The sequence below is a fragment of the Lynx canadensis genome, chromosome X (genome assembly GCF_007474595.2).
Source record: "Lynx canadensis isolate LIC74 chromosome X, mLynCan4.pri.v2, whole genome shotgun sequence".
In the NCBI taxonomy this organism is placed as follows: Eukaryota; Metazoa; Chordata; class Mammalia; order Carnivora; family Felidae; genus Lynx; species Lynx canadensis.
Genome location: NC_044321.2, coordinates 35,694,078 through 35,838,256, shown reverse-complemented (window position 1 = coordinate 35,838,256; position 144,179 = coordinate 35,694,078). Strand labels below are relative to the sequence as shown.

Sequence of the window (144,179 nt, the reverse complement as noted above, 5' to 3'; positions counted from 1 at the left end):
TAGACCCCAAGAGTTAAAACCAGAAATAGACAAGCCCGCTTAACTCATGCTCTAACTAAAACCCATTGTGTTAATTTCTTATCTCACTTTCTTGAGGCATTGACGAAGATGTTTTGCAATGACCGGAACATTGCAACCACCAGACCAGAAAAGCTCTGATACCGACGGAATGCCTAGAAGGCCACACCCGACATGTTCCCTTCCCTGCCCATAATGATGGGCTGAACACATACCGACCCCCACCTGTGATCATGCGCTCCCTGTCGGCTCTCTTGCACATACCCCCAAACCTCTCTTTAAAACTCTAGGTGTCCATCTTACAGGCTGAGAGGTCATTTGAGCCTACCACCAACTCCAGTTGCTGGCACCCAAAATAAATTTCTCCCTTTCTCTCTTCCAAACCTTCATCTCTTGAGTTATTGACTTCTCTTATGATGAGTTGTACCTGAGTTTGGCAACAGCATTGGCAAACCTAACCAGGAGCTATGCTTTCCACTTGTCCAGCCCCCAACCTCCCTGGTGCCCCCCCCCCACCGGATGGAGCAGGTGGCTGGGGCAGTGCCAGGGCTCAATCTGTTCATTTCCTGAGTTAGTGTCTATGATAGATCAATCAGTAACAATTACACATTCGTCTAAACCCATAGAATGTACAACACCAAGAATAAACCTTAAGGTAAACTACAAACTCTGGGTGATACTGACATGTCAACGTGGAATCATCGGTTTAACAAATGTGCACTCTAGTGTGGGATGTTGATAACGGGGGAGGCTGTGCATGTGGAGGGGGCAGAGGGTATATAGGAACTTTCTGTACCTTCATCCCAATTTTGCTGTGAACCTAAAACTGCTCTAAAAAATAAAATCTAGGGGCGCCTGGGTGGCTCAGTTGGTTGAGCATCTGACTTCAGTTCAGGTCATGATCTCTAGGTTCGTGGGTTCCAGCCCTGTGTCAGGCTCTCTGCTGTCAGCATGGAGCCCACTTTGGATCCTCTGTCCCCCTCTCTCTCTGCCCCTCCCCCACCTGTGCTCACCCTCTCTCTCAAAAATAAACATTTAAAGAATAAATCAATCAAAAAATTTTAAAATAAAATGATAAAGGAAGCTTTGATTTGAAGCTATGTTATTTAGGCATAGCTAAATGCCTAATTTATTATTTGTACCCGTTGAGTACAAGCAACAGAAATTTCCAGCTCATTGAACTTCAGGTTACAGGTCACAGACGCCTGGTGAACCAGAAGACAGGGATTATTGTTACCAAATATGGGGGGAGGAGGATGCTGCCGAGGGCCTCAGAAAGGCCTAGAAGGCAGCAGGGAGCATTATCCTGCCCCTCTGTGCCAGCAGCTTTTTATTCCATCTCTCCCTGTCTCTCTCTTTCTGTCTCCCCCTCTCTTCCTCCTTCCCTTGGCCTTTTTTTCTCCCAGGCTGCTCCCTCTGTCTCCCCAGACCTACAACCCGCCAGGGCTCCCCTGTTTACACCAAATGGCGTCTGGCTCTTCATAAACTATTTTCTCTTTCTCCATCCAGTCCTAAATTCCTGGGTGAGGGGACTCCTGTGGCCCAGTATCTTGGGGCAGGTGTCCACTCCCTGCCCCAGCACCTCTGGCCATGATGGGTGGAGGTGGGGACCCGGTACAATGGAAGCTGCCTCGGAGCCCATCCCTGGTCAGAAAGAAAGTGAATGGGGAGGCAGGGGTTGTTACTAGGAGGTGGTGTGTAGTAGGGCTGGTGGCTTACAGCTGGGCCTAATTCTGTGACATGTGACAATCGTCCCCTTAGGAGCAGGAACAATATGTGAGCTGCTGGCAGACCTCTGCCCCACTTTCTGTGCTTGCTACTGGTGCCCGCTTTCTTTTTGATTTCAGGTCTTGCAGGGGCTCTGATCTGGAGCGTGGCATTGGAGGAATTCTTCACCACCAACTTGCCTTAATTCCTCCTTTTTACATAACCAAATGGCAACAGAGAGGATGTTTGGATTCTGCTTGCTTGCTTCTCCCCCCCTCCCCCCCCCGCGTTGCAGGAGTTTATTTATTAATTAGTGTGCCAAATAAATAAATAAAAAGGAAGTCATAAAATACCCTTGTTTATGTTCTAGTCCGCGTGCTTTGTGTTCATTTGTCTGCAGCCTGGCGTGGGGGAGCGGAGCGCTTGCCCCCCTGGGAGGGGACCGCATGGAGGGTGTCAGCATCATCCGCTGCGGATGCGACTGGCCAATGCAATTCATTTCTCTCCCTCCTTCCCTCCCCCCCCCCCCCCCGGCTTCCTTCCTCCGCCCCCTCCCCACCCCCCCATGCTCCCGCCTCCGTCCCCGCTCGCTCCGCGGGGTCTGGGCGCCCTTGCAAGGAAAGAGGGCTTCCTGGGAGGGTGGCTTCGAGGCCCGAGAGCTCGCATCAGTCATTCCAAACGTCGTTAGGAAGCGGGACGGGATCGATGAGGCGATGGAAAGTCGGGTTCCAGACTGCCTCAGGGGGCGTTCACCGCTGAGCCCGGGCCGCGCCCCCCCACCTTCCCGGCCTCCCGGTGCCCCGCTGGGGACTGCGCAGGTCCCGGCCCAGGCCCTCGGCGCGGTCCCCCGTCAGCCCTTCACGTTGGGGCTGCGCGCTGGTGTACAGCCGTCGAGGACCGGAGCCTAGGGGTGCCGGGGCTTCCAGAGAGTGTGACTCGGAGGGGCAGAGGTTCCCCGCTTCCCAAAGCCGGGGCGCCCCAGAGCGACTGGGAACCTAACGCGGTGCGCCTGCCACCCGTCCCCTCGCAAGGAAGGAGGAGGAGATCGAAGGACAGCCTTTGCCCGATCATTGAAAGAGAAGCTTCTGGCCCCTCCCCGGATGGTTTGGTGCGGTTCGTAACTCAGGCTGACCCGCCTTTTCCGGCCCCTCCCAGCACTCTCACCCCCACCCGGAGGCCGGGGCGCGCGCCATCGGGCAGGCGGGCCTGGGCACAGCCACTACGGAGCCACAGAGCGGACAGCAGGGAGGGAAGGAGGGCCAAGCTGGCTTTCCAGGAGGCTGGACTTCCTCATCGTCTCCTCCCACGCCTGAGAGCGCGGCCGGGGGGTGGGGGAGGGGGGAAGGGCTCCTGCCCTGTTGGAACCCTCCCTGGTGCGGGCGCCAGCTGCTTTTGGCAGGGTTTATGGATGTGGGGTCAGACCGGGCTCCTCATCCTTGTTCACCTCATGAGCCACCCAGAAAATTTATATAATGTCCCCGTGACTTTCAGGGGTGAACTGGTGAGTATTTGGAGAGTCCAAATGGGGCTTGGTGAGTAAAAAAAAAAAAAAATTATTTCATTCTCTATATTATGCAATCATGTAAAGAAAATGAAATATAAACGATTACAAAAGGTGAAATACCCACTATGTAAATACAATTTCCTAAATGAAATCTTTACAACCCTTTCTTTATTTTCTCCTTTATACTATGGAAAAGTTCCCACAAAAATAGAAGAGTAGATAATTTTCAGCTTCAGCAATGATCAAGATATGGCCAATTTTGTTTCATCACTCCCCTCCTGTTCTTATCCTGTTTTGTTTTGTTTTGTGTATTTATTTTGAGAGGGACAGCTCAAGCCGGGGAGGGGCAGAGAAAGAGAGAGAATCCCAAGCAGGCTCCATGCTGTCAGTGCAGAGCCCAACTTGGGACCCGATCCCATGAACCGGGAGATCATGACCTGAGCTGAAATCGAGAGTGGGATGCTTAACCAACTGAGCCTCCCCGTCGCCCCATCCTTTCATTAAAAAAAACTTTTTTTTTTAATGTTTATTTTTGAGAGAGAGACAGAGCACCAGCAGGGGAGGGGCAGAGAGAGAGGGAGACACAGAATCTGAAGCAGGCCCCAGGCTCTGAGCTGTCAGCACAGAGCCCCATGCGGGGCTTGAACTCACAGACCATGAGATCATGACCTGAACCAATGCTTAACCTACGAGCTACCCAGGCTCCCCCTTTCACTTTTTTTAAATGATAACTTGACCTTGTGTTTTAGCCTTTGCCAGATAACAAGGCATCCCAAAGTGTACTGGCCTAAAACAGCAATACTCTATGCTTTGTCATGATTGTGCTGGTTGGCTGGGCACTTCTTCTGTGGGTTTTGACTAGAATTATTCAAGAGGGAGGCTCAGCTGGGCTAGAAGGTCCAAGATGGTTTCACTTGCATGTCTGGCTGTGGACTAGGACACTTCATGTCTCCTCTCTTCCATGGCTTCTCGTGTTCTAGTAGGCTAGATGGATTGTTATATAGCAACCAGAACCTTCCAAGAGAATCAAGGCAGAACCCTTAAACTTCCTGACTTAACCATGGGAGCCCCAAGTCACTTCCATCCTTTTCTATCGGCCCAAGCAGGTCACAGGGCAAGCCCAGACTCGGGTAAGGAAGTGGAGAAAAAGACATACCCTTGGATGGGAAGAAGACGTGGGGGGACACATTGCACAGTGCAAACCAGCATGGGAGGGATTGGTGGCCTTTAACCAATCTACCACAGTTTGTTTTCATCAATGTAACTTTTTTTTTTTAAGTTTATGTGTTTATTTTGAGAGTGAGAGAGTGAGTGAGCAAGGGAGGGGTAGAGAGAGAGGGAGAGAGAGAATCCCAAGCAGGCTCTGTGCTGTCAGCGCAGAGCTGCATGTGGGGCTCGATCCCATGAACCTGAGATCGTGACCTGAGCCGAAATCAAGCGTCGGCTCAACCAACTGAGCCACAGTCGCTCCTTCCACGTAACTTTTTATATGAGGTTTAATGCTCGCAACGGCCACACGTAATTCATCGATGAACACTTCGAATGCTTGATAGTCACCATCAAGGAGAAATTTCATTAGCACAGGTAAACAACTGCCATCTTTTATCATCCACTTAAACTTGTGCAACAGTTGAAATTATATTTAAAGGCTCTGGCAGCTCTTCCTTTAGTGGACAGATGAAATGTTGAAAGTTCTTATTGTAATGCAAATGGATTTTGAAAGCCAATGTATCTTTTCCTATTAGGTACTTAAAATGGTCTAATTTGCGGAAGGCACCCGCATTAGAGAGCAGCTGACCCGCGGTTGGCGTGGACACCGTGAAACTGTGCACCAGCCACAAAAGGAGAGAGGTACCTGATACCCGTGGAGATGGTGTTTCTGGGCATGCTATGGGGGCCCCACTCCACCAGCCTCATATTGCACTCCCAAAAATGCATCCATGACAACCTCTGGTGGGGCAAGAGCAGGCATGGCGACAAACTCCAAGTTAGGGTCTCCAATTAGTTTTCCAACAAATCAAAGGGAAGACCTCTTCAAAGTTTGTAGTTACTTTTAGCGGAAATGTCTAAGACTGAACATACTTCTTTCTTTTTTTTCTTAATGTTTATTTATTTTTGAGAGAGAGAGAGACAGAACATGAGCAGGGAAGGAGCAGAGAGAGAGAATCCAAAGCAGGCTGCAGGCTCTGAGCAGTCAGCACAAAGCCCCACGTGGGGCTCGAATTCACAAACCGTGAGATCATGACCTCAGCCAAAGTCTGATGCTCAACCAACTGAACCACCCAGGCACCCCTGAAAATGCTTCTTTCAATGGAAGGTGATAGATTTTGCCTTAAATTTCCTGTCCTTAATACTCACTTTGTTGCCACACAATGTGACAGGAATGTGTTCACATACTTGTACCGAATCCCTATGCCAGTTAGGCACATCCTTGGAGGTAACACTCAATGTTACATCAAACATCATAATGGCACACTCTGTTTGGATATAACAGCCATCTCTCAATCTACCCAATTTCTTATGACTAGTTATATCCTGTACGTTCAACTTAACAGGTCCTCTGCTGGTGTGGAATAGAAAGGAATGGTCCTCAACCTCCAATGTAGTCACATACTTCTTCAACTCAGCACTCAAATGACATTTCACGAATGCCATTTTTTCCAGCACAATCATCACCAACCAATATAAGTTTGAACTGAACTTGTGATTCTCCTTAGGTGGCTTCCAGAAGCATCCCTGTGCCCCATCTGACTGAGGACACTATGACCATTATTCTTGGATTTACTGTTAACATGATAGCATTCTCCATCTGTGTACCTTCTTGGTTCTTTGTTGTTGTTATTTTAAGTGTATTTATTTATTTAAAAGAAATTTTTTTATGTTTTTTTTTATTTTGAGAGAGAGAGAGAGACAGAGACAGAAACAGAGCACAAGTCGGGGCAGGGAAGAGAGAGAGGGAGACACAGAATCCAAAGCAGGCTCCAAGCTCTGAGCTGTCAGCACAGAGCCCGAGGTGGGGCTCAAACTCACAAACTGTGAGATCATGACCTGAGCCGAAGTCGGACACTTAACCAATTGAGCCACCCAGGGGCCCCTAAGTTTATTTATTTATTTTGAGAGATATAGAGAGTGTGAGCAGGGGAGGGGCAGAGAGCAGGAGGTTCCTCGCTGTCAACACAGAGCCCAATGCAGGGCTTAAGCTCATAAACCCTGAGATCATGACCTTAGCTGAAACCAAGAGTTGGATGTTTAACCGACTGAGCCACCCAGGCACCCCTGTGTACCCCCTTGTAAAACTAGACAACAATCTACAAGACCACTCTCCCTTCTCACACCGACTGCAGAGTTCAGGGGTCCCCAAGACCACCCTCAGTTTTAATTATTTGCTAGAGAGATTCACAGAACTCACTGAAAGTTGTTATACTCACCACTACAGTTTATTACAGAGAGAGGATACTGATTAAAATCAATTAAGTGAAGAGACACAAGGGGCAGAGTCCAGACAGGTCCAAACACAGAGCTTCCAGTTGTCATCTCCTGGTGGCGTCATGGACAGCGTTAACTCTTCCCAGCAGCTATGTATGACAGTATGTAAGAGTATCGCCAACGAGGGAAGCTCACCTGAGCCTCGGTGGCCTATTTCCACTGGAGCTCAGTCATGTAGACATGGTTCGTTGCCCACTCTGTGAAGGCTGAGCTGATAACCTTGTGACACAAAGCCCCCACCATAAACCACATTGTTACACTATCTGGTGTGGTCCCAGGCCCCCTTGTAAACAAAGACACTCATTTTTTAAAACTTTATTTACTTATTTTGACAGAGAGAGAGAGAGAGAGAGAGAGAATCCCAAGCAGGCTCTGCACTGTCAACACAGAGCCCGATGTAGGGCTTGAACTCATGAACCACGAGATCATGACCTGAGCCTAAATCAAGAGTCAGATGCTTAACCAACTGAGCCACCTAAGCTCCCAACAAAGACACTCTTATCTGGCAAGACATTCCACAGGTGATATAGACATCACCTCCCAGGAGTTGAAGACAAAGGCCACACCTTTCTTTGAGCAAGGTTCATTCTTTCCCACATACCTCTCATTCTGCTTTTCCTCTCTCTCCTTTTTCCACATCCCTTTCTCTTCTACCTCTCCTGTCCTAGGCTGGGGTGGGGGGGTCACATTGTTATTGTAAGCGGTTTGAAGGTCAATGAAAAGGATGGGTCACATCACTAGTTCCCTCCCCAGGGTCTCCATACCTTTGTGTCCAGGGTGCTGAGTGGCAGCCACATTGCTTCCTGCTAGCTGAGCTCAGGGAGAAGGCACAGGGGTGCGGAAAGAGCACAGTTGGTCTTGGTAGCTAGAGGGGCTCTTGATCCCCCCCACCACCCAGCCAGCCGGGACATGTCAGAAGCATCATGTCTCCTCCCTGGTGTGTGAGGGAACTGACACAAAAGTGACAGAGAGAGGAGACCTGAGCAGGTCTGTGCTAAGTTGCCTGTGGCACTGACCACCACTCCCCGGTCCAAGTTGAATCCTGAACTTCAGGCAGAATAAGATCTTCCACTACCATACCCTTGGAGACCAGGCATCTTGGAGATTCTATGTACGTGTGACTGGGAAGGATGGCTGTACCCAGAATGTGGGACAGAAGTAGATGATGAAGAATTTGGAGGGTGCCTGGGTGGCTTAGTTGGCTGAGTGACAAACTCTTGGTTTCAGCTTGGGTCATGCTCTCACGGTTCGTGGATACAAGCCCCATGTCAGGCTCTGCATTGATGGTATGGAGCCTGCTTAGATTCTCTCTCTGCCTCTCTCCTGTGTGTGCATGCACTCTCTCTCTCTCTCAAAATAAATAAATAATTGTAAAAAAAAAAAAAGAGTTTGGAGATCCATAAAATCTACCTGTTAAGAGTAGGTGACAGATTGTTTTCAAAAATGGCCACAGGGGCGCCTGGGTGGCTCAGTTGGTTAAGCGTCCGACTTCGGCCCGGGTCACGATCTCGCAGTCCGTGGGTTCGAGCCCCGCGTCGGGCTCTGGGCTGATGGCTCAGAGCCTGGAGCCTGCTTCCGATTCTGTGTCTCCCTCTTTCTCTGCCCTTCCCCCGTTCATGCTCTGTCTCTCTCTGTCTCAAAAATAAATAAACGTTAAAAAAAATTTTTTTTTTTTTAAAAATGGCCACAATTCAAAAACAAAAAAATGGCCACAATTCCACCTCTATGAGGTATCTAGAATAGTTGAACTCATAGAAACAGAAAGTAGAATAGGGGTACCAGGGTCTGAGGAAGGGGGAAGGGGCAGTCATTGTACAGAGTTTCAGTTTGGGATGATGAAAAATTCTGGAGTTGACAACACCTAATGCTGCTGAGAATGGAGGAACAGGAACTCTCATTCATTGCTGGTGGGAATGCAAAATGGTACAGCCAGTATGGAAAGTAGTTTGATAGTCTCTTAAAAACAAGGTGCCTGGCTGGCTCAGTCAGTAGAGTATGTGATTCTTGATCTTGGGGTTGTGAGTTCAAGCCCCCCACGTTGGGTGTACAGATTACTTTTATTTTATTTTATTTTATTTTATTTTATTTTATTTTATTTTATTTTATTTTATTACGTTGTATTGTATTTTTGAGAGAGAGAAAGACAGCGTGCAAGTGAGGAAGAGGGAAGAAGGAGAGAGAGAGAATCCCAAGCAGGCTCCACTCTCAGCACAGAGCCCAATGCAGAGCTGGATCCCACCACCCTGGGATCATGACCTGAGTCGAAACCAAGAGCCTGATGCTCAGCCAACTGGATGCCCCAAGTGTAGAGATTACTTAAAACAAACAAACAAACAAACAAACAAACAAACAAACAAAAAACATTAGGGGCACCCGGCTGGTCAGTCGGTAGAGCGTGCAACTCTTTATCTCAGGGTTGTGAGTTCAAGCCCATAGTGGGCATGGAGCCTACTTTAAAAAAAAAAAAAAAAAGTTAAAAAAAAAGCCCAGCACAGCTCCCACTAAACATAGGCTTACCATGTAATTCAGCAAACGTGTTCCTTGGTATTTACCCAAAGGAGTTGAAAGCTTATGTCTACACAGAAACCTGAACACAGATGTTTGTAGCAGCTTATTCATAATTGCCAAAACTTGGAAGCCACCAAGATGTTTTCAGTAGGTGAGTGGATAAACAGTGGTACATCCACACAGTAAAATATGATTCAGCACTAAAAAGAAATGAGCTGTCAAGCCACAAAAAGACATGAGGAAACGTGAATGCATGCCACTAGTGAAAGGCAGAACTATGGAGACAGTAAAAAGACCAGTGGTTGTCAGGGGTTGGGTTAGAGGGAGGGATGAATAGGCAGAACACAGAAGATTCTTTGAGGCAATGAAAAGAAATGGTCCTGAACTAACTGTAAAAGTGCTAAATGAATAAAAGGTAGCATTTTAAAAAAAAAATCTATTTTTAATAAGTTCTGGAAATGGACGGTAGTGATGGATAGAAGAGTAATTTTTTTTTTCAACGTTTATTTATTTTTGGGACAGAGAGAGACAGAGCATGAACGGGGGAGGGGCAGAGAGAGAGGGAGACACAGAATCGGAAACAGGCTCCAGGCTCTGAGCCATCAGCCCAGAGCCTGACGCGGGGCTCGAACTCACGGACCGCGAGATCGTGACCTGGCTGAAGTCGGACGCTTAACCGACTGTGCCACCCAGGCGCCCCTAGAAGAGTAATTTTGATGTTATGCATATTTTACCACAATACAAAAAAAAATTTTTTTTTTTTTTAAGTAAGCTCTACACCCAGTGTGGGGCTCAAACTCACAACCCCACGATTAAGAGTTTCACGCTCAGGGTCCCTGGGTGGCTCAGTCAGTTAAGCATCGACGCTTAATTTCAGCTCAAGTCACGATCTCATGGATCATGAGTTCAAGCCCCTGGCTGGGCTCCGAGCTAACAGCACAGAGCCTGCTTGGGATTCTCTCTCTCCCTCTCTCTCTGCTCCTCCCCCCCCCCCACTCTCTTTTTCTTCCTCAAAATAAATAAATGAACTTAAGAAAAAAAGAAGAGTTGCATGCTCTACCAACTGAGCCAGCCAGGTGCTCCATGATACAAAGTTTTTAAAGAAAACAGAGAGACACAATTATTACCCTCCCTTTTCAATGCAGAGCGGCTCTTCCCATCAGAGTGGAACCTGGTCTGGTCTTGGGACTTGCTCTGACCAATCCGAATACCAAACATCGTGCCTGGTCCAGGCCTCTCAAGAAGCCTTGGGCTTCATTGCTGTTTCTGCTTGCTCTCCGTATGGGAGAAAGACGATCTGACCAGGTGAGGCCATCGCAGACCAGACTGTCCCCAGCCACCCTGGCAGTGGATATTGTACATGTGGGTGTGAGCCACGTGCATCAGTGGAGCTATGCCCAGCTTGCCAGTCCACAGAATGAAGAGCTAAATCTAGAGTTGGTGTCGTAAGGCACTAAGCTTGGTTGTGGACTGTTTTGCAGCAAACACTAACCAACTCAGACTATGGTGATGGAGGTAAATAAGGACTTTCCAAGTGAGGAGCCTAATCCTCTGGGATGTTGGTTTCCCTTAAGTTGGAGTGTTTGAGGGACATGGGCTGCTAAGGGTTTTGGGAACACTTTTGGAGACAGCTGTTACCTTTACTGATGCTGCAGAAGCCTAAAACTTCTTGGAGGTCAAGGTTCCAGCCTTACGGGTTCTTAGATTTTGGAATCCAATATGAAAGAGATGTGGGTGACTCAGAGAGCATCTAGCAAAGAACTTCCGGTGTGATGGTAATGGGCATGAGCGTAGGAAGGGGGTTTGGGGAGCCAAGCTGACCCTCCCAAGAAGCAAGCTCACCTGCTCTCTCTTGGGCCTCCAGGATGCTGTGCAGGTAGCCTGGCAACAATGTCCCCAGGCAGGCTGGTGGGCCCACTCTGCTTCCCCTGGTGGGAGGTTCACACGGGCCAAGATCAATGCTAAATGTGGAGATTCTTACTCAGAGCTGGGTTTCACACCTTCTGGCATTCAATACTAGCCTAGTTTTTAATAAAAAAACAACACTATTTTGGTGCCATAAACCTATTTTTCACCATCTGGCATACCCTTATGCCTCCTATGTTTCTTCTTCTAGTACAGCCTGACAGGAAAAAACCACCATGGGACTAGAAGCTCCCGACCAACGAGGATATTATTGCACATTCAGATGGACGAGGTACCTCTCTGCAGGTTGTGACTGCTTAACTCTGAGCAGCAGACTTTAAAAGAACCTCTTTCTACAAATGTCAATTGAACAAAATGAAAGAAGTTTGGCTCGTGAAATATTAAGACAAAACATAAGTTTGATTTTCCTTTGATTCTTTTTTCTTTTTTTCTCTTTTGCATAACAGATGATGACAATCTTAAAATACCCAACAGGCTAACGAGGAAGAAAAACCACTCCTTCTGTCTAAGGGGAATGGTGAAATAATGGCCCAAAGCTGTCCTCTGCAATTCCTTTGGGGGTGACATTAAAGGACTGGAAGGCATCGGGGAAACCAACAGGAAAATTAGCTTTAAAAAAAAAAAAGATTTTATGTTTAAGTAATCTCTACATCCAACATGGGGCTCGAACTCACAACGCCGAGATCAAGAGTCACACACTCCATCGACTTAGCCAGCCAGGTGCCCCAGGAAAATTAGCTTTGTTAGTAAAATGAACTTACTTAGTGAAAATAATTCTCACTGGATCTAGCTTTTAACAAATCTATGGTCATTTTATGATTCTATATATTTTCTGGAGTAGAAGTCTGATGACCAGCACCTTTTTACCGATAAAAAGAGCGACTCCGAAGCACACAAATGTGTCTAGGGAAAGGGTCTTGTGCCTCTTTGTACTCAACGAGCCTGTGGTTCTTCTTGGTTTTCGTGTATATGAGTGTGTCTGTGTGTGTGCACATGGGCGTGCGGGTGCACATGTGTGGGAGAGTAGATCCAGGTTTTGTGGGGTTTTTTATTTTATGATTTGGGGATCCCTTAAAGAGAAAAAAGAACAGAACATTATGGATACAGAATTAGGTAGGAGAAGAATGTTATGCAGATTCAGAAAGAAAACACAATACATAGCATACTTTAAAAAAAAATATTTATTTTTGAGAGAGAGAGAAAGAGAGCACAAGCAAGGGACGGGCAGAGAGAGAGGGAGACACAATCCAAAGCAGGCTCCAGGCGCAGAGCCTGATGTGGGGCTCAAACTCATGAACCACGAGATCATGACCTGAGCTGAGGTTGGACACTTAACCAACTGAGCCACCCAGGCACCGCAGCATACTTTTTTTTTTTTTTTTTAAGTAATGTATAAAGGGGTGTGTGGGTGGTTTAGTTGGTTGATTGTCTGGCTCTTGATTTCGGCTCAGGTCATGATCCCAGGGTGATGGGATTGAGCCCTGAGTTGGGCTCCGAGATGGTGGCATGGAACCTGCTCGGGATTCATTCTCTCTCTCTCTCTCTCTCTCTCTCTCTCTGTCTCTCTCTCTCTCTCCCTCTGCCCTCTTCCCCTGCTCAAGCTCGCTCACTCTCTCTCGCCCTCTCTCTCAAAAATAAATAAATAAACATTAAAAAACTAATCTCTACACTCAATGCAGGGCTCAAACTCACGACCCAGAGATCAAGACAGCCAGGCGCCTAACATATAGCATTTTATTTATTTTTTTTTTTTTTTCATTTTTTTTTTTTTTTCTTTTTTTTCCCCCGTTTATTTATTTTTGGGACAGAGAGAGACAGAGCATGAACGGGGGAGGGGCAGAGAGAGAGGGAGACACAGAATCGGAAACAGGCTCCAGGCTCTGAGCCATCAGCCCAGAGCCTGACGCGGGGCTTGAACTCACGGACCGCGAGATCGTGACCTGACTGAAGTCGGACGCTTAACCGACTGCGCCACCCAGGCGCCCCAACATATAGCATTTTAAAGGCTGAGAAATACCTCAAATCTCACCTAATTCAGAAAACTGACATAAAGTTTTGTTAACTGCCTGACAAACCCCTACAAGCCTTTTTTCCCCTACGATTTTTGGCTGCAGACTCTTTCAGCACCGTTTTGTGTGACAACAATTTTGTAATATCATTTTCTAGCAAGAGGATAGAAAGATAATTCATTCTGGTTTTCTTCTGGCATAGTTGATGGAGATTTGGTTTTCATTATTTATAGTTTAGAAAACTTACCACTTCAGAGTTTGTTACTCATTTAGGGGACTGCTGTCAAATATGGGGGAACCTCTATTGAGTTTCTTTTATGAAAAGCTGTACATTTTCAGAGCATATCAAGGGTTCATGTTCAGGGAGCAATCTTAAATACTCTGAATTGACAATTCTCATCAGCCAACTTGACCTCAATGTCTTTTACAGGTCTGAGATTTGTTATCTTTGTCAATGTCAGTGTTTTGGTCAAATCAGCAAGAAAGTTAAATATTTTTCCCATTGTGTTCGTATACTTCACTTCTTTTCATTGAGTAGGTTATTAAACCAAGAACCCATATGTTAGCTCTATTCAAAATGTATCGCTTTCCCTTTTGGTATGATGTGAAAAAAAGAAAAACTGTTACAGTTTACTTTTCCATGCCAGAATTGTTTCTATTGGTTACATATGGGCATACTTGAAAAATAATTTCATTTTATAGGGGGTTTGCAATTATATTCACTGCATTATTGATGATATTCTTAGGAGGAAAAATTTCTGTTTTGATCTGCTCACAAGTTTAGGTATTTGGTGATTGGAAGAATTTCCCACAGACTAGCTTCCGGCTCTGTACATTTTAAACCTCATTTCTCCTCCTCCCACACCCCAGCTGCTGTAGTGCTCGATGTCATGATGCCAGGTGGGCGGTGGGATTATTCCCGGAAGTCATTCCTACCCCAGGATGGCCAGTAATAACTACATATGTAAACAGCTCTCATTAAAGGCACATTAAATGTATCCTCAACTCAACTTCCCCTTAGCCAGCCCCCAAAGGCCCTTGGCCTCTCCAGGACCGGAGGGGAAGTGTGACAGAGAGAGCGGGAAGAGAGCGATCTTAACCAATTACAGCTCAAATGGTTCACTTCTGCAAATCGTAGAAACAAACACGACCATGTGAATACATTTCTGGGGCCCTGAAGAGCGCCCTTGGCAAATGAAGTGCCCTGACACTTAAGCTTCATTGCTCCGGGCAGGCATGAGTGTGCGAGGGTTTTTTGTTTTCTTTAACAAGCGGCAGCGGAATACCAAAGGCCCAACTCCAGAAGGCTCGGATCTGTGTCTCCCTATGACCTTGAACAAATCGCTCGCCTCTCAGTCCGCCTAGGTCCCGCACCTGCCAGCCTTTAGCGCGCGCAGAGGCCCTCTAGCGCCCACCCGGTCCCCGGCCGTACGGCCCTGCGGCCTCTAGAGGGCACCACATCCTCACCCCAGGCACGGGCCGCGTGCGCTCACTTGTCCAGCGGCCCGCAGCGTCTCGCGGCTGGACTCGCTCCCGGGGACTTCCGGTGCCCTGCGCCGTAGTTCTCCAGGTGGACCGTAGATTCCGGCAGAACCCAGGTAAAGCCGGCAGGGGCTCGCGCGGACCCCGCCAGATGGGGCAGGAGCCTCAGAAGCGGGCCAGCTTCCCCACTAAAGTTCCGGGGGCCCTTTCAGGTGTACAGAAGAGTTTTCGTCACCCATAGGCCCCCGGGGGCAAAGGGTCGGGACCCCTCGGGGGTGTGCCGTCCGCTGAGGTCTGTGAGGTGGGTGTCCTCCCAAGCATGGGGCTTTGCCACCCCTCAGGCTCCTAAAGCGTGATTTGGGGTGTCTGGGACTAGGGAGGGAGCTTAGTAGGTGATCCTGGGGTGCTTGTGACCCGGCGCGACCACGAGTCAGGGTGGGCACACCAGCTGGACACGAAGGCTCAGGGTTTTGGAGGGCCTGTGTCCGTGACACCGCCCTGAGCCGGGCCCATGATCTGATGGGGTTCACACAGCCCTTGTTTGCAGGTTGGGCTGCCCCCCACCTTCCCGCGCCCCCCCCCCCCGCCGTGGCCCCCTTAGAGGCTGGCTGCCTTGGGCCTTGGAGCCATGGGAATAGCTAATGTTTTCAACAAGGCATTGTCTTTGACCCCTGGGACCCAGCACCCCCCCCCCCCAGGGGTCTCCAAGAGACTGTCCAAAGCTTCCCTTACTCCAGAGCTGTCCTTAAGTGTCTGAGTAGGGGGTTGGGGTGAGGAGGCAGAAGTGAAGGATTTAGGTGAGAAAATCACTCTGAGGAACATGACGACTGTCAGTCCTCACAGCCGAACACCCCGTAGCCCCGGTTCCGGTGGGAGGCCTCTGGGCCTGGCCCATTGTGGGCATGGCACCTGGGGCGTGGGGGTGGGGGGTAGGTGACAGGAAGGGCTGGCCAACAGAGAAGGTACAGGAGATTATCTGTGGAACCCGTGTGTTGGGGGGAGGGGATGAGCAGGTGAGAGGGTTCCTTATAGCCACAGGCAGGAAAGGCACACGGGTTTGTGTGTGTGTGTGTGTATGTGGTAAAATAAGCATAACGCAAAAGTCACTATTTTAATCATCTTAAAGTGTATATAGTTCAGTAGCATTCAGTGCCGTTACGCTGTTGTGCAACCAGAACATTCTTACTGGGGCAGAAGGAAACCAGTACCTACTGGCAGTCACTCCCTGACCCTACCTCTCCCCTGGCCCAGGAAACCACTGATCTTTCTGTCCCTGTGGATTTGCCTATTCTGGATATTTCGTACAGATGGAATCATGGAATAGTTGGTCTTTGGCTTCTTTCACTCAGCATAATGTTTCCAAGGCTCATGCATGTGGTAGCCTGTGCCAGGATTTCATTCCTTTTTGTGGCCGAATAATATTCCATTGTGTGGATATAATTGTACTGCGTTCTTTTTATCCATTCGAACACTTGAGCTGTTTCCATATTTTGGTGATTTTGAATATAGACACACATGCCTTTAGTGTGTGTGTGTGTGTGTGTCTATGTGTCTATGTGTCTATCCCTCATCCGGGACTTCCTCTGGGTCCAGTGCTCTCTGCTAATGCTGGGGTGTGAGCAGGTGTTCCAGCACCTGCGCTTTACCGTAGCTCAGGGAAACTCAGGGCCCATCAGGCACTCAGACAAGGTCCACCTGGAGTTATTTTGTTTTCTCTCAGGCGCCAGGCCTTTACAACTCACATGCCCGAAGCAGCTCCTTTCTCTCTGTTTTCTCCTAATACATCCTTAAAGCAAAGAACAAGACTGGTCTGGCTGTGCTGTGCTGAGCCAAGGATAATAGGAAATGCTGGAAGGGGGAACAAAGGTAACACTTCAGCAGTATGGTCCTGCACATTTTCATCTTCAAATGCCCCCTTGGATGACAACTTGTACAAATGACTGGAGGGCGGGACAATGAGGGCCATGGAGGCCATGGACGAGCAGACCAACGTGGTCCTTCTTTGCCAAGGCAGACGGGCACATTGTGATTGCCAGTTCTAGAAAAGATAGCCAATCTCCCCTTTAGTTCCAGAAATCTCTGGGTGGGGGAATCCGTCTCCAAATCCACATGCAGGGAATCCTCCTTGGGCCTGTGGATCAGTAAACAACGATGTCAAGGTAGGGTTTGAGTGGCCTGGAGTCCTTTGACCTGTTAAGTCTTCTAGTTACAGAAGATAAACCAGCCTCAGTCCTCTGTGTCCCACCCTGCCCTTTGTGGGACTGTAAATCGGCTGCTCAAGTGAACACAAGCAGCCCCATTCCAACTCCCGTCACTTGGAATTCAGCATTTACTAACTGACCTACCATGGCTGAGCTGCCCTCAGAGTTCTGGTTCCACGTTAAAAATTTTTTGTTTTGGGGCACCCAGGTGGCTCAGTCGGTTATGCATCCAACTCTCGATCTCTGCTCAAGTGATGATCTCGCAGTTCATGGGTTGAGTCCCACATCGGGCTCTGCGCTGACAGTGCAGAGTGCCTGGGATTCTCTCTCTCCCTCTCTCTCTGCCCCTCCCCTGCTCTCTCTCTCAAAATAAAGTTAAAAAAATTTTTTTAAATAAGAAAATTTTGTTTTATTTTATTTTAAATTCCAATATAATTAACATACTGTTATATTAGTTTCAGGTATACAATATAGTGATTCAATTCTATACATCACTCAGTGCTCATCACAATGAGTGTGCTCTTAATCACCTTCACCTGTTTCAACCATCCCCCCCCCCCCACCTCCCCGCTAGTAGCTACCAGTTCTCTGTATTTAAGAGTCTGGTTTTGTTGTTGTTGTTCTTTCTTTGTTCATTTGTTTCATAAATTCTACATGAGTGAAATCATATGGTATTTGTATCTCTCTGACTTCTTTCACTTAGCATTATGCTTTCTCTGTCCATGTTGCAAATGGCAAGGTTTCATTCTCTTTTATTTTTTTAAAATTTTTATCTATTTTTGAGAGAGAGAGCACGAGCAGGAGAGGGGCAGGAGAGAGGGAGACAGAGGATCTAAAGCGGGCTTAATGCTGATAGCAGCTTGCCCGATGCCAGGCTCAAATTCACGAACATCGAGATCATGACCTGAGCTGAAGTCAGATGCTCAGCCGACCGACTGAACCACCCAGGTGTCCCAAGATTTCATTCTTTTTTATGGCTGAGCAGTATTCCAGTGTGTGTGTGTGTGTGTGTGTGTGTATGTATATACCACATCTTCCCTATCCATTTATATCTATTGATGGACATATAGGTTGTTTTTATATCTTGGCTACTATAAATTATGCTGCAATAAACATAAGGGTGCATATATCCTTTTTCTTAAAAAAGTAGGTTCCATGCCCAGCATGAAGCCCAACACAGAGCTTGAACTCATGACTTTGAGATCAAAACCTGAGCTGAGCGGCACCTGGGTGGTTCAGTCGGTTGACCCTCTGACTCTTGATTTCGGCTCAGATCATGATCCCAGGGTCATGGGATTGAACACTCCAGCAGGTGAGGCTCTCCCTGAGCCTCTCCTCCCCCAACCAGTCCCCCCATCCCACCCCTACTCCCTCATACCGCTATAAAAAAAAAAAAAAAAAAAAAAAAAAAAAAAAAAAGACCTGAGCTGAGATCTAGAGTCTGAGTCAGATGCTTAACAGACTGAGCCACTCAGGTGCCCCTTTTTTTTAATTAGTGTTTTTGTTTTCTTTAGGTAAATACCCAGTAGTGGAGTGACTGTATCTAGTGGTAATTCTTTTTTTTACTTTTCTTTATTTTTGGGAGGCAGAGAAAGACGGAGTGTGAATGGGAGAGGGGCAGAGTGAGAGGGAGACACAGAATCCGAAGTAGGCTCCAGGCTCTGAGCTGTCAGCACAGAGCCCGATGCAGGGCTCGAACCCACAAACCAGGAAATCATGACCTGAGCTGAAGTCGGACGCTCAACCGACTGAGCCACCCAGGCACCCCATGGTAATTCTCTTTTTAAGTTTTGAGGAGCCTCGATACTGTTTTCCACAGTGGCTGCACCAGTTTGCATTCCCACGAACAGTGCGCATTCCTTTCTCTCCACGTCCTTGTTGACACCTGTTGTTTCTCGTGTTTTTGATTTTAGCCAGTGTGACAGGTGTGAGGTGATAGCTCATTGTGCTTTTGATTTGCATTTCCCTGATGATGAGTGATATTGAGTATATTTTCATGTGTCTGTTGGCCATCTGGATGCCTTTCTTTGGAGAAATGTCTGTTCATGTCTTCTGCCCATTTTTAAATTGGATGATTTGGATTTTTTTTTTCTGGTGTATATATGTTTTTTATAGTTCTGTCATTTTAGTGACAGTAATTTATTTTTATATTTTATTATTGAGTTAATAATATAGACATGTTACAAAAGCAAAAGTATGAAAGGTTTATATTGAAAAGTGTGTCACTTCTATTGTCAGTTCATGTACATACATTTTTTCCCCCTCAGAGGTTACCAGTTTTTAAAAAATTATTCTGAAGATGTCATAGGAATAAGAAACCATGTGTGTGTGGGGGCATATATATATATATATATATATATATATATATATTTTTTTTTTTTTTTACCAAAATAGTGGTTTACTGTAAATAATGTTCTTCAAGTTGTATAAGGTCTTTATATATTTTGGATACTAACCCTTTATCATATATGTCATTTGCAAATATTTTCTCCCATTCAGTAGGCTGCCTTTTTGTTTTGTTGACTGGTTTCTTTGATGTGCAGAAGCTTTTTCTTTTGATGTGGTTCCAGTAGTTTATTTTTGTTTTTGGTTCCCTTGCTTGAGGAGACATCCCTAGACAAATGTTGCTACAGCCAGTATTAAAGAAGTAACTGTCTGTGCTCCCTTCCAGGATTTTTACAGTTTCAGGTCTCACAATTAAGTTGATTTTGAGTTTATTTTTGTATATAGTATTAGAAAGTGGTTCAGTTTCATTCTTCTGCATGTAGCTGTCCAATGTTCCCATTTGTTGAAAAGACTGTCTTTTTCCCATTGCATATTCTTGCCTCCTTTGTTGTAGATTAATTGACCATATAATCATGGGTTTATTTCTGGGCTCTCTATTCTGTTCCTTTGATCTATGTGTCTGTTTTTGTGCCAGTATTGTACTGTTTTGATTACTACATCTTTGTAATATATCTTGAAATCTGAGATTGTGATATCTTAAGCTTTGTTCTTCTTTGTCAGGATTGTTTTGGCTATTCAGGGTCTTTTGTGGTTCCATAAATTTTAGGATTGTTTGTTCTAGTTCTGTGAAAAATGCTGTTGGTATTTTGATATGGATTGTGTTAAATATGTAGGTTACTTTGGGTTGGACATTTTAACAATATTGGTTTTTCCAACCCATGAGCATGGAATGTCTTTCCATTTGTGTTTTCTTCAATTTCTTTCATCAGTGTTTTTTTTTTTTTTTTTTTTTAATTTTTTTTTTTTTTCAACGTTTATTTATTTTTGGGACAGAGAGACACAGAGCATGAACGGGGGAGGGGCAGAGAGAGAGGGAGACACAGAATGGGAAACAGGCTCCAGGCTCTGAGCCATCAGCCCAGAGCCTGACGCGGGGCTCGAACTCCCGGACCGCGAGATCGTGACCTGGCTGAAGTCGGACACTTAACCGACTGCGCCACCCAGGCGCCCCTCATCAGTGTTTTTTATAGTTCTCAGAGTACATGGCTTTCATCTCCTTGGTTAAGTTTATTTATAGGCATTTATGTTCTTTATGGTGCAATTGTAAATGGGATTGTTTTCTTCATTTCTCTTTCTGCTACTTCATTACAAGTATATAGAAATGCAACAGGGGTGCCTGGGTGGCTCAGTCGGTTAAGCGTCCAACTCTTGGTTTCGGCTCAGGTCACGATCTCACAGTTCTTGAGTTCTAGCCCTGGGTCGGGCTCTGCACTGACAGCTCAGAGCCTGGAGCCTGCTTCTGATTCTGCATCTCCTCCTCTCCCCCTGCCCCTCCCCCGCTTGTGTGCATGTACGTGTGTGTGCACTCTCTCATTCTCTCTCTCAAAAAAAAAAAAACATTAAAAAAGAAATGCAGCAGATTTCTGTATATTGATTTTGTATCCTGTGACTTTACTAAATTCATTTGTCAGTTTTGATACTTTTTTGGTGAAGTCTTTAAGGTTTTCTATATATAATATCATGTCATCTGGAAATACTGAAAGTTTTGTTTTTTCCTTACCAATTTGGATGCCTTTTATTTCTTTTTGTTGTTTAATTGCTGTGGCCAGGACTTCCAGTACTATGTTGAATAAAAGGGGTGAGAGTGGACATCCTTATCTTGTTCCTGATTTTCGGGGAAAAGCTCTCCGTTTTTCACCACTGAGTATGATGTTAGCTTTAGGTTTTCATCTATGGCCTTTATTATGTTGAGGTATGTTTCCTCTACACTTTGTTGAGAGTTTTTATCATGAATGGATATTGTACTTTGTCAAATGCTTTTTCTGCATCTATTGAAATGATCATATGGCTTTTATCCTTTCTCTTATTGATGTGATGTATCATGTTGATTGATTTGTGAACATTAAACTACTCTTGCATCCCTGGAATAAATCCACTTGATTGTGGTGAGTGATTTTTTTAATTGTATTGTTCTATTTGGTTTGCTAATCTTTTGTTGAGAAATTTTGCATCTATGTTCATTAGAGATAATGGCCTGTTCTCTTTTTTTTATAGTGTCTTTATCTGGTTTTGGAATCAGGGTAATGCTGGCCTCATAGGATGGATTTGGAAGCTTTCTTTCCTTGTCTATTTTTGGAAAAGTTTGAGAAGAATAGGTATTAACTCTTCTTTAAAAGTTTCGTAGAATTCCCCTGTAAAGCCATCTGGTCCTGAACTTTTGTTTGTTGGAAGTTTGTTGATCACTGATTCAATTCCATTGCTGGTAATTGGTCTGTTCATATTTTCTGTTTCTTCCTGATTCAGTTTTGGAAGGTTGTGTTTCTCAGAATTTATGCATTTCTTCTAGGTTATCCAATTTGTTGTCATATAATTTTTCATAATATTTTCTTACAATCCTTTGTATTTCTGTGGTGTTGGTTGCCATTTCCCCTGTTCATTTCTGATTTTATTTTGAGTTCTCTCTCTCTCTCTCTCTCTCTCTTTTATGAGTGTGGCTAAAGGTTTATTAACTTTGTTGGTCTTTTCAAAGAACTATTTTCTGGGGCTCCTGGGTGGCTCAGTCGGTTGAGTGTCTGACTTTGGCTCAGGTCATGATTTCATGGTTGATGGGTTTGAGTCCCACATCGGGCTCTGTGCTGACAGCTCAGAGCCTGGAACCTGCTTTGGCTTCTGTGTCTCCTCCCTCTGTTCCTCCCCTTCTTGTGCTCTCTCAAAAATAAATAAATGTTAAAAAAGTAAATAAATAAAACAAAAAACAAAGAACCACCTCCTAGTTTCATTGATCTGTTCTTTTTGGTTTTTTGGTTTCTATTTCATTTATTTCTGCTCTAATGTTTATTATTTCCTTCCTACTTGTTTTGGCTTTTGTTTGTTCTTTTTTTTCCTAACTCCTTTTGTTATAAGGTTAAGTTGTTTCCTTGACATTTTTCTTGCTTCTTGGAAAGGTAGGTCTGTTTTGCTATAACCTTCTGTCTTCAAACACCTTTTGCTGCATCCCAAAGATTTTAGACCATTGTGTATTCATTTTTATTCATCTTTATGTATTTTTTTATTTCCCCTTTGATTTCTTGGTTGATCCATTCATTGTTTAGTAGCATGACATTTAACCTCCGTGTATTTCTATTCTTTCCAAGTTTTTTTCTTGTAGTTTATTTCTGGTTTCATAGCCTTGTCATCAGAAAAGATGCATGATATAAGTCTTTTTTAATTTGTTGAGACTTGCTTTGTGCCTTAACGTGATCTTTTCTGGAGGATGTTTCATGTGCACTTGAAAAGAACGTGTATTTTGCTGTTTTAGGATGGAATGTTCTGAATATATCTGTTAGATCCATCTGGTCCAATGTGTCATTCAAAGCCACTCTTTCCTTGTTGATTTTCCATTTGGAGGATCTATTCATTTATGTAAGGGGGTGTTAAAGTTCCCTACTATTATTGTATAACTCTTGATTTCTTCCTTGATGTTTTTTAATTGCTGCTTTATGTATTTGGGTATTGCCATGTGGGGTGCATAAATATTTACAATCCTTATATTTTCTTGTTGGATTGTTCCCTTTATGTTTATATAGTGTCCTCCTTTGTCTCGTTACAGTCTTTGTTTTATTTTATTAATTTTTTAAAAAATGTTTAATTTTGAGAGAGAGTGTGTGCATGTGCGCACGTGCACGCACATGCACACACACACAAGCAAGGGAGGGGAGAGGGGCAGAGAGAGAGGGGATAGAGGATCTGAAGCAGGCTGTGTGCTGGCAGCAGACAGCTGAATGTGGGGCTCGAACTCATGAACCACGAGATCGTGACCTGAGCTGAAGTCAGATGCTTAACCAACTGAGCCAGGCGGGTACCCCTACTTTATTATTTTTTTAATGTTTATTTATTTATTTTGAAAGAGAGAGCAGGGGAGGGGCAGACAAAGATAGAGAATCCCAAGCAGGCTCTGCACTGTCAACGCAGAGCATGACGTGGGGCTCAAACTCACAAACCATGGGCACCCCATCCATCCCTTCACTTTCAATGTGCATGTGTGTTTAGGTCTGAATCACGTTTTTTTCTTTAAGGAGACCAACATTGGTTTGCCAACTTTGTGTTTCAGCAAGTTAGAGAATTAAAAAAAGAACAACAACCCATTAGTATCATCATCATATAAGGATAGACATTTGAATTTTGAAAGATCCAAAGATCCTATAATCTCATAGGACAGTCCTAAATGGAACAAATTCAGTTATGAAAATCTTACTGTATTGTCTTGATTTCCCTCATCTGCCTCATTTTAAAAATTTGGGGTGGGGAAGGGGCAGAGAGAGAGAGGGAAGGAAAGAGAATCCCAAGCAGGCTCCAAACTGTCAGCGAGGAGCCCTATGCAGGGCTCATCCCACGAGCCATGAGATCATGACCCGAGCCAAAATCAAGAGTTCGATGCTTAGGCACCTAGGTGGCTCAGTCGATTAGACATCTGACTCTTGATTTCAGCTTGAGTCATGATCTCACAGTTCCTGAGTGGAGCCTCACATTGGGCTCTCTGCTGTCAGCATGAAGCCTGTTTTGGATCTTCTGTTCCCCTTTCTGCCCCTCCCTCCCTTGTGTGTGCACTCTCAAAAATAAATAAACATTAAACAAAAAAAAAAAAGAGTTGGATGCCTAACTGATTGAGCCCACCCAGGCATCCCACATTTGTCTCATTTTGACTAGACAAATCCTCAGAGTATGAAGTTTGGGGACCAGCCCAGTGTTTAGAAACCCCCCTCCATAGATCCCTCCCTTAGGGCCCCTGGGATATTCCTGTCTAGTTATCTTGTTTCCTTCTTAATTATTCTTCCCAGTTTGCTTTTTTAATTTATTTTGTTTATTTATTTTTGAGAGAAAGAGAGAGACAGAGCATGAGTGAGGGAGGGGCAGAGAGAGAGGGAGACACAGAATCCGAAGCAGGCTCTAGGCTCTGAGCTGTCAGCACAGAAGTCAGACACTTAACTGACTGAGCCACCCAGGTGCCCCTCAGTTTGCTTTTAAAAAACTTTATTTATTACTTTAAAAATTAAAAATTAAAAAGAAAAAAAAAGAATCTTTGGGGTGCCTGGCTGGGAGAGTATGTGACTGTCCCAGTTGGGAAGGCATGTGACTCTTGATCTCAGGGTCATGAGTTTGAGCCCTATGTTGAGTGTAGAGATTACTTAAAAACAAACTTTAAAATCTTATTAAAATTTTTTTAATGTTTTATTTATTTTTGAGAGAGTGCAAGTGAGAGAAGGACAGAGAGAAAGGGGACAGAAGGTCTGAAGCGGGCTATGTATGCACAGACAGCAGCAAGCCTGATGTGGGGCTCGAACTCCCGAACTGTGAGATCATGACCTGAGCTAAAGTCAGACGTTCAACTGACTGAGCCACCCAGGCACCCCAAACTTTAAAATCTTATTGAGTAATAATTGACAGATATAACTGTATATAGTTAAAGTGTACAGCATGATGATTTGATATACATACATATTGTAGAATGATTGCCAAGATCAAGATAATTAACAAATCCATCACTTCACATATGTAAAACATAGCTCTTGTGCATGTGTGTTGTGAGCATGTTTAAACCTATTCTCAACAACTTTCAAGTCTACAATTCCATATTATTAATGATAGTCACCATGTTGTACATTAGATCCTGAAACTTCTTAAAGATTTTATTTTATTTTATTTTTCTTTTTTTTTAAAGATTTTATTTTTAAGTAATCTCCACACCCAACGAGGGGCTCGAACTCACATCTCGAGCATGGCTCTGCTGAGCCAGCCAGGTGCCTTGGGGTCTTTGGCTAATTAGAAATCACACTGTTCAATCAGAATCTCTTGTAGCTTCTAGAAATCTCTTAGCGGTGAGCAACCTTTATCTCCCCTCACAGATCAATTTAGGGGGAAAATGATGCTTGTGGGTTGCATTTATTTTTATTCCAAACGAAAATAACTTTGAGTCCCATGGGGGGGGGTGTATTTTCTTCCAGGGTAGAATGCGTGGGCAATCAAGGAGAGTTATGCTAATGAGAGACTGGTGCTGCTTTCCAGTTTCTGAACTGTTAATATCTGGCATAGTTGAAAACTAGTTACTTAGGGGCAGCTTTCTAATTTTTTACCCTAAAATTCGTTAATAGGCTGAAGGTATAGGAAAATAGAAGGAAACAAAACCATTTTTCAGGAGGAGGCTTCATTTCTCCCCATTTGATCAATCAGACTTGTTTGGATCCAGTACAGGAAACCAACTTATTAAGACTTGTGCTTGTCCTTGGTACATTGTACACTGTACATTTTAGCTGGAACTCACGTGGCTTCTAAGGTGTAGCGATAGCAGCCAGTGCTCAAAACAGCTGCTGTCCGAGGGTAGCAAGGGCTTTGTAAGAGGTTCTTAAGGAAGCCCAGAGCGAACCTACCCCAATCGCTGTTCATGAAGGCTTTAAAAAAAATTACATGGGTGCCTGGGTGGGTTAGTGGGTTGAGCATCGGACTTCAGCTTGGATCGAGAGCTCACGGTTCAGAGAGTTTGAGCCCCCCATCGGGGCTCTCTGCTGTCAATGCGGAGCCGGCTTCCAATCTTCTGTCCCCACCCCCACCCCTCCCAGTCTCTCTTTCTTTCTCTCTCAAAAATAAACATTTAAAAAATTAAAAAAAAATTACAAAAAGTGCTTCTGTGTCATCAGGCAGATTTTACATAAAGATCATAAGTCAAATTTGATGTGGTTGAAGCATCTATTCACTAAATCAAGCCAGTGCCAGCTGACCAAAGCTGTGACAAAGAATGTGGTCCAATTGATCCCTGGGCGTTTGCACTCTGGAGTCAAACCGTGAGGGTTCAATTGGTTCGATTCCGGGGGAGCATTGTTAACTAATTTAGTCACCGCTCAACCCCATGCGGAGGGACTTGCAAACAGGACCAGTAGAGTGTAAGGGAGTTAACAAGACGTCAAATACGGGGACTTAGTGACCCAGCGGAGGAGGAGCAGACACAGGGTACAGAAAACTGAGAGAAATCACATGATTGAGGACACGCTTCAATATTCATTTCCTTATGCTTGCAGTTTCAGGCAAGGGTGTTCTTTACCAGAGCGTAGAATCGTCCGCCGGGCCATCATTTTCAAGTGGCTCTTCATTGTTAAAAAATGATTTAAAAAGTCCTGAAAGGAGGGCGCCTGGCCGCCTCTGTCTGTAGAGCATGTGACTCTTGATCTCCCAGTGGTGAGTTTAAGCCCGACATTGGGAGTGGAGCCTTCTTAAAAAAATAAATAAATAAAGTAAATTAAAAAATAAAAAATTCTGAAAGGGAGTGGTGGTGGGGAGGCTTTTCTAGAAGCTGCAGCATTGCTGCTCTAGACATCGCTGCTCTGCACTTATTTTCTGCAGTTCCAGTTTTATGCAGTTTCATTACATTTTCTGCTGTGGTAATAAATGAAGAAAGCAGAAGAAAAAGGATCACCTATCTTTTAAAAACCCAACAGTTACTGGCGTTTATTCATTAATATGTATTAATAACTTTCAATCATCGCAAGTCCGTTTCCTTCTGTCGAATTGTGTCCGACACGCACCACCGCACACAGTGAAAGCGCAGCCGCTCCTTTGTTTTCTTCGAAAGAGCGAGGAAGACGTTTCTGGACAAAAACGTCTTTCATGTTCTCCCCTCTGGGTACGCAGCAGTTGTCCCGTGGGGGGTAGAACTGATTACAAAATAGTGCCCAAGCTGCTGTGAGTGCCAGTGATCTCTTCAAACCCATAAAACCATACTCGTTTGTCCCCGGTGCTGCACGTGAGACATTTTGTCATTGAACATTGTCAGGTGACACAGCGGCACCCTGTCAGCGCTCTTCCCGAACCCCTCCCCCCACCACGTGCATTTGAAATGCTGCCTCCTGTTTGTTTTACTTATTTGACCAATAGTTTGAGACAAAGGAAACGAGTTTTTCTTTTTTCCGTCTCCCTGCGGAGCAACCAAACCCAGGAAAGTCTTGTAAGCATTCTGACCCCAAATTGCTTCCCCCGTTCTGGGGGACATTTGACCTTCCTCGAAAGGTTACATGGGTTAGAGCTGCCCTACAGCTCACTGAGAACTAGCTAATCCAACCTTTTCACGTCGTCCGGTTCTGTAGAAAACACCAAATAAATGTAATGCTAGCTTGTGAGGTTCCTGAGCCAAGCAATAATGAGAAGTCCCCATTGGGATTTTCCAACGCAAACAAAACACAAAGCCAACCTCCGATGATCATCCATGAACATCATCTCCCAGGCACCACCAGGAACCACTTGGTGAACTGGTTAGGCAGATGTTCCATAAGATTCTTAGTGCTAATTTCAGCAACAGAACCAAATTTAGACATAAAAGCATGACCCCAACATTGTGACACCCCCACATTCTCCTTGCGTTTGGAAAAGGACAGACTGGCAATACCAGAGCATACTGCATTTGTTGCTCTAAAGCAAAACACACCTCCTGAAACATCTTGGATAAAAATAAATTAAGTCGTGTTTCTTTCTGAGATGGAAATTACTTCTGGCTGCTCACCCAGCCATGCCTTTTGCTAAACGCAGGGCTTTGTTTTTGCTTTTTACTGCAGCAGGTTTATAAACACCAGAGGCAAAATGCACCAACTCGAACAGATGGCTTAAAGTGCTATTTCATTTGTCATTATTTGTCCGGGGAATATTATTGCAGAGTGGGCTGCGGGGATTGCAGACTTAAAGCTAAGAGGAATTGTCTTGGGCAGAATCAAAGCTCCCTAGTTGCAAAGCTAGGGCTCAGTACTTTTCCTTTCCTGAAAGGAAAATTTGACAGAAACCATTCTCCTCTCACTCCTGAGACTCTAATCACAGGTGAGAAACAGCAGGTGACTAGGAATCTTGTTTGCACAAATGATGGAAGGCAGTCATGGTATACCCCACGTCTGTGGAGAACACCATTCCTTTTTTTTTAAGTGGGTTTATTAAATTACATTTTAATGCCTAATTAACACAATTTACAAATGATCAATTACAAATTAAGTAGTTTGGTGACCATAATAACTTCTTATGCTCTACCATTTCCTATTTTTTTAAGTTTATTTTTTTTTAATAATCTCTACACGTGGGGCACAAACTCACAATCCTGAGGTCAAGAGTTGCACGCTCCTCTGACTGAGCCAGCCAGGTGCCCTACCACTTCCTAATATTTTTGTGGAGAATGCCATTTCTAACCCAGAACCCCATTATCACTTCTGGAGAAACACCATCCATTCCTTTGGACCCTGGCGCCTTTGCTAGAAAATGCGATGCTGTGGTCATTTTGCTCACACAGTACATCCTCAGTGTTCCTGAATGTACAGGATGTTTTCCATTTTGGAATTGGTTAAGATCCTCCCGGCCCTTCTCTGGAGAAACATCCCTGCCCGTCCTTCCCGTGAAACTGCCACCCTAGGTTTGCCATGGCCTCTTGAACTGGCCACCTGTCAGCAAGGTTGTGCACCATTACAGACTGTGCCTGAAAGGCACACACCAAATCATGACTGTGGTGGCCTGTGAAGCAGGGTAAGAGAATGCGGCTGAACACTGGGGAAAGAGGGACTTTATCATAATACCAATTTCTCTCTCCCTTTTTTAAATGTTTGTTTATTTTTGAGAGACACAGAGCACGAGCAGGGGTGGGGCAGAGAGAGAGAGGGAGACACAGAATGTGAAGCAGGCTCCAGTCTCTGAGCTGTCAGCACAGAGCCCGACATGGGGCTCAAACTCACGAACCGTGAGATCATGACCTGAGCCGAAATCAGATGCCTAACCAACTGAGCCACTCAGGTGCCCCCCCCCCCCCGCCAGATTTCTTTTGATGGAAGTAATACTTGAAGCAAATATGGCAGTTCAGAGTAGTAGGTACGTGGGTGTTATATTTGTCTGTATTCTTTTTTTTTTTTAAGTTTATTTATTTGGGGGGAGAAAGAACATGAGCAGGGGAGAGGCAGAGAGGGAGAAAGAGAATCCCAAGTGGGCTTTGCATCGTCAGCACAGAGCCTGACTCGGGGCTCTAACACATGACCTGAGATGAAATCAAAAGTCAGACGCTTAACCAACTGAGCCACCCAGGCGCCACTGTTTGTCTGTATTCCTGTCTATAGTTTTAAAGTTTGGCAATCGCCCTTGCCACAGTTTCCATTCAAAGCACAACAGTGCACTGTGCAAATGTTTTTCAAACTCCACTGTGGTCGCATGTGGCACTTAAAAAACAAAAAGTTACAGACTCCTGGACACACCACCTCCATGCTCAGTTTCCAGGAGAGGGACCCAGAAACTGGGTTTTTCAACAAGCTCCCCAGATGTTGTTCTTCATTCAGCCAGTCTCACACCAGCCCTTGGAGCAGCTTAGAAGCAGAACTGCCTTGCAAAAGTCATTCTGGATATATTTATAATTCACCCTGTACAACACGCAAAACCACCTTAACTCACTTAAAAACCAGAAAACCAGCAGTGTTATCTGTCCATGTGGGGATTCAATCGTCTGTGTCCAGCAGAAATCATTACTATAATAAGAACGACAGAAAAGATCTCTGCAAAATCTCTAGATGTGAAAACTAGGTCAAAACTCACTTGACAACATACCGGCTATCATCCTCATGCAGTTTTAAGGCTAAGGCTTTAAATTTTAGTAGTTTAGATTACCACACAATCTGTGAATGGCATTTCAATATAAATGAATTTCCTTCTCAGAATTTCTTTCTCTGCAGCTTTAATCCTGCCAGCCTGTGTGGGGCAATACAACTTGCCGATGGCATCTTTTTCACAGCAGGATTGGATGTTACAGATTGCACACAAGATTTCCTTCTGATTGTCCTCATTTCAGTTTAAATTTTCTTCACCCACGTCCACTCAAAATGATCTTTTCTGTGTTTTGAAGGTAACGAGTTTAAGCCCACCATGTGAGTGCTCACACTTACATGCACACACAGTCACTCATTGGGACTGGAGCCCCAGCCTGCATGCTTGAAGCCTCTTGCTTCATTCTCTTTTTTTTAAATTAGTTAATTTATTTTTAATTTACAACAAAGTTAGTTAGCCGACAGTGCAACAATGATTTCAAGAGTAGATTCCTTAATGCCCCTTACCCATATAGCCCATCCCCCCCCCACAACCCCGCCAGTAACCCTGTTTGTTCTCCATATTTAAGAGTCTCTTATGTTTTGTGTCCTTCCCCGTTTTTATATTATTTTTGCTTCTCTTCCCTTATGTTCATCTGTTTTGTCTCTTCAAGTTCTCATATGAGTGAAGTCATATGATATTTGTCTTTCTCTGATTGACTAATTTCGCTTAGCATAATACCCTCTAGTTCCATCCACATACTTGCAAATGGCAAGATTTCATTCTTTTGGATTGCCGAGTAATACTCCATTGTATATTTATACCACATCTTCTTTATCCATTCACCCATTGATCGACATTTGGGCTCTTTCCATACTTTGGCTATTGTTGATAGTGCTGCTATAAACATGGGGTGCATGTGTCCCTTCGAAACAGCATACCTGTATCCCTTGGATAAATGCCTAGTAGTGTAACTTCTGGGTCATAGGGTAGTGTTATTTTTAATTTTTTGAGGAGCCTCCATACTGTTTTCCAGGGTGACTGCACCAGTGTGCATTCCCACCAGCAGTGGAAAAGAGATCCTCTTTTTCCGCATCCTCACCAACATCTGTTGTTGCCTGAGTTGTTCATGTTAGCCATTCTGACAGGTGTGGGGTGGTATCTCATTCTGGTTTTGATTTGTATTTCCCTGCTGATGAGTGATGTTGAACATTTTTTCATGCATCTGTTGGCCATCTGGATGTCTTCTTTGGAGAAGTGTCTATTCATGTCTTTTGCCCATTTCTTCACTGGATTATTTGTTTTTTGGGTGTTGAGTTTGATAAGTTCTTTATAGATTTTGGATACTAACCCTTTATCTCATATATCGTTTGCAAATATCCTCTCCCATTCCATCAGTTGCCTTTTAGTTTTGCTGGTTGTTTCCTTCGCTATGCAGAAGCTTTTTATTTTGATGAGGTCCCAGTAGTTCATTTTTGCTTTTGTTTCTCTCACATCTGGAGACGTGTTGAGTCAGAAGTTGTTGCGGCCGAGGTCAAAGAGGTTTTTGCCTGCTTTCTCCTCTAGGATTTTGATGGCTTCCTGTCTTACATTTAGGTCTTTCATCCATTTGAGTTTATTTTTGTGTCTGGTGTAAGAAAGTGGTCCAGGTTCATTTTTCTACATGTCGCTATCCAGTTTTCCCAGTGCCATTTGATGAAGTGACTGTCTTTATTCCATTGGATATTCTTTCCAGCTTTGTCAAAGATTAGTTGGCCATACGTTTGTGGGTCCATCTTATATTCTGTTCCATTGATCTGAGTGTCCGTTTTTGTGCCAGTAGCATATTGCCTTGATGATGATAGTTTTGTTATACATCTTGAAGTCTGGGATTGTGATACCTCCAGCTTTGTTTTTTTTTTTCAATATTGCTTTGGCTCTTTGGGGTCTTTTCTGGTTCCATACAAATTTTAGGATTGTTTGTTCTAGCTCTGTGAAGAATGCTGGTGTTATTTTGATAGGGATTGCATTGAATATGTAGATTGCTTTGGGTAGTATCAACATTTTAACAATATTTGTTCTTCCAATTCATGGGCATGAAATATTTTTCCATTTCTTTGTGTCTTCTTCAATTTCCTTCATAAGCTTTCTATAGTTTTCAGTGTATAGGTTTTTCACCTCTTTGGTTAGATTTCTTCCTAGGTATTTTATGGTTTTATAAATGGGATCGATTCCTTGATTTCTCTTTCTGTTGCTTCATTATAGGTGCATAGGAATGCAACTGATTTCTGTGCATTGATTTTATATCCTACAACTTTGCCGAATTCATGGATCAGTTCTGTCAGTTTTTTGGTGGAATCTTTTGGGTTTCCCACTTAGAGTATCATGTCATCTATGAAGAGTGAAAGTTTGACTTCCTCCTGGCCAATTTTGATGCCTTTTACTCCTTTGTGTTGTCTGATTGCTGAGGCTAAGACTTCCAATACTATGTTGAATAACAATGGCCAGAGTGAACATCCCTGTCGTGTTTCTGACCTTTGGGGGAAAGCTGTCAGTTTTTCCCTATTGTGAATGATATTAGTGGTGGGTCTTTCATATATGGCTTTTATGATCTTGAGGTTTGATCGTTCTGTCCCTACTTTCCTGAGGGTTTTTATCAAGAAAGGATGCTGTATTTTGTCAAATGCTTTCTCTGCATCTATTAAGAGGATCATGTGGGGGGTGCCTGGGTGGCGCAGTCGGTTAAGCGTCCGACTTCGGCCAGGTCACGATCTCGCGGTCCGTGGGTTCGAGCCCTGCATCGGGCTCTGGGCGGATGGCTCAGAGCCTGGAGCCTGTTTCCGATTCTGTGTCTCCCTCTCTCTCTGCCCCTCCCCCGTTCATGCTCTGTCTCTCTCTGTCCCAAAAATAAATAAAAACGTTGAAAAAAAAAAAAGAGGATCATGTGGTTCTTGTCCTTTCTTTTATTGATGTGATGAATCACATTGATTGTTTTACGGATATTGAACCAGCCCTGCATCCCAGGTGTAAATCCCACTTGGTCGCGGTGAATAATTCTTTTAATGTATTGTTGGATCTGGTTGGATCTGGTTGAGGATTTTTACATCCATGTTCATCAGAGAAATTGGTCTGTAGTTCTCCTTTTTAGTGGGGTCTTTGTCTGGTTTTGGAATCAAGTTAATGCTGGCTTCATAGAATGTGTTTGGAAGTTTTCCTTACGTTTCTATTTTTTGGAACAGCTTCAAAGGATAGGTGTTAACTCTTATTTAAATGTTTGGTATAATGCCCCTGGAAAGCCATCCGACCCTGGACTCTTGTTTTTTGGGGAGATTTTTTTTTATTACTAATTAGATTTCTTTACTGGTTATGGGTCTGTTCAAATTTTCTATTTTTTCCTGTTTCAGTTTTGGTAGTTTATATGTTTCTAGTAATTTGTCCCGTTTCTTCCAGATTGCCCATTTTGTTGGCATATAGTTGCTCATAATATTCTCTTATTATTGTTTTTATTTCTGCTGTGTTGGTTGTGATTTCTCCTCTTTCATTCTTGATTTTATTTATTTGGGTCTTTTCCCTTTTCTTTTTGATCAAACTGGCTAGGGGTTTATCAATTTTGTTAATTCTTTCAGAGAACCAGCTTCTGGTTTCATTGATCTGTTCTGGGGTTTTTTGTTTTTTTGTTTTGATAGCATTGATTTCTGCTCTAATCTTTATTATTTCCTGCCTTATGCTGGTTTGGGGCTTTATTTGCTGTTATTTTTCTAGTTCTTTAAGGTGTAAGGTTAGGTTGTGTGTCTGAGTCCTTTCTTCCTTCTTTAGGAAGGCCTGGATTGCTATATACTTCCCTCTTGTGACCGCCTTTGCTGTGTCCCAGAGGTTTGGGGCTGTGGTGTTATGATTTTCATTGGCTTCCATGTACTTTTTAATTTCCTCTTTAACTTCTTGGGTAGCCCATTCATTCTTTAGTAGGATGTTCTTTAGTCTCCAAGTATTTGTTATCTTTCCACATTTTTTCTTGTGGTTGATTTCGAGTTTCATAGCGTGGTCTGAAAATATGCACGGTATGATCTCTATCTTTTTGTACTTGTTGAGGGCTGATTTGTGTCCCAGTATGTGATCTATTCTGGAGAATGTTCCATGTGCCCTGGAGAAGAATGTATATTCTGCTGCTTTAGGATGGAATGTTCTGAATAAATCTGTGAAGTCCATCCGGTCCAGTGTGTCATTGAAAGCCATTATTTCCTTGTTGATTTTCTGCTTAGATGATCTATCCATTGTTGTAAGTGGGGTGTTGTAGCCCTCTACTATTGTGGTAGTATTATCAATGAGTTTCTTTTTTTTTTTAACATTTTTATTTATTTTTGAGAGAGAGCGTGCCAGCAGAGGAGGGACAGAGAGAGAGAGGTAGACACAGAATCCAAAACAGGCTCCAGGCTCTGAGCTGTCAGCACAGAACCCGACGCGGGGCTTGAGCCCATCAACTGTGAAATCATGACCTGAGCTGAAGTTGGATACTTTACTGACTGAGCCACCCAGGCACCCCTCAATGAGTTTCTTTATGTTTGTGATTAACTGATTATATATTTGGGTGCTTCCACATCTAGAGCATAAATGTTTACAATTGTTAGATCTTCTTGGTGGATAGACCCCTTAATTATGATATAATGCCATTCTTCATCTCTTGTTACAGTCTTTATTTTAAAATCTAGATTGTCTGATAGAAGTATGGCTACTCTGGCTTTCATTTGGTGACCATTAGCATGATAGATGGTTCTTCATCCCCTTATTTTCAACCTGAAGGAGTCTTTAGGTCTAAAATGGGTCTCTTGTAAACAGCATATGGATGGATCTTGTTTTCTTTTTTTAAGAAAATATTTTTTTAACGTTTATTATCAAGAGACAGAGCATGAACATGGGAGGGGCAGAGAGAGGGGGAGACACAGAGTCCAAAGCAGGCTCCAGGCTCTGAGCTGTCAGCATAGAGCCCCTTGTGGGACTTGAACTCACAAACTGCGAGATCATGGCCTGAGCCAAAGTTGGACACTTAACCAACTGAGCCACTCAGGGACCCTGATGGATGGATCTTGTTTTCTTATCCATTCTGTTACCCTATATCTTTTGATTGGAGCATTTAGTCCATTGACGTTTAGAGTGAGTACTGAAATACATGAATTTATTGCTATTATGTTGCCTGTAGAGTTGGAATTTCTGGTGGTGTTTTCTGGTCCTTTCTAGTCTTTGTTGCTTTTGGTCTTTTTGTGGGGTTTTTTTGATTTTGGTTTTTGTTCTTTTGTCTCTTCTCCCCTCAAAGAGTCCCCCTTAAAATTTTTTGCAGGGCTGATTTAGTGGTCACAAACTCCTTTAATTTTTGTTTGTCTGGGAAACTTTTTATCTTTCCTTCTATTTTGAATGACAACCTTGCTGGATAAAGAATTCTTGGCTACATATTTTTCTGATTCAGCACATTGAATATATCCTGCCACTCCTTTCTGGCCTGCCAAGTTTCTGTGGATAGGTCTGCTGCAAACCTGATCTGTCATCCCTTGTAGGGTAAGGACTTTTTTTCCTTTGCTCCTTTCACGATTCTTTCCTTGCCCAAGTAGTTTGTGAATTTGACTATGATATGCCTTGTTGATGGTTGGGTTTTGTTGAATCTAATGGGAGTCCTCTGTGCTTCCTGGATTTTGATGTCTGTGTCTTTCCTAAGGTTAGGAAAATTTCTGCTATGATTTGCTCACATAAACCTTCTACCCCTATTTCTCTTTCTTCATCTTCTGGGACCCCTATGATTCTGATGTTATTCCTTTTTAATGAGTCACTGAGTTCTCTTATTTTGTGCTCTTTTGCCTTAGTCTCCCTCTTTTTTTCTGCTTCATTAGTCTCCTTTGTCCTCTATATCGCTGATTCACTGCTCTGCTTCATCCATCCTTGCCGCTGTGTCAGCTATTTGAGATTGCAGCTCAGTTAATAGCGTTTTTTATTTCATCCTGACTAGTTTTTACTTCATCTCTGCGGAAAGGGATTCTAATCTATTTTCAACACCAGCTAGTATTCTTATTATTGTGATTCTAAATTCTGATTCAGATATCTTACTTGTATCTGTGTTGATTGAGTCCCTGGCTGTCATTTCTTCCTGTTCTTTCTTTTGGGGTGAATTCTTTCGTTTTGTCATTTTGAAGGAAGAAATGGAATTAAAGTAAAAACAAACTAAAATTAAAAAGTTAAAAACAGGGGCACCTGGGTGACTCAGTCGGTTAAGCATCTGACTTCGGCTCAGGTCATGATATCACGGTCCGTGAGTTTGAGCCCCGTGTCGGGCTCTGTGCTGATAGCTCAGAGCCTGGAGCCTGCTTCGGATTCTGTGTCTCCCTCTCTCTCTGACCCTCCCCGTTCATGCTCTGTCTCTGTCTCAAACATAAATAAACATTTAAAAAAATTAAAAAAAATTGAAAACAACATACAAAAATCAAACACAAGATGCTAGATCCTAGGTGTGTTTTGGTCTAGTTGTTGAAAAAAAAACTTGATAGATTAGAGAAAAAAGGGAAAGATAAGAAAAGGGGAAAAAAGAGGAAAATGTTTGAAAATTTGAAAAAATGGATACAATAAAATAGAATAAAATGAAATCATGGAAGTATAATAGAATTTTAAAAATTTACAAAAAAAGTAAAAAATATAGTAGAAAAAATTAAAGGGAAATACTTAATGAAAATGGAAAATAAAAATAAATTTTCTTTCTGTATTCAAGAATAGGAAAAGTAAAAGAAAAAAAATTGAATAGATGGACCAGTGAACAGAATCAAATACGATTGAAATTACATCCTTTTTCCCCTAGAAGTCAAACTATGAAGCACTGTATAGTCTGTAAACTAAGCAGGAGGAGAGACTTGTGGTGTTCCTCAAGAGCGGGGTTGGCCCAGTTGGGCAGGCGGGGATTAGTATAATGGCTCCGTTCTCCACTAAATGGTGCTGCTTAGTTTACTGGGGTGGATTGTTGTCGCTCTTGTAGGTGTGTATGCACATGCGTGGGAGGGGTGAAAATGGCGTCACACAGCTACCCAGTCTCTAGTATCAGAACTCTGTGCTCTCCTGGACTGGCAATCAAGCACTCCTCCTTTGTCTTCAGCTTCTGTCCACTCCCCGCTTATAAACTGTCCGTGACCAAGCCATCAGGCTGCCAGGTGGCACTTCCTTCCTGAGTTTTATCTCAGATGGGACTGTTTCCCAACCCCTTACTTCTGAGGGACTGTGGCTTTGACCCATTCTGACCCTCTGAGAGAGGGTCTTGCTGAGCAATGGCCGGGTGCCAACCTGCCCCCAGGAACGTTTGCGAGACCATGCCACTGCCAATTCCCAGAGATTGCAGCCAGGCGCCAGCCCGCCCCAGAAAAAGTTTGTGCAATCATGTTGTAGCAGTGTTTCAGGGTTTATGGCAAATCACAACACACATCTGGCACCAGGCTTTACCATCTCTTAATGTCCTTGTTCCAACACCAACAAGTGTAGCCATTCTCCAGGCTGGGACCTTTGCCTGTGGGGAGGCTGCACCGCCTCTACCAAATGTCCTCCCAGCAGGGGAACCGCCTCTCCCTGTGTGGTCTGAAGACCTCCGTACTTCACTCTGATCCCAGGGATTCACCCTTCCCACAAGAGCACTACCAGGTATCGAGCTGCAGAGCTTCAGACTCTGCTCTCCCCTGTTTATAGAGTGTTAATGGAATTTAAACCCTCTCCTTTCTCCTTTCTCCCTTTTTTGTTTAGGCCCTTATGGCTGTTTCCACTTTTCCTTTTTGTGTCCAGCTGCTTTTGGGGGGCGGATGCCTTTCCCATACTCTCCCCATTTCCATCCTCTCTCCACAAGCAAAAATAGCTCCCTGCCCTCCGTGGCTTCTCTCTCCCCCAGTTCACCTCTCTGCGCTGTGTACCTGTTGAGTTCTGTGGTTCAGTTTGTGCAGATTGTTGTGTTAATCCTCAAATCAGTTTTCTAGGTGTGCAAGGTGGTTTAGTGTTGATCTGGCTGCATTTTAGGGATGAGAGATGCAAAAAAATAAACTTCCATGCTGTTCCGGCATCTTGGCCCCCTCCTCCCCTTGCTTCATTCTTGCTTCTTATTTCGTATTATTATTTTTTGCTAATCACCCCCATCCTTCATCAAGTGTTGAGTAGTGAAACAAGGAAGAAAATTTATTTTAAAATGTTTATTAATTTTGAGAGAAAGTGAGCATGAACAGGGGTGGGAGCAGAGAGAGAGAGAGAGAGAGAGAGAGAGAATCCCAAGCAGGCTCCTCACTGTCAGTGCAGAGCTGGATGCAGGGCTCAAACCCACAAACCAGGAGATCATGACCTGAGCCAAAATCAAGAGTTGGACGCTTAACCAATTGAATCACCCAGGCGTCCCAAGAAAGCAAATTTAAATAGTCCTTTTTGCAGCTTGGTACCAGGTAGCCAAAACCAATAAAAACCAGAAAAATTTTATGACCATCTATGGTTTTCTATCAAGTATATTTTATGCCTGACTTCCATCATGACAGCTAAGACTGGGCTGCGTTTTTCTTCTTTTAAAATTTAAGATCGAGCTTGGAACAGGTCATAACTTCTGCATAGAAAGGGGTCCTCCAGACCTGGATTTCGGGACTGTATTTGGAATGAGCGTGGCAGTGAGGCTTCTTCACCAAACTCAGTGGAAATCACCCAGGATTGCTGGGACACCTGTCACGTGTCCAATAATGTCACACCTACACTTGAGCAAATAGCCAAGATTGAGGAGATTGCCCTTTTCTCGATGTAAAATTCTCTTCGTCTATGACTTGTTTACAGCTTCATCCATAGGGAAAAGTGTACTCTAAGCACAGAGCCAGAGACCTAATGGTCTACTGGTACTTGGGCCAACTGTCCCTGCTCTTTTTGCCTGGCTCCAGGCCTCTCCTAAGGGCCACTGCAGTTTTTGCTAGTTCCTTGACTTTATAGCATTAAAAAAAGGAGGGCAAGGGGCACCTGGGTGGCTCAGTCAGTTAAGGGTCCAATTTTTTATTTCGGTTCAGGTCATGATCTCACAGTTGTTAGGTTTGAGCCCCACCTCAGGCTCTGTGCTGACAGTGCAGAGCCTGCTTGGTATTCTCTCTCCCTCTCTCTCTATCTCTCCCCCACTCGTGCTCTCTCTCTCCCTGTCAAAATAAATAAACATTAAAAAAAAAAAAAAGCCTTACCAAAAAAAAAAAAAAAAGGAGGGCAAGGTTGAATCTACAGGAGTGTTGAAACAGCAGAGTTCAATCATTTTTAGTGAAAATTCATTCTACCAAATACAAAGTGGCCTGAGTTGGACAAAATTATATTCCTTAAACGCATATATGTTCAAAATCTGAATAAGATATGAAAGAAAAAAGCAACGAAAAAGCTGACAATACAGACAAACCACTCTTTGGGTCGTATTAGCCTATCCAGCTAACCAGGCTCAACGTATGATTTTATCTACAGGTAATCCTACACTTATTAAGTGTTTGATTTTAATTCTAAGCTGAGAGATTTTATTGGTTGCCTTTCTTTAAACATGAAATTTGCATTGACTGTAAAGAAAGCTGGCTTTTTTTTTTTTTTTTTTTTTTTTTAAAGAAAAGACACCAGTACATCTGCAAAACCCCAGCAAGGATGTGCCTGACAATAGCATTTCTCCACACTGAACATATGACTTTACACATGATGCATACCTGGGCACCTGGCAACCAGAAGCCAGAGCTTTCCAGAGACCAAGCTGGGACCCAATCCCCCATACTCAACTCGAGAGCAACTGGAACAGAGTGCAGTTTTAGGCATTATCAAAAAAAGAATGTGTGTTCGAATGGGCGTCGGGGTGGCTCAGTTGGTTAAGTGTCTGATGTCAGCTCAGGTCATGATCTCGCAGTTCATGAGTTCGAGCCCTGTGTTAGGCTCTCTGCTGCCAACACAGAGCCTGGAGCCTGCTTCGGATCCTCTGTCCCCCCTCTGTCTCTGTACCTCCCCAATGCATGTACACTCTCTTTCTCTCAAAAATAAATAAAAACATTAAAAACTATATGCGTTTGAGTGAGAAGTGCACTTCCCACTTAGAACTTGGGCTTCAATTCTGATCTTCACCCTCCCCTGCTTTCTTTATGGTAATCTTCAGTACCCCGTGACTTGTTTTCAGCATTAAGTGTTATTCCTGAGTGATTGCTACAGCAAAATTAATGTCTCATGAAAACTCATTTTAACAAAGACCAGAGTGAAATGCAAATGAGGATAATTCTTGCCCTGAGGCTACCAGTGTGCAGTTTAAATTCAGACCATTTCAGAAAGCTTTATAAGGAGGTGTGTCTTTAATCAGAATTACCGTGGTGGGGTTTCATGTGAATAAACAACCTTTTTTTTTGTTTTAAAAAAATTTAATGTTTATTTATTTTTGAGATAGAGACAGAGTGTGAGCAGGGGAGGGGCAGAGAGAGAGGCAGACACAGAAACTGAAGCAGCTCCAGGCTCTGAGCTGTCAGCACAGAGCCCAACATGGGGCTCGAACTCCCGGACCGCGAGATCATGACCTGAGCTGAAGTCGGACGCTTAACTGACTGAGCCACCCAGACACCCCAAAGTATGGGATAATATAGTATCTTAGGCAGCTATATTTCCTCTTTTAATCTAGACACAAAATGCCGCACCGCATTTCAGATTTAATATATACAGTGGTGAACAAATTCAGAACACCAAAAAACCAACCTTGAGTTTTTTTTCTTTCCAGACTCACTAGTCACATTTAGAAGGCCGGGTTTTAACAACTGCTTTTAAACCAACCGAACACCGTACTTCAGTATTTAGCTGGAGATTCAGGTATGGCATTATTTATGTCTTTTTTGGCCCTAGCCTTATATTTTCAGTTCGTTCTTTACTTGGAAAAAAAAAAAAGCAGTTCGATATAAACTTTCTAGAGTCAAACCAGCTTTCCTATGATATAAATTATTACCCTTCTTGTTTCTCAGCCTCAAATTGATTTTGTAATGACTATTGCCCATCATATTTCATAGTGGAACAGCAATTAAAAGCTTAAACGTGAACTGAATATTGATAAATTATTACTGCTCAAAAGCACTGGAAAATGTGTTACTCTTGGTTACTCAGCACTGCGCTCTTCTAGAGACAAAAACAAAATGAGAGGAGAGACATCCTATAGCCATTTTTGTTTTACCACGGGAGGTAAGATGTTTTTAACACTACGTTCTTCTCCAGCCTGCACTCCTTCCAAAATAGTATGTTGGATTCTTTTCCCTATACAAATGGAGTATCTGCTAACCTTAGTGTGAGAAGCCTATTCCTTTGTTTTCAATTAAAAAAAATTTTTTTAAATATTTTTGAGAGCGAGAGCGCGAGTGAGCAGGGGAGGGGCAGAGAGAGAGGGAGACACAGAATCTGAAGCAGGCTCCTGACTCCTAGCTGTCAGCAAAGAACCTGATGCGGGGCTTGAACTCCTGAGCTGTGAGATCATGACATGAGCCAAAGTTGGACACTGAACCGACTGAGCCACCCAGGCACCCCAAGAAGCCTATTTCAAGTGTCTAATGTTGTATCAGTATGTGCTAAACAATAACTCAACATCCAATTTAGCACTTATGTTATTGGTGACAATTGCTAACCCACGTTTCAGTGGCTACATTAAGCAAATCTGTTCCTATTTTATTGCAAATCTGAATTTTTGGATTTTGCTTTTTAATTAGAAATCCCAACCCTGGGGCAAAAGAGAAAGCTAATGCAACCTAAGAGCTCGGTATTTAAAACTGACTCTGTAGCTTTAGCTTGTAAATCTTTAGCACATTCATGGTGTTAGTGTTTGACCAAGACTTCTTAAGGAAGGTATGTTAGAACAGCCTTTTGGGAATCTGTATAAGGCCTGTCTTGCTGAAAAAAAGATTTATACTAAATGCTTAAGGAGAGACTCTGAAAGTAGATGGCTGAAAGAACTAATTGGTACTACCAATTAATATTTTCTTTCTTTCTTTATTTTTTTTTTTAAATTTTCTTTTTTCAACGTTTATTTATTTTTGGGACAGAGAGAGACAGAGCATGAACGGGGGAGGGGCAGAGAGAGAGGGAGACACAGAATTGGAAACAGGCTCCAGGCTCCGAGCCATCAGCCCAGAGCCTGACGCGGGGCTCGAACTCCCGGACTGCGAGATCGTGACCTGGCTGAAGTCGGACGCTTAACCGACTGCGCCACCCAGGCGCCCCTAATATTTTCAATAAGGGAAGGTACTCGCCTAAGTTAAGCAGTCGTCATCTAGATTTCTGGTTTTATTTAGTCAAAAAAACTTGTTTAATTTTTTGAGAGAGAGCGAGCAACATGGGGAGGGGGAGAGAGAGAGATTCCCAGCAGGCAGTGCATGGTCAGCGCAGAGTCCGTTGTGGGCCTTGGTCCTACAAACCGTGAGATCACGACCTGAGCTGAAATCTAGAGCTGGATGCTCAACTGACTGAGCCACCCAGGCGCCCCTGTTTATTAAGGTTTACTTATTTTGAGAGAGAGAGGGAGAGGAGAATCCCAAGCTCGCGAGCTCATGAGCTCATGAACCTGAGATCATGACCTGAGCCAAAATCAAGAGTCGGATGCTTAACCGACTGAGCCACCAGGTGCCCCTAGATTTGTTTTCAAATACACCCAACAGAACACACTAATTTAACATCAAGAACTACGGGGCACCTGGGTGGTGAAGTTGGCTGGGTGCCTGACTCTATCTAGGCTCAGGTCATGACCTCACGGTTTGTGAGTTCAAGTTCCACATCGGCTCTGCACTGATGGTGCAGAGCCTGCTTGGGATCCTCTCTCCTGTCTGCCCCTTCCCTGCTTGTGTGTGCTCTCTAAATAAATAAACTTAAAATACTAGGTCAGGGACACATCCTGAACATATAGAGAACTTAGAAAAATGGCTTAGGAAGGGCTTTTCCTCAGTACACTCTGAGCCCTAAGTGTCGACCTGTTGCCTTGGCACCCTGCGAATAGATGCTTCCTTGTGCCAATGGCCGTGGTGCAGGCAGTAGTTAGGTCCAAAGGCAAGATGATTCCGAACGTTCATGATGCAAGGCTTCTAAGACACCAGATTTAAGACCCCAAATTGTCTTTACTTCTAAATTTTTTTTTTTAACGTTTATTTTTGGGACAGAGAGAGACAGAGCATGAACGGGGGAGGGACAGAGACAGAGGGAGACACAGAATCGGAAACAGGCTCCAGGCTCTGAGCCATCAGCCCAGAGCCTGACGCGGGGCTCGAACTCACGGACCGCGAGATCGTGACCTGGCTGAAGCTGGATGCTTAACCGACTGCGCCACCCAGGCGCCCCTATCTTTACTTCTAAATGGCAAGGGTATACCCAAGGTCCTATCGGGTAAGGAATTACACGAGAACTTGACAGAAAGGCGGGCTATGTACAGCCAACGCTCGAACATGTTTCTAAATCCTTGTGCAAGCGGATCCCTCCAAAGGACTGCTGGAAACCCTTTCGGCATCCAAAACATCCATTTTGAGTATTTTAACATCAGTACGCTTGAAAGGAAATAGAAAACGAATAGGATCCTTACTCTCTTGTGGGTGATTCTGACCACGCCTCACCTTTGGGGAGGAAGAGTCGTGAGGGCAGGGAGACCGGCTTGCTACGCCTGTTCTAACACAGGGAGTGCTTTGACAGACACAGAAGGAAGCCCTTCTGGACGGCCGGCCGGAGACCACCGGTGGAGCCAAAAAGTCTTGACTGCGTCTTAACTGTAGCGTGCCTGAAAAGAGAACTGGAGGCCAGAGAACTGCTTCTATAGGGCACTCCATTAATAGTCTGAGGACCCCTCAGAAGGTTCAGTTCCATCAGACTTTTTCTTCATAAACTTGCCAATTGGCCAGCTTTGTTACTCAGGACACACAAAAACGGGGATTCTGTGCTCTGCCAGGTTAATGGAAAAATAAGCCACTCAACACAATGAAAAACTTCTATTTCCAGATACTACAAAAAAAGTACTTGCTGTGGACCCCTAAGAAATGGGATTCCCCACATTTTCCTAAGCCTGAAAGTTGGCCCTTTTGCTTATTGGTGCACCTTGGAAGATGGCATCTTCGGCTGAAGTGTGGTACATGCTTGCTAATGTTGATGGAGCACAAGAGGACCTCTGGTTTTCAGAGGACAGTTAAAAGCACTCCCACTGTGCTCCGTGGAGTCTTGTACATTTAAATGAAATACCTTTAAAATAAGTGATTTTTACATGGGTGTGAAACTTGTTCTATAGATCAAAGTTTGTGTGGCTGAAGGAATTTCCTGAGACTTTGTATCCCTAAAGAAAATGAGTTCGTAAAACCGCTTCCATAATCCCCAGCTTTGAACTTTTGAGGCAGAGCGATCATAAAAACTTAACTGCCAATTTACCTACCTGTAAATTGTCAGGTTACAATGAAGCAGTTCGGAACATTGGTGGCTGTTTTCTATGTAGCTCAAAATACTTAAAATGCTAACGGTTTAGTCCGAGGAGTGTTCCAAGTTGCAGAACAGTAGTCTCCTGAATCATTTTTCAGAAATATATACAAATCTGGGCTAGGTCCCTGTCACTAGTCTTTTTAGTACTCCAACTTGGAGGACACACCACAGGCTTCTATGGAAGCTCTAGTTCTTTGGAACATTGCAACAAAGAATCACTTTTCAGATACTAAAAAGAGCAGATGAAATTTGCTGGATAAGGGAGTTTTCACTTCTAGAACTCCCCTCGAAACATATGACCTGCTGCACTTCTGATACTTAAATGAACTTTGAAACACCAGAGGGTTTTTGCCAAGTCTCGGTTTTAGACTGAACTGTTAAGCCAGTAATTAGATCACAACTCAATTTTTGAACTTAGATGTGAATATACTGTGGATATACAAAATGAGGGCCCAAAGGGCCAAATTCCGCTATTTAAGCCCTTCCTTTTAACCTATCACACTTCTAATTTACCTCCATTTAGAGATCTTATTGTAATAAATAAAAGGAAAAACCGAAATTTAATTTATAAAGTTTTATTTTTGTATATGTGCTAAATCTTAGGAACTGTGGACAATCTTCAGTCAGTGTGTTGGCTTGTAAAAGGCTGAGAAGTGTGTGAATTTCCTTTGGGGAATCTGGATTTCAAAAAAAAAAAAATCACTCATTTGCAAGTTTAAAACATGGTGCACCTTTCCCCCTTTTTTTCTTACACCTACGTATTTGGAGGAAAAGCGCTACATTTCTGCAAATGTAAAATAATTGTTATAAATACAGTCGGCATCAAGTTCTTAATACATTTAGCACTTTTTGTAGTGATGTATCACACCCAAAATCTTATTTTCAAACACTAAACACTCATGTAGGTTCGGGACCAATTTAGGTTGAGCACTACTATGAAACCAGTACTGAATGGGGTTTTTTTTTTTCCCCAGAAACACAAAAGTGGGGTGGGGTGGGAAGGATGTTGTTTTCCTTTCTCTGCAAAATGTAGTACCTTCCAACTAGAGACCAAAATTGGGCACTTGTAATGAAAAGGCAATTTTCTTACCCAGTTAGAATTCTAAATAAGGCAGGCTAGATCCAGCAAATTAACCACAAAATTCAGCAAAATAAGAGTTCATGGGGCAACAGAAGCTGGAGAAATACTAAGAAAAAAAGTGCAAGAACGATTTTGTTGGAGTAGTCATCTGAATATTCACAGACCGTTGCTTTCATTTACAAACGTAATTTCAATAAAAAAGGCTCCTCAACTTTTTAACCACTACTAGGATTAAATACTTATCATTCACTAATAAAAGTTAATCATGAAAAAAATATAAAACATTTTAATTCCAAATTCGTATATATAACAGCTAAAAGACACAAGGTTAGGAAATTATCAGAGAAAAAAAAATCAAGGAAAAGCAAAAACCTCAAATGATTATTGTTATTTCTGCCTCTACAATGCTGAGCATGAAAATTTGGTTGGTGGAGGGCTTAGAGCAGCAATATGGTTTTTACCAAGTTGTGCACGGAAATACTTAGATCCAACAGAGCAAAAGCCCTCATTCACAGATGACCAAAAACATCTTCAGTCTTTACGTTAACAGATCCGACTGTCTTCTATGAAGTAATCATGCCATTTAGAATCCTGGGGGTACTTTGAAAGGAAGAGTAGTGATTCTGAAACAAACATTTAAAGTAGGAATTATATATATGGCTCAAGAAATCAGTTGAGGGAGAAGTAAATAATCTTCAGGCACTTTGAAGACTTGAAGTTTAAAATGTGCCATTTATGTTCAGAAAAAGACCTCAACGTCACCAATATGTTGCTCTTACAATAACATGCGTCTTAACATTTCCGCTTACATGTTAATGCTTAAGAAGTTAAATAGAGAAAATAATTCGCACGAAAAGAAATCTCCCTGTTCACTTTCCCTGGATCCTGGTCACAACACGGACAGCTCTTCCTCGAATGGAGGGGAATAGGGATTCACAAGCCCTCACCTGGCACCAAGGAGAGATTGTGGTTTCAAAGCAACCAAGGTGGGATCCTCCCTCCAAGGAGAAAAATTCACAGCCTTTTCAAATGTCAAGTTTTTTGTGTCTAGGAAGTCAGTAAAGTTTTTAAATTAAGTACATCACATACTTTGTTAAGGAGTGGGAAATGCAAAACCCACCTCTCATATGGTGAGATGGGTGTATTTAACGACAGCAACTTGTCCAAATAAGGTTAACCTATTCTGCTTGTTCACTGTTAAGGAAGCCTGGAATTGAGCAACTTTTACATTAAAGCTACCACTTGGGAACTGCAAACAGTGTATAGGACTTTTGCTCAAACTTAACAAATCCAGATATAATATATTTAAGGTGAAAAACAGGATCTATCTGGTGTTAAAATTTCCTAATTTTACAGAAAACCTTGAGGCATTGATGGAACTATGGAGTGCTGCAAATAAGATACCCAAAGCTTTATCTTAAATACCTGCCCCTTTTAATCACAAAATAAAGCAATTCTCATTTTTGTTTCTGCTTTGTTCAGTTCCAACTATAGCCTTTTTGACAAAACATTTTCCTATTAACTGAATTGTAAAAAATACAACCAAGCTTGTGCTCATTAAATATACATGTATATAAAAAACATACAAAAAGTACAAGATTGATTAGGAAACTTTTACAGCGTCAACATCCTGTTTTCTCTAAATCTTTAGTAAAGGGCCAAAGGTTGAATCTTTCTGTGCACAAAAACTTAACGTGACTGAACTCCTGAATTCAGTGTCATGCCTAAGCATGCTATGCACAGAATTTTAATATGCAGTCCTTCAAAAAAAAGAAACAAAAATGGACAAAAAAAAAAAAAGTAAGAAAAAAATTAAACAAAAAAAACCAAAAACCCAAAAACAAAAACACACCACAGGACAAAAAGTTCTTCGTAAATCAAATTCTATTTGTGAATTCAGCAAAATAATTTCTATAAAATAAAACAGCAAAATATTTAAATAGAAGAGGGTGGACTGTATCTGAAGGGGTATTTGGTTTTTAGACAGGTTCCAAAAAGTACACACATTCAAGTTACCAATTCGCTTTTAAATACAGTATTAACTGATGAGTTTATCTTTAATTAAATGTTTATGCTGCAATTATGATACCTCAATTAACTAACCAGTAGTTTCCTTTTTAATTAGACCCTGCTTCGAACATGGAAAGTTTTGGAATCATGGACAAGGAGCTAGGACAAGTCTTGCTTTCAAGTAAAACTGTGACTGAGCAGAAAACTCAGCCAGACGTCTTGGGGCAAGTGGTGCTCCAAGTACTGTGGGATTCTGGTGACTTCCACTTCACTGGGGTCCAGCAGAAGGAAAGTTTTAGAAGATTCACCTAATAAGCTCTACCAAAGAAACGAAACAAGCACACCAAATACAGTCTTCTATTATGCTCCAAGCATCCTGGCATAGCAAATTTTTGCATATTTGTTTTAAATCTTTAAAAATTCCCATTACTCATAGATTTATCCCACCCAGAGATTGAACTGTCAAACATTAGACATAAGCAACCTATGTGTAACTGAAAACCGCCTGTTTAATCACGTCTCCCCTTGTTTTATATTTATAGTCTAGGTGTGAGAAGGAAAAGCTCTGAGCGATACAGCTGTCACACTGGGACAACCGCGGTCATTATGGTAATTTTTTCCTCATTGGCTACACTAACCTGGTGTGAAGCCATGCTAAATGTTACAGCTTAACTATAGCTTCAAAGTGATTAACCTAATGTCAGAATAAAAAGGCAATGAAAAAGATCTAGAAACAATGTTACATCACCAATTTTCCACATCAACCAAAGAATTTAAAGGTTACCAGCCTTACATTGCTCATAGTAAAACTGCCTCCAGTGGCAAAGAATTAACATGAAACTATTGGTGTGGTTGACATGGACGGGCTCTGGTTTGTTGTTGTTGGTGTATTTTTTGTTTTTTTTTTTTTGTAAAGGAATAGATCCAACTGCCATGAGGCAGGCAACACTGGTTGCAGAGTGCAATGGGTAGAACAAGAAAATTAACTTTTGTAGTTTTTGTAGATCTGTGAGTCTCCTCAAGAAAAGTTTCTTGTTTAAGAATTAACAGTCAAACATTAATATACTATATACACCTTTGCCATTTACACATTAGCATCAGGCCATTTATTACAAAACACTATACACTTTCCACTGCAGGCGGGTTATATATGGACAGCAAATTTCTGCAGATAAGACAGTGAATAAACTCTCCACTCCATGTTGATTAGGAATAGTTTTTCTAGTTTTAAATATTAGCCAGACACAGAAAAAGGTTGGACTGTAAGGCCTGGGTGCACAGTCTTGATGGAACCAGTTAAGTATGTGCATTTCACTGATCCTTCGTCTGAGGTGGGGACACTTCTTCACTGCCTTCGTAATTTTCTTGTGCTCGCTGGCCAGTTCTCTGAGGGTTGTTCATGTGATGTGCTGCTGGGCCTGTATATGGCTGTCCGTGCACATGGTTATTCTGAGAGGGGAGAAGAGATCTACGTTAAGACTTTTTCACATATTAAAGTTTCAAAATCATGGGCTGAAAACATTTCTTTTATTCCTGGGACTTACAAAAAGTCAATATGCTGGGCCTAATGGTGAGGGGAAAAAAATGGTTTGGAAGAGAAAAACCCAGGGCCCCTGGGTGGCTCAGTCAGTTAACTGGCCGACTTTGGCTGAGGTCACGATCTCACCGTTTGTTGGCACGAGCTCCAAGTCCGGCTCTGTGCTGACAGCTCGGAGCCTGCTTCGGATTCTGTGTCTCCCTCACCCCCTGCCCCTCCCTTGTGTGCGCGCGCTCTCTCTCTCTCTCTTGAAAACGAGTAAACTTAAAAAAAATTTTTTTTAAACAAAAAAACACACACCACCTAAACTGCAACCCCCCGAGCCCCAAATAAAAGCAGTGTAGGTCTGTGTAAAGTTTTAGCTGAAGTGATTTTTAGTGCCCCAAATTATTTAGACCAAAGTCTGACAAATAAAGAGATTATAGCCTATTTATTGTCAAAAAACATTTACAAAAAATGATTTCTGAGCCAGAATACATCTATTCTGACTCTTCCAAGCACCTTGAAGCTTCTATAGGATAATGATGAATCTGGTCACAGGACATCTGCATTAGCAGCGACCTTGAACACAGAATGGTGTCACTAAAAACAAGGCTAAAGATCTGGATTAACCAAGCATGAGTAATACAGGAGATTTCTCAGGGCTGAGGAAAGGAACTTTCTTCCTCGTGAATTTGGTTTTGTAACGTTTTAAACCCATGAACCCTCATTTTTCTGTACATTCCCACCAACCAAGAAGATTTTAGATCTTTCTAGAATTTGGATTACAAAAATAAATATTATGAATATGCATTTTCTAACTATTCAGTATGCTTCTGTTTCCAGCCTGAAATATAGTCTGAAAATATAACTGGTTTCCAGACTAGCACCAAGCATCAATCACCTGGGGACATGTCAGAAATGTAGATTTTTCTGGTTCTACCCCAGAGCTAAAGGAATCAGAAGCTTGGGGTGGGGGCCCAGCAACCTGTGCTATAACAAGCCCAGCAGGGGGGCGCCTGGGTGGCTCAATTGGTTCAGCATCCGACTTCGGCTCAGGTCAGGATCTCACGGTCCGTGAGTTCGAGCCCCGCGTCGGGCTCTGTGCTGACAGCTCAGAGCCTGGAGCCTGCTTCGGATTCTGTGTCTCCCTCTCTCTCTCTGCCCCTCCCCCGTTCATGCTCGGTCTCTGTCTCAAAAATAAATAAATGTAAAAAAAAAAAAAAAAAAAAATTTTTAACAAGCCCAGCAGGGGGTTTTGTTTTTTTTTTTAAGATTTTATTTTTTAAAAGCTTATTATTTTGAGAGAGAGAGCTAGTAGGGGAAGGGCAGAGAGACAGGAAGAGACAATCCCAAGTAGGGTCCCTGCTGCTAGTGCAGAGATCCACAGCACAGGCCCCACATAGGGCTCAATGACCTTAAGACCTTGATATCATGACCTGAGCCGAAATCAAGGGTCAGACGCTCAACCTACTGAGCCACCCAGGTGTCCCACCTCTGACCAAGGGGGGAAATTTTTTTTTTTTTTAATGTACTTATTTTGAGAGGGAGAACAGAAGTGGGGAAGGAACAGAGAGAGCAGGGGACAAAGGATCTGAAGCAGGCTCTGTCCTGACAGCAGAGGCAGAAGAGAGCCCGATGTGGGGCTTGAACCCATGAATCACAAGATCATGACCTGGGCTGAAGTCAGACAGACACTTAACTGGCGAGCAATCTAGGTGCTCCCAGGGGAAAAATTTTTGATGCTTGTTCAAGTTTGAGCATCACTGCCTCAAAAGATGTGAATTAGTCACATCTGGTTTTAGAAGGAAAAGTTCTCGTTTAGAAAATTTCATCATTTAAATGTTATTTATTTAGCTACTGATCTTATAGGAAATTTTATGGAAATCGGTCAAATCCTTGGTATTTTTTAAACAGTTGTTACTGTCATTGAAGTCTTGGTTAAGCTAAGTAACCAAGAACAATTTCCTTCATTGCCACATCTTAAATGTCTTTGGAATCCATTTGTACACTCTAACAGGAAATGTCATAATCCCTTTTACTAAGTATCATTTTATGTGGACATCAATTGTCACACAATTTTAGTAACATAGGAGTACAAAGAAGGGCATCTATTTGACCAGGAAAACACAACAGGGAGGAGCTGAAACACATCATACTGTGACCCTGTCCCAATGATTATTCTTTTGATCATGCCCTAAAGGTACTCTAGTCTTTACTCCTTTGCAGTCACAACAAAAAATTTAGTCATCCTTTAAATAAAGCATAAAAGTAGGTTCTAGGGATGAAAACAAAAACCGGCCCCCCATTTACCTGTTGATACTGAGATCCAGGTGAGTGGGGGTACAACGGGGCATCTTCAGGTGGAGGCGACTCATGCTCATCAGGGGCATCTTGGTCGTCCGGCTCCTAATTTTAAAAATTTAAAGATAAAAATAAACTTGAATCTGCCTACATAATTGTTTTTTTTCTAGTTGAAATAAAAACTTAACCTACAAAACGGACTCACAACTTTCCTTTTACTGAAGAGCAACAAATGTAAAGCAGATGAAAAAACCTGATTTGGATTCTCTGAGAGACACTACATTTCAGGCAATTTCAGAAATTTCTCTAGAAGGCGGCTCCCTCATTAACTGAAGACTACACTGGCCTATAAAGGAAAAAATTGCTTTCTTTCATTTCTATCTGCCATACACTTGTGGCTCTTTTTTCTTTCTTTCGTTTTTTTTTTTTTTTTTTTTTTTTACCTCCTCTGGACAGAGTTCACAAGCTTTTGCAAGTGTCATCCTGGCACTATGTGATCTCTCCAAGAAATAACCATTTGATGTTTCATTGCTTTGCACTGGAGGAGACCAGTTGTTGTAAGTGTATTGAGGATTGCCAGTATATGGTCGTCTTTCAAGTTCATCCCCAAGCCATTCCACTGCCCAGGTCCACTTTCTCTTAAGATCTCCGTTGCCCTTCAAAAGAAAATAAAACCATGTATGTAAAAGGCTCTGGAATATTTCTCAAAGTTAAAATAACTCCAAATTCCCACTATTCCTTTTTTTAAAAATGGAATCCCTAACTCGGATTCCAATTTGTACAAAACTGTAAGAAAAAACCCTCACCTGCAGAATCTGGTAAGCAACAGGACAATTGCTAAAAAGAGCTACCATACATTTTATACACTGGTATGCTCTTTTTTGATAGTGATTCTTCGAGCGCTGGATTGTGTCAAACAGCCCATCTCGGTCATCTGGGATTCCTTTAAGTGCATTATGAATTCTGAAAAAGAACCAAATATAAAAACCTGAAAGATCAAACAGCAGCTAACATTCCTTGAATGTACTAATGCTAGACAGCAGGTCATTATTGTCAAACCCCTGAACAGAGGAGAAAAGGGGTACTGACAGGTTAAACGGCTTGCCCAAGATCAGGCAGCCACCTAGCAGTCTGTGCTCTTACCAACCTGTTACCAATCCAAAATGATTTTGTGATGTAATTCAAATACATTACTGAAAGTGAATTTAGGACACTAAGAGTAATACAAACGTAAAGTTAACAACTAATGTTATAACTGCTGTACCTAAGAGTTTGCTTCAAGTCAGTCCCTTTTATAAAGCTGCACTTCTTTAGGAAGTTAGAAATCAGTGACTGTGACACAGTGATATAATTTGGAAGTACAAAATGACCTTGAATTCTAATCATGAGGTGCTATACGACAAAGTAATTTTCACCAATACTACTACAATTTAGCTGATTTGCCAAAGATGGGTGATTTCATTTCAGTTTGTGCCAAGTCACAAAAGAACAATATACAGTCAATGATTTCTTGTTCTCCCCCCTACCTCAATAAGCAACTTAAAAAAATTATAGCGACAAAAAAGCACCCTGTTTCTTTTGTGTTAAAAACCTCACCCACCAGTAAACAAAATGGGGTGTATACACACTGTGGATTATTATTCAGCCTTAAAAAGGAATAAAATTAAGACACATGCTACAACATGTTTGAGTCGTGAAGACATGAAGTAATGGGGAGTTATGGTTTAATGGGCACAGAGTTTCAGTTTGGGATGATACAGTTCTAGAGATGGATAGTGGTGATGGTAACAGCATTATGAACAGAGTGAACGCCAATGAATTGTAACTTAAAAATGGTTAAAATGGTAAATCCTATGTTATGAATACTTTGCAGTTTAACTAAAAAAATAACAGTAAAATAAAAAATTTACCTTCCTGCAATTCTACTCTGAGAATTGAAAACAGAGGTTTTTTAAAAAAAAAAACCCACATATACAAATGTTCACCGTAGTATTCACAACAGCCAAAAGGTAGAAACTACCAAAAGTCTAACAATGGATGAATGAATAAAGAGTGTGGTATATCCGTACGATGGAGTGTTATTTGGCCATAAAAAGGAATGAAATACCGATAGATGCTCTAACACAGAAGACCTTGAAAACATTATGCCAAGTGAAAGAAACCAGACACAAAAGGACATTTTATAGGATTCCATTTATATGAAGCGCACAGGCAAATCCAGAGACAGAAAGCAGGTTAGTCGTTACTGGGGGATGGGGGGGGTAATAGGGAGTGACTGCTTAATTGCATACGGGGTTTCCTTTTGGAATGATAAAAATGTTTTGGAATTAGATAGTCGTAATGATTGTACAACACTGTGAATGTACTAAAACCCACTGAATTGTATACTTTAAACCAGTTAAAATGGTGAATTTAACCTCCATAAAGAAACACTACCTGTATAGTCAGGAATTACAAAAAAACAAAAAACCTTACATAAACCATAAATTTTACTTAGTAGAATGTTTCCAAATAAATACGCAAGTTTGGTTTTTGTTTTTGCATTACATGCATTCCTGAAATCTTTTGTTTGGAAATCATGACTTCAGCAATTTTGCAAGGTTTAATAATTTCAGACTAATCAATCATGTACAGGCTTCTTGCTGTTTAATGTGAAACACTTCAGTGTATATACTGTTTTTGCCTTCAGTTTTTTCAAGTGATAATGAAGTATAAGGCATTATTTCTACCACATCACATCTTCTTCCCATTAGTATTAACTGCTTTCAAATGCTGTTTTGATCAATATTATCTTTGCCTGCTTTATTCCCCAATCCTGCTAGTGCCAGGCACATGGTAGACAGATACTCCGTAAATATTCATACACTGCTTATCGAATGAACTCAAAGCTCACTATGAGAAAATTATTTTCAAGCTTGGGCCAGTGATTCATAGTAGCAATACCTTACTAATCTCATTACACAAAACTCAACTGTCCATATTTATTCCAGCACACGTGCCTTTCCCATTCCTGCTTGCTTCAATAACTCAAGAGAACTAAGATGTAACCAACTGTTTTAAAGCTATACATGCTTATAATATTTTTAAATGAAAAGAGTGAAAGATTCCATTAAAAACACCTTTTTTCAAAAAAAAATAACAAGTTTATTTATTTTGAGAGAGAGATATAGCACAGTGGGGTAAGGGGCAGAGAGAAAGAGACAGAATCCCAAGCAGGCTCCATGCTGTCATTGCAGAGCCCAATGCGGCGCTTGAATTCATGAACCTTGAGATCATGACGTGAGCTAAAGTCAAGAGTCCAATGCCTAACCAACTGTGCCACCCGAGTGCCCCCCATTAAAAACAATTCTTAAGAAAAATGTCAAATCCTAGAATCCTGCTGAGAAGGGTACTGGACAGTGCTCAAAATACACGGTTATAGTTTTGGAACTACTGATTTTTTTTGTCTCCTGAAAACGGATTTTTGGGTTAACGCTATTTTTACAAACAGTAATATGACTTGAATCTATGATGGTAATTTTGGAGATAATCTGGAAATATGGATTCATGAATTCTGGCATTTGCAATCCCCACTAAGACTCAAAATTGTAATTTCTCTTTAAGTGTTTTGTTATAGAACTTGTTTTCAAGTTGCTGTTTTAATTATTATATTGACAGATGGGAGGCGGTCCATTATATAGATTTTGAACTGTTTCTGTCAACTAATTCCATACTTCACCATCATCTGTATAATTCTTGGGATTAAAGATAATACATTAAACTTTAGGACAGAAAGAACAAACGGAGGAATTCTGGAGAAAGCCTGAGGGGATAGTTACGCTGGATAACGTCAGTTAAAAAAAAAAAGAAGGGGGCACCTCGGTGGCTCAGTCAGTGGAGTGACCGACTCTTGGTTTTGGCTCAGGTCATGGTCTCACAGTTTCGCGCATTTGAGCCCCATGTCGGGCTCTGCGCTGGCAGTGTGGAGCCTGCTTGGGATTCTCTCTGCCCCTCCCCTGCTCTCTTCTCTCAAAATAAGGAAATAAACAACAACAACAAAAAAGCACACTTTAAAAAAGGTTATGTATAGATTGGTTGACACGAACACAACCAGAGGCTTGCAGGAAGCCAACACCGTATTTCCCCCAGGAGCACTGGTTCAGCACTCCCCCATTCAGTGTTCACAGCAACTTTAGAATATGTAACTACCATGAATAATGAGAACTCACTGTGCTTAACTTACCTAAGGACTATTTTTAGATAACCAAATGTTACCTTACCTCATGTGACTAATTTTAAAAGAACCCTAGCATGTCATTAATGAAATTAACATATTTACCAAAAGCTTATGCTAGTTTTCCTTAATTAAAAAAAAATTTGACAGCTAGTGGTAAGCATGCAACACGGGCAACTTTTTATTCACTCTTAAGCTTTTAAGAGGACACATTTATTAGATCTCCAGGAGGTATTAAAAAAAAAGTGCTGACTGGCAATTTCAGTTAGTCTAAAAGTTGGGCAAGTAAAAAAGAGGATCAAACCTGTGAGTCTGCCAGGAGTCCTCAATCAGTAAGATTTGCAAAAGCAGATCCAAATAGGGCCGGAGTTCATAAGTGTAGGAATATGCAACCTAAAATCAGGAAAGACATGGTGAGATAACTTGTTTAAAGGAATGACAAATGACAAATTATAGAGACGTATGAATGTTTATTTTCCTAACCTGCCAGAGAAGTTCACTGAGGACAGTAGATGAGAACTGAGGATTCTCCCAGCAGCAAAAACGAAGCAATTTGACAGTTTCCTCCGAGTTACTGCAGTCCTCGATGATTTTCTTCACATAACTTGTTCTCACAAACAAAATATCTGCCACATTCTGCTGAATTGGCATTATAGGTTGTGATAAATTAGGATCACCAAAAGGATTGGGAAGAGGAGGATTACCTAGAATACAGATTTGTCATCAATGAAAAACGAATAGGCTTCTCCACAATAATCTACAGGTTTCACCACAGAAAACAGCTTATGAAGTTTGTATTTTCAAAAAGTAACATTTTAAATCAATATTCCTAAGTACAATGAAACAATGAAGAAAGGAGTATCAGGCATTACAATAACCAGACAGACCAAGATGATAAGATGCAAACTTTAAATGCCAACACTGCCATTTTCCTATATAAAAAGTTAATTCGTAAACTACTTCATAAGGTATCAACCTCAGTAGCAAGCAGACAAAAAAAGATCCCCTTTAAACATGTGAAAAAGGTATAGAACCCAAAATATTACAAAATATTCCACAGCACAGATAGTCGGACTCTTGTTTTTATAAACATCTTCAGAATTAAAAGTAATTAACTGGGCACTACATATGGCCAGCAGTATTTAAAACCCAATGTAAAGAATGGGGCATTTGATTTTACCATTGATTGAAGACTGCATTCTTGAAGAGACATTGCAACAGCGGATCAGCTGTGACACTACCGAGTACAGTTTGCCTAATTCAGCATACTGGTACTTGATTGGAGGACCTGGACCTTCATCTAAAGATACGAGCATAAAGGTAGCAGGTACATTCAATTTCAGAAGTTGTGTCTTCTCCGCCACACCTACAGTGAAAGACGAAGAAGCGGGAAGAATTACAAAAGAGAAAAGAATTCAGATGGTAAGGGCTTCGTAATAACAGTAGTTACATAAAATATTTTTTTATAATTTTTATAATCACGAGACCACTCTTAGCACTCAGAGAATTATTTAACCAAACAGAAAAGCTATGTCACATAATTGGATTTAAGTTTTAAGATGGTGAAATAAAGACCAGGACATTCCAGTCAAACCAGGCATAAAGAAAACGACCACCTTCTATGGCCTGAGCATCTGGGGGGACTAACCTACAGTGCCATCCTCATCGTTAGGGAGGATGACGAAAACTAAGTGAGAAACAAGAATTCTTATTATGTAAACTGCCTCTCCAATTTCTTCCACAGCTAAGCTGCTTGAAAACCATGCCTAAATTTGGTTTCTTCCCCCTTTCTTGGAGCAAAGCTAAGGAATAGTTCTAAACTGTAACTACTTCCTCTCCTACTTGGATTCCTCTCACATTTGCTTTCAACCTCCTCTCCTCGGTCTCATTTGTGAGTCCTTCCTCTGTCTCTGAAAAATCAATGTGCCTCAAAGTTCCCACACGAGGCTATCTTCTCCCTCTGTATGCTTTTCCTGAATGATCAAACCCACACTAATGGCTTCATGTTCCAGCTATTTTCACCCAGAGGATTCCAGAAGACTTACAGACAAATATCTTAAGTATTCTACTGAATAATGAACATCACTATTTGGGTATCCAATAGGCTCAAACTCAATTTGCCCAAACTGAACGTTCACTCCCCTTATCCATGTCTTTCCGGTTCCCCCCCGCCATACATGGCCCCCACTATCTATTCAGTTGGAATCCTGGGCAAATTTTTAAAATATAACTTATCGTCAAATTGGTTTCCAAATAACACCCAGTGCTCATCCCAAAAAGGGCTCTCCTCAATGCCCAACACCCACCTTCCCCTCTCTCCCAGCCCCCATCAACCCTCAGTCTGTTCTCACTATCCAAGAGTCTCTTATGGGTTGCCTCCCTCCCTCTCTGTAACTGTTTTTTCCCCCTTCCCTTCCCCCATGGTCTTCTGTTAAGTTTGTCAAGATCCACATGAGTGAAAACATGTTATCTGTCTTTCTCTTATTTCACTTAGCACAATACCCTCCAGTTCCATCTACGTTGCTGCAAATGCCCAGATTTCATTCTTTCTCATTGCCAAGTAGTATTCCATTGTATATATAAACCACATCTTGTTTATCCACTCGCCAACTGATGGACATTTAGGCTCTTTCCATAATTTGGCTATTATTGAAAGTGCTGCTAGGAACACTGGGGTACATGTGCCCCTATATGCATCAGCACTCCTATATCTCTTGGGTAAATTCCCAACTGGCATCACTCTTAACATCTCTTCTGTGTTCCCCTCTCCTTAATATCCAATCATTGATTTCTACTGACTTTGCAAAGTACCAGAATCTGTCCACTTGGATCCCCCCCACTCCACTGTCCGTTCCCCAGTACAGGCCACAACGATCTTCTGCTATAGATCATTTTAACAATCTATAGTCTCATTTCCCTACAATCCATCCCACACTGTGGTCAGAATGATCTTTCTACAAGGTATGTCCTTTAAAAACTCTTACCATGGTTCATCAATGCCCTTAGGATGAAGTCCAGAATCCCTCACAAGGCTTGCCACAATAGCCTGATCAGACAATCCTGTCCAGTGCTCCTGCCATCACCACCTTAGATCAATTCTAGACTGAATAACTTTCACCTCATCCAAACTGAGTTTATGCTAAGTCTCTGCCTTTGCTGTTCACTCTGGATGGAAAACTCAGCAACCAATTCCCACATCAACTTCTCCATTAAGTCCCCTAAACTCCCCAAATCTGATCTGGTAACCCTGTGATATACTGCCACAGCACTTTGTACTTTCCCTATTATAACCATTAACATACTTTATGGCAGTTATCTTTCTATTTGCTTCTATACCCCATTAGGCAAGACACTTTTTTTAATTGTCACATTCCAAAAGGTATAATGAATACAGGTGCACAATCCCTTATCTGAAATCCTGAGATTCAAAAAGCTCTTATCATAAACAAAATTATTTCATAAAGTTGGGTGCCAAAATGTGTTTGCTGGGAAAAGCTAGCCTGAAGTGACAAGAGGCTATTTCTAGTCTTCATTTATCCCCAACGAATTAACACTATTCGTGTTTTACTGTAGAAATATTAATGTGTATGTTTATAAGGTGCTGTCTTGGATCCTGCTATAGGGATGTTACATAATGCGTGATATATATACCGCCTTACCTTTCTTAAATCTAAATAATTCTGAACCCGAAAGCATATGTGGTCTTAAGAATTTCATGTTAAAGTTTACGGATCTGTATTTGCTTTTAGCAGGGAAATTTTAATTACATTATGGACCAATGATGTATGGTTTGTGAATAGGCAATACCTAAAAAAGAGAGTTGAACAAAATAGGATTTTTGTGAATGCCTAAATTTGATATTTCATAGTTTGAAATAGATTCCACTTGCTTGTTTGTGTCATAAATACTCTCTCCCTTCTCAACTACAAATAACCAAGCATCTCTAGTATGGAGAGATAAAGGAAAAAACCAATTACAGAGACAAAAAGTAGAATGTTGCTTATGTTAAAAGAGCCAGAGATCAACTGGTGATCAGTAGGTTCACATACAAAACAAACATGGAATGACAGGGATGTTTGATTATTTCTGGAACTTAATTTTGGATATATGTTTTTTTTTCTTTTAAACTTTTTTTTTTTTTTAATTTTTTTTCAATGTTTATTTACTTTTGGGACAGAGAGAGACAGAGCATGAACGGGCGAGGGGCAGAGAACGGGCGAGGGGCAGAGAGAGAGGGAGACACAGAATCGGAAACAGGCTCCAGGCTCTGAGCCATCAGCCCAGAGCCCGACGCGGGGCTCGAACTCACGGACCGCGAGATCGTGACCTGGCTGAAGTCGGACGCCTAACTGTGCCACCCAGCGCCCCTTTTCTTTTAAACTTTTAAAGAAGTTATTTAAAAAATCACCTAAGTCTTTGAATCAGTTCCCAATCTGGCCAAATATTATCATCGCTAAGATTCTAAATGGAATGTCTCAATAAATCATTTGGGGATCAGTGCACTAACACTTGGTCGGTAAGAAATTTTTATAATTTTAGGGGCACCTGGCTGGCTCAGCCAGAAGAGCATGCGACTCTTGACCTCAACCATAGGAAATTTACCTCATACAAAGCCAATTAACAAACACCAAAATGACAATGGAAGGATTTTTGAATATTTCTCATTATTCGTTCAACATTTACTGAGGCTAGTGCACAGTTTTGCAATCGAGTTGGGGAGAAACACCAAAATTTGAATACAATCAAAAACAACAGAGACTAAATATAAGATAGGATAACATACTTTTAAGGTAAGTATTATTGAATCACTGATCAGGTGATGTTAGAAAGGTTGCTTTGAAAAGAAAAGTCTTGTTAAACAGAGATAATAGGGGCGCCTGGGTGGCGCAGTCGGTTAAGCGTCCGACTTCAGCCAGGTCACGATCTCGCGGTCCGTGAGTTCGAGCCCCGCGTCGGGCTCTGGGCTGATGGCTCGGAGCCTGGAGCCTGTTTCCGATTCTGTGTCTCCCTCTCTCTCTGCCCCTCCCCCATTCATGCTCTGTCTCTCTCTGTCCCAAAAATAAATAAAAACGTTGAAAAAAAAAAAAATTTAAAAAAAAAATAAAATAAAATAAACACAGATAATAACATAAATAATAGGGTAACAGAACATTTATATTATCTCTAACTTTAATTTACTTTACTTCAACAAAAACTTACGTACAGAGTAAGTCCTTTCCCCAAACCTGGGTGAATATTCACAACCCTCTGGGGACTTTTTGAAAAGGTGGATTCCTTGTGCTAGCTCTGAGAATTCTGATTCAGTTGGTGTGGGATGGGGCCTAGGAATCAGTATTTTCAAATCCAGACATAAAAATATGACTAAGACACAGATCCTGACCTGTGTCTATTGCAGAGATACACATAAATAAAGTACAAAGTGAAAAGTGCAGTAAAGAAGGTTTCATTACTTGGCTTAAAAGACTCTGCCAGTTAATAGATTAAAACAATTATAAAAACTTAAATTCTTACCTAAATTGGCATACATTACAAACAGATTGAAATACTGCTGCAAATGACGCCCATGCTCTGAAACTTCCCTTCTCAAGAGATTTAGAACTGCCCTTAGTAGGTGATCGCTCAGGCTTAAGTTGTCATAAGCCTGTAAAGGATAAAACATTGGCTATTTTTCAGTGACAAGATATAGGTACAATGTACTTCTATTTGCATAAAAAAGGGATACACGTGCACTCACACACGTGTGTTCACACAGTAAGTTCAATCCAGGCAGAAATTTCTGGAAGGAACAATCACACAAGAGACGATTAAAAAGGGATGCTTCTTAGGAAAGGGAATGAAGATCTGAGGTAGATTTCATTATAGAGCCTTCCATGCTGTTTTAATTTTTAATAAATGCAAGTCCGTTAAAAAAAAACTTTAGAAATAACCTACATAACAATATGTATAATTAAGCCACTGTTTGTAACTGAATGAATAGTCAATAATTGCTATTCATTGCTGCGAAGTACCTTTAATGGAACTCCTAGACATCAGTGGTATGGTGTGTGTGCACACACATTTGTTAGGCAAACATATGAAACAGATGTACATATACTTGTGACTTCAACTTCCAGGAAAGAGAGTTGTAAGCATTTAAATCATTAGAAAGAAAACCTGGCAATTACCTGACTAGAAGGCCCAGGAGATGCGAAAGGTGAAGGACACGGCCCATCTTGCAAGGAAAAATGTGCAATAAAAACTATAAGTTTTGCAAATGCACCCCTCACTTCTGCACTAGGGCACTCCAGAAGATATTCAGAAAAGCGATTTGAAACATTAAAAAGGACATTGTGAGCAAACCAAAATCGTACATTCTTGCTGTGACGAAGGAGAATACACAATGCATCATACCTAAGACAAAACACAAAAATCTATGAATACCAATTCAATGATGTGTCTCATATATAGTACAGATTTGGGTCTTTATGAACCCAATAAAAATCAAAGACCTTCTTTTACTACTGGAGGGAGAGAACCAGCAATGGTTGCTTCCAGTACCAATATGAAAATGACAGAGAATTACTACAACTTGGTCTATTCTCACAAAGTGACAACACAGAGAAATGAAAGCTACAAATCCATTACCAAACCATTCCTAGGTTCAATGACAAAAACAATCCCTCCCCCAACCTTCCCTTGACATCTTACCACTAGATGAACACATAAAAATTGTTAAATCGAGGTATTATAATGGCCTCTATACTTTTACAGTTTGTAATTTAGGAGACTCATTTTATTTATGTTTTTAATCTATGGCAGAATTTAATCTAGGGAAGCTAAAACTAGTAATTTCTTCATTAAATAGCTTAGACTTTCAAGCATCATCCTGTAATATTTTGTACAGGGATGTCAAAGATATGACACAAGAGAACATAAGCAAAAGCCAGCTTCTGAACAATAAAAAGGCCACATAATTATTTTAGTATGATTTCTCTCACTACTGCTACCAAGAGTTTTTGTATTCTGCTTTCTAGATCTGAAACATTATCATGATTTGAAAAAAATAAAGCCATATATTAAAGAACCAAACTAAGTATAATAGGAATGAAAACCCAAAGTAATACCAATCACTGGCAGAGCCACGGACTATTTTCTTGGTGTGAAATCCTGTGGTAAAAAGGAACCTAGCAGCAAGCTGAATACTAATCATAGTGATTTCTTCTGCTTCAGGCAACAGGTGATCTTGCCCTATAAAAAAAATGCAGATACGTTAAAAACAAACAAGCAAATTTCTATGTCTAAGCTCCATTTTCAAACAAGTCTGCATTTCCATTGATTTCCAGAAGTCTTAACTTTGCAAACTGCACCCCACCCGGCTACTTATGAAATTCTTACTTCAGTAAAGGGTATTTCAAACTAATGCTGGAGTCAAAACCAAATTGGTATAATAAACAAAAGCTCCTCTCTTTCCAAATAGCAAGAAAATACATGCTGCTCAAAGGTAAGTCATCTGAAATATGGCTTTAAAGTAGCCCAAAGTAAAAATGCAAATGTGTTGACGCCTGTAGGAAATCCTGCAAGTAAATTTAAGAGTTCTGCTTCATCACTAAGAAGGTAAATTCTTTTTTAAATGAAAGCTTACTTCTTAAAAATACTTATTTTTGAGAAAGTGCATATGTGTAAAACGGGGGGGGGGGGGGGGGCAGAGGACGAGAGGGAGACACAGAATCTGAAGCAGGCTCCACCCTCTGAGCTGTCAGTGCAGAGCCCAACGCAGGGCTTGAACTGTGAGATCATGACCTGAGCCGAAGTCGGACGCTTAACTGACTGAGCCATTTGGGCACCCCTAAGAAGCTAAATTCTTGATACTCACCTGGTGGAGGATTTAAGTAAACACCATTACATGTAAGGAGTTTTTTCATGAACTGAAAATATTCCAAACTGTACTGCATTCGGTTATGCATGAATTGCACGTTCTGCTTCCGCACACTTCTCTCAATGGCTGATGGCATAATAATTTGATGGGGTCTTGTGGTGATAGCAAGCTCGGATATGTATCTTATCAACTCATCACCCTGGTCTATGGTATCCAGTCGTTCGTAAAAAAGTATGTAAGCATTCCACCACCTTTTCTGGCGCCTGTATGACATGCGCTTCATCATGTGATCAAACACTTCTCCCATGTACTCTCCACCAAAACACTGGTTTTTCATTTCTTCGTCGTCGTCCATTTTACACTCTGTTACATCACCGTCATCAAATTTATACCAGCGATTTCTCTCGCCATCTCCACCATTCCTTTGAATGATATAGGAATAATAATGTCCCCCACTTGCTTGACCACTGTGCACCAGCACACCCACGAGTCTGTATTTCGTGCTTCCTGCCGTCTCACTCTCAGACTGCTCATTCTGTTGTATCAGCTGACTCTCTGGGTTTACGTTATCTCCTTCCAGCTTTGCGACACCTGCAACCGTGTAAGGCTCCATGTCCAGCTCGCGAGGAAATTCAAAGTAATCATTGAACTTGATTGCACATTCTCTTTCCCAGTCGTAGTCGAATCGTTTCAGTTGGATGGCAAGAACAGGAGGTAATTTTTTAATTAGCAAGCGCTTTACGGTATCAACCTAAAATAAACAGAGCAAGTTACTAGATGTTCTTTCATAATCCACTGCAAAAAAAAAAAAAAAAAAAAAAAAACCTAGAAAATTATAGCATTAAATTATCTTTAAGACAAATCTGAGGTTATAAATGAAAATACATGCCAATGAATATAATCAAGGTGATTCTGTCACACTGGGTATTTCAAAAAATGCTAACACTAATATGGAAATAGCTGATGCCACTTGTTACAAATTGCAAACAGTAGTGAGGCAGACATTACTCACTGCCTGCCTGGCTTCTATATTGTCACTGCCATCTAATCATCATTACTTGTTTGACACTTATTCCAATGAAGGTGTGCTTTGTTTTGAGCCAACTGAAGAAATGTAATAGCAGCTAGTATTTACTGGGCCATTAAGTGCCAGATAGTATGCTCAGTACTGCCTGAGCAGTAGCACGTTTAATCTTAACAGCCCACCAGACAGGAACGACTGAATGGTAGTGGGGAGAGTGGGGAGGGGATCAGGAGCAGCACAGAGATGGTGTCACTTGCCTCAAGCCTCAGAGCGTGGGTGACAGGCAGTATGGTTTTACAGTTCTCGTCTCCACCTCTAGACTGTAGGATCTCCTTAGGTGGTGTGCAAATGTCAAAACAATACAGGTGACTGGGACGTGAGAAAATTTGGGAGCCCAGAAAGATACACATTGTAAGTGCCCAGAGATAAAACTTTATTAGGTGGGCCTAAAAATCTGATGTGACCAAATTAATGAAGGTTTCAGTAAACTTCTTGGTCCTTACAATAACTAGGTATGATAGGAGAAATGTTTTCCCACCAGCTCTATAGCTTTGAGGGGTTCAATCGCAGTTTGGCTGGACATGGATGGAAAGAGTATGTGGAACTCCAAGAAGACAATGTGGTATTAAACTATTATGATTTCTAAAATGTTCACTCTCACCCATTTCCCTAGCCCTTCTGGCACTAGTTTCTCTCAATCTTGTATCCCTTAAAAACCTTTATATCAGTTATCTTAACTACCTTCTGTTACCACCCTAACAAAGCAGGGTAGGGAATAAAAAGAGGGTGAACTCTGATGACAAAAGCAATCAACTTTCAAATCCATTAAAGGTAATCATAATTACTTTAAAAACCTGGATAAGTCATACCTTTTTATTGCATTTTTCACAATGATATGCATTTGCACCTTCTAATAAATCTCCTTTGACATATTGTTCCAAAGAATCAAGAAGATTTTGGTGATTTCTGATGTCTACATTCAAAGTTGTAAAAGATTCTTCACACTCGTATCTAAGGTATCATTTAAGAAATAATCAAAAAGGATTTCTTAGTTTTCTAAACATTTTTAGTTACAGACTTAATGAAAACTAAATTTGTGATACTTGTAACATGAAACCCGTAATTCACAGAAAATTAGCAATAAAGGACATGTTTTTGGGTCACTTATCCAGTGTTGGGCACCACATTAAGTTGTTTATACACTATCTATGCACCAGGTTCTTGGTCTTCATGACAAACCTGCACCATCGGCATTTCAGAGATGAAGGAACAGGGGTTCAGAAAGGTTAATCTGGTCAAGATGACTAGGCAAAACGGTTTTGAAGCCGGTCTGTCTAGCTTCACAGCTTAAAGTCTTTATAGTCTACTGGGCTGCTTCCACCGTCACCTGTTTAGGTGGTTAAATACATGCCAAGACCAAAGCATGAATTCATCAACATCTGGAAACATCGGGAAAGGTCAACTATCAGAGACAGAATCTCACCGTGTGGAAATTTTCTACTAAGGGGATTTTCAGATTTCTGAGGAGACACATTCCATAAATTCAGAACATGGGATGTGGGGAATACACTCAACCATCAAATTCATTCAACAAATATATTCAAAGTGCCTTTGATAAAAGTACTCTGGAATAGCCACTGTTGAAGACAGTCCCTTATATTTAGGGCTTTTCAGTTTAGTTAGGGGAAAAAAGGTAGACAAAGGTATTTTTAAGTGGCACAAATGGAATATGAAGTAGATATTAAGCGTACTGCTACTTATTATAATGAAGGAACAACCCATAAAAGAGAAAAAAGGAGTCAAAACTTATGACTTCACTTAAAAAGTAGGGCACTTGAAGATGAGAAGCCAGCAACATTTTTCTATAAAAAGTAATGATTACAAGCTTTTCTTGGGCCATGAGGTCTGTGTGACTGTGCTGTTACAGGGAAAGCAGCCGGAGAGCAGGTAAAGAGATGGGTATGTTCCAATAACCCTTTATAAAAACAGATGCAAGGCTGGATTTGACCTATGGTGCACAATTTGTTAACCTGTGATCTACACAAATAATACTCTAAAACAGACAGACTTGGGATTCTTTATATAACCTTCTGGCATGTACTAATAACAAGACTAGCTTAGTTGTGGAGCAGATATCTGAACTTTAGGGATCTTACCTATGATCATGCTCTCTGGACATTTTCACTTAGCAAAGAAAAGCAATAATATCCAAATAACTTTGAAAACATAACAAAACCAAGTTTAAAACAAACCAAGAAGGACTGATTAGAATAAATGACGAAAAAGGTGGCTATTTTAAAAACAAAAGGTTAAAATGACAGTTTTATTGCCCACGTAATGCAAAAGGTCTTCCAGAAGGACCAAAAGTTGTCCAGGCTACATGAACAATACATGGGTCTTGTTCTGAGTGAACGGTTTAACCTCACAGAAACTTCTCATTACCTCTCCACCAATCATTTCCCTTTGACCAAAATTATGAAGCACTCCCACCAGCCATATACACACACAACACTGTATATAATAATGTTTGGGCTTGTAGAAAACACTGTCTTACTGTGATATTTTGGTGAGAAGTGATATGAAAGCAACATTAATCAATAACATGCAAGAGAAGTTCCGAAGTAAAACTTCCATGTGACAGGGATAAATGTGTACCTACAAGAGTGAACTGTAACCGTCGTTTAACTATTTTCAGTAAGAGACCTTAATTTCCCTTTTAAGTCAAAAACACAATTTGTTCAGTCAACTCTTGCTTTGTTTTCTACTGAAAACATACTTTAAGGATATTCACACCATAATCAATGCTGTTTTATTTTTTAATTTTTAAATGTTTGTTTATTTTGAGAGAGACAGAGCACAAGCAGGGGAGGGCCAGAGACAGAAACCCAAGCAGTTTCTGCACTGTCAGCACAGAGCCTGACTGATGTAGGGCTTGATGTCATGAACCATGAGATCATGATCTGAGCCCAAATCAAGAGTTGGACGCTTAACCAACTTATCCACCCAGGTACCCCACCATAATCAATGCTATTTTAAAAATTAGGGGTGTCTGAGTGGCTCAGTTGGTTAAAGTGTCCAACTTCAGCTCAGGTCACGATCTCACGGGCTGTGAGTTCCAGTCCTGCGTCGGGCTCTGTGCTGACAGCTCAGAGCCCGGAGCCTGCTTCGGATTCTGTGTCTCCCTCTCTCTCTGCCCCTCCCCCACTCACGCGCTCTTTCTCTCAAAAATAAACATTTAAAAAATTTTTTTTTAAATTAGTATTTCACTTACAGAGGAAATAGTACTCCATGCCTGTCATTTCCTAAGCTTACTTACTTTAATTCTAACATAAAGGGCAAATTTATAAGTAACACCTGTAGCTACATGCAAAATGTTATTTGATTTCCCCAGGAATGACCACACATAAAACAAAAGGAACCAAAAACCTCCATGAAGCCGCCACCACCACCACCACACACAAAATCGAAACCCACAATAGTGAGGTACCCACACTGTAATTCATCCAGTCTGAGGCATATAAATTGGTGGCATACTCCACTCTTGTACATAATCAAGGTTTTATTTTCGTTAGTAAATCAACAGTACAATTTAAATAGATAATCGGCACTTACCTATGTGGGCAGCCCTGGCAAATCTTCTGGTCAGCAAAGGAACCTCCTAAGACTTTACTTAGCATAGCTGGATGTCCTAAAGCTTTCAAAGCTTCATCTAAACTATCCACCAATGAATTAAAAAATTCTAAAGCGTCATGCTGTTCGCGCAGATTAACAGGTTCACCCCAAAGCCTAAGAAATAAATGGAATAAAACATGTAACATGTCATACTCTAACAACATATGCAATCTTTTTTCACGGGAAAAGAAGGGATACACCACAAATGACAATACATAAATACATTTTCCCCCCTCAACTACAGAAGTAGAAAAAAAAATAAACGCTCTTTATGTAGAGAGTGTAGTGGGAGAGAAACTGAGGCTCAGAGTGAAAGTGCACTCAAGTGCAAGAGGAGTTACTGTAAACTGCCAGTGTGGCTGACAGGTATGACAGGATCCAACAAAGCTGGCTGCTTCAGGTAACATGGTGAGTGCATTCATTCTGATTCTACTTGAAGACAGCATGTGGTGGATCTCACTCTTAGGTAGAGGTTATAAATTACTACTTCTTTCATTTTGCTTAAATTTCATGTTATAGGTACAGTGCGAAGATTAATTTACTTTTTAAAAAAAATGTTTATTTTTGAGAGAGAGCATGAGAGAATGAGTGGGGGAGGGACAGAGGATCCAAAGCAGGCTCTGAGCTGACAGCAGAGAGCCTGATGCAGGCCCTGAACTCACAAACTGTGAGATCATGACGTGAGCCAAAGTCTGACACCCAACTGACTGAGTCACCCAGGCACCCCTATTTAATCTTAATTAAACTGCTTTTTCCAAGTGAAAAGAGAAAGGTTTGACATGGTCTGAGTAATCTGAGTAAAGTATGCAAATCAATCTTGAGAAAACAAGTCTTCGATTGGGTGTTTCACAAAAATGAGACCAGACACTGCTAAAAACCTATACACTGCTGGAAAATATCAATGACATCTAATTTTGTATTTACAGAGTGACATACATAGAGAATAGAAGCTTGAAAGCATTCTAAGCAAGAATTATGACAAATGTATTTTAAATATGGTAGAGGAATTGTCTTTTGATATAGTATTTGTAACATTTTTTCTACATAGTAAATAATCTTATTCCAATTATATTTAACACATTTGATACAGTTGAGTTTAAAATAAAAAATCAATTTATTTCACCACTGGAAATGACACCAATCCATTGTACCTAATTTCAAATTATCACTGATTCCCCAAACTTTCAAACATGTAGTCAACCATTAATTACAAAAGGGAAAAGGTACTTTCATAATGAATAGATCTAAGACAATTAGTTAATATCACCAATAATCAGATAAACTGATACCATGTATCTCCCAATATAATGCCATAAGAAGCATTTAACACCACCTACTGTAGTTTTCTTGCCAAAAAACGTTTAACCTTAACCTAATTATGAGGAAATAATCACACAAATCAAAGTGAGAGACATTCTGCAAGACAACCGGTCTAAACTCTTCAAAAATTTCAGTGCCATAAAATCACGACAAGTTGGGGACATTATTTTAAAGAAAACTAAAGAGGTAATCACCTCTTGTGGTTCCTTCCAGGATACCAGTCTGGCATTGAAAAAAAAAAGTTACAAAGAATATTTTGGGGGAAATCAGAATACATAATGATGAGTATTAAGCATCATTTTTATTTTTTAAAAATATTTAAAGGTAGATAATTTATTTTCCTTTTTTTTCTTCATAAGATCTACACCCAATGTGGCACTCAAATTCACAACCCAGAGATCAAGAGTCGCAGGCTCTACTGACTGAGCCAGTCAGGTACCCCATATTAGGCATTATTAAATCAGTATTAAATTTAATAATTGAATTCATTGAGTGTGATAATGGTATTATATAGAAGTAGGAAAGTTTTTTTTTTTTTTAATTTCTTAAAATGTTTATTTTTGAGAGAGAAAGAGAGACATAGTGTGAGCAGGGGAAGGGCACAGAGAGAGAGAGGGAGACACAGTATCTGAAGCAAGCTCCAGGCTGAGCTGTCAGCAAAGAGCCCGATGAGGGGCCCGAACCCACAAACTGTGGGATCGTGACCTGAGCCAAAGTCGGACGCTTAATTGAGCCACCCAGGCACCCCAGGAAGTGTCTTTATTCTTGGCAGATACAATGAAGCACATGTATGTGTGTGAGGGGATAAAGGATCATGCTTACAACTTACTATCAACTGGTTTAGAAGAACCAAAACCCACGTACAGTTGACACCTGGAACAATAAAGGTTTGAAGTAACGTGGACTTATACATGGATTTTTTTCACCATAAAGTATAGTGTACTGTCAATGTATTTTCTCTTATGATTTTCATAATATTTCTTCTCCAGCTTACCTGATTATAAGAATACAGTATATAATACACAGAACATACAAAATGTTAATTGTTTATGTTATCAGTAAAGGCTTCCAGTTATGGGGCATCAAATGTTATATGCGGACTTTCAACTGTGAGGGGAACCAATGCTCCTAACCTCCACATTGTTCAAGGACTAACTGTATACACATAAGCAAGCATGGCAAAATGTTAACAGTTGGTAAATCTGGGTAGAGACTATAAAGCTGGTCATTATACTACTTTGTCGCTTTTTCTGTTGGTTTCAAATTTCCAAAATAAAAAATTGAGCATGGGGTGGGGAATGTGATTAACCCCCATGTATGAGGAGTATATTACATGTTTAAAAAGAGAATAATCCAGAAGTGCTAGTCTAGATAAACTGGAAGTTCCACTAGTATAGGAAGTAATTTAGAAATCAAAATGCAAACGTATTAGAAGAGAGGGGTGCCTGCGTGGATCAGTTGGTTGAGCGCCCTGACTCGGGTCATGACCTCACCATTCATGACATGCAGATTTGCATCGGGCTCTGCATTGCCAGGGTGCAGCCTGTTTGGGATTCTCTCTCCCCATCTCTCAAAATAAACAAACACACGCACACAAACCTATTATAAGAGAGAAAATGATTTAGAACAACGATAAATTTTAAAATAGAAGCATGAAAAGTGTGAGCGTAATCTGGAAGAGGAAGAACAGAAATGCTAAAAGCCTTATGGCAGAGATGGGACAGGCTGGGGAACGAAAAACCTGGGGTAGGCAGAGAGGAGGGTGTGTGGTGTGCCAGGTGATGGGACAGAAAGAGTAAAAGCAGAGCTGGGAAGGAGGGTGGAGCATGCAAGCCAGTAGTACGGACGAAGCAGGGGGCTTAGGGGAATCAGAGAAATTTGTATGGTGAGTCACAGGAAAGCCATCATACTACGAAGCAGTGGTTTCAAAAGGAACCGAAACAGTGTCCTTGTAGGGAAAAGGGAAGCTGCTCTGACAGAAGCAGGGAAGATGGGGGCAGGAGTGTCGGGTGACCCTTCGCTTCCCCTGTTCTCAGCTGTGCGCGAGACCTTAAAGAAATGCTGAGGAGTGTTAAAAAACCCACTGCTGTGTAGGAGTACAGCCTCTTTCATACACACCAAAGAGGGAGGTGGTTGTACTGTGGTATTTTAGTACAGTGCAGGACACATAGTAGGCGATGATTTAAAAAAAGAAATTAAAATAAGTGAAGTAAAAAAACAAAACCAAGATACAATTGAGAATTTTATTAATTAAAAAAAAGTATTCCACCTTTCCTACAAAATTGTACATGAGGACAATCATGTTGTTGGTGAGGAAAGTATCCCTTTATAGATGTATTCTAGCTAATAAATCAAAGAATGATAAAATTAGAATACTGCCATGTTGTAACCCTGATGAAATACTTTAGGCAATGACGATTAATGGCTGTTATCATGGGAGACAGACATTATGTAATTCTCACTGAGGTAAACATTACCACCTATAAAGTAGCTTTGAGTGTCATTTCAAAAAAAGAGAAAAATACCACCTCAATCTGATCAAGTGTCTAGATCTTGCTACTTTATTTATAGGAAATACAGTAGACCGAGGAAAACAGAAAATACAAAAATACCACAGAGAGCCCATCAATAAAATCCAGATGGTGGGAAACTTTACAGGGTAAAACTACCTGTTTTTTTCCAACAAATCTCAAGGGTGAAAAAAGATTAGAAGAGAGAAGAGTCAGAGCAACATTTGAGGTATATGGACTTCATTTGGATCCCGATTTCAAAAAAACACAAGCATGTTAAGGATTTTCACAAAACATGGTAATAGTATTATCGTTATGTTTTTAAAAAACCAGAGATAAATACTACAATATTTTTTTTCTTTTCTTTTCTTTTTTTTAATTTTTTTTTCCCCCAACGTTTATTTATTTTTGGGACAGAGAGAGACAGAGCATGAACGGGGGAGGGGCAGAGAGAGAGGGAGACACAGAATCGGAAACAGGCTCCAGGCTCTGAGCCATCAGCCCAGAGCCTGACGCGGGGCTCGAACTCACGGACCGCGAGATCGTGACCTGGCTGAAGTCGCACGCTTAACCGACTGCGCCACCCACGCGCCCCAATACTACAATATTTATAGGTGAAAATGTGTGAGATTTGCTTCAAACAATTTGGAAAAAAGCAGATGGGGAATGTAGATTAAACAAGATTGGGCCTGAGTTGACAACTGCCGAAGTTGGGTGATGAATACATAGGGGTTCACACTATTGTCCCTACTTCTGTACATTAGAAGTTTTCAAGATAAAAAAAATTACTAACATCTTAAGAGACAATAGAATGCGGTCTCTCTGAAGTAGGACGCTTTCTACCTCCAACTTTAAAGACAAGGAGAAAAAAAAAAACCTAAGAAGCTTTAAATATTATAGCTGACACTTGAACATGAAGGCTAGGGGTGCCGACCCCCATGCAGCTGAAAATCTGCCTAGAACTTCTGACTCCCCAAAACTTAACTACTCATAGCCTACTGCTGACCGGAAGTCTTACCTACAACATAAATAGGCCATTAACACATATTTTGTTATGTTTTGTGTATTGTGTGTATTCTCACAATAAAGTAAGCTAGGGAAAAGGAAATGCTATTGAGAAACCAGAGGGAAAAGAAAATATATTGGAAGTACTGTATTCATTGGGGCGTGGGGGTGGGGGTGGGGTGGGAATTTCTGTGTGTAAGTGGACCCGTGGAGTTGAAACCCATGTTGTTCAGGGTCAAGTGTACTACTGCTTAAATATTCAACATAAAGATACCTTCAACATGTATTTTAGAAGTTTAATGTTAGGGTACAGAGATATTCATAAAGGCTTAAGCAGTATCCCCATTTCTGTCCACTTATAGTTTACCTGAACTGTTTCCAAAATCCTCTGGGCACATAGTACTGTAGTCGAGAAGCAGCTAAATGACCAAAGATGACCTGAAGGTGCCTTAGAACACCAATGTTATACTCTTTCCTGTCTTCTGTTTTACTTAATGCTGGCTTGTCTTCAAATTGTTGAGGGTATCCAAACACATCATCTCGGGGATCAACATTGCTCTAGAATTAAAAAAAAAAATGTCATTAATAAGCTAATCTAACTTTAAAGTACAGTAGAATATGTTGAGACAAATGCCCAACAGTTAGTGAACAAATGATTAATCATTTGTACTTCTAATTTCTTATATCCAAAGCACTTAACTTCCAATTTATAAATTTTAATTAAGTTAGTGTTCATCCCCACCATTTCACAGAGTAGTTGTCATGAAAGAATGATGCTGACCATGTATGGGAAAGGCCGATAATAAAGGCAACACAGAGGAGTAGAGCGTTGGGTGTAAGTTAGACTGAACTGGACCCCAATGCAGACGCTGCCACTTAGAAGCCAGGTAACTTTGAGCAAGTCAGCTACTTAACCTGTGTAAGCTTCAGTTTCTTCCTGGGGATATGCAGCTGTGGTGAGGATTATGAGGTACTCACTCAGAACTATAAACAGTCAATAAAGTATGCATATTAAGAGGAGCACTCTTCAAAAAACAATGCCAGAAAAAGTAGATACCTGTATGCGGAAGAATAAAGTTGGACTCTTCCGTAACACTAGATACAAAAATTAACTCAATACAGATCAAAGACCTGAATGCAAGAGCTAAAACTATGAAGCTCTTAGGGCAAAAACGTCATGACACTGGATTTGGTGATGATTACTGGATATGACAGCCAAAGCGCAAGTAATGAAAGAAAAATGAGACATACTAGACCTCATGAAAATGAAAACCTGTGGTGCGAAGAAACTAGAACAGTTGTGCATTGTTGACAGAAACGTAAAGTGGTGCAGCCACCGTGGACCAGTTCCTTAAAAATTAAAAGCAGAATTACCACATGATCCAGCAATTCCATGTGTGGGTATATACCCAGAACTGAAAGGCCTCGGTGAGATATTTGTACACCCATGTTCACAGGAGTACCATTCACAGTGATCAAAAGGTGGAAGCAACCCAAGCGTCCACTGATGGACAAATAAACAAAACGTGGTCTATCCATACAATGGAATATTATTCAGCCTTAAAAAGGGAGAAAATCTGGACACATGCTAGAACATGGATACACTTTGAGAACATTATGTTAAGTGAAATAAGCCAGTAACAACAAGATAAATATGGTACGATTCCACTTATATAAGGTACCCAGAACAGCCATGTTTGAGGAGATGGAAAGAAGTTTGTGGCATCACAGACCTTGGATACAGAAAAAGATAACATCCAGTCCCTGCCCATGAGAAACTTCCAGTCTAGGGAAGGAAAGAACTTAGGCAACAGGCAAAGAACCACAAAACCCCACAAGTGCAGTACAGAGCTGAGACAACACAGAGCAGAAGGTCCCACGAGAGCAAAGATAGGACACCTTATTGAAATCTTATCCTATCTTTTCTGCCTTATTTACTCTTTGCGAATATAATCAGCTCTCTCTCCCCGTGCTTACCCTCATCATCCCAGAGATGTGATGGGCTGTAAAATTCTGAACTAGAATTTTAATTTCCACTTGAAGCAGTGGTTCCTAATCTGGTAGAGGTGTTAATAAGCATTCCCACTATAAAGCTTTTGTAAAGAGTAAAAAATGGGGGCGCCTGGGTGGCTCAGTCGGTTAAGCGTCCAACTTCAGTTCAGGCCATGATCTCAGTCTGTGAGTTTGAGCCCCGTGTCGGGCTCTGTACTGACAGCTCAGAGCCTAGAGCTTGCTTCGGATTCTGTGTCTCCATTGCTCTCTACCCCTCCCCTGCTCATGCTCTCTCTCAAAAATAAACATTAAAAAAAATTTTTTTTAAATAAAAAGTAAAAAATGTGCAGATGCTAACCCCTGGATGATGTGGTTTGGTGGATTTGGGAAGGAAATGGGACAAGTCTATGTTTCAGAAGCCCTGTAAGTGTTAAACTACCTCACAGCAAATAGTTCTGGTGACTGAAGACAGGGAATGAGGGAAGAACCACTAAAGACATGAACTACAATTAAAACACTCTGGTTTCTCGGAGTGCCCGGGTGGCTCAGTCAGTTGAGCATCCGACTTCGGCTCAGGTCATGATCTCACGGTTCGTGGGTTCGAGCCCCGTGTCTCAGCTGTGCTGACAGCTCAGAGCCTGGAGCCCGTTTCAGATTCTGTGTCTCCCCTTCTCTCTGCCCCTCCCCCACTTGTGCTCTCTATCAAAAATTAAAAAAAAAAAAAACAAAAAAACAACCCACTCTGGTTTCTTTCTGCAGTTCTCACCAATGCCATGAACAGGAAAAGATCAAATAAAAGCAAAGAAATACAGAATGGATATATAAACATGACCACAACTTAAGTTTTGCAATATTCTCTTGTTTACAGAGCCGTGCCACCATTATGTCCAACCTGATCTGTCGCTACAACCTAACTTCTGCATAGCTTTATTGTGCACTGGATACTCGGAAAGCAGCATAAATTTTGTCACAAGACCATGTAATATTTGAAGTACAGAGAAGTGTGTTTCCTAAGTAAGAAGAGCTATGATCTGGGGCAAATGTAAAAGTAACCTAAAAGCAAGCACACAAAATGAAACTGGCATAGTATATAACTTGGCATAAATTAATGGAGATATAATTAAAAATATCAAGTAGAAAAGTGAAAATATGATTGAAACTGTTATAAAAATGAAAATCCTTATCATTATGCACACTCCAAATTATACTAAACACTTTTCACATACAAAAACGGAGTATGTGAACAGCAGCTCTAAAAAAGTAAACTACCATGAACATTAACTGCAGTTTTAAGTCTGGTAGATAGTGAGCACTAGACTATGTCAAGACAGAGCAGCCCATGCTGGGAAGACTCCAGCTTTATTTTTAAATCTAAGTCAACAAGTCCAGTGAAAGTACAACACTCCATGAGATAGAATGACAGTATCTGGTATCAGAATTTCAAACAAGAAAGGAAAATGCTAAATAAAATTTACCTCATTGTCCTGCTTCTCATCCCCAGACATATCATCATCTACATCACTACCTGTGCCTTCAATTGCAAGAATACCATTCCTGATGGAGGGAATCATGTAGAGTTGCTGAATCACAGAATTCATGTAACAAGTAGCACCGGCATTTTTCAGCCCCACAAATCCTTTAGGTGGACGGGGTCCAACAGGTGGCAGATATTCCCACTCTGTAAGCGCTTCACAAGCTGAGAAAGGAGAAAAGATTCTTGTAGCAGGAATATAGCCTTTTTGTCCACAGTTAGCTCTATTAAGCTGATAAGTTAACATCACCAACAACCCCACTACTGCTCCAGGTAGCCGAAGCAGCACACAGAGAGTGCATTTCCACCACTGTAGGGATTCCTACACCCCACTATGTGAGAACCCGCGTTTCACTGGATGTTGCTTCTACAGATGTGTCAGAAACCATTTCATGAGATTGTACAATGCTGACTTCTATGTGCTCACTTTATTATTTAGTCACTGTGAACTTTCAACTTTTGTAGGTTTTTTTTAAAGGGTCTTCAAATTCATTCTGACATGACACGTTAACATAAATCCATCCACATATTTTATAGCTTGTTCAGGTTTAAAGCATTTTAGCACCACTGGATTCACATCCAGGTTCTGATGCTTAGCAACTCTTTCCCCTTCAGGTAAGCTTCTGTTTTCTTACTAATAAATGTAAGAAGAGGAACACTTGCTTTGCCTGTATCCACAATGTTATTTTGAGGAAGTAACAAAATAGCAGTGTTTGAAAGTTCTGTGAGAATTGTAAATCACTGTACGTCTCCCTCTAACTAGTATAAACCTGGAAACAATGTAAATATTATCACTGTTTATGGGACTCATTACATACAACACAGTATACTGAATTGCACAATATATAGCCAATAAATGGAATCAGGCAAATATGTATGTGTTGATAGGGAACAATTGCAGATATATTAAGAGGAAAAGAAAGTGAAGACACCGTGTACACATGACAATCTGTAGTAAAAAAAAAAAAAAAAAAAAATTTCTATGTGGATTTTCCATACAGACAGAGATGCTGGAAGGACAGACACAAACTGATAATAACAGTTAAGCTATTAAAGGGCAGCTGGGGACTAAAATGGGCAGGAAACATACTTTTTAGTATGTAGCTTTTTTGGTATTTCATATTTTTACCATGCAAACGTACTACTTAAAAAACAAGTAGCCTTTCTGTTTCTGCCATCTTCAAGCCTGTGAAGGGGTACTCAGAATAGGACTTTTAAAACAGCAAATCTATCTGGAAGGCTGCGGTCCAAGGCTACCTTTCTGCTGGTTAGACGTGGGGTCCTCCAAAAACAGAGTGAGCACACAGCTCATCTTAAAATTGAAGGTGTTCACGCCCAAGATGAAATTAATTCTATCTGGGTTCAAGAGATGTGCTCATGTGTACAAAGCAAAGAACAACATAGTGACTCCTGGTGGGGAAACTGAACAAAACCAGAGTACTCTGAGGAAAGGTAACCCACGCTCATGGAAGCCATGGTATGGTTCATGCCAAATTCCAAAGCAAGCTTCCTGGACTTGGAATCTGGACAAAGCCACTGGACATAGAATCTAAGATACTGTACCCCTTGAGGATTTCAACTTACTGAAAATTAAATGAATGTGTACTTCTTTAAAACAAAAACCATACCTTACTGAACATGGACTTGCTAGAATAGCTAAAGGTCTAACCTTTTTTTATTTTTTTAAACTTAAACTTTTTTTAAACGTTTATTCATTTTTGATAGAGAGACACAGAATCTGAAAGCAGGCTCCAGGCTGTGAGCTGTCAGCACAGAGCCCGATCTGGGGCTTGAACCCACAAACCACAAGATCTTGACCTTAACCGACTGAGCCACTCAGGTGCCCCAGGTCTAACCTTTTAAGCAGTTTAATTAGAACCTCCGAAAATGTTATTAAAAATGTCCTTATGAAATACAATATATCAAAAAATAAATTGATGTTTTTAAAGATTTACTACAATCAATGACACATCCTTAAGCTTTGTAGATAAACACTGGTTTTCTCAAATCAAAACAGCCTCCATTATGTTTGATTTATTTCTGCTTTTTTGGTCACTGATTATTGCCCCAATCCCTTTGGGGCCTCAGTTCCACATCCGTGAGATCTGGAGCCCACAACTAATTTCAAGGGCTTCATGTGGGCATTAGCTGAGAACATAAGGTGCATTAGAAGGTTATCTTTTCATCTTCTAATCTTTAAAACCAGATTTCCTTCAAGCTCATATGAAAACAGTATTAAAGAGCTTCTAAGTGAGGAGGGCCTGAAAGGTTTTCTAAGTCATGCAACTTGAGGTTTGTTTTTTGTTTTGTTTTTTTTTTGAAGCCAGTGCAAGCAGGGAAGGGGCAGAGAATCTGAAGCAGGCTCTGTGCTGACAGCAACAAGCCTGATGTGGGGCTTTAACTTATGAACTGTGGAGATCATGACCTGAGCTGAAGTCAGACAATTAACTGACTGAGCCACCCAGGTGCCCCCCGGAACTTGAGTTTTACCTTTGAACTCTGGCACTTATTTTGACTAGTTATTACTCTGTAGTTTGGGCTTTACTCCAGATTTGACTGAGACAAAATTTATTTTGCTAAATACTCAAACCCCTTACAGGAAGACATTTAATAAACAACTGATATTTTTTTTCTACATCAAGGCTCTTTGCTTGTAATGGTGTTAAATTACACATCCATTTGCTAGTTCCTGAAAGAAAAACAGGAGTTGAAGATGTTTACTAAAAGAAAAATAGGAAAACAGAATTTGAACACATCAGAGAATTACCTGTCAGCACAACACTGTATTTTACTATACTTACTAGTTATTGCTGTGCCAATGTAATACATTTCAGTCAAGGAATCTACTATCTGTTTAAGATTCCTCACGCAGCCAACCGCTAATGCTACAAGTAACTCAAAACCAGCATTAATGGTAGCTGGGGAGCTACAGACTGGAATTGCTTGTTCAGCGGGCAGCTCTCCATTTCTCATATATTGCAGGTAAACATTGGATGCAGGGAAGATGAAATCATCAATTAATTCCTACAAGAGATGAAAAGAGGATTACACATTTAGCAGTTGTAGATGTCTGTTATATTTTTTACATATATGTATAGCTGTATTTATATAATGTTTATACGTATGACACACAAAGTTGTGTGTATATCTATATAATGCCTTTTTAAGGAAAGAAATCTCTCTTGGAAGGGAAACAGTGCTAAAATTAATGGTCAGAATTAAAGGTATCATCACATCCGAGAAAACTTACTTGGATTTTCTAATAAAAAGATTACACATCAAACCACTATTTACTACAACTTATACCCAATTTCTCAGGCTAAAAAAATTTTTTAAGCCCCAGGTTGACTGTAGTGCTTAACAAAATTTACATTTTAAATAAGTTTATTCCTTTAATCATATGTATACCAAAACTCATTTTGGTTATTTATTCATTTATTTTTATTTGAGCTTGAGAGAGAGAGAGAGAGAGAGAGAAGGAGAGAGACGGAGAACTGAAATCAAGATTGACACGCTTAAATGACAGAGCCACCCAGGCACCCCCAAAGCTCATTTTGAATAAAAATAACATGTACTGATACTTCTTGTTTCCTTTAGTTACACATATGTAAAGAAACTCATTAAAAATGATAAACAAGATGCATAGTCTTACAAATAGGTTTGTCTTGTTTTATATAGTCTGATGAAGTAAAAAAGATTTTCTAAGTAAAAAAATTAGTGCTTATTTATGAAATACATGTTATTTTACTCACATTTTATTTATATACAAAATTTAGAAACTGTATTTAAAAAATTACTGTAACCTCTAACAATTCTCAAAAAGTAGAAGAGAGAAAAAATTAAGACAATACACCAAAGACATACTATAAACCAACACACTTGGTAACAAACATTTAGGTTATGATATCTAGCTTAGGACAAAACTTACTTTAATGAGATTAGCACCTCCTTTTTCACAACCAATGTGATACTTTTTCTCAGGGGTTTGAAAGGCCAGTAATTCTTTTGTTACCCCAAGGTGGCCTTCCAAGATCGTCTCTTCAACACCGGTTTCACCTGTTCGTTTAACATCATCCTGCCAAAGAGAAAATCCCAAATGCCTAACTTATGAAAGGGAGGGAGGAGCCAGACAAGAGTGAACTGGACATATGTGAGATAATTCCCCTAAACCTTCCCATTCTTTTAAAATAATTTTAAAAATAAATCAACAAATATATACGTGTGTGTGTGTGTTCCAGTGTAGTTAACATACAGTGTTTGTTCTATTAGTTTCAGGTGTACAATACAGTGATTCCACACATTACTCAATGCTTATCACAAGAAGTGCCCTCCTTAATAATCCCTATTACCTATTCCCTGGTCCCCTCATCCACCTCCCCTTTGGTAACCATCTGTTCTCTAAAATTAAGACTCCCTTTCTTGCCAAATTGTTCCCTTCTAAGCAAGATGGAAGTTCTTTTCAGAACTTTCTGAAGGCTACAAGCAAAAGCTATGAATCTCTTTAGATATAAATTTCTCACACAATTCTTTTTTTTTTTTTTTTTCAACGTTTATTTATTTTTGGGACAGAGAGAGACAGAGCATGAACGGGGGAGGGGCAGAGAGAGAGGGAGACACAGAATCGGAAACAGGCTCCAGGCTCTGAGCCATCAGCCCAGAGCCTGACGCGGGGCTCGAACTCACGGACCGCGAGATCGTGACCTGGCTGAAGTCGGACGCTTAACCGACTGCGCCACCCAGGCGCCCCTCTCACACAATTCTGAGTAAAGAGTATCTAGTGTTAAAATCAAAAGTTAAGTGCTAGTCTATAGACTGATTTTTGATGAAAACAACTCAAACTTTTTAGAAGATAAAAATCTGCAAAAAGGCTCAAGATTCTAAAATGCAAGAAGCTGAAATTAAGTATTTCAAGTTTCAGGTAAAACAAAGCATTTTATAAAACTAGTTATGCATTCATTCTGTGACTCATGAGTTACTAAGGTATTCTTTAGCTCTTTCTATTACTCTTCGATATTTTTCACTTAACCAAAATGCTCAAAACTACAAACTATTTATAAAACACTCTTACTGATATAATGAACACAGTATTAGAAGCAACTTACCCTAATTCTTTTAAGCCAATCAATTTCATTATTGAGAAGAACTTCAGCATTGGGTATATTAATATTACTATTGTAAGCATAATTAAGAAGATGCCTTAAAAGGGTGAAGTAGTCGCCTGAATGTTTAGCTCTCTCTCTGGCTGTGCTCTGAAACAATAAAAGAGAATAATGTGAATTTACATGTCCAAGCTCAGAATCTACTTTTTAAAAACCCAGAGTTAACCAGAGCAGATACTAAATTAGTATGGGAATTATCATTTATTTAATAAATATAGACTGTTCTAACTTTAACCTATAACCATAAATTCCTGAATGCTTTGTTTACAGAATTAATCACATTGATATAAGCATATTAAAAAATGTCTCACCCCCAAAACGGTAAAGAGCAGAGTAATGAAGAAAAGTAGAGGCCTGTGTCCCATGCAACATCTGGTGCACATTAAAAAGAACTGCTCCTGAGCCACCTGGCGAACAGTTCTGAAATAAAAACGTTTCATATTTAATATATTATTTGCATGAAGAAAAATAACAAAATTCCAACACTGGTTTTTCTTTGGGGGAGGGGGTGGGGTGGAATAAAGGGTAAATGAAAAGTAAAAATACAAGGATACAAGGTAACACCCCCTTAAGAAGGCAACATAAAACAGACAACTTAGTAGGCTGTATGCCAAGAACTAGAACCTCAAATTGTCACAGAAGAGTTTAAGGGATGTTCTGTAACACTGGTTTCTTGAAAAAGGCTGGAAGTGGTCCGCTAGATACAAGATGTTCCATAGGGAATCTTACACATCTTTTTGGCCGTCCACAGAATTTTTACTCAACTGCACTTTGGAGCAAAGAACTCTGTAGGAATTCTGTTGCAATTACAGTAAGGATATTGCTGCAATGTCCCTTATATTATACTAGTGGTTCCCAAAACATGGTCCTCAGATCAACAGCATCAGCATCATTTGGGAACTTGTTAAAAATGCAAATTATCAGGTCGCATCCCGGACCTGCTGAATCAGAAATACTGGGGGTGGTACCCAGCAATCTGTTATTTTAACAAATCCTTCAAGTGACGTTAATGTGTGGTAAAGATTGAGAACCATTCTATTATACAATATTCTATGATGACCCACGTGAAGAACTTATCTATGGTCCCAGTAGTGAGAATTTTACTTTATCATTATGAATCTCACCCACACACACACTATATATATTATATATATATATATATATGTCGGTGGCTCAGTTGTTTAAGCATCCGACTTCGGCTCAGGTCATGATGTCACGGCTCATGGGTTCGAGCCCCGTATCAGGCTCTGTGCTGACAGCTGGGAGCCTGGAGCCTGCTTCAGATCCTGTGTCTCTGTCTCTCTCTGCCCCCTTCCCCACTCATGCTTTTTCTCTCTCTCAAAAATAAACATTAAAAAAAATTATATACTATATAGATCTCACTAGAGTAAATGTCCAAGAGGGTAGAGACATCATATAGTTTACCGTTGTCCCTCCAGAACCTAGAATAGTGTCCGACATAATACAGATGTTGAGAACCAGTTCAGTTACCACATGCATAAATGTTGTTTGTTTAGAAGACAGTAGTTTGTCTCCATTAGAAAGTGGAGGGCTTTGCTTTACAGATGCCAGAGTTTCTGACACCCAGAACAATGTCTGACATATGGAAGATGCTTAACAAGTATCTGCCAAGCATTTGTGTATCTTAACAGACACTGCAAACTACATTTTGTGAGTAACTATCATATTTCTTTGTGCTAGCTGACAGACAGCTTAGAACCAAATTTATAGCTCAAGGTAAAGGACTTGACAGCACATATTCTGTGTACTAACTTCCCTCCTGAATGTTTCTAGAAACTTGTATATGATCTTATAAACCAGAGGGACTTCAGAAGATTTGTGGGCTGAGTTTGGTGGAACACAAATAAACTGAAGTCAGGAGTACCTAAGTTTTCTGGGGAGAAAGTCCATAACTTTTATTAGATTTCCAAAAGTATATGTCATTTGCACTATCCTAGTTAATTTTTTTAAAAAGATAAGTATACAGCCCAAATAAAGTAGGGATCTATACAGAGTATTTGTCATTTCCTGATGAAATCTCTCACATACATGCAGATTTCTGCAATGCTTCTAAAGAAACTTTTATTAGATGTTCAAAAGTATAGGTCATTCGCACTATCCTAGTTTATTTTTTTAAAGTTAGGTATACAGCCCAAATAAAGTAGGGATCTATACAGATTATTTGTCATTTCTTGATGTAACCTCTCACATACATGCAGATTTCTGTAATGCTTCCAAACAAACATTTGCCTATCAACAAATCCTGTTGCTCATACCTTTACAAATTACTCAAAAATTCATTTCTCACCATTTCTAATACTACCACCCTCCAGGCACTGTCAATGTTTTATTTGGATTAAAAATCCGTTTTTCTTGACAATCTAGAACTTATTCTCAACAAAGCAACCAGAATAAACTCAAAATGTTAATAACTCAGAGCACATGATTCTTCTGCTCAAAACCGTAAAACAGGATTCCCATCTCACTTATAGTAAAAAAACAAAACAAAAAATCCATGTCGTTACGATGATCTATAAAATCTTAACAGGCTGCCTGTTAATTTTCTGACCTCACCTCCTACAACTGCCTACTCCTCACTCACTGCTCCAGCCATACTGGTCTCCTTGCTGTTCTTTAGCACATTAGGCATGTTCCTGCCTCAGGACATTTACATCTGTTGTTCCTTATGGTTAAAAGGCACTTGCCCCATTATCCTACATGGATCACTACCTTACTCTTTCAGAGCTTTGTTTAAATATGTCACTTTCTTAGGCAGCCTTCTCTATCCTATATAAAACAAAACTCAATGGACTCCCTACTACTCCTTATCACCTTCCCTGCTTTATTTCTCTCCATAGCATTTATTACTATCTAACATACTATATATTTTCCCATGTCTGTCCTTCCCACTCCCCATCCTCATTAGTTCTTATATTCTAACAAGGCTGATGGTTTGTTTTGTTTAGTGCTATATGTCCCTAGTAGCTACGATAGTGCTTGATACACAATAGGTACTTGAGAAATTATTCACCAACAAGACTGCCTACCGTATTAAAATTAAACACTACTTAGATCTCAACATCAAAGACCTTCTGTAAACCAACTCCCACTAATCCCCTTTACAATATTATCCTGTACTCCTGCTTCACACATCAAACCAGACTACTCAGCTCTTTCCTGAAAGCACTATGCCAGGGGTGGCAAACTCAAATGCCTTCATCAATCAGAGGTACCATAAAGGAGTTAAATAGGGTATAAAGCAACAGGTGCTAGAAGCGGCTAGAAGAAACATAGCCACCTAAAGGAATTTAAACCTAGTTGTGAGTGATTACAATAAGTTCAGTGTTATGATGTGGAAACAGACTTCATCTAATATGAACAGAGGTCTGGGAGGCTTTCCAGAAAACGTACTGGAAAGTGTGGCACTTTAAGTTAAAACATGAGTAGAAGCAAGGGCCAAACTGTGGAGTGGTTATAAATCAAATTTAAATATTTAGACTTCATTCAAAGGCAATGGAAAGGCACAGAAAGACTTTAATAGGAAAACATGATCATGCTTGGCAAAGATCATACTGTCTGAAGTGTGGTCACCAGATTAGAATAATACTTTAGTGGTGCAGCACTAGGGTGGGAAGATTAAGGATACTGTGGTTGTGCAGGCAATGGGTGCTGGCTGCTTAAATGAGGGTGAAAGCAATATGGAGGAGGTAGAAAAGTATATGGAGTCTAACAATACAGAAGTAAAAACAACATAATGGGGAGTGAGGTTGAGGGGGAGCACTGCCAATGCCCATCTTCAATTTGTATGTATGCATAAGTCTTACCCAAGACTCACACGTTATGTTCTGCAAAGAACCTTTACTTCTGCTCATTCTAGGTAGAAAGTAATTGTTACTCTTCTAATTCCCAGAGTACTTACTCTTCAAATTCCCAGAGTACTTTGCCTTTTATGAACCTAATTTCTGTCTCAAAGTTTCATGAGTACAAGGAACTGATCTTATTTAACTTTGGACTTTTCATTGCCAAGCACATAGTAGGGGCTCATGGGTTATGATTACACCGAATACAACTGTGTAGCAGAAAGTTAGATCTCAAGAGGTATGACACTGTCACAGAACTTCAGCCTTAGTCCCTTTAGCAGCAGTCTACTTCTGAGTTGCTACAGAATAAGTGAGAAAACACATGTGGGAAATGCACTGTATATAGGTATACTGGTATACCTATAAATTTGATCTGAAGAATAGCCTCATGTAGGCAGGTCCACAATGCCATAACTGAAACTGTTGGGAGCCAGATATGTTTGGGGATTCAGATTTTAGAAAGGTAATGCCAAAAAATTATGGTCAAGTCAGGTTTGCTGTCAAATTCTTACAAACTGGAAATAAGGGATTTTGAACCTACCATAAGTACTCAGCTATATATAAAATGATTGAAAACTCAGGGCAAGATGAGAGCCAGTACTACAGAAAATCAGATACCTAAAGCTCAAAGAGCTTTGACCCTAGAAGACCTATTGTGTTGTTGAAGACAAAGTGACAGAGGAGAACTGAGATGAAGTGCTGTCTACAGAACTTTACTTCATTGTGTGAAATTTTGGGAAGAGGAAGAGGGAAATGGTTCTAATTTCCTATAAGGGGGAATTTTCATAAAGGATAGACAGCAGAAAAACCTGCAAAACCAAGTTCCTTAATACTTAGCAGCCAAGGAAGTGAAATAAGTTCCAAATTTAGTTTCAGATTTAAAATTCAACATAGAATGAAAAATTTGCTACCTCTAGGTTTGACTTGACTATAATTGTTTGGCCAATCATCTTTCCTCTCCTCCCTCCACCCAATGCATTATTAAATAAAACCAAACTCACTCAACCTATTTTTCTTAACATACAGGGCTGTCCAATGATGATCTTCTCAAGCAGATAGCAAGCTCAGTATTATTGGGGGGGGGGGGGGCGGTAGGTCCTGTCAAAGGACTTTCGGAATAGGCTGTAATAGAGGTCTTCAAGGAAATTACCAAGGAACTTCTAAAATAGTAGACATTCTCAATTCATGTTACAGCATCCTATGGAATGAGCACTTTTTAAAAAGTCTTATCACTGGGTTTTATTTCAGCAACTGTTTATTCTGACTTTACATTAATCAGTGATTTCTGTCACTGCTGAATGGCATTTGAGAGAATAAAAGCATTTTTGGTCTTTTCACAAAATGCATGCAAGACAGATTAATTACATAGAACAGGGACACAAATTAGAGCTCGACTTTAAAAAATCACCTTATGAACGTCAGGATTAGAATGACACAAGAGGATGGAAACCAGTATTTTCTACAAATCTAACTGACTTGCACAAAAAGAAGTCCGAAACAAAGTTTATGTCAATGATTAAATGATCCTGAACTGAAAATGAGGGCTTTATATAAAGTTGGTCTTTATTCTCAGTATAGAATGCAGAAGCTCTTACCATAACCCTGCTTTGTGAATTTCATACCGAATCAACAATTTCTCTTAAAGAAACCTGGCATGTAAGTATCCAAGATAGAATGTTAATGTCCCCTTTAATTGATTTAAAATTTATTTATTTTGAGAGACAGATGTAGGGGGAGAGCATGAGTGGCGGAGGGGCAGAGAGAGAGAGAGAATCCCAAGCAGGCTCTGCACTATCAGTGCAGAGCCCAATGCAGGGGCTTGAGCCCATGAAACAAGATATTATGACCTGAGCCAAAATCAAGAACCAGATGCTTAACCACCTGAGTCACCCAGGCTCCCCTATTTAATTTAAATCCTATAAACGAGGGGCACCTGGGTGACTCAGTTGCGTGTTCGACTTTGGCTCAGGTCATGATCTCTTGGTTGGGGAGTTTGAGCCCCATGTCCGGCTCTGTGCTGACAGCTCAGAGCCTTGAGCCTGTTTCGGATTCTGTGTCTCCCTTTGTCTCTGCCGCTCCCCTGCTCATGCTCTGTCTCTCTCTCAAAAATAAACATTAAAAAAAATTCCTGTAAACCAGATTTTAAAAGAGGATTAAAGTATGTACCTCACTTAGGCAAGACTAAATTCTGAAATTAGAGAAAAATTAATTGTACTCTGAGATTTAATGTTGCCATTTTGCGAGACTAAAACCAAACAAATTTAGGTCCAGGCAAAAACATAGTTAAACAAAATTTTCCTGAACATTACCATGCTGTAGAGACAATAAATATTTGATATCTGGGATAAATCCTGCCAGCATACATTTCTGCTTAACAAAAGATCAAGTTTTTTACAATTAAAAAAGACACTTACTTGCTGTGACAGTGCAACAGTAAGTCAATAATGAATGTCTGCCAAGCCTTTTCTTTACTAAGAGCATCTAAGGCTGTCGGAATCAAGGCAAAACATAATGTCATCACTTCCAATGCTTCACAGCAAACCTGTTCATCCTCCAAGTCTGGCTCATTGCCTGCATTGGTCTGTAAAATTATGGTCAGAGGCAAATTACCTAGAGATGCACTTAAGAAAAATCTCATACAACTTCAAGATAGTGCTTAAAACTTACCGACTCACTTAAACCATTTGGCCTCAGCCTCTTTACCTGCAATTTGAGACCAGTTTAGAATAGTATGGAAATGACTACAATAGACAATGAAGTCTAATTCCAGTATTTTTCTACATCCCAAGGAGGGAGTATTTTTCTACATCATCCAAGGAGGACACTGAGAATACCACCTGCCTTTTTGTCCTTCAGGCTTCTCAGGACCTTCTGAATAATCATTCCTTTCTCAAGAACCACTCTAGCACTGCAGAGTTAGGAACTTAGGACTAGTTCCAAAGGGTAGTGTACGTATAGTGCCGTTTTATTTGAAAGCCACTGTCTTGGCCAATCATTCAGGAAGGTTTTACAATCTAAAATATGCTTCGGTAGGTAGTTATTAAATTCTAATCTGACTTTATCAAAAAGTAGTAATTACACTACATGCCTAAAATAGAATAAACATTCAAATACTAGCCCACGCACTGTACCAGACAGATGCTATAGGACTCCAACATATACCCTGGGAAAAACAGGGTTATATTGGCCATAACAAGGAAGCTCTACCGAGCTGCGAAGTTCCTACAGTTTAATTTCCTCTTCTAAATATGCATAGTGGTTATCAAAGGCAAGGTACATAGGACAGGAAATCAAAGAGTCAAACACAGACTTGCTTCTGTAAATAATTTGCTTAATTTAATCTAAGGGAAGGTCAGACATGATACCTAAATTGGCTGACACTTTCTACTTTTGACGGCTTTAAGAGAATCAAAAATATTTAAGCACCAGGATACCACAGCTGACAGTTACCTAAACGAATATTTAGGACAGAAACATTAGGACCGAAAGATGAAAGAAGAATGGAGAGAATGGGAAAAAACACATTCAACACAAGATCATTATATCTCACCTTAGTGAGAAGTAGAAAAGGTTTCTTATTTTAAAAAAGCAGCCTCATGGCAGGATTCTGAAGTACTTTATTTCAAAAGTAAAATTTTACTGTATTCTCATCTTACCTATAGCTACCCTCTAATTTTCAGCCATTAAGATGCAAATGATTGCATTTTTAAAGGTAGCAGATGTAATAATTTGGGCCTCGTGCACAATTAACATTTATTTAAAAGGAAAACATTTTTGAGATAATTCTTACCTTCTCATAAATTTTAGTGATTTCCTCATTTGGGCTAAATACTAGCTGTAGGGCCCCACATCCTGATGCCCAGATAATTTTCTGAATAGCTCTAATTACACAAATATCAGGCATATATCTTGAAGCCTGCAAGACAATAAATAATAAAAAACTGTTTGATAGAGTATTAGAGTAAGATATTAACAAGAAAAAAATGCTTCTCCTTATAAAGGAGATAGGAATGGCTATAAAGCAGTACTATTATTTTTAGGTTCCCAAATTGCTTTTGTCCTTTCCTTCCCCCCCCCCCCAATTTAACAGCAATACGAGAAATTATCTGGCCCTATACTACTTTCAGAAGAATCTTAAAATGACTACAAAGATGACCCACATCATTATACTCCTCGTTTTTTTAACCCATGAAAAATGAAAACCAAGTGCACACAAACACCTGTATAGAATGGTCACAGCAGCTTTACTCACAGCCAGAACAGGGAAATTATCCAAAAGTCCGTCGCCAAGTGTACAAATGTGGAATACTCACAATGGGATACTACTGACAGCAGTAAAGAGGAATGGACTAATCAATGGTCCACACAGCACACACAATGCTCAATGTCATTATGCGGAGTGGAAGAAGCCAGACATGAAAGAACACACACTGCACAAAATTCTAGAAAATGAAAACTATTCTATACTGACAAAAGATGACTGGTTACCTGGGGTTAAGGAGTAGAGGGAAGAAGGACTGCAAAGGGGCATACAGAGCAATGGAAATGATGGTGGACTTAAACATACACGCATTTGTCAAAATTGAATTACATACTTTAAGGATGCTGTTTATTGTACATGAAGAGGATTCTAACTGGAAAGTACTAACATTGATATTAGATAAAATTCATATTACGGGAACTCTAGAGTGAGACAGTGACTAAAGTGGGCCGAGGAAAACTGAGCCCTAAATTGTGATAAGGGTTATTTCTTAAACAGAGGGTCAAAAGTGGGAAGAAACAAACCTTGCAGGATTTCAGAGCTTAAAAACTTTAATACTAACCTCATCAGATATTTGCTGAGCAAGACGAATTGACACATTTCTAAGCATGCATTCAGATGATGGATTAGGAATGCTCTGAAGGGCACTTTGTAGCACCACAGCTTGATCATGAGTAACTTGGTTGACCTGAAAAAACAGAACCATTTTACCTGGAAGTAAGTTGTGCAGAGCTCCCACCCATCACCACTCCCTCAAGATGACCCCCCTTCCATATATACACACACACTGGAGAACCACAGGGATTTACACAAAAAGTCCATCTTGCAAACAATGTGGGCTTCCACTTTTTCTTGTGCTTAGTGCTACATGTCCCTCTACAAACGCCCATTCTAGCTCAATTCAACTTGTATCTCTACATCTGGGCTCAGTGTAACTTGTAGAGGTAAGTGATAAACCGAAGTGATGGTTCCACAACCCTATCTAGAGGCTCAATAAATTACTCCATGTCTCTTACGTGCATGCTCCTGGGAGACCCTGCTCCCATTTCCCCTGGTCATCATTTATCTTCTTTGAAAAGGAGAAACATTAAGGAATTTTCATAACAATAAAATTACCAATGTATGAAAGGTACCACTGTTCTATTTAATAGTATAACCAAGTTTTTAAACCTATAAAAAAAACTCGTACTTATTAGCCAGGCCATTCTGACTGCCTTTCAAGTTAACTCCTTTTCTCTATGTTGTAGGAAATACTTAGTATTTAAGACATGTCTGTTTTACTAAGTTTGCCTTTATCTCTTTAAAGATATCTCTGTGTGTTCCTTGAGATTAGAGACTATTATTTATAAACCTTTGTATCTACAGTGGCATATTTTCTGAATAAATATTGGAGAAAAGTGAAAGAGGAAAGCATGTAATCACTTTCTGCGTACTTCATTAAGCACCTGTGTGAAGGACCATGGTTTGAATCTCTTTATCTTGATATAGAAGCACTATTTTTTATCCCAACCAACATGGAACCCTAAAAAACAATATAAACTTAGGCTATTTGTTTTTCTTTACTGTTTTAATGTAAAACTTCTTACATATACAAGAGGGGAGAGAACAGTATTATAAACACTCACATACTCACAGCCCAGCTTCGATAATTATGAAAGAAGGACCAAGAGTGTTTTATCTAACCACTCCCTCTCACTTTCCAATCCCTCCAACACCAGAATTATTTTGAAGCAAATCCTGGATATCATATAGTTTCATCTGTAATATATCAGCAATTATTTTTTTAAATGCTTATTTTGAGAGAGAATGAGTAGGGGAGGGGCAGAGAGGGAGAGAGAATCCCAAGCACACTCCATGCTCAGCACAGAGCCCAACACCTGGCTGGATTTCATGAACCATGAGATCATGACCTGAGCCAAAGTCAAGAGTCAGAGGCTCAACGGTCTGAGCCACCCAGGTGCTCCTCAGCAATTATTAAAAACAAAAAGGGAGGGGCACTTCCTTTAAAACAGAACCACAATATCATTATCACACGTAAAACAATTATAAATGCTATTTTCATGATATATATTATTCAGTATCACAGATTTATCATATTACAGATCTAATCAACATTCCAATTCCCTGATTAAGACCTAAGCCATTTACAAAAGAGAGAATCTATATTCCTGAAGCTTTTATCTTCTTTGGCCACTTATGATGAATACAGAAAACCTCAAATTTTAGTCAGAATGAAGTGGAGCAAGGATACCACCAAGGAAAGACAGATTAAGAATAAGCTCAGACCTGAAGGTTAAGCTTATCAAGATGGGAAGAAAGGCTGGCCACAGGCTAAGCCAATTACAACTTTCTTATTACCAAATATATCTTCATATATCTGCTAGCTACAAATTAATAAGAGATTCATATGCAGTTTTTATCAGGTTTAAAATAGCTGAAAGTCAAAAAAAGTTTAAAGGAACAGGGAGGAATTGTCCTCTTAAAATTAGAGGATAGTCAGTAAAAAGCACTTTCACTTTCAATACAAATATCATTTAATAGAAGAAAACCTTTAAAATAGGGTACCACTGGAAAGGAACGTGAAACATTCTGAATCACCTCTGAACTCAAACTTTAAAAATTACTGTTACTATTACTATAAATAAGACATTTTAAAAAAGTCTATTACCGATGTCATGGGATTCACGCCTTCTACACCTGGCTGACAAGCTTCTGCCACAGCTCGAACGTGGCCATAGCCAATGGCAGTTAGCAACAGTTTGGCTATTTTAAGAGCATTGAGGTAAGCACCCCTTCGAGTTTCCATATCTGCATTTGGTAGGAAGTTATTTCTGGTTAGCATGCTCAGGACAAGGGGTAGGCCACCACTTTTTAAGAAGTGAAACTGAAAATCAGAGGAATCATCAGCCAGAGGTGCACCAGCAGGCATTAACAAGGCATAGACTACCTGGAAAAAGAAAAGAACCATATTAAAAGGGTTTAAAAAGATAATTTCTATTTTCCCTATCATCATTGTGAAGAAATTCTTGACCATTTGAAAAATTTTTCATTATAAATTTTATCCACGTTCTTCACAATACCATGTAAAAGGTCAAGTTCAAAGAACATGAAGTAAATTCAAAAGGGAAAAAACTGACCTCTGTTAGGTATAGCACTTGTGAGGCTGAAGGACCAAAGAAAAGCGAGTCAAGAGATGGACTAAGGCTGCTTTCTCCAAGTTTGGCATGGTCTAAACAAATAGCTCTTAATTTTTCTATTGTTGTGCTATCTGTAAGAAAACAGGAGATATAGTCTAAAAACATAATTCATGCATTCATAGTACTTCACTTTTGATATTTTGAAGACTACTTTAATATGGCATAACAATCAATTCATTGAATTACAGACTCATACTTCTCAAGAAATAACCAGATCTGGATTAAAAAAAAAAAATAATAAACATTACAATCAACCAGGACTCTCTAATCAGTCAACCCAAACATGAGGCAGTCTCCACTAAAAGATCTCAAATCAACATGCCTCTTCAGCCAGTGGAAACCTAAAAAATACAGTACACTTCAAAAGGAAGTAATTCTTATTGAAAAGAACAAGATAAAAAATGAGAAGCCCTTCCTTCCAACTTCTCTATTATTAACCTTTATGACACTATGCGCTAACTGGTTTATTTTCCTGAAAGGGGCTTAGTGGTTACCTTAGAAACTGAACTTTAACAGGAAAGATGGGAAGAAAAAAAAAGGAACATAGGGACCCTCCACCTAACACAACTTCACCTTTATGAAAAGAGGCAAAAAGCAAAAATAGCACTCAGATAACTGTTAAAGAGGCAGCACACAGCCCTGAGCAGCGAGAGTGGCCACGCCAAGCTCCTTCCCTGGGAACTACACTCAGCATCTCAGCATCAAGCCGCCAGAGCTTCGAGCTGCCTCGGTGAGTGAGCATCTATGCTCTTTCTTAATTTGTGCATCTGTTAAGATGTGCCCTTAGGTATCAGAAAAGCCTAAGAGGTTAACTGGAAACACTCAAAAATTTTTCCACATAAATGGTAAATGCCTCTTTGCTTTATACCAGTTTTGGCTTATAAAAGGTTTCATAGGAACACTCTACTTTGGAGTAGCAGGAGAAACCTGTAGTGATTAATGTTCACCTCAAAGCAAGCACAGCTTTTTTTTTTTCCCTTCATGGTATTAAAATACAAGTTTCTTTTAAGTCATAGTGAAAAGACAGTTAAAAAAAAAAATCCCATGATACAATTTGGCATTAGCTACCAAACATTCACACTTAAGAATAGTCCATCAACTTTAGAAAGTACTTTACTGTTTGCAAATTTTTATATAAATTCTAGTTAACATACAGTGTAATATTGGTTTCAAGAGCAGAATTTAGTGATTTATCACTTACATACAACATCCAGTGCTCATCCCAACAAGTGTCCATCTTAATGCCCATCACCCATTGAGCCCACCCCTCACCCACCTCCCTCCATCAACACTCAGTTTGTTCTATCAAGAGTCTCTTACGGTTTGCTAAGAAGTACTCTGTTGATCAAATTATCTCCCAAGTAATTAAATGCGCTATGATTAAAACACCACTTGATAAGATTGCTTTAAAAAAATTAAAAACTTTTTTGAAGAATAAAGATATATTACTATAATTTCCATAGGCTAAAAATAAATACCTTACTAAAAAAAAATCTTCAGTTTGTTTTACAACTGATGGCTTTCCCTTTTCTGAAGAGATACTGACATATAATGTAACTAAAATATTAACTTATCATCAAACATCTGTGAATAGCTTCTCAGGTCATTAAATAGTCATCCCCTGTATTATTTTTAAAGATTTATTTTATTTTATTTTTTTTTTTTCAACGTTTATTTATTTTTGGGACAGAGAGAGACAGAGCATGAACGGGGGAGGGGCAGACAGAGAGGGAGACACAGAATCGGAAACAGGCTCCAGGCTCTGAGCCATCAGCCCAGAGCCTGACGCGGGGCTCGAACTCACGGACCGCGAGATCGTAACCTGGCTGAAGTCGGACGCTTAACCGACTGCGCCACCCAGGCGCCCCAAAGATTTATTTTAAAAAATTATTATTTAGTTATTTGGTGACAGAGAGAGTGAGCAAGCAAGCGTGAGCAGGGAAGGGAGAGAGAGAGAGAGAGGGAGGGAGAGAGGGAGGGAGAGGGAGAGAGGGAGAGAGGGAGGGAGAGGGAGAGAGGGAGAGAGGGAGAGAGGGAGAGAGGGAGAGGGAGAGAGAATCCCAAGAAGGCTCTGCATTGTTAGTGCAGAGCCCGATGCAGGGCTCGAACCCACAAACTGTGAGATCATGACCTGAGCCGAGATCGGGAGTTGGAAGCTTAACTGACTGAGCCACCCAGGTGCCCCTTCCCCTGTATTATTTTAATTGGTGAGTAAAATGACATTGTGTCATTTTACCAGTTGCATATTATTAGGCATTTAGGTTGTTTCCAATATATATTTTTTTAAACACTCAAGATCCTAGCAGCTAAATCTTGCAATTATTTATTTCATCAGGAAAAAATCCTGCAAGCAGAATCACCAACGTCCAAGACCTCTGCATATATCATCAAATTGCTTTCTAAAAAAACAAATTCATATGCTGTATGAGAATGTTTTGCTCGGTTTAAAAATATTGAGTGAAGGATGAAGGCAAAAGGGAGTAGGAGGAAAAACAAGCTAAGAAAAAGCAGTGAATACTAAGCAAATCATTTAATGTTGCATTATGTTATACACCTGTGCTATGTAAACCAAATGATCATTAGTGGCTATTCCAACTATAGCATTCTTCAATCTAAATGATCTCAGATGCCCAATGATATGCAAAGCTCATTTCACACAACATGGAAAACAGAGAAATATTTAAACCATCCACAATCCTGTCATCCAGATATAGTTAAGAGTTTAGTTTATTCCCTTGTCTTTCAAAAAGATACCTAAACCTAATCAATTATATGTTGCAGTGGATTATTAAAATGTATAGAAAACACACAGTAACACAGAGTTATAACAGTATAAATGCCAACCGCCTGCATGTGAAACCTAGAAGTGTCGTTTAAGCTACGTGTCCCTAGTCAAGTAACTTAATAGCTGGGTCTCGGTTTCCTCATCTTTACAATATAGATTAAAAATAGTTAATAGCTTCATAGGGATGTTGTGAGGCTTCAATGAGCTAATAAATATGAAGTGCTTATAATGGATTCTGACGTATTTTAAGATATTAATTAGACCAAACTAGTGGGAAAAAGGAAGCACTGAATAGGAAAAGCAACTCATTGTGCTTGGTAAAGCTGTATACATTTTAACCACCTAGTATGAAGGAAGAATCTGTTTTCCTGGTGCATGTAGGGAAAGGACACAGGAACTCCTGAGTACAGTCTAAATTACAAGAGATTAAATTACCTACACAGAGAAGACTGGAGAACATTCTAAGTTTAACAGCAACCCATACCGGAGGCACCTGACTTCAGGCAGATTCAGAATGAACGAAGAGAGGTAAAGTTGATGGCTTGGAAAAAAGCTATTAATTCCATCTTGGTGTTCTCCCCCTTTAAAATATATGCAGCAAGTGTGTACAAACACTAAATGATTATCTGCTTCCTTTCTTGAAGGAGAGCACGTGCACAAGCAGGTGTGTATGTGCATGTAGCAACCACAGTCACAGTGAGTTTAACATTTTGTTGAATACTCATTTAGTATCAGTCATTAGGCAATAGGTTTTCCATATGCCACTCATGTAATCCCTGTAATCCCATGAAATAGTTATTAGCCCAGTTACATAAATAAGGAAGTTTTGAAAGACACAGAAAACATGTTGAAGGCATGGAATAGCAACTTGAATCAGAACTTGAACTCAAGTCCATCTGTGTCCAAAGCCTGATCTGTCTACTGTAATATGAATATGAAAAGGTCTACTGGCCTTTTCAAATTTAGGTACTATACTTTGAAATATGAAAAAAGCACTCTTGCTTGAACTTCTGGCAAGAGCTCACTCTATGTGGTGGCATTATGCGCAAATCATGAGATTGGAGATTCTAAGGTGTTTTCAAGTACGCTGTGAAGGATGACTCTGCATACATAAAGCAACAATAACTGTTACTCAAACACTAGTAAATAAGACAATACAAATCCTAAATAATACAACAGGTAAGGGTTAAGGATTAAATTAAATGGTTGAGAGAAGCTTTAGATAAGAACCTAAATACTTGAACTGATTCTGTCCCATAGGAGTCAGAAAAGAAGACGGGAAATGTCAACATGATGTTTGCTTTAAAAATTTTTTTTTTTTCAACGTTTATTTATTTTTTGGGACAGAGAGAGACAGAGCATGAACGGGGGAGGGGCAGAGAGAGAGAGACACACACAGAATCGGAAACAGGCTCCAGGCTCTGAGCCATCAGCCCAGAGCCTGACGCGGGGCTCGAACTCACGGACCGCAAGATCGTGACCTGGCTGAAGTCGGACGCTTAACCGACTGCGCCACCCAGGTGCCCCATGATGTTTGCTTTAGAAAAAGGAGATAATGGTAACACAAAGCAGTTTTAAAAATTACCTGGGACAATTATTGAACTGTTTTTATCAGCAATGAATCCACAAACCACACCACAAAGAGAATGATTACAAAATATACAATATCAAAAGGACATACAAATAGGAGATGAAGAAACATTAGAAAGATATGAACAGGGGCGCCTGGGTGGCGCAGTCGGTTAAGCGTCCGACTTCAGCCAGGTCACGATCTCGCGGTCCGGGAGTTCGAGCCCCGCGTCGGGCTCTGGGCTGATGGCTCAGAGCCTGGAGCCTGTTTCCGATTCTGTGTCTCCCTCTCTCTCTGCCCCTCCCCCGTTCATGCTCTGTCTCTCTCTGTCCCAAAAATAAATAAACGTTGAAAAAAAAAAAATAAAAAAAAATAAAGAAAGATATGAACAAATCATTGAAGGTATAGAGGAGATGGGAGACAGATAATCTGGCTTCGATGAACCAGGAAGCACTTGTGAGGGGAAGAGGGAGGGGAAGAGAGTACTTAGTAATAAGTTAATGCCCCCACTGAATCCTAGAAAAGCTAAGAATATGAAAACAATAGGTAGTTGGGAAAGTACCAAACAAAAATTGCTGAAGTCTGCATACATAAGCCATGCCCCAACCCAACAACAAATTGATGAAAATGGGAAGAAAACAGCTTGGAAATGTAGAGACAGATACAAATATGAAATGGCGAGAGACCAAGAAGCTGGAGTAGGACCAGTATGAACCCGTGTTTTTTCCTAATAGAGACAGACACAGAAACTGATAGAGATGTGCATTAACTTCCTCAATTTAATGAAAAGGCCTAGAAACAAGATACCCCGGTATTGAACACAATTTAGTTCTCAGATTTTGTTCCTAAATATCCTCTATCATCACTGAAAGGAGAAATGGCTGACTACAGGGTAGGATAAAGTACTAGATGAGCTGCAAACATCTTTTACCAGAAAATAATAACATACTGAAATAATGATGAGGCTATAGAACAAGGCATTAGGTCCATCCACTGACCACATCTGGGACAACTGAACATCAAAATCAGTTATGATTAAAATAGCTATAACCCAACAGGGTTATATAAACATATAAAACACAACAAATGGGGCTCTACTTTGCCAACCAATAAACGAAGAAAGAAAGATCAAGTAAAACAAAATCACCATGTTGTAACCATCACAGGAAGAACGGATTCAGGCAATCACCACAAAGAATGGTGAAACGAGTAAAAGTTTGATGAGGAAAAAGTTACAGGGTCTCAAAACATCTCTCCAAAAAAAGGAAAAATAACTTTACATTGGAGAAACCTGACAGGTATCAATTAAGAGATCTTGGATAATGTCACCAATAAAGGACAAATGGACATGTGCCTCCTGATAGAATGCTCTTAGAAAGAGCATCACATAAGTGGTACTCTGACAAAATGTATAACCTGTATATAACCATCAGGAAACAGACAAAACCCCAAACAGACACATTCAACACCACTACTGATCCATGCTTTTCAAAACTAAGTCATAAAAGACAAAGACTGAGAAACTGCTCCAGATTAAAGATACCAATGAATGATGCAATATAAGAACCTGAATTGGACCCTCAACCAGAAAACACTGTTGTAAGGTTGATTATTGGGAAAATGTGTGTAAGGTCTGTAAATTATAATAAATCATCAGTGCTATATATTTTCTGATTTTGATTAATACTGTGGTAGTATTAAGAGAATGTCCTTGTTCTTAGAAAGCAATACGTATTCAGGGATAAAAAGATACAGTATCCACAACTTGTTCTCCAAAGGAGATTATCAATCTCTGATGCAGATGAGAGAGAGAGATGTAACAACTATAGCAAAATGTTAACAACTATTGAATCTGGGGAAGGGAAGATTGTACTATTCTTTGTAAGTTTGAAGTTATTTCAATAAGAATAACAGGTTTTTTAAATGCTTATTAAGAAATTTTTTTTCAATGTTCTGAAAGAGAAACAAGAGTATGCATGGGGGAGGGGCAGAGGCAGAGAGAGGAGGAGGCACAGAATCGGAAGCAGGCTCCAGGCTCTGAGCTGTCAGCACAGAGCCCGAAGCGGGGCTTGAACTCATGAATGCTGAGACCACGACCTGAGCCAAATTCAGAAGCTTAACCGACTGAGCCAACCAGGTACCCCTTTAATGTTTATTTTTGAGGGGAGGGAGGGGCAAAGATAGAGGGGGACAGAGGATCTGAAGTGGGCTGTGCGTGGACAGCAGAGAATCTAATGCGGGGCTTGAACTCACTAACTGTGAGATCGTGACCTGAGCTGAAGTTGGATGCTTAACCAACTGAGCCACCAAGAGGCCCCAGAAAAAAAGTTTTTAATAGGAAAAAGGGACTCTACAAAAAGCAGAGACAAGCAGGGAACGGAATAATGTATCTATCAGTAATAGCTTTCAGGGTAGTAAGTACAGTCTGTTAAGTTGTAACACTTCTTTCTAAAACCCCAATTAGCTCACATTCAAATGGCAAACAAAAGGGTGTCAGTATGATGTGAAAGGTAAGCTTGGTCATACGTAATTTCTCCCAGACAATGGGAGCCAGTATAGCAGGAGAAGAAGCGTAACTTTTAAGAACAACCAAAACCAAAACCAAACCCAAACCCAAACCCAAAACCAACTAACCAAAAACCCCTTGGCCTGGCAGCTGTGCAGGATGAAGCCCTTTTAACTTTTTAGGAAAAGGAAAAGTGAGCACCTTCCCCGGTACACTCCCGGCCTTTCGTGACTCTAGGCAGGCTTTCCTTTGTTCTGTGCCCACTTTAATGGCAGCTCATCTGTCTCTGAGCTCCACTTCCATCTTTATTATAATCTCAGTACTATCAACTCATCAATTTCTATTGGTCCCATGTCTTTTATGAAGACTCTTGAGGCAGTCTTCAGCCATACTCAACTACCTGGTGGGCTGTTCAAGTTATCTCTGAAGATACTAATTATTTTTACTCGTGCTATTTAAACTCTATGTGACAGGGCTGCCTAGTCTAGGATATTACAGCCCAAGCAGGGTGAGGAAGACATTCATGGGGGAGGGGAGAAAAAAAAATAAGAAAAAATCAAGAAAGGCCCAAGATATAGCAACCTGAGAATAGGGATCCTGCCAGAGAAAGAAACAACCACATACGAGGAGGAGGAGGAAGACGAGGAAGAGGAAAAGCTCTAGAAAATAGTGAAACCTAACAGATTATATAATGCAAATAATAATGGGAACTTATTTTGAGAAGTTATTAGAAGATATGTGGGATGAACTAGTAATAGGTGTATAGAAAATTAAGAAAACGAAAAGGGGAAATCATTAAATCCAGGAACAAAGTTGTCAGTAATCCAGGCAAACTACTTTTCACCAAATGTAAATCTACATTTTAGTGTCCTAGTTAGTGGGGGGCTCGACCACATGACCCTGAGATCAAGAGTTGCATACTCTCTCAAATGAGCCAGCCAGATGCTCCTTTAGTGTCAATTTTAGATAAGAATTTAAGCAAAAATGGGGAGGATGTGAGAATAAAGTTTTCATCTCCGTAAAAAACTCAGTAGGTATCCAAAATTGACACATACAGTTTAAGAGATTTAGACATAATAGCAATATCCATATACAAGAAAAGAGTCGCACGTTAAAGTGGTTGTCTCTAAGGAATAAAAAAGGAGCAGTGCCACAGAGGACACATGGCCCATAGTACGGTGCAGAGGTCAGCACATTTTTTCTGTAAAGAGCCAGATAGTAAATACTTAAGGCTTTGCAGGCCATAGCATGTTGGCCACAACTACTGAGCTCTACGGTTTTAAAACAAAAGCAGCCACAGGTAGTATATAAGTGAATGGGCATGGCTGTACACTGATAAAAGTTTGTTTAGAACACTAAAATGTAAATTTCATACAATTTACATAAGCTACAGAATGGTATTCTCTTAATTTTCTCCCCCCACCTATTTAAAAATGTAAAAACCATCCTTGGCTCCTGGGCCGTACAAAAGCAGGCAGTGGGCTGTATTATGCCATTTCCTGACATGGTATTCTATACCACAAAGTATGTTCCATCTAGAAACAGAATTTATTAATATACATTGTCCAGCATGTACTTCACGAACATTATACATATAAAAAAAAATTCTTACCTGGCGGCATAAGTTTCATAAGTACTCTTGCTCCATCTCTAAGAGGCGGCATATTTAGGCTGCTACCTAAGTCTGCAACTTGCCAAAGGAAAGAGATGTATCTGGGATGTAGTGACATAATCTAGAATACACAACACAAAATATTGACCTATAAATTATACGTCCCCCAATAAAAGAACCCCCAAATAAGTTAATTTCCAGTTTTGTTTATTTCATTTCTACTCTCTAAAAAGGCTTGCCTTACCCATCTTCCCACCTGTATAAATCCTTCACAATGCAGACTGAATATATTACCCAAGCCATCTTCGGTAATTTGTGTGACAGCTCTTTTACTATTTTGTTACATTATTTGTCTCATACCTACAAGTTAGACTCTATACATACAAAAGGCTGTCATGCCTGCTAATAAATTCCTAACTCAATTGTTGTAGGGAGCCAATTCTGACACTGGAGTGGCTGGTTATCACCATAGCCATTAAAATTCTCTTGGGGAGGGGAAGTAAGAGAGGAATCAGGGTTTCTTAACATACGAGATATGTAACTGACTTGAGAAAGATTGTAGACATTTTCCTACAGAAACAGTTGTGAAGAAAGGGTTCGTTTCTGTGGTACAAATACAAAATACAGTGGTAGTTTTCTAAGTTTATACATTCAATAGTTATAATTACGCTGTATAACAGTAAACATATTATTGTATCTAAAGGGAAATTTTTTTTTTTAAGGTTTACTTAATTTTGAGAGCGCAACCATGAGTGGGAGGAGGGGGGGAGAGAGATCTATTCTGAAGCCGATGGTTAACTATACAGTTCTTTGATATTTTGCTTCATTAAACTAAGCTTCTCAACAAAAAAGAACTATTCTGTATATAGCTAGAGCCCTTGAACAACATGGGTTTAAACTGCACAGGTTCACTTACACAGATTTTTTTCCCAGAAGTACAGTAAATGTTTTCTCTTTATGATTTTCTTACCATTTTCTTTTCTGTAGCTTATTGCAAAAATACAGTATATAATACATACATTCAGTATAAAACAGTGAAAACACAATAAACAATACCTGTAACATACGAAATAACATGTTCATCAACTGTTCATGTTACTGGTTAAGGCCTCCAGTCAGCACTAGGCTATGAATATGTAAGTTTTGGGGGAGTTTTTAAGTTATATGTGAATTTTCCACTGCATGGGGGGGCAGGGAGCAGGTGGTTGATACAAGGTCAAACCTTATTTCTTTATTCTTAAAGAACCTCACATAATGCCTTGCATACAGTAACTCAAAACCATCTACTCACCACCCCAGGCAAACAGCTTTCCACTTCTGGATTGGGACCATCACTGTAATGATTCCCATGGTTTCCAGGAGATCCAGTTGAGGAATCAGAAGAGCTATCAGGGCTTGAAGGCATATTGGAACTTATTTGTGTAAGTTTGGCTGTAATTAGCTGAAAATAATACACTAAGTTAATATCAAAAACCAGGAAAACTATGCAAAACAGAAGTCAGTAACGTACCAACAAACAAAAAAAAACCTACAGGCTATACTTCTAGAAATTCAATTTATAGGTGTTGCCTAATAACCACTTAAATAGTTTTGTTTTTAGAAATCCGTTCTTCTACTATATTGTAAGTACCATAATGCCAATCTTATGTAGGGTTGTAATCCAAGTAACTAATATAGAGCCTCACACATAACATGTCAAATGAAATATTAACTAGTGAAATGAAAAAGTCTCAGGTTTGACTTTCTTGAAAAGGTTGGCAACTGTAGATACTTACTGATTTATCTTTTAAGTTTAATTGTCCAATTAACTTTCTGTCATCTGCAGGATCTATCAGTTCACCACCCACAAAGAGCTCAATTTTTGTATGGGCAACATTGGCTTTAATACGATTGAGAATGTATCGTCGTACTGAACCGATCGTATCATTTGTATGAGACCATACATCCAAGTCATCAACTTGTCTGCCCTGGTTTGGAAATCGAACTATAAAAGAGAGGTGTTTACCACGGAAAGCTCTGGGGGGGAAGAAAAGAAAAAAAATCACCCTCATCAGCAGAATTTCCTATCTTCTTATTAAACAAGAAAAAGTGAGTTAAAGGATACTTATTTCTAGGATCTTGAAAATAAAAATTTATAATCAAGAGTTGAACACTCAACCGACTGAGCCATCCAGGTGCCCCTACTGCCCTCTAATTATAAATATTTTAAGCAATCTTTAAAAATACAACAATCCTATGTCATTTTATTCTTGTACCTATGGTTGCAGAAAATGAGAGGTCTTGTTTTAAGAAATTAAATCAGAGACCTGAGTTAACAACACTCTATGTAATGCAATGAAAATGCAACTCACTAAGACTATTTTTAAATGTGAAAGATACTTTAGCTTGAGAATATTAACAAAAATGCAAAGATGTAAATATTTCGTGAAAAATTATTAATATCAAAATTTAGACGCCGAATATTTGTTGATAATATCTTCTTATAGATAAGACAGAAAAACTAAAATTCACATTCAAGAGGCAACTTAATATAGTTTCATGGTTAACAATGAGAACTCTTTTAAAATAAATACTGATGGCATTCATTCTATAAACATCTCTAAATTATAAATACTATTTGAATTACTCAATGGTGAGACTTTAACAGAAATACCAGTACATCATTTGGAAGTATTTCTTGACGTATCAGCTATCTGTCAAAAGCAGCTTTTAAGAGTTATTTCCAGTTAATTCTCCAATCTATGAATTATTTTTAACCGTATAAATAAACAGCATCAAAATACTTCCAACTGCAAAATATCCTTGACAAGACTTAACTAAAAGGCAATAAAGTGAACAGCAATAAATAGATGGGGAAAACTAGACTTAATGCCCTACCAACAACAACAACAAAAAATAGATCCTGGGAAAAAAGGTCTAGGAAAAATACCAAGTAATTAATTAGTAGATCAGTTATTCACAAACCTTGACATAGGTAGAATTGTTCTTTCCTCATGATAATCACTGTCACATTCATTTATATATTCCCTTAACACAGTTAACACTCGAACCATTCGAACAGCTTCTTGCCTTGCACAATTAATACTGTCTTTGTCACCATCCAAAACACACAACGTGTCATAAGAGGCTTTCAAACGATCAAAGCAAGACTGAATGAAGTCTTCATGGATCACCACCTACAAATAATGGGCCAAATAAAGACAGTCCAAGATACTTTCATTGCCATCATATTTAACCAATGTCTACACTGATAATAAAACACACTACATTTTGTCAAAGGAAGCCAGAGTTACGTAAGTTAACAAGTATAAATTAGATAAAGAATGAGCTTCAAAGTAGGTAGTAAAATCAAAAGAAATTCAGTTGATATCTCATGCCATAAATATACACAAAATAATCACTTGAAGTAATCATCAAGATTCATGTTGTCTAAACAGCATTTTGTGGAATGATAATACAGACAAATATTGTAGGTATACATTTAATCAGAGTTGAAACAAACAACTTAGTTAATTCAGAATTCAAAAAATTCTTATAAGCAAAAGAGTTCGTTACTAGAATTCTAATTTGTGGACGTTTTAGTGAATGTAAATCCTCACCTGATTGACCTGCAGCCTTGGACCAAGGTTTGTATATATCTCTTTAAGTAGATCTATAGCTCTGCTGGCAATATCATCATTACTTTGAATCACCACCTAGGTTCAAAAAGATTCAAGTGTAAACAACTTTCATGACATATTTTAGGTGGACATTTCAATTCAAACCATATCCATTGAAATATGGATATTTCATATCCATGAAAAACCATTATTTTCAATACAGTACTCCATAATTTAAGGGTATATTTACTTTGATAATCAAGTAAGTCAAGTAAAATTAAGAGACTGAAGAGTAATAAAATGCAAAACTCAAGTCTTTGACTAAAGCAATTTAAGAATGGAATACACATTTTACTAAGAATAAAATATGCTTTGAGTAGTATTAGTGAACCCTGCAAATCAACGTGGCAACCAAGTTGTGAGACTGAAGGAGGAATTCAAATTAGTTACAAGTTAATAAAAGATACGTTAAAAATTAGTTAAAAAGAAATTTTAAAAGAGTGTGAAAATTAGTTAAAAAGAAACAAAGAGTGTGAATGAGGGAGAATTCGCAGGGAAAATGAGCAGAGAAAAACAAAAAACAGAAACAAAAAAACTGGCTCTCCCTTGTCCAACCAGTTTTACATTTTGGAGTACTGTATATATTTTTATTTAAATTGTTTTTAACGTTTATTATTTTTGAGAGAGATAAAGAGTGCGAGCGGGAGAAGGGCAGAGAGAGAAAAGGAGGGAGACACAGAATCTGAAGCAGGCTCCAGGCTCTGAGCTGTCAACACAGAACCCGATGTAGGGCTCAAACTCACGAGCCATGAGATCATGACCTGAGCTGAAGAAGGATGCTCAACTAACTGAGCCACCCAGGCGCCCCTATAAATTTTTACTTTTAAAAAAGGTTCTGGCTGTTTAAAAATATTGAAACCCACTTAATGAAAAAGTCTGAAAAATCAAATGACACAGTAAAGAGTTTACAATTTGCAGAAAAATATATCCAAAAAACAATATAAACTGCTATGAACAAGTCAGATTTTTAAAAGTAAAAATAATGTATTAATACTATACTGGCACAACATGGAGAGACATTGAGGACATTGTGTGAAGTGAAAAAAGTTCAGAGAAAGACAAATACTGCATGATCTCATGTGTATGTGGTATCTAAAAACAAATAAAAAACAACTCAGAACAGACTGGCAGTTGCCAGAGGCGGGGAATAGACAAAATGGGTGAAAGTGGTCAAAAGGTACAAATTTCCATTTATAAAATAAATACTGAGGATGTAATGTACAACACAGTGGCTACAGTTAATACTGTACTGCATACTTGAACGTTGCTAGGAGACTAAATTTTCAATGTTTTCATCACAAGAAAAAAATTTGTAATGACTTGTGGTGATGATTGTTAACTAGATTTATTGTGGTGATCATTTCACAATATATACAAATATCAGATTATGCTGTGCACCTGAAACTAATATGATGTTGTATCCATTTTATCTCAAGCACATATATATTTTAATACTAAAACAGTGGAGGAGCGCCTGGGTGGCTCAGTTGGTTGAGTGTCTGACTCTGGCTCAAGTCATGATCTTATGGTTCGTGGGTTCAAGCCCTGCGTCCAGCTCTGTGCTGACAGCTCAGAGCCTGGAGCCAGCTCCAGATTCTGTCTCTCACTTACTCTCTGTCCCCCCCCCCCCCCCATTCAGGCTCTGTCTCAGTCTCAAAAATAAACATTTAAAAAAGTTTTTAATAAAAAAAAAATACAACGGTGGAAAAATAAGACAGTAATATTTCATTCCCTCGGGTGTTTAAAAACATCACAAGTTAAAACTGTGCCAATAAAGTATACATTTGTAACCCATTCTAAATAGTCTTCTCTTCTGTCCTCTATTTTAGCATTGCATGTATAATAATGTAAAATTAACAATGAAGGAGGGGCGCCTGGGTGGCTCAGTCGGTTAAGCGTCCGACTTTGGCTCAGGTCACGATCTCACGGTCCGTGAATTCAAGCCCCGCGTCAGGCTCTGGGCTGATGGCTCAGAGCGTGGAGCCTGCTTCCAATTCTGTGTCTCCCTCTCTCTCTGCCCCTCCCCCATTCATGCTCTGTCTTGGTCTCAAAAATAAATAAACGTTAAAAAAAAAAAAAACAATGAAGGAGAAGAAACAGGATCTACAATGAATGAAACAAAAGGAAGAACAATGACTTCTATGGGGAGCAGGGGAATGAAAAATCTATATGGTAAGTATATTTCTAAATACACCTGGAATGATCAGACTCTAAGCCAAGACAAAAAGGATTATCAGTGACAAAACGGGAGGGGAAGGGAGAGAGAGAAGAAAAAACCTAATGACAAATGATACAATAAGACAAAGGTGAACTACCACTACCTTCTAGACAAGCATCAGATCAGCATATATACGTAATTTACATGCAAACTTGTGACTCCTTCTCTATTTGAAATATTTCATCAGAAAGAATGTTGACAAAGTTCCTACTTTTCACTTACCCTCCAAAGGTAGTCTAATCCTATTAACTCCAAATCATCCATCATATATGCCCTCCTTTTTGCTACTAGTTTTCCTTCTCGACAATTCACAGCTTTGAAGAATCGCTCAAAACATTTCATTCCGTTTTCAGTTAACAGGGAAGGATCAAGCTGAAGCACGTTACTTTCAAAGAAGTCTTTATTAATATCAGGATCCAAGTCTGGTTCATCTCCCATCAACTTGGAATACCACTTAAAACAGGCTTCACGATCACAAAGGTAAACTGCATTCTCTGCTAAGCACTTCCATATTTGTTTTGCCTGAGGAGCACATAGCCACAGTTGGCCATCCTTCAATAAAAATCTTGGAAAAACATAGAAAATTAGCAATTAGATCTACATAATTTTTATCCTGAAAGGCAATCTAGCAGTATATGTAGAAATAATCCATATATCATAATTACATATTAATTACAGATAAAAAGATGTCAACTCTTATTGACATCTTAAGCTTACTTATTCCTCAACTTTCATCTTGTAGTAAAAAACCCTTAGGTATTCATTCATTCATTTAACAAGCACATACTGGGCACCTACAATGTGCCAGGAACTCTGTGAGGTGATTGAACTTAAACTGAATTAAGTATTTGTTTCCTGAACTTAAACAGTTTGGTCTTTGAATCCAGCCATTTCAAAACTGTATTTAATGCGTTGTTTGACTTTTACCATTCTGCTAATATGCCATCATTGGAAAATGAGGTAGTTCCCAAGTGACTTTCACAGATAACCATTTCATTAACGAATTTTAGGTCAAAACTACTTAAGTTTTAATGCTTCCTGATGGTCTAAGATGCATCACTCAGTACCTCGCCACATTAAACAGAATAATCTACATATGACTTAAACTTTTTATGTCAGTATCTAACAGAATGCTTATCAATTATTCAGTGATGCTCTCTAGGGTCTTTTAGTATTGTGACTACTGGTTATTAAGACAATGAAGGTGAATTTTGGGACAGTGGCAGTCTCTTCTATCATAGCTTTAGATTTCTTTCAGCATTCCTCCACCCACCCTGACTGCCCTATCTATGAAGGAAAGGAAACGAGACACTTTATTCTGAGTAGCACATAATTTTTAGCTCACATAATGATGATTCCCTGCCCAGTTAAAAAGTAAGGTGCATGTATTTCGTGGGAGTAGGTTCTCTCATTATCTCAAAGCATTTTGGGATCTCAACTCTAGGGTCTTTGATATTTTAAAAGCACTGGTGAGCTTAAAGAAGGTATCTAGCACCTTGTCCTAGCTAACCCTGCTACTTCTAACTTATAGATATGATATGCAATGTCCTGTGTGGTAACATGAATTTGTTTTCAAAGTTTTTTGTTTGTTTTTTTAAAGTACAACAAGCAGAAAACTTTCTTAACGCAAAAATTATATTCTCAAGTCTGATATATAAAAGCAGGGCTGCCCTAGTTGTTGGGAAGAGGAGGAAAGAAAGAAGAAATGGGGACCAAATCTCCACCGCTTGTTCAGAAATCTTGGAGGAAGCTCCTTAGAAGCCCTAAGGCTCCAAGACAGATTTCCAAAAATCACTGGTCTAATATAAAGAGCACCGACCCTGAAGTCAGACAGATCCAGTCGAGCAGTGCAATGCCATTATGTATGGGCTTCCAGATATCAAAGAAGCTATTAAGCCATGTCAATCTCCATTTTTTTATGAATCAAATGGGGATAATACCTGCCTTCCGCATTGCTCTGAGGATTAAGTGTAAACTGTTTAACACAGGCCAAGTATATTGTAAGTAATGTGAGGTTCTCTTCCCTTGAGTGTGTTTTGCTACAAGTCATGAAGACGGGTACTAACAAAGCAAGGAGCAGAATAGGTCCTCTGATTCCAAACTTGAATACAGTAGGACTCATTACCATTTTTCTGTTCTAGGAAACCTACGGGATACAACACAAACCCATCAATAACGATGACTCACTATGGAAGTGATTCTCAATCTGGAGAGGCAGGTCCTTCTATCCAGGTGGTTGAAAATCAAAACACACACAGAAAAAACATTTCACTTTAAACCAATGCTAAATTTCTTGGAATTTGGTGGCTAGAGTTTTTCCTCAAGTTACAATCATTATGTAACTATTTATGTAAATGTTTTCCAGTAAATAAGCACACAGTTCAATAAACAAGTCCCTAATTAACTGAGCTTAGGAGAAAATTCTCCAATGTATCAAAATAATAAACGCAATAGATTTCCCAAAGCACTGACAATCTGGGCATCTCTCTTAGCACACTTAGGAACTGAATAAGCACTTCTGCAGCCTGCGGTTTCTGAATTCACAAGAAACCAACCGCTCATCAACAAAACTTTTTAACAATTTCAAATCTGTTAAGTGTATGATCATTAAAGGCTAATTATCCCTGAGCAAATTCAAATTCAGCCATGGACTACATTTAGCTTTGGCTCAAGGGAATAAACCTCTTTTCTTCATCCCCATCAGAATAATGTTATTCATTCAGATGGCCTCTGTCAGCCACTGCTAGGATGAACAAGACACCACTGGATGCAAACCACTCTTTCGAGGTGCTGGGCCAGCAGCCTTTTGACTCCATTTCCCTACGGACTAGGATACCATTAAGGTCAATACGATTCTCTAGCTGGTTGTGTCAAAGTATGGAAATTTATTCTCTAAAAATAAACCTATTTCTAGCATAAAGAAACATGAAGGACAAGTATATACAAAAGCTGAAAATGTGTTCAAATATTGCAAAGAATAAGAGTTAAAAATCAGCCAATAATTTTAAAGTATTTAACAATAAACACATAGGGAAATGTCCTTGGGACTTTCAGGTAATCATTTCCACGTGGGAAAATACGAGATGGCAGGGGAAAAGATCACCTAACAAAGACCTAACCATACAGCACATTAACTAAGCATTCCTTATCTGGGTCTTAAAGAGAGGAACACTGATAATTTAAAACAAACCTAAGGAAGTTAAGCCGTTCTTGGACTTCTTGAACATGACTATATCTACTTCCCAGCCTCACAGTTTGTGGGTCATAGTCTTCATGATCTGCAGATTAAGAAAAATCAGGCATTACACACATGGATATCCACATCACCAAATTTAATCAACAGAAATTTAAGTCAGTTAAAAAGCCATTAATTCTTGGGGCGCCTGGGTGGGGCAGTCAGTTAAGCGTCCGACTTCAGCCAGGTCACGATCTCGCGGTCCGTGAGTTCGAGCCCCGCGTCGGGCTCTGGGCTGATGGCTCAGAGCCTGGAGCCTGTTTCCGATTCTGTGTCTCCCTCTCTCTCTGCCCCTCCCCCGTTCATGCTCTGTCTCTCTCTGTCCCAAAAATAAATAAACGTTGAAAAAAAAATTTTTTTAAAAAAGCCATTAATTCTTTATTAAAAGGCAACCTGAAGTTTATTGATGGTTTCTACCCATCTCCTACCTTCCCTACAAAAATAAGCTTTTCTTTTACATAACCAAAGAAAATGATCTTTTATATGTGCTATCAAAAATAATTTTTCATCACAGCCCTTTTGCCTTATCTGTATCTGATTACAGCCTAAGACTGACCCGAGTGATCTGTGAAAATAAGCTACCAAGACAAAACTGTTTCAACTTCCTTCCTGTTCTACTAACAACTACCTTCATGGAGAAAAATTAGTTAAAATATTACTCATGTTTACCTAAAAACATAAGGTGGCATTCTGTACAGTTATCATAGTTATTACCAGTAGCATGTTACAAAAGTCTAGAACAGTCTCATAGAAATTCAAAAGAACTTACCCTTCAGTCATGACCATGGGTAAGTGTTGGTCACTAAGCATAGCTTAAACTTTAAATTCCTTCTTAAAAAAAAAAAGAAAGCTAGTAGTAAACTCTTTGGTTTTACATTCATTTCAAATATACAATGGGTGGAAAAGTCTATTTGGAATGAAAGGCCACAGCAAAAAATCTTAAAAAGAACCCACTGTACTGAAAACACTATGGACAGTTGTTTTCTGTTTTGACTTCGTTGGAAAAAGTGGTGTGACCTGGAAATGGTCAAGTTCATCTGTGGCTTGGGGCTAAAGAGACACGAAGCAAATGCTGACAAGTGCTATCAAACATGAGGAAATCATTGACATTTCTTCCAGCAAGTTGTACAAAGTATGGAGGAACAAGAAATTGTGTGGCTTCCCTTTAACATTAATTACTGATATTTGCATACCATATCATGGACTTTATGGTACGTGTGTCCTACTGCCAAAGAATTCTAATTGTTTGAGACCTTCCAGAAATAGTAAAAAACTTCAAAACTAGTGGTTTCTTCTCTGAAGAAAATCTTGGGACTGATGTAAAGATGGAACATATATGGAACATAGAGTGTTTAAAAACATCTGCTTTTCGGGGCGCGTGCGTGGTTCAGTCGGTTACACATCCCACTCTTCATTTCGGCTCAGGTTACAATCTCATGGTTTGGGAGTTCGAGCCTCACATCGGGCTCTGTGCTGACAGTGCAGAGCCTGCTTGGGATTCTCTCTCTCCCTCTCTGCCCTTGCCCCGCTGTGTGCGTGGGCTCTCAAAAAATAAACTTTAAACAAATAAATAAAATCTGCCTTTAATGTTTTTGTAAGAAAAGCAAAATATATTAGAACCGCTTTCTACTTCCACATGTATTGCCATCTACCAAAAGTCCTAAACATGTTTTCTCAACTTCCATCAAAGTCCATTTCCTCAAGATGCAGACTTAAAGCAGTTTCTCAAGAAACTGGATAGAAGATCAAATTCTAATCAACTATGTAGAACTTTTCTTTTTCAGAGAATTAGTCTTGAAATATCTGAATCATCAATGGACTTCAGTTGCCTTTTTTGTTACTGTCTAAACAAGGAGTTTATGCACAGCTTTGTTCGCCTGCCATGTTCCTTTTTAGGGGAAACTTTATATTTTAGTAATTTCACATCTAACACAAGTTTCAAAAATAATGGGTGAATTCCCTTATCAACTTCACCCACATTGACCAGTTGTTTACATTTCGCTGCATCTATTTCATTAGTTGCCACATATAACGTAAGTGTAATTTTTCTAAACCATTTGACAGTCAGTTGAAGACATAGCTCTGTACCTGCCCCCACTCCCCCGATACTTAAATATTTCCAAATAACGAAGACATTTGTTTAAATAAACACATTACAATTAACACTGATACAATACCGAAGTTAACTTTGATCATTTGGTCAAAGTGTTTCCATTAGGATTTTGCAGTGTAAACTTACGATTTTTCTCTTCCTAAGTAGTGGGGAGATGCCTTCAGACTATGTAAGTATCTTGCTTCTTAAACTTTTACCCACTAGTTTTAATACCCCCATCCCTTTTTAGGTGCCAGCACTTTATCAAGAACTAGACCCTGGACAGCTGGCTGGCTCAGTTGGTAGAGCATGCAACTCTTGATCTTGGGGTTGTGAGTCTGAGCTCCATGTTAGGCATAAAGCCTCCTTTAAAAAAATACACACAAAAAAATCCTGGAGAACCTGAACACAGGTTAGAACTTTGAAAATATTCAACGAATGTCAATAATCAAGAATAAATAGTCGAGAAATAAGACGATCCCTCATTGCTAAATAGAAAGGGAGAGACTTGACACGTTACTACAGAGGAGATTCTGGGCTGCCAGAACATAAACAGCATGTTTGGTGGTCTTCCTTGTAAACATTCAGCTCTAGTTAGCAGCCAAAGACGATGATGCATTTGTGACTCTTGTCGCATCCAACTGACGAGAGCAGGAGATATTAAATCAGACAAAATTAAATCCAAGTGGCTATGGCTAACATAAATTCGTTCTTGTCATTACAGAATGCAAATTGCCTAGAGACTGTTTAATAACTCATAAAAGCAGCTCAGTTTTGAGAAAGCATCAAGACATAACTCAAATACCATAAAATTCACAATTTAATGATTTTTAGTATAGTCTGAGCTGTGTAAACGTTTGTCATCTTTATTTTTGTCATCCTAAGTGTGAAGTAGGTTCTCAATGTAGTTTTGATTCACATTTCCTTAGTAACTAATGATACTGAGCATCTTTTTTGTGCTTTTGGCCATTGGAGAAATACAATATCTTCTGCCCATTTCCTAATTGGGTTGTGTTTTAATTGTTAAGAGTTCTTCTATATTTTGGATAGAAGTCCTTTATTAGACATAGGACTTAGATTTTTTTTTTTTTCCAATTCTTGGACTGTCATTTTACTTTATTGAATCATTTGAAGCAGTTAAGTTTTAAGCTTTGATGTGCTCCAATACACCACCTTTTCTCCTCCTTAGGCCACAAAAATTTGTTTTCTTCCTAAGACTTTTATACTTTTAGGTCTATGATCTATTTTAAGTTTTGTGTATGGTGTGAGGTAGGGGATCAAACTTTATTCTTCTAGATGTGCATATACAAACTTTCCAGCAACATTTATCAAAAAATCACTTCTTTTCCCACTGAATATTCTTCCCACTCACAAAAATCAGTTAACATAAATTTAACAATTTATTTCTAGACTATCTATTCCACTGATGCATACATCTATTCTCATGTTAGTACTACACTGTGTTATTTTGTATTAAGTTTTGAAATCAGGAATTATTATATATATAGGTCAGCCAACTTTGGTTTTCAGCAAATAAGATTATGTTGGCTATTATATGGTCCAATGGTCCCTTGCATTTCCACGATCTTTAGGATCAGCTGATCGATTTCTGTACAAGAGTAAATTGGGATTTTTATAGGGATTATTTTGAATCTGTAGATCAATTTGCAGAGTACAATGACTGTAACAATATTAAGTCTTCCATTCAATGAACACGGGCTGTCTGTCCATTTATTTAGATCTTTAACTGCTTTCTACAATTCTGTTCCATAGTTTAAAATGTACAAATTTTGGGGGTGCCTGGTTGGCTCAGTCAGTGGAGCATGTGACTATCTCAAGGTTATGAGTTCAAGCCCCACGTTGGGTGTAGAGATTACTTTTTTAAAAATCTTAAAAAATAACTAAAACGTACAAACAACTTTGGTATTTTTGTTCAATTGTAAGTATTTCATACTTTATGAAGCTATTGTAAATAAAATTATTTTCTTAATTTTATTTTCAGGTTGGTCATTACTGAGCATACAGAAATATAACTGACATCTGTACACTGATCTTAATTCCTGCCATCTAGTTTAACTCATTTATTAGCTTTAACAGATTTTAGTGGATTCTTAACTATATACAAGTGTTGATTTCTGTAATTACAGATAGCTATGCCTCTTTTCAAATGTGGATGCTCATTTTTCTTGCCTAGTTGCTCAGGCTAGCACCTCCAGAGAATGTTAAATGGAAGTGATTAGCATACACATCTTTATCTCATTCCTGATCCTGGGGGAAAGCAGCAGATCTTTCACCATTAAGTATGAAGTTAGCTAGGAGAGTTTTGAGATGCCCTTCATCAGGTTGATAAAGTCACCTTCTATTCTTAGTTTGTTCAATGATTTTAAAATGAAAAGGTATTGGATTTTGTCAAATACTTTTTCTTCACCTACTGAGAAGCAGTTTTGGTCCTTCATTCTATTGGTGTATCACAATGGACTTTTGGGTGTGAAATCAACATTGTGTTCCAGACATATGTTCTATTTAGTCATGATACATAGTCCTTGTTATATGTTGAATTTGATTTGCCTTCCCCCCCCCTACCTTTTTTTAAAAGGATTTTTAATCTTTACTCATAAGGGATACTGGTCCGTAGTTTTCTTCTGATGTCTTTGTATTGTTTTGGTATCAGGGTAATAATGGCTTCACAGAAGGCATTGAGAAGTGTACTTTTATTTTCTGAAAGAATTTGTGAAGGAGTGGTGGTAATTCTTCAAATGTTCAATAAGATTCACCAATGAAACCACCTGGTCCCAGAATTTCTTTGTGGTTTCTTTGTTACTCATTCAATTTTTTCACTTAAATTTATTCAAAATTTTAATTGCTTCTCCAATTTCAGCAATTTGGTACTCTATTTTTTTTTTGGTAAGATCAGTAGAGACGGCCTCTTACTTTTGATTTTCATAATTGAGTCTTATTTTCTTAGCCTAGCTACAGGTTTGTCAATTTTGCTGACCTTTTCAAAAAACCAACTTTCAGTTCCATTGATCTCTAAGTTTTCTCTCCCTTACCTTACTTGATTTCAACTCTAATCTTATTTCCTTTCTTTGTTCTATGGGTTTAGTTGGCTCTTTCCTAGTTTCTGAAGGTTACTGATTTGGTTCAGTTAACTGTCTTCTTTACTATGAACACTCAGAGGTATAAATTTCCCTCTGAGCACTGACTTAGCAACTCTCCCAAAGTTGCCGCATTTTGTGTTTTCATTCATCTCAGTATATTCTCATTCCACAGGTGTCATTTCTTCTTTGACCCACTGGTTAGTCAGGAGCATATAATGGACACGAACTTGTGAAATCCCCAAATTTCCTTAATTTACAATTTAATTCAACTGTGGACAAAAATCCTACTCTGTATGGCCTAGAATATGGTGTGTCCTACAAAATATTCTATTTGTACGCGAGAAGAAAGTACATTCTGCTCTTGTTGGATGGAGTATTCCTTATATGCCTGTTAGGTACGGATAATGGGTTTATAGTGTTCAAAATTTCTACAGGCACACGAGAGATACTGCAAATTTGGTTCCAGACCCCCAAAACAAATCAAGTATTGCAATAAAGTAAGATGAAGTCTTTGGCTTTCCAATGCATATGAAAGTTAGGTATACTTTATACTATAGTCTGTTAAGCATGAAATAGCATTATGTCTTAAAACACAACGTAAATACCTTAAAAATACTTTATTGCTAAAAAATGGTAATTATTTGAGTGCTCAAGTCATAATCACCAATCACAGATCACCTTAACAAATACAATAAAAGAGTTTAAAATCCTGAGAATTACCAAAATGTGACAGAGACATGAAGTGAACAAATGTTACTGGAAAAATGGCACGGATATAGACTTGCTCAATGCAGAGTTGTCATAAACCTTCAATTTGTAAAATATGCAGTTATCTTCAAAAAGCAGTAAAACAAGGCATAACTATATTTTCCCCCCTTAGGCTTTGAATGACTGGTGTCACCTGTCACTCTAATTACTTTCTTTAGTATTTCTTGCAAGGCAAGTCTGCTAGCAATAAATTCTCTCAGCATTTATCTGGGAATGCCTTTATTTTGTCTTCATTTTTCAAAGATAGTTTTGCTGTATGTTACTTAGTTGTCAGGTCCCTCCACTGCCCCTAGCACTTCATATACATTTATCCTAATACTTTCTAGTCTCCAATGTTCTACAAAACAAATTGTTAATTTTACTTGTGTTTCCTTATGAAAGGTTCATTTTTCTCTTACAACTTTCAAATTTTCTTACACCTATGAAGTGCCTGCATCTGGGTCTAACGTTACCTTACTTGGAATTCTTTAAGCTTCTTGGTATATGGGTTAAGGTTTCTAAATCCATATAGGAAGTCTTCAGTGATGATGTTTTTTCCTGCTCCCTTCCGTCTCCTGCATCTCCTTCCGGTACTCCCACTGCATGCATGTTGGTACTCTTAACGACGTCCAGTATTTCTATAGGATTTTCATTCCTTCTTCACTGTTTTTCAGATTGCATAATCTCTATTCATCAATCTTAAATTCAGATTGAGTCTTCCGCAAGCTTGCAAGCTCTGTTCAGCCCCTGTTCCAAATTTTTCATTTTGGGTATTGGAGTTTTCAACTCCAGAATTTCCATTTGATTCCGACTCTTTTAAAGAAAAAATTCTATCTCGTTGACATTATTCTCAATTGTCACAATACTTTCCTTTAATTCATTAGACACAAGTTCATACAGCTCCTTGGGCATATTTGTAGTAACTGCTTTCAAGTCTTTGTCTGCAAAGTCTACCATCTGGGCCCATTCAGAGGCAGTTTCTGTGGTCTGCATATATATGGGTGACACCTTTAATTTTTTTTTGGTTGAAATCTGGGTATTTAAATATATTATAGCAACCTAATTTTGACACTACCCACCAACTCCCAGGTTGGTGTTGTTTGCTTGGTTGTTTAGTGAATAGTCTGAACTCTCTGAGGTCTATCTCACCCACAGTATTTTTCCTTTTACCTTTCAGCCTTGCTATATGTAAGCTGTTCCTGCTACTTACAACATAAGCCCCTTATTGGTGAAATGCTGTAATTAAGTCCCGCTTTGGCTAGATTATTACCCTTTACCCTTTACCAGTGGATGTGAGTGGCTTGGAAGCTACCATCCCAGTTCAAGGAGTTTGTTTATGCCCCACATTCAATGACAAAGCTGCGATGTTTTCTTCCCACTCAGGAGGGTGCAGTCTTAGGCATGATGCATAGTCTTCTTGACTACAAGGAATACGTTTTATTCCTTTTACTTTCAAAAGGGATCAAATTTTACTTTTAAGCCTGGCTTCCTAAGAGTTGTCCCCAGTTAAGGGTAGCTTATTATTCACCCAGGGTTTGATCACAAATTCAATTTAAATACTTCAGCCACTGAAGCTCAAAACCTTTGCTAATGGAATGGTGCGTGGACTTAAGAATGTTTTCAACTTGTCCCGGTCTTGCTCTGATTGCTTCTGAGTGGGTGCAACCTAACACATGTGACCCCCCTAGGGCTGACTACTCCCAGGAGGGCTCATCTTGTCTCTTGATCTAAAATCTGTTAAACTCGTGGTTGCTCTGCTGTTTCATTTACCAATATGAGTACACGGAGCTGCAAGCACCCTCCTAATTGTTCTTCACCAAAATTTTAATAATGCTCTTGGGAATGGCATGCTCTTGTCCAAATAAGGTGAATCCCTTGAAGCCTAACTGCTGAGCTCTTCATCCTCACAGCCCATCTCTCACAAATCATGGGGTGCCTGGGTGGTTCAGTTAGTTAAGCATCCAACTTCGGCTCAGGGCATGATCTCACAGTTTGTGGGTTCGAGCCCTACGTCGGGCTCTGTGCTGACAGCTCAGAGCCTGGAACCTGTTTCAGATTCTGGGTCTCCTTTACTCTCTGCCCCTCCTCTGCTCATGCTCTCTTTCTCTCTCTCAAATCTAAACAAACATTAAAATTAAAAAAAAAAAACTTTAAAATTTTCTTCAGTGAAATGGTTCTTTTGTTGAGAAGATCCACTGAGCATCTTACTCCCACCATTCAAAAAATTAAATCCCTCATCCCTTGGTTTTTTTATGATCATCACATGTTCCACATATATTGATACTTCCCTTTCTTTCAGCATAGACTGAAGAGTCTGTACTTCATTTAATGGTTTAGTTACTTTTATTTATTTTGGCCTAATTTTCACCAGTAAGAGCCAACTCCTATTTTTTTTTTTTTTGACATGTCAACAAGATTCTTTAAGCCCTTTCTCAATTTCTAAAGGAAGATGTTGGAGGATCATATTTACTTTCCTTACACAGACCTTGGAAATAACCATCACTCTAGAGAACTATAAGCCATTCATAAAATGGACACTAAATTAATTTTTTTTAAGTCACAAAGAACCCACACAGACTTAGCCATATTTCATGGCTGTTGTGTAGGAATGAGCCAGAGCTGAGAAAGTCTAGCCTAGGATTTGACCTTAACCCACAGCACTGTTGGTGAATGACACTCATGAAGAAATTGTTTATGTGGAAAAACGTTCCTAAAAATTGCCAGTACTAGATGTAAGAGGTTGGGAAGAAGTCATGGGGAAGTGGTAGTCTATAGAAAATAGAATGCAGGGGTGCGTGAGTGGCTTAGTTGTTAAGCATCTGACTCGATTTTGGCTCAGGTCATGATCTTACAGTTCATGAGTTTGAGCCCCATGGCAGGCTCTTCTATCTAGAAGCCAGGGAAAAACGGTAAATAAAACTATCAATAAGCGTTCAAGTCAGTACAATGACAATCCTATCATAAGGCAAAACTTGAGTGAAAATTAAAAGTGGTTTTTTACTTTGTTGTACGCATTAAAAAACTTTTAAAGGATGACTTGGTAAGCACCATTATCCGAAGGCACTACTACTAGTAAGAACATACGAGGGGTGCCTGGGTGGCTCGGTTGGGCAGCTGACTTCAGCTCAGGTCATGATCTCACGGTTCGTGGATCGAGTCCTGCATCAGGCTCTGTGCTTACAGCCTAGAGCCTGGAGACTGTTTCAGATTCTGTGTCTCCCTCTGTCTCTGGCCCTCCCTGGCTCACGCTCTGTCTCTCTCAAAAATAAACATTTAAAAAAAAAAAAAAAGAATACAGGAGTAAATACTGGAATTTTAATAAACTCATTAACTTTATCTAAATAATAATAAAACAGGAGGTAGAATCAGCTGACCTAAGTACTGTGAAAACATTTTATTCCAAAGCAAAAGACACAAGTGGACATGAAACATGAGCAGGACAAATATGTGACGCTGATGTAATAGTTACCAGAAATTAAGACTATCAGTACATTCTGAAACATTGATGTATCCTGCTAGATAACAGGTCTCATACCTAATGAGATCTTATAAAACATTTCTATTATACAGAGACAAAGGCTGTAATTTACTTTAGAATTTCAAATTCAGAAATTGGTGGTTGACCTTATCACAGAAGTGACTTAATGCTGCAAAAAGCTTATTGTGTAGGAGAATCTTACTAGTTGTAAAATATACTTCCCCCCACCCCCCCCACGCCATATTTAAGGATTAAGGTCTTAATCAGAGGAGTACCGTAATGAGGAAAAGTTATCAAAATTAGGAAAAAAACATAAGGTGTGTCAATGAATTTAAGGGAACATCCATAGCAACAAAAACTCAAGTGCTTAATATGTACTAGGCATTGTTCTCACATAAATAACTTGCCCAAGGTCATACGCCTAGCTAGTGTAGGTCATTTTTCACAAGTAGACAATCTGACTATGAAGAGTCATACCTCTCATTTTATGGAACTACAGGCAATTTAAGGAGAGAAAACTAAAGACTGAAAAACATTCTTTTGACAATGAAATTGAGAAGAGGCAATGACTTATATGGAACTGGGCTAAAACGAAGCTGGAAACCCAAGTGAGGCTGAACTGCACATGCAACATCATCTCTTGAGTGTCCCGACAGCACAGTACTCAACTTCTGGCAATGAAATAAATTAAAACATCACATACAAATGAAGTAAGCAAAATTAGCATTGCAGCACATATGATTTATATGGCTCCATTTTGGGGGAAGGCCTGCAATGGCATATGTGAGGACTTTGTACCAGCAAGAAGAGAGGAGATCATAACAAAGAATCTGCATTATGCTAAACTGAGCCCAGAGGCTCCCAGTGACTGGGTGTATTACATGCAAACCTCTGGTGTTTCTCTCAGATTTTGGTTCCATTTGGTACAGAACATAAATCACATGGTTACATGTCTATACTGCTCCAATTATTCTATCATGCTTAGAAGGAACTCGGGCCTAAAATGATAAAAGATCATTGCCTGGGGCCTAACAGCCTCCTGATGCTTAGACTGCTTATCTAGCTCTACAATCTACTGCCTAGGAGGACTCAGCTGGCCCAGAGGGTGGGGTACATGGAAGAATAAACAGCCAACACAATCAGGTGGCATACCTGAAGAGCTGCTTAATTTTTCTATTATGCTTATCTGAATTTTATATGGGAATATATATCCTGTAAATGTTAAAGAAATCCTATGATTTATAAGCATCTTAGGATTTTTATTCAAGAATGCCAAGAACCCAATCTACTCTTCAAATGAGGAGTATCAGAAATATCATTTTTGGGGTGTCTAAGTAGCTCAGTCAGTTAAGCGTCCAACTCGTAATTTTGGCTCAGGTCATGATCTCGTGGTTCACGGGATCAAGCCCTGTGTTGTGCTCTGCACGGACAGTGCTGATCCTGAGATTCTCAGTCTCTCCCCAATTCTCTCTCTCCGAAAAATAAACTTGCAAAAATCATTTTTAATATATACTATTGGCTTCTGCAGACTCTTATCTAGCATAACATGTTAAATGAGTAGCATGTTCAGTAACCATTATGTTCAATTCAATCTCTAGCACTGGTAGTAGCATAAAATTTTCTATCTACGGCTATGGGAACAAAGTTTGGTTTACATGACGGTAGAATACGTACTAAAAACCAATCTGTACTCTAGCACAGATAGACACGGCTGTCAGAGAGGAAAAGAGTATTGAAACCGAGTTTTACATATGGCAGGAACTTAAAAACTGGCTGTTGAAACCTCAGGAAACTCTACCCTGACACGTTTAAACAAATTCACACTTTGAAAACCAACATAAACATGAAGATTCGTATAGCTTCACTTGGTTATTCTTGTGCATTTTCTAATTCAGAGTCTGAAACACTTGTGAAATGTGGACTTAGGATTATAAAGGAACTATATATAATATGTACAATAGACATAGACAAAACAAATTTTGTTGAGGAAAAAAAATAAAGATAGTGGTAGTAAGGAAACAAAGGTTGAGAATGAGTTAAGTTCATTCCAAAGAAAGTAGCAACCAGTTACAGTACAGGCAGGCAGAAGTCCCAAAGAAGAAAAGTAAATCAATTTAATAAGGAGAGCTTTGCAATGCTGGGTTGGAATTTAGGGTGAATAGAAGTTGAGAGTAAAAGTGGAACATAAGCTCATAAAGAATACAGCTAATAAAACCAATTATCTTGCATCATTTAAAATATAGGTGTTGTCATCTTTAAGGTAATTGATAGAAAAAATGCCGAGAAGTTGCTGTTATTTCCCGTATTTCATGTTAGCGTATAATACATACCTCTAGCATACAGTCTCATGCTTTCCATATAAGTTGCAAGGTTTTCTGCTACCAAAGTAACTAGGGCATGATTGTGCTGAAGTTGATTGATTAAGTCATGGCGATAAAATACATGGGGACTTCGCTGAGTTTGACTGAAACGAGAAGAACTTAACAATATAATTAGGCAATTAAACTCTGTTGTAATCAAAAGAGCTTATACAATCTAAATTCTTAGCTACTAATTTAAAACCTTAAAATGGTTTCTCCGTCATTACAGAATTACACTCTCTTGGCCATTTACTTCAATAACAAGATCAAGCAATTTAAAATAAAATATTGTTTCAAAAAGACATTTATTCTGTTATTCTCATTTACGTGGACACTATGTTAATATTCTCCCGTCTCACACCATGGGAGTCTACTTCAATGACCAATTTCCACTCCTGTCCTATAGCAGTACCAAAGCACTTGTGTCAGTTTACAGGATTATTTCCAAAATTGTAAAACGGGAACATAACCCTTGCAAGATTAGCACCACAAGATTATGCTATGGTTGGAGTGAAAAATTTGAACAAAGAAAATGCCTTCAGAAAAAATCTGATTTATTAGCCATTCAAGGTACATTCTGGGTCACTTGGTTTGTAGCCATGTTTGCCCACAGGTTATCATCAACAAGACATCTAGTTCCTTTCCAACCTGTTCTGCCACCTTCACTGAAACCAATAAACTCTTAGAGCCATTACTATTCTAGTGGAGATGAAGCCACTGTACCCTGGGAGAGTATGTAAAATATTCTGCAACAAGTTTAATTCAATTGAGAAAGGCAAAAAGGCATTATGTACAGTGGCTCCCAAATCAAAATATCTCCCTGAAAAAAATGTTAGTTACTAAGACATAAATCTGGATTTTCTCCAAGGCTTATCCTTATAGCTTTTTAAATTTCATAATTTTTTAAGCCTCCAGAAAAAAATGAGACAAAGTTCAAACATTAAAACCAAAACATATATGGCCTATTCTGTCCTAGGCATAATCATAATAATCTAGAGCTGAAAAGGACCTTGGCAATCATCTAACTTTACACATAAGAAAAACACATTTCTTTTGATTAGTAAATCTTTACAAGATAGTATGATTGGTTAGACGTAAGGGCCATACCCAGGAATCCTGACCTCACTGTAAATATTCTTTGTACTACACCTGGCTTTCATTCTCTGCATATTATTTTTAACTTTTCACATCATGTGTTCTAACTTTTATAAACAGAAAATGCTAGAAAATATGATTCCAGTAAGAACTCAGCATGTAAGATAATATAAAGACCACTATTTAAATCGAAATTTCGCTAAAATCAATAAAAAAAATACTTTAAACCAGATCTTGTTGTCTTTCATGAGTAATACAGGATACTGCAGATTCTGATGCGTATCATTTAATTGTGGCTTACGTTCTCAATAAAGTCAAGGATGTGGATATGATAAATGAATTTTTGGTTCCAAATTGAAACTTCCCTCAGCCTCCTATCACCCCCTCCCCACTCTAATTTTCTTTTGAAAAGTTTGCTTTTACCAAGTGACAATGTAATTTCTTTTCAATAAAATACAAAAATAAAAATACTGAAATTTTCTGTTAAAAGCCTTACCTCAAGTTTTGAGGGGCTTCACCAAACAAACTACAAATTTCTCTAATTTGCTTCAGTGCAGGAATTACCCATTTGTCATTCGTACGAAGTTCTTCTATAAAGCGATCTATCCACTGGATCTTCTGTGTGTCACGGTCCTTAAACGAACAATTTCAATGTTTTAGGTAGGTCATACTCAGAAAAACTCCAGCTTCAATTATAAAACAGGGTTTAAGATTATCCTCAGAAACACGTAATAATTGCAGTAAAGGGTTTAATAAACAAAAGCAGCATTGAGTCCATTTTTATTTCACGTTTACTACCAAAACTACAAAAAGTGAAATGCTTTATAGGATTCTACCATAAAACAAAATTCAGCAATAACACATAACCCTGACTGTTATTCTGTATAGATTTGTTTTAGCAACAATGAAGGAAGACACTGAAAATTTATATTTTACCCAAAAAATGGTATGGCAACTAAGTTAAAAAATTTTTCACCAAAAATCAAACTAAGGACATAACACATATACAAAAAGATAAAGGGAGAACAGTTACGAAAGTATTATAAACTCAACTAATTATTTCAATGATATTTTACTTCCCATACCTTATTTACTTTATTCCTTCCCCTAAATCAATAGTAATCAGAAATGCAGTTTTCTGTACCTAACAATTTTAAGTTTGATTACTTATTTGAGCACATTGAGTCTCTGTTTAATTGAAGTAATTTATATCGAAAGTTATCAGTATTGGGGCGCCTGGTGGCTCAGTCGGTTAAGCATCCGACTTCAGCTCAGGTCACGATCTCACAGTCCGGAGTTCCAGCCCCGCGTTGGGCTCTGGGCTGATGGCTCAGAGCCTGGAGCCTGCTTCCCCTTCTGTGTCTCCCTCTCTCTCTGCCCCGCCCCCGTTCATGCTCTGTCTCTGTCTCAAAAATAAATAAACGTTTAAAAAAAAAAAAAGTTATCAGTATCGAAGATACTGAATAAATATTTAATGAACTGTCACAAGCAAGTATACTAAAAACCTGAATAGCATCTGAATCACGTATACCTACTTGAACTTAATTTCTTAGCTCTCATCTAAATTTCAGTTCACTGGTGTAGCAAATAGTTTTCACAAATTGAAAATTATTCAGCAATTTCCATTTTACTGCAAGTTAACAGTTTACATGCCACAAATCAGAATGCAGGGAAGCTGTTGTGTGATTTTCTCACAGGCAAGACTCGAAGTGTTTTACTATTGAGGAAACTCTATTAATTGTTCTTAATTTCCCCATGAGCAAAGAAAACCCAAATTCTCTTACCTCTAAAGTCCCTCATCACCTTCAGTATTTTACGATCTATTTGAAACTTACACTTCAGCACCATGCATTTGACAATTCTACCACTATATAATGTTTTTTATACTGTCTTTCTCCCAAGGAGATTAAATGCTTTTCAGATGAGAAACAAAATTCTGACCTAGAGACCTGAGAAGAGGAAGGTGGACTTAGATGAAGAAAATGAGTTAATTCTTGAAGATAATTTCAAAAATAACAATGTCAAGAAAATCAGGAACTATTCTGTTCCTAAGCCATCCTGATAAGGAAGAAGGGTCAGAAAAAGTGTGCTAAGGAAGCACACCTTACCTGTGAGCAACTATAATCTAATATTTTGATGTGGGCACTGAGAGCCAGGTCCATGATGTCTACAGGTACATCATCACTATGGGCCAGATTCCACAGAAGGTTCAACACCTTATGTGCCATCACACCATCTTTATCATCTTCTGCAAGGCGACGTATCAGCTCAAGTAGCTTTTCACGTTGCTTTTTACTTGCATTTGTCCAACTGGCCTAGAAAAAAATTTTATATGGCATGAAAACAACACATTTGCCCATCACTGATTAAATGACATGTCATGGGATTAACTATGTTCATCAGAAAACGCAGCTGAGCACAGAATTATTCTACTGATATATGAGAAATAAGATAGTGCAGACTTAAACATGAGGACAAAAAAAAGTCTCTATTTACAGTTAAATACCTAAGACCAGGGTTTTTCAACCTTGGAATTGACATTTGAGGCTGGAGAAATCTTTGTTGTGGGGCTGCTCTGTGCACAGAATGTTTAGCAGCATACTTGGGCCTCTACCCAGAAGATAGTAGACACTCTTCCTCTCAGATGTGAGAACCAGAATTATCTCCATATACTGCTGAGTATCTCTGAAGAGTGGGGTGAGGGGCAGAACTGGCCTGTTGAAAACCACTGCCGTAGATTCAGTCTGTTATTTGTGACTTTAAAAGTATATTAAAAGATGGCAAACATAACCTGACATACAAAGATGTTCATAATAAATTTGAAAAGCTGGTAAGAGAGCACTGTGCATTATACATATGAAAACAAACAGCTGTAGCAAAGTCTGTTATTAACCAGTAAAATCAATTTCTAACTTATGCAGAAATGATACAGCACCATTTCCATTTAGAAGATATAATGCTAATTTTAAATCTATACGATGGGGGGGGGAGGGGGAGGGAACCTCTGAAAATGGTATTTTTACAAATGCCCAGTTTATACAATAGGGATTGGGTGGGATGTGTATGATGGTGGCATCTAACGGGTAAAGGCCAGGGATGCAGCTAAAGAATGAGAAAAGCTCTATGCATAAAGTTGCCAATGAGTCTTTATAGGAAAATAAAGTGAAATCAACCTAAAGGCAAACAACAGAAGGATAGCTATGTAAATTATAGCAGATCCTTTCAACGGAATTATTACACATTTACAATGAGATAAATAAGGATGTCTTCGAAGACAACTTGAATGCATACTTCTAATTCCTCCTAGACACCTGGAAACTGCTAAGGATACAGGAAAAAACTGAAACATTAGATATTATAATTAAGAACATCTTATAAAGAAAGATAACTAGGCATTACATGCCTCCTGAATAAAGAGCACATGACCACCTAGGATGTATGTACTCTAGCAAAAGGAAAAAAAACAAAAAACGCCCAAGCCTCTATTTTATGCTATTGATATAAACACAACAATCAATCCAGTTTCTTCCAACAAATAGACTGCAAGGAAAGAAAAAGATAAAGGGGGAAAGTGTAGATTCAAAGAGACTTAGAAGATGTGCACAACCAAATACAAAGTAAGAATCCTGGTTCAAACAAACTTCAAAAATAAAGATTGAGGGGCGCCTGGATCGCTTAGTCAGTTGAGCATCTGACCCTTGATTTCAGCTCAGGTCATGATCTCAAGGTTCGAGAAATCGAGCCCTGCATTGGGCTCTGTGCTGACAGCATGGAGCCTGCTTGGGATTCTCTCCCCACCTCTCTCTGTCACTCCCTAGCTCATGGTCGGTCACTCTCTCTCAAAATAAATAAATAAATAAACTAAAAAAACCTAAAACTAAAACATTTAAAAACTAGACTGGGCAAATACACAAACACATAGGTACTTTCAGGCTAATTAACAAGTCTGAAATCATTTGGTTCCAGTCCACGAAGAACTGCAAACTGACCTGGACTTCAGGTTTCCTTTGAATCATCTTTTGTAGAAAGTTACAAGAGCTCAGAAAACAGTGCTTGTTATCAAACAGTAAGTGCTTAGTAAATACCTGCTAAGCCAACGGGGAAAAAGATCAAATGGAACCATGTTTACATTTAGCCTATTATTGTATTTAGACCATCCTCAAAAGAGGAGGGTCCAGGGGCTGTAGTAACAATTGACCTCTTTCCTTCTTCCATAATGGCCATCCTTGGTCACGCACTGTGGTATTTCAGAAGTCATCTCAAGATTAAAAATGAATGGCAATTAACTTTAGAGTACCCATGATAATGGACTCTATTATTTCCTCAGCTGCCTTTGAAAGATATCAAACTGAATTTTTCCGTAAGGCAATGATTTACAACTTTAACGTTGCCTAAGATACAACTGAGAATGCTGCTTAAAATACAGGCTCTCAGGCCCCATACCTAGCAATTCAGATTTAGCTGGCTGTGAGGTAGAAACCAATAATTCACATTTTTTTCTTCTATTGTGACACATCAAGAAAGGTAGTACAAGTATATAGCATTACTACAATACATAATGTAAAAACCTATGTAACTATTACTCAGGTCAAAAATAACACATGGCAAGCAGCACTCCAGAGGCTTGCTGGGTCTATTTCTGAAGTTTATGTTAATGCAATCGCAAACAAGAATGTATGACTTCTTGTGTGATTTTATTCCTTTCTTCAACTTTATTAGACCTATCCATATGGTTGAATTGCTCAAATTTGCTTTTTCTCATTGTGAGATCTTTCAGGATATGAACATTCCACAATTTATCCATTACAAATAATTCTGCTTGCTATTACAAATAATTCTGCTACAAATGTTAAACGTGTACCCTGGTGCACATATGCCTTTCTCTAGAAGACCTATCCAGATGTCAAACTGATGAGTCATGAGAATCTTACACTTTGAGAAATATCAATCTGGTGATTGTAACAACTTATGTACCACCAGCAATCAGAATTTATTTTATTTTATATTAATTAATTAGATACAGAGGGCACAAGTGAGCGAGGAGCAGGAAGGAAGGGAGAAAGAGAGAATCCCACAAGGGAGAGGGAGGGGGGAGAGGGGGAGAGGGAGAAAGAAAGTGGGACTCACGCTCACAAACCAGGAGATCATGACCTGAGTCGAAGTCAGATGCTTAACCTTGACTGAGCCACCCAGGTGCCCCTATGATACTTTGGTCATCTAATGCCAGTTGTTAATACAACACCCCTTATTAACATGGCCATAAGGTCACATGTTCTTAAATCCACAAATTCACCAATCATATGGTTTTTACAAACCCAACACCAGCTAACTGTAGAGAGACCACTACCCAGTATGGCCTTAAAAGATACATGATGGTACCAATGCAGATAGCACTACAGGGGCAATTGGAATACCTTATGAGTTGTATTTGCACTTGTCTATGCATTTCACCACAGAATATCACGGTACTGGTAATCCGTGTTATTGACGCTTTATTTTTTATTACAACTAATCATCCTTCCCTGAAGTCCTACAGTGCACTTAAGCATTTTAATAGAAATTCAAACTGCTAGAGGAAAGGAATCCAAATTGACAACCTGAGTTTAAAAGATTCCTTATTTATGGGACGCCTGGGTGGCTCAGTCGGTTAAGCATCTGACATCAGCTCAGGTCATGATGTCGTGATTCACAAGTTTGAGCCCAGTGTCGGGCTCTGTGCTGACAGGTCAGGATTCTGTGTCTCCCTCCATCTGCCCCTCCCCTGCTCATGCTGTCTTTCAAAAATAAACATGAAAAAAAAATTTTTTTTAATTATTTATGAGGGCTATTAATATAAAAATGAACATTAAGTTCTTATTGGGGGAAAAAATTACCAATTCCTTCACACCTGAAATTGTTTAATAATTTCTACTTCTGTATTTACTGGCTAAGAGCAACTCAAAGATCTAATGAATTAATTTTATTAAAAATGAAGCGGCACTACTTTACTATGCTATTACCTTAAAGCAATCAAAAAGATGATCAAGTTGTTCAGGAGAAAAATCCCATGCCAACTTTGCCAGTAGATCATGTACATTCTTCACAATGGCTTCATGCTTCCCCGCCTATTAAAAAACCAAAGAGCAAGCAGCATATTAGAATCTGGACAGCAGATAAGTTGTATATACTGTCTGACAGCTATTATTGACAAACTATTCCCATCATCTTCACCTAAGTGTGTACCATGAGAAAACTCGTAACATTTTAAATGTTTTAGAATTGCCCTCTAAAACCGGACAACTTAATTCCTTGATATACAAGGCTAATGTATACTTTGGGAATTCATGTGAGCCTTTATTAAAGTTTATTGAATTTAACGTGCCAATTTTAACATTGCAAGTAGAACAACAAGGTATACCAATGATCTTGTTTCAAAACTGGAAACTGAAGCATTCAAAGGAAAACAAAGTTTTTTTGGTTTCTACAGACTCAAAAAACAAAGCTTTGTAATCTAAAACTCAACAATACTTCCTAAGTGATCCGAATAGAAACTTGCATTTAAGATAATCAAATCACCTAGTTTCTGGCTCTGAAACCAAAAAAGTGACTTATCCTTCAGAAAAGCTATAAATCCTTTAGATTATTATAGGTCTTTTTAAATAGTGATTTAACTCTCCTATTGAAGTTTTCTTTGCATTAAAAGTTTATGAAAAACCAATTACAGATGTCTTATATTCTTGCAAGAGACATTCCTTATATTAATTTACTGTTTGACTCTTATTTAAAACCACCTACAATATGTGATGTAATATCATATAAATAAAAGAAATAACGGAGTGCCTGGGTGGCTCAGTCTTGGTTAAGCATTTGACTCTTGATTTTGGCTCAGGTCATGATCTCACGGTTCATGAGCTCAGACCGCACACTGGGCTCCGTGCTGACAGTGTGGAGCCTGCTTGGGATTCCCGTCTCCTTCTCTCTCTGTCCCTCCCCGCTAATGTTGTCTCCGTCTCCCTCAAAAATATATATTAAAAAAAAGAAAAGGGGGAAAAAATACTTCAAAAATTTGCAGTAAATACTAAACAAAACCACGTACAAATTGCCAACCTTTGCCAAACATACAGTAAATGATGAATATATTTAAAATATCGTTGACGGGGCGCCTGGGTGGCACAGTCGGTTAAGCGTCCGACTTCAGCCAGGTCACGATCTCACGGTCCGTGAGTTCGAGCCCCGCGTCAGGCTCTGGGCTGATGGCTCAGAGCCTGGAGCCTGTTTCCGATTCTGTGTCTCCCTCTCTCTCTGCCCCTCCCCCGTTCATGCTCTGTCTCTCTCTGTCCCAAAAATAAATAAACGTTGAAGAAAAAAAAAAAAAATAAAATAAAATAAAATATCGTTGACTAGTTAGATTCTTGACAGGCTTTCTATAAATGATGAACATTTAAACACACTACAAATCAAACAAAGTAAGCCTTCATATCTCATTTTAGAACGACTACTATCAGTTTTTAGTAGCTCTTTTTAGAATCCGAATAGCCACCATCTGAAATTCCTTACCTGTGCTGCCCAGATATTATCAAGATCTTGTAAAGTCAGAGCTTTTTCTTTGATGACAAAACGAAGAATCTTCTCTAGCTTTTCTACATACTGTGGTTGATGCAGACTGTCTCGCAATACTATAGATAAGATATTGTTCTGCTGTATCCATTCCTAAATATAATTCAAAAACTTGTTTGAAAGAAATTTAAACACAGAAGCTTTTAAAATGTACGAAATATTGTTCATACTTTTAAACAGCAGTAGCAGGGACTAAAAAATACAAAATAAATATACTAGTGCAATAGGTTTATGTGTTTTAACTCAAAACTATGAAAAACAGTAATTCCATGAAACTGAATTTTGCACAGAAATGTTTCCACCAATCAGAAAAGAGTGAAATCATTAAAGAGATTCTACTTCAGCATTTATGCAGAGAAGTATTATTTTAGTGCAGCAAACACCAAGGTTTAGGTAATGAGAAGGGACCCATGTTAGGGTCTTTGGACTCCTTACATCAGTTTTGTTTGGGTGAAAATATGCCCTTTTATTTCTTGCTCTTATTTATTAACCAATTATGCTATTATTGCTTATCCATTAGCTCTTTAATCTTCTGAACAATCCTAATGAGGGAATATATTACCCTATTACAGAAGAGTAAACAGGCTCAGAAGTGTTAGAACTGGAATCTAAATCAAGGTTGCATGCTTCCCAAGTCTGTGTTTCTATAACACTATGCTATGTTGCTGACTGGCATTTATTTAATACCTATACCAATAGAAGAAAACTCCCTCAGTATACAAATAGGTACTAGCTCATACTGTGAAATTTCACAGTATTCAACCTAGTAAGAGTAAGAAGTATTTAGCCCCAAAATGTGCTACAGAAATAGAGTTCTAGGTGGTAAAGGTCCATTTTTATTTCTAATCTGTTGCAGGTATGTCTGTGAAAATAAATATGTGGCAACTTCAAATTGCTACAACAGTTTCTGAACACTTGATGCCATTTTCTGTACTCATCCAGGACTGGCAACAGTTCAAGAACCAGAACCAGACCTCAGACTACACTCTGAGAAGCATGGTGTTCAACCTGCCAACAAGGCAGACAGACAAATCACATACACAAAATCAGAGGTTTAACACCTGCCCCCAAACACAGAGCCAATGTTTACGAATCCTCCACATCTTTTACCACATTCTATTTATTGTCTCCCCTATTAAACTGAGGCCACCATGAGGGTAAGGACAGTTCTTTTACAGATTTACTGCACCAGACAGTATGCACTGAAGTTACTCAACCAATGTTTCCTAAATGGCATACTTACGCATTTTAAAACAACAAAATACTGAAGTATCTATGGTAAATAGTCTCTTAAACTTTCAATGCTAAAACAATATAAATAGAAGTGCTTAAATTCTTAACACGATAAAACATCAATTCGTGTATATCTTATTCCAGTGATTATATTTCCAATATTAAAATCTGTAAGTGGAATTGGTCAAATGAACAACAGGCCACTTCATGCATCAGGTACCAGATGCTACCCGCTCTAATCCCAACATCACCGTTATCTGTTCCATTTCAACCAAACCCCCCAGACAAGCTAATTAATTCAGAATACCTACATTCAGCAGTAAGTTTATCAAAGATGTGCTAAGCTACCTAGATCACTACCAAATAAATTGTGTTATTACAAAAAGTTCTGAGGATTAAGAGTCCTAAATCAATCTGAACACCTCCCAGTTCTAAGGTTTCTTTAAAATGTTATTGCTAATATTAAGTAAAGCTATTCTAATTTTTGTTTGGGGCAGATTCTTATCCATGGAAGAAGAATCAAAGGACTTACTGCCATTCGTTCAGCTGTGAGCCATTCTTCCTCCTCAGGGTTACCATGTCGATGAGTATAGTAGGATACACTAGATATCACCTTATTAACTTCATTCAGTGCGTTCATCTTTCCGTTGAAAGAAGAAATTTGCAGTAATCTAGAAGAGAATTTCAGTGTTAAATAAGATTCTAAACATCCATATAATCGTTTATTTCAAGAGGTAAACATCTTACCTAAGTATCATTTTTAACCTAAATATTTCTAAATTTTTTACAGTTTCTTCTTGTCCTGGGACTCTTGAAGCTAAATTCTTCAAAGATTTAATAATCATGGAAAGAGCGTCATTTTTGGCTTCATTTTTTGCTTCTTTTTTCAGTTCTTCATCAGTTAAGTTTTCTAAAAAATGTGGGACCATTTCTATTACTGGAAGAAAGTACTTTTTCACTGTATGAAGAGTGAGAAACTCATAGCATTGCCCAAATGGTCTGAAAGAACAAAAACAAACACGCTTAATACTTTCTTACAATTAACTAGGACTGAACTCAGATTTATTTATACTTAAAAAATCCAAGTTATCAGGTGAAGAGGAAACCATACTTGCAAGAAGAAAAGTTTTATCATGCAATTAAACAGGAATTCCTATAATACACTGAAGATTCATTTAAAAATGTAACTTACTTAATAAGGGCTGCAATTATTTGAACATTTAATGCTGATCCATTAATAAAACGATCATGCAAAATCTGGAACCCATTTAAAGTGCCGAATTTGTTGAGAAGATCCACCAGCCAACCCTGCAATACAGTTAATGAAAAAGGTTAACGTCCTGCTTTCAGGGAAGAAAAGGACCATCTGAAATAATTTCTTGATTGAAAAATACTAGAAACAGGAAACTCAATAAATTATGTAATATCATCTGTGAAATAAAACAAAATAGGACATATTATTCATAGTAATCCTCTCTGTGAGAAAGAAGCATGAATGGCAGTACAAGTGAAATCACTAGGTCACAGTTGTGTGTTCGTACCAATTATCGCTGAACAGGAACGAGAAGCCATGTTTCTATTTCAGAGACCTCATTATATGAGAATACCTTATTACCTGAAAAATTTTAAACTTAAGAGGATAAAAAACAATTTTAAATAAGAAAAAGGTATTTGATGACATAAGACAATATTTGAATTCATTTTTTATTGTAGTTGTGAATAATTAAAAATTCCCTATAAATACAATAATCTTAAAGCCTGAGAGTGAACTATTAAATACAAACCCCTGGTATTGTATCTGTTCCTCCTAACTAGAACATGCTGGTTGATGCTTTTGCTGGCTCATGTGAATGCCCCAATTCTCACCTTAGAGATAACCAGGATGTAATAGTATGGATTGTCTTTCAACCTCTTCACTAGGGGATAGCAATACTCAAAAGTACAATGCAGCTGGGATAGCCAATGGTTTGTGGAGTTAAAAGCATGCCTAATATGTAAAACTTAAAGGTAATTTCTTTACTGACTCTTAAGCAAAAATAATTTCTATAGCTACTTAAAAAACAAAAACATAAAAACCATGTCCAGGACAAAGGGAAAACAGAAATATAAGGTAATTGCTCTAAAGAGACAATATGGTACCTAAAGGTAGTTTTGACAGGATTTTAAGTCTAAATCAATTAAATTCTCTACAAAATTAACCATCATTTCTCTATGTAAGTTTTCATTATAGTATTTTCCTGCCTTGTTATTTGGTCTTAAAAAGCTAATTCCAGAACAATTAAAAATCTGAGCATTTTAATCCACCAGTCCCTTTTGGCATTCAGCAATTCTAGGAAAGTACATACTCATTATGTATTATAAATACATATATATATATATACACACACACATAATAGCATATGCATGCACACAGTAAAATAATCAGTCTAAAGCTAATCCTAGGTTTTCAGCTATACTGTATGTTTAAGCAATTAGGAACATTCTGTTATTAGTAATACTCAAGCAGGGCTAGGTTTCAAAGAAAGACATAAAAAGATCTTCAACCAGAAGCCATCTTAAATCAAGTTGTTTCCTGGGAGTCTGTAAAGATGATCATTGACCTACAGAGCAAAAATTAAAGAAAGAAATACAGATATATTTTGGAGACTGTCATTGTTTGGTCATTAATTTGATTTACCAAAACAAAAAAAGGCACGAAGTGGAAACAATATGAATCTTGGGAAATATAAAAAATCCCAGCTCTAAGTTTAACACATTTTGAGGATTTCCACTTTTAAATGAATAAACCAACAATTTTATGTATAAATTCAAATTTTCCATGCTGGGTTTTCCTTTTTGTAAGGCTCACAATATTAAAGTTTCCCTAAATTCTAAAATTTAAAAACTATGTATTGTTATATAGTATTTATTAAAAGATGTACAGTTAGGGATGTAGTTTTTTTATTTCGCATACTCTGTCTATGCAAATATAGAAAATTTACATTTGAGAAATTTTACGATGATGTATATGTATGACATGTTCTAAGTTTTACTATTTTGCTTTCATTTATAATTTCTCTAATTTTACTTTTGTGACACATTACTAGACATAGGATATACTTGGTCTTGAAGTCAAAACATTAGAATGTCTACAGTGATCATGGCCTTGGTCAAAGAAGTCATCTCATCTATTCTACTCTTATTTATGAGGACAATTAAAGCCTGTTTCACATTAACCCAATTTATGACTATTCCCCAAAAGGCTGGCAGAAGTCAATGGGGACTAACTACGTGGAGAGGGCTAAAACAAACAAAACCATAATCCCAAACAATTTTGTCACTTATAATTCAATAAAGCTGGGGGGTGGTTGGTTAGAATCCAAACTACAAAATAATGCAGAATCCCTTTAATAGTAACATGAAATTACGCTTCTTCACATTAACAGGTGGTTCAGATCTTTGACAGCTATGAGGCAGAGCAAAACCATTAATTATGAAAATAAACCAACACACTTTTGGTGATCGAGGGTCTGGAGAACGAGCGAAGAGTTCATCTTCAGGCAACTGAACACTTGAAGAAACGGATTCACACGGACGTGTACCATTGTAGATATGGAATTTGCAATGAGGATTTAAGGCCATGGAGAGAAGTTCTAGAAGTGGAAACCAGTCTTGGGATAACTTGGCCACACATAGCTCCACCAGGCGATGCGTATTGTTGATAATACACCTCTGTTATATAAGGGGGAAAGGTGATTTAGAAGATCAGATCATTGCAACTCCAAATAGAAAGATCCTCCCATGTTAATTATATTTTAATTACCATCTCTCCATTTTTCTATCGTGATCATTTAAACTGTTTAATATTGGGATCAAACAGATATATTTAAAAAATGAATTAACATTTACTATCCTTTATATAGTACCTACTTGAAAAAAGCCATTTGTAATGGCTTACAAAATGAAGTAGGCAATGCCCAAGCCTATGATGTCCATAGACAAGGTGCAAGTTACCTTTTTTTTTGCTTTGCAATTTATACACTAGAGGCAGCAATTCTAACATCTACGCAATACAGTAAGTACCCAAGATGGAGTAGATTTGCTATCTAAGCCTCAAGGCAAAAGTCTAACAGCACTTCCAAAGTTTCCATTTCTTTACTTACAAAGTTACATGTTGAATTAGAAGATTTTGCGATTTTTGTGCTATGGTTACATTTGAAAAATAGTTCACAGAGCACAAAAATATCTGCTTCACAGCTTATGACATTTCCACAGTATGAATATGGAACAGAAACTTGAAGTAATCATGGATGGCATTTCATCAATCGAAGATGCACTTTTTTTTACTTTTTTTTAAATCTCTGGAATGTGATTATATCTTATAATCAATGCATACTAGTTTCTTAGACCGACGGTATAGAGAAAACTTGCATTTGCTTCTTCTGGTCACTTGGGCATACCATGAACCAGAGACCACTTTATCCATTTGAGGATTTTTTTTGTTTCACAGTCGTAATCTGAATTTAGACTACAAAACTCTGAATACTGGCCTGTGGTTTAAATTTTCAGGTGATTTTTACCTCCACTAAGATGCCACGGTTGAGACATACAGGTTTTTTTGCATCCCTTTCTGTGTAGTAACTTTATTTCTCTGCTTTGACCTTTATGTCCCAGATACTAGATAGACTCCCTAATCTTAGCTGTTTTTCTTCCTTAGTGGTACATACAATGAGTACATGGTACATCTCAAAACTGATGAACGTGGTCATAAAGGCACTTGAGAACCCAGGAGACAGATTATTAAACCAAAGGTCTCTAAATCTCACACTAAAATGATCATGCTTTCTTCTATAGAAATTATAACTTATAAGAAATATTTTTAAAGTTTCTCAGTTTTAGACCCTTGAATTTAATTCAATTAATGAATCAAATATATAACCAAATTTGTATTTCACATACATAGGAGAAAACACTCAACATAGGCATCACTGTGGAAATCTGATTTTTTAAAGTCACATGCAAGACTCACATGAATTTCAAACTTCCAGCCACTCACTGCCTCATCTGTAAGGATTTTAGTGAATGATATTGTTAGCCCATCTCTGAAAAATCGTTGACATGCTTCACTTTTAACATCAAGGCCTAAGGGAAGAAAAATAAATGTGAACAAAGTATTTTTCTGATTGTCTCACAATGCCCGATTACATGATAAAAAGTAATAAATAAACTACTCACTGGTAAGTAAGAAATTCAGACTAGCTTTGGAAAAAACATCATCGTAAGAGGTCAAAAAGACAAATACTACAAGTATTATCAAAGTTCCTATGTATCAAGAAGGTAACAGATTCAGAAACCAAAATAATCAATGAATTTCAAAATTATTTAACTGTATAAAAGTACATGAAATCAAGTAATAGGTGAATTGAAAACATTTCAAATTATGACACTAGACCTTAACCACACAAAGATTATCAGTGCCACTGAGAAGGAATCTAAATGCTTCAGAGCATTTTACTCCCTGAAAATAAAATTTAAAACTTAAAAAATGAGGTTTCACAACTATTTTTAAAATCTTATTTTGGTTGTAAACGATCCGTTAGACATCAGTATCTTCATACTATTCTACATAAGTGTTTGATTAAATAAGATGAATTGTTTTTGTCTCTCTTTCACTGTCCCAGCATTTATGCTTCTTTGTATTTTTGCTTAGTTTCATCTGATTTCAGAAAGGCAACAGAGCTGAATGCTCCGCCCTGCCAAACACAGAGAAAATCTTTAACTCTTGATAACACAATGAAAAGTGATTCAATCTGTATATAAAATGTTCTCTGATTTTGACTGCAGAAAAGAGAACATTTAAACTCAGTACTGTATTTAAAAATCTGAACCTTGCTTAAAATAAACCATGGTCCCATGGGGGGGCAGGGGGTTCTACATCCAGTGAATCTCAAGGAATATTAAATGAGATACCATTATGTGTTCTTACCTATCACTGTAGAGTCAGGACCTAGAACATGCCTATTACAAATGTCTTCAAAAATTTCCTCAAAAATTTCCTCAATAAATGTGTAAATGAACAAAAGAAATTTGGGTAGTAGAAAATAATTATAATATGGAAATGTTTTTTCATAATTAGATTATTTTTCAAGATTAAAAAGATGTGGAGAGACATTCTTTAAATGAAGGAAGGAAAATATTTTAAGATTAAAAAAAAATATTACCCTTGCCATGGAGACAAATAAGCATATTAATTTTTATAATGATCAACTTCAATTGTGATAAGTGCCTATTGATAGTTAGAACACATCCATGGCTACCCTATTTCAAAAACTAAAATGTCATTTATTTTAATATCCAATGCCTTAAAATTAAAAGAATGTTATAGTCCTTTGCTAAGAGAATTCAACTACACCTAGAGCAGACCAAAGCCACTAGAAAAAATGATCAATTCAGGCACTGAGGTTTCACTTCTAGACGACAAGGTAAAAACACCAGACCAGAAAGTTTCAAGCCTTTTTTCTTTTAGAGAAAAATCAAATCTTTTTAGTGTATTAAGAAAAATAATAAACATGTAAGCTGAACAGTTTTGTTTAAAAATGAATATACACCAATTTTATGCGTAACTTCAGCTAGTTAATGAATACCCCTGAAGGCTGACCAAAGGACCTGAACCCTTGTTCTAGGTAAGTATCATAAGCCACAGCAAGAAAACTTAAGGTGTTCTAGTCTAGGAATACCCAGTTAAATGTTCGTAAGAGAGGAAAACAAGTGTTTGGGGATAAAGTGAAAGTGAATCTAGTAACATACATTATGAAAAGCATAAGAACATCTAAACTTACCTTTTTTACTAAGATCAATAGCAGCTTCTAAAAGCACTTCTAATTCCCCTTTCGGCAAAACTGGAACCACCCATCGAGGCCTAAGGATTTTAATAATATAAAAAGATGTTTATTGGCTGCACTCTAAAAGAGGCACTATAAATGAGTTACTAATTATAATTATTCACCTCACCACGAAAAAATTAAATATTAACTCTAAAAAACATTAAAATTTTAAAACAAGGCTGGCAGAGTATCTGCTTTGTGAAACTAAGCTCCATCTGTTGTCTCTACAATTTTTTAAAGAATTGTCAAACAAAAGATAGCAAGGAGGGGAGAGGAAACTATTTTTTTAATTTTTTGAGAGAGAGACACCGTGAGAGCAGGGGAGGGCCAGATACAGAATCTGAAGCAGGGTCTAGGCTCTGCGCTGTCAGCACAGAGCCCAACACGGGGCTCGAACTCACAAACCAAACTGTTCAGTCATGACCTCGGCCACCCATGTGCCCCAAAAGGAAATTATTTTAATAACAAAGAATATAAAACTACCATAACAACCAAGTATCAATTAAATGGATACTTATTGTTTGAGTTCATAGGAAAGAGCTCTTTCAGAATTATGATGAACCTCTTAGTTGACTTCAATTTCTTCACAAAGAAGAAAAATTTAGGTGGAAAATGAGGGTTTTCTGCCTCAATTCACATAATTCATCAATTTATCCTGAAGGATGTGGGTCTCCAGGCCCCTCTGCCTCCATAGGTACCCTCCTCCCTCCAACAAGGATGCAGCGCACACCCAGGTGGTGCTTTCTGTGGTCCCAGTGGCAGCCCAACCATCTACGAGTCCATCCTTTTCCTACCCCTTCTTTCTCATCCTTCTCACTGCTCCAAAAACCCTTGATTTGAAAAAAAAAAAAAAAGTGCTCCATGACTAATATATGCAAACTTTTGTCTTCAAGTCTGCATAACAAGTACCCTTTAATAACAATCACCAGACAAAGATCAAAACGCAACAATAAAACCTTTTGCTAGGTCTCTGCTACAGAGAAAGAATAACCAGGGACAAAACAAATAACTTTACACAATTTCAATGTATATATTGTATATATTGTATACTACCAGAATCACAGCTAATGTGTTCTTTCAAATACACTTATTAAATACAATGAGTTAAAAAATGTAGTATTAACAGAAAATTTTTCAAGATAAATGAAGTGAGAAAAGCAAGACAAAATGATTTGGTAAGAAATCTCACATTTGTAGAAAAATCAATACAAATCATACTAAACACAAAGATAATCTGAAGAGTCTACTCCTTATTGTTAGTAATTAAGATTTTTTAAAATGCTTATTTATTTTTGAGAGAAAGACAAAGAGTGAGAGTGGAGAAGGAGCAGAGAGGGAGAGGAAGACAGAGAATCTGAAGCAGGCTCCGCTTTCAGCGCAAAGCCTGCCTGACGCGGAGCTCAAACCCACAAACTGTAAAATTATGACCTGGGCCAAAGTTGGATGCTCAACCGACTGAGGCACCCCTCAGGCACCCCTATTGTTAGTAATTTTTTCTTGAGACGTGTATACAGAAGAAAGAAATTATAGAGAACTATATCAACACTGTATTTCCACGGATAACAATGCATACTTCTATTACTTATGTAATCAAGATTTTGGGGGGAAAAAAGGGGGGGGTTCTATTTCCCCTGCTAGTATATATATTAAGTATTAACGGATTTTTAGAAAGTCAAAGAATAAAGAAAATTTAGTAACGCAAATGCTTGTAAGTCTTGTGTATTTTCCTTACTTTCCTTTTTAGGAGTTAAAGGGATGTGTCACACCTCCCTAGCACTCACTTGTTGACTCCACAGCCTGGTGAAGACCACAGCCATATGTGGTTCCCCCCAACACACTCTTCCCTCATCTTTTTTTTTTTTTTTAATGTTTATTTGGGGGTGGGGGGGGGGAGGAACAGAGGGAGACACAGAATCCAAAGCAGGATCCAGGCTCTGAGCTGTCAGCACAGAGCCCAACGAGGCACCTGAACTCATAAACCGTGAGATCAAGACCTCAGCTGAAGTCGGCTGCTTAACCTACTGAGCCACCTAGGTACCCCATTCCCTTATCTTCTTCAAATCTTTTTCTTCCTCTGCACACAAGCCTTAAACTTACATTCTCCTGGAGTCTTCCACTACAAGTACAAAAAATTATACTCTAAACTTGCCCCTGAAGTGAAGATCAAGAGAAACAAATAGCAGAGATGGTTAAATGCCTCAGGCTAGTAAAGGGTTCACAAGGGGCAGGCTCTGAGGAACTCATGTTCTTGTGACCTGGCTTACCTCAGGACCATGTAAAAATCATGAAAATCACCCAGCAATCAGGACAACCAACATACCAAAAAGAAAAAAAAAGTTCATAAACATTCAAAGAGGGAAATCATACATATGGTTCTACTTCAGAAACACACCAGCTTGGGTCATCATCAATTCTAAAAACTTTACTGACACTGTTACTCCCTTTCGTTTTTCAAATCCTTTAAGAACCATGGGTTACAAAGTACTTGGTAATCACCAAGATGTTAAGGCTATTAAGGAGGCGGCGTGGCTAACTGTGGTATTTCTGTCCACTCTTCCTCTTTTCTTATTTACTACTAATCACTGTGCTAAGAAACCATTGGTTCTCCTGTGTATTACACACATTAAGAAAACAAAACAAATTAACTCACCTATTGATCATGTCATCCAACTTTGCCAGGTCAGTATGTGGAAATGCAGGTTCCTCATCTTCAAGCTGTGGTGGAGCATCACCTTGACCTTGTTCATCTGGGGGAGTTGCCGGGGAATTTTCATTGGAAGAATCAGGCGATGAAGTCTTAAAAATCAGATATTCCAGATTTAGGTTTCTATACCATATGTACATTTAATAATTCAAACACCAACACAAATTAGAGTAAAAGAGTAAAACTTTAAAGATAAAATCATAGTAAGTTTATGATGCTTCAGGAAGTCTCTGTGCTACTGTGCTGTAATTTCACCTAATCCCCAAGAGCCTAAGAAAGTATTAGACGGCTATTTTATAGATGAAAAAACAAACTCAGACAGTAAGTAATTAGCCCAAGGTCACACAGCTCCAACTCTATGGTCAGGATTTGAATCCAGGTTTGTGTTAACCATGATGTATACTGCTCCTCTACTTACATTTCCCATTATGTGAGCCCTGTAACAGGAATTACTAGACAAGTATGAAACCACATTTCTCATGATGAGCACGGAGTAATGTACAGGATTGTTGAATCATACAGCTGAAACTAATATAACATTGTATGGTAATTATATTTGGATATCAAAAATAAGTAAAATTCAAAACAAACAAAAAAGAGCAAACCTATCGAATCTCTACTAGTTCCTGGTTTAAAAAAAGCATCTTGGGCATCCAACGCAACCTTTGACTATGTTTAAAGAAACCTAAATAGTGGATAACAAATTTATGACACAAGAAGACTTAACAACTCTGTCCAGTATCTATGACCATGTACTTCAGTATTTTATGGCCTAAAAGTGGGAACTGGAGAGGAAAAGGAATGACGTTGACACACTTATTTGGAAAAATAAAATTAAAACCTGACTTGCTTGCTTCTCTAAAATGGCAGAGGGAGAGGAAGAGAGGAGGGACAAAGGGAGTGCATGTGTGTCTCTTTTCCACCATACTTGTAATAGACTAATCTAATAATAACTGGACAATAAGAACTTATCCCCAAGTGCCAAATTTAAGTATCCCACGGTAACAGTATTTTTGCCTAAAAACTCATCCATACAGAATTCTACGTAAACATGTACCAACTGTAAGCAACAGGTCTATGGTTCACGTGCACGCAACTCAGTTATAAATTCACCTGTAAGTGCCGTTAGAGCTGCGCATCACAAATTTTAGTATGTATGTCTTACCTGGGTATTTCCCAACTTAAAACTGTATATATTAGAAAAAGTAGCTGAAAATTAATTACTAAACTTCCACTTCAAGAAATGAGAGTATTAGCAATTCAAATTCAAAGGAAATGAAAGGAACAAAGACATGAGGGTAAAAGCACACATAGGGAAGGGAGAGAGAATCGAAGCCAAAAGCTGGTTCTGGGCCAAGTTTAAAGAAACTAATAAATCCCTAGGAAAGAGTATCAGGAAAGAATGCAAATTAGCATTGTCAGAAATGAAAGACGAGATGTTACCACGAGTCTAAGACATTAAAAAGATACGAAAGAAGTAACAGAATCTCACACAAATTCATCCACAGAATAGAAAAAAAGAAAAAAATATTACCCTATGAGTTTTAAGGCCAGCATAAAATCTTGATACCAAAATCTATTTTAAACTATTTGCAAACATTATTTCACTCAATCCTTGTAACAATCCTATGAAATAGTTATTACTGTTATCCCCATTTTACAGATGAAAACCCGAGGCTCAGAGGTTACATATGTTACCCAGTCATAGACTAGTATGCTGAAAAGCACAAATTTGAACACAACATGACTGGAGTCCATGCTCTGTAACAGAGGCTACACTGAATGACTTCAGGCTTTGCTATGGAAATGACACAGGGCTTAAATACTTCATCTGATAACTGACCGTGTAAGTAAGACACCAGCAAAGCACCATATGCTCGAGCATCACCATCTACAGCACCTGAGCTTTCTTATTACTGTCTACTTTTCTTAAAATAACTTTTATGGTTACTTCACAAACCATTCAGAACATGCTTCATTATTTACTATCTCATGGTAGACAAACCAATGTAACTTTAACTAGTATCTTAAATGTCCTACCTGATTCTGTTGGAGGGGGGGCTGAGACTGTCCATCAGGAGCCTGGCCCTGGCTGTCATTCCCTCCTACTGGAGAGCCACGAGTCGTGGCTGTCATACTCGACACAGGGCAGATCTTTGCAATTTTGTCTGCTTATGTAGTTGTCTTGAGAAAAGAAATTATAGTCCACTTATAGAAGATGAAGTACCAGCATTTGTCAGTCTTAAAAAGCTCCAATTCAAGAATAAACCATCTTGCAGAGACCATTGCATAACCTACAAGAAGAAAAAAAAGTACATTTGTTTTAGATTTAAAAACCATGAATTAAGGAACTGTTCCATCTTTTTTTTTTTAATGTTTATTTATTTTTGAGAGAGACAGAGTGTGAGTGGGGGAGGAGCAGAGAGAGAGAGTGACACAGAATCCAAAGTAGGGTCCAGGCTCTGAGCTGTCAGCAAAGAGCCCGACGTGGGGCTTGAACCCACACGCCGCAAGATCACGACCTGAGCCAAAGTGGGACGCTCAA

The 144,179-nt window shown here is 39.3% G+C and overlaps 1 protein-coding gene and 1 pseudogene across 2 annotated transcripts; both read right to left on the bottom strand.

The window, feature by feature from the left end:
* Nucleotides 1–5,096: 5,096 nt before the first annotated feature.
* On the bottom strand, nt 5,097–10,441 carry LOC115506750 (annotated as a pseudogene).
* A 34,801-nt stretch (nt 10,442–45,242) lies between these two features.
* Nucleotides 45,243–143,855, bottom strand: USP9X (ubiquitin specific peptidase 9 X-linked). 2 transcript variants are annotated; one of them, XM_032592176.1, is made up of 44 exons: nt 143,675–143,855; nt 141,581–141,726; nt 138,886–138,965; nt 137,076–137,188; nt 135,560–135,778; nt 133,260–133,375; nt 132,815–133,066; nt 132,600–132,738; nt 130,775–130,927; nt 129,238–129,342; nt 125,347–125,553; nt 123,735–123,871; nt 122,114–122,262; nt 110,324–110,411; nt 107,356–107,698; nt 104,856–104,951; nt 104,221–104,432; nt 103,032–103,272; nt 102,548–102,697; nt 101,257–101,377; nt 92,724–92,854; nt 92,255–92,533; nt 90,149–90,274; nt 89,116–89,241; nt 87,740–87,906; nt 81,777–81,885; nt 81,409–81,555; nt 80,235–80,381; nt 79,108–79,330; nt 76,251–76,471; nt 73,151–73,341; nt 67,889–68,062; nt 65,146–65,287; nt 63,250–64,003; nt 62,501–62,624; nt 61,562–61,787; nt 60,909–61,038; nt 56,578–56,763; nt 55,881–56,101; nt 55,702–55,790; nt 51,991–52,147; nt 51,628–51,840; nt 51,194–51,289; nt 45,243–48,813 (listed from the first exon to the last, which is right to left on the bottom strand). In XM_032592176.1, exons 1-44 carry the CDS (start codon nt 143,768–143,770, stop codon nt 48,676–48,678), a joined length of 7,680 nt encoding a protein of 2,559 aa, XP_032448067.1. In that variant the 5' UTR covers nt 143,771–143,855; the 3' UTR covers nt 45,243–48,675. The 2 variants fall into 2 exon arrangements, with proteins under 2 accessions (XP_032448067.1, XP_032448068.1); XM_032592177.1 differs by having other exon boundaries at nt 122,114–122,247.
* Between the last annotated feature and the right edge of the window lie 324 nt (nt 143,856–144,179).

Coding starts and splice junctions, on each gene's coding strand:
- USP9X (XM_032592176.1), bottom strand. CDS start 143,770: ATGACAGCCACGACTCGTGGCTCTCCAGTAGGAGGGAATGACAGCCAG. Junction 73,342..76,250: donor ATGAGAAGCAGGACAATGAG/GTAAATTTTATT, acceptor TTTTAATTCTAG/AGCAATGTTGATCCCCGAGA. Junction 48,814..51,193: donor CTGGATCTCAGTATCAACAG/GTAAATGGGGGG, acceptor CTCCCCTCTCAG/AATAACCATGTGCACGGACA.